Source organism: Dama dama, chromosome 7 (genome assembly GCF_033118175.1).
Source record: "Dama dama isolate Ldn47 chromosome 7, ASM3311817v1, whole genome shotgun sequence".
NCBI classification, from domain to species: domain Eukaryota; kingdom Metazoa; phylum Chordata; class Mammalia; order Artiodactyla; family Cervidae; genus Dama; species Dama dama.
Window position 1 is genome coordinate 22,290,365 of NC_083687.1, and position 144,179 is coordinate 22,434,543.

At 43.0% G+C, this 144,179-nt stretch overlaps 1 protein-coding gene across 6 annotated transcripts; it reads right to left on the reverse strand.

Annotated features, from left to right (window-relative positions):
• Positions 1 to 4,559: 4,559 nt before the first annotated feature.
• Positions 4,560 to 112,359, reverse strand: ADGRF5 (adhesion G protein-coupled receptor F5). 6 transcript variants are annotated; one of them, XM_061146879.1, is made up of 23 exons: positions 111,876 to 112,359; positions 79,226 to 79,262; positions 60,089 to 60,214; positions 52,829 to 52,883; positions 41,371 to 41,541; positions 38,948 to 39,124; positions 38,710 to 38,816; positions 36,143 to 36,201; positions 34,737 to 34,882; positions 31,443 to 31,664; positions 30,208 to 30,411; positions 25,934 to 26,104; positions 24,691 to 24,810; positions 24,330 to 24,539; positions 21,141 to 21,353; positions 18,935 to 19,087; positions 16,776 to 16,984; positions 15,790 to 15,969; positions 11,225 to 12,610; positions 9,775 to 9,816; positions 8,830 to 8,889; positions 7,914 to 7,998; positions 4,560 to 5,826 (listed from the first exon to the last, which is right to left on the reverse strand). In XM_061146879.1, the coding sequence occupies exons 3-23, from the start codon at positions 60,188 to 60,190 to the stop codon at positions 5,747 to 5,749; spliced, it is 4,152 nt and encodes a 1,383-aa protein (XP_061002862.1). In that variant the 5' UTR covers positions 60,191 to 60,214; positions 79,226 to 79,262; positions 111,876 to 112,359; the 3' UTR covers positions 4,560 to 5,746. The 6 variants fall into 6 exon arrangements, with proteins under 6 accessions (XP_061002862.1, XP_061002864.1, XP_061002860.1 ...); XM_061146881.1 differs by lacking the exons at positions 79,226 to 79,262; positions 111,876 to 112,359 and adding exons at positions 6,448 to 6,511; positions 76,451 to 76,716; XM_061146877.1 differs by lacking the exon at positions 79,226 to 79,262.
• Positions 112,360 to 144,179: the final 31,820 nt, after the last annotated feature.

The following is a 144,179-nucleotide window of genomic DNA, read 5'->3' on the forward strand; positions in this document are numbered from 1 at the left end:
CTTCCCTATGGTCCAGTGATTATGGCTCCAAGCATCCACTGAAGGGGCACAGGTTCCATCCCTTGTTGGGGAACTAAGATCCTACCTGCCATGTAGTGCAGCCAAAGAAAAAAAAAAAGAAGTAAAAATATTCACACACACACACACACACACACACACACACACACACACACAAAGTAAAAAAAGACATCAGGGCAAATAACCAGAAAATTCCAAAGTCCTGTGACCCATGTAGGCACGTGATGGCAGCTTACCCCATGAGAGATCGATGAATCTTTTTTCAGAACATTTATTTATTTACTTGACTGTTCCGGGCCTTAGTTGCAGCATGCAACTAACTAAACTCTCAGTTGCAGCACGTGGGGTCTAGTTCCCTGACCAGAGATCAAACCGGGGACCCCTGCATTGGGAACTCAGTCCCTCAATGAGCCCGTGGTATGAAAACGTTTGCAGTCCCAAACATGACCTGCAGGTGGCAGTACTTCACTGGTGGTGGGGGAATTAAAGGAGACGTGCCCAGCATAGGGGGAGCATTCTGATTTGGTTTTTAAGGAGTGACAGGTCAGATGAACAAAAGCTTAGAGGACAGGCCAGCACCTGTGTGTTCAGATCTCTGCCCTGTTGGCCTAAACGTCAATGGTATATTAGTGCCTGGGCTCACTCTACCTGCCACACCAGACATGCGCAGTGTGGGGAAGGTTGTCAGCTGCAGAGCTGTGAGCCTCTTTTCATCTGGACAAATCAAGCTTTCCCACATGACACCCTTTCCCTGAATTGTCCACACACCTGGAAGCCATGCCTTTGGGAAAGGTGACTTTGGTTGTATTTGCATATTCAGCAGACAGAATAGCATGGACATATTTGCAGCACGCAAGCCGTATCACTGATGCTGTCCAGAGAGACCCTCCTCAGCGTGGCTACTCCTAGGGATAAAGGAAGTCTGCAGGTCACCGTGTCTCCAGCTCAGACCTCATACAGATTCTACAGAGCAGTGTGTGGTCCTTAACTTCTTTTTTAAAAATAATCTGAAGATAGAACTTGTGTTATCTTCTCCCCTGGACAGTGAGCAGGACCTGTGTCTCTGATGAGATTACATTATAGGGCAAAGCTGAAGGGATCTTGCAGGTGTAAAGAAGGTCCCTAATCATCTGGCTTTCAGTTAATCTCAAGGAAGATTATCCTAGGTGGGCCTGACCTAATCAGGTGAGTCCTTTAAAACCATGTCTGGAGATCAGAGACTGGAGAAGTACCAGAGATTCAAAGGGGCCACAGAAGTTCCTCTGCTGACTTTGAAGAAGCCAACTACCCTGCTGGGAGAAGACCACAGGACAAGGGATGGTAAGACACCTCCAGGAGCTAAAGATGACCTCAGTCCTGTAACTAAAGAGTAGAATTCTGCCAAGCAACCGCTGAGCTCGAAGGAGGACCCTAGCTTTCAGATGAGACTGCAGCCCTAACCAACAACTTGAGTTCAGCCTGGTAAAAGTCTGAGCAGAAGGTGAAGTCAACCATGCCCAGAAACTGTGTGATAACTAACGGGTATGGTTTTCAGCCTCTAACTTTGTGGTAATATGTCACACAGCCATATAAAACTAATATGGGAAATACTGGACCTGTTGCAGAAATATCTGTTGCTAATAGAACCCACAGTGCTCTGTTTTCGGCTGTCCATGAAAATGCCAACCAAGCCACATCCAAATGTCAGAACAGACATTTTTTGAAATTTGATTCCCCGACAGTCAGGTACTCAAAACTTTACCTCCAGGTCTCCTGCTTAAAGCCTCTTAAGTTTCTGGGCTCCATATGCTGAGTGGGAGTGTGAATTGTGTGAGGAAAGATGTCAGCCCTCAGGTTGTGAGCTTCAGACACCCCCCACCCATGTCCCCATGCCTGGAGAAGAGAAGTGACCATTCGCTGGAGAAGGAGTTAAATTCTGGTGGACGTAGAGAAGTCTGAAACAGCGGGAATAGCCTGTTGCAAAAGTGGAGACAATTTATATTAACAAAAGCTTCACACCATCTTTTTAGATATTTTAGTATTATAAGCAGGGAAAAGACATCGAGCTATATGTTGTTGAGTCACTAAGTCATGTCCTACTCTTTGCGACCCCGTGGACTGCAGAATGCCAGGTTTCCCTGTCCTTCACTATCTCCCAAAGTTTGCTCAGATTCATATCCACTGAGTCAAGAACCTCATGAACAGAGCTGTATGCTGGAATGCTATTAAGACACGATTGAAAATCCCAAGTCATAATTTTAGAAACCTATAGCATCTCACTTCAAAACTAATACCTCTGAAATGATTAGACATTGTTTTCAAGGATGTTCAAAAAATACAAAGCCCCTCCTTTATTTTGGACACTTGGGGAATCAGACTTCTGCTGGCCTGGGTCACTGACTTTCTCTAGGGGATGTAGAACCCCATTTGACAGCACCTTCCCCTGCCACAAATGAAATGTGTTCTGCCTACAGGGCACTTCTATGACCTCACTTGCTTCCTTTGTCTTCTAAAATGGTTGTGACATGTGACTCAGAACAATGTCTTCTGCCACCTCTGTGCTTGCTGGTTGCTATAATCTTTCTCATCCCCACAAAACTTTTTTAAAGACTTCTAACCTCTCTGAAGTTCCCTACACAAACCACAAAGGACTATGTCTTCCCACGGTGTTTCTTAATTTCTGGCCTTAGCAACCTAGATCCTGAAATCCCCAAGGACTTGTATTTACCTCTTTCTCCAAGTAAACAGTATGACTTGGAGGCGAGCGTGGCAGATGTATGACTCAGCCAGGAGAGGATGTGTTGCGCTGGACTCAGAACGTTATTCTGGGCTGAGACTACCTCTGTAGTTTGTATCCACTGCTCACTGGTGGATGCTCTAACCTCACCCCCTCTGGAGCATCAGTACAGACTCCACTGCAGGAAACAGACTTATCAGAGGGTCCCTTAATGCAGGAAGGTTTGGCCCGGTGGAACCGGCTTTATACACTGAGAGATTTCAGGGACGTGGGAAAGTAGTGGACACTTTCCCGGTGAAGTAGGCGCCACATCCCACTTTGTGCCAACACCAGAGTTCCCGTTCTTCCTTCCCTCGGAAATCTGCTGCCCAAAGCCTTGAAATCATTGCTGACTGAAAACCGGTGACCCCAGGGCCAAGCATAGCTCCTGCTGTAATTAACAGATTCACAGACCACTCTTTTTTACAATGCTGAATTCTGTTGCTTATTTCAGGGTATTCTTGGCAAAGAGCAGTGACTGAACTATGTCTCTTGCAGTTGAGCAGAAAACCAGTATGTACTGTACTTCTCCGGTGTTTGTACGGCTTTTCTGGAAATGTGGATCCAGCACTGTGACTGGAAAGGGGGGAGGTACATGCACACCCTTTGTGTGTGTTTGTGCATGTGTGTGCACATGTGTGTGTGTGTGTGTGTGCGCGCGCACGCGCGCATGCCTTGGGGATGAGGGAACAGGCCTCCGTTAATGAATGTGGGCAGAGAACCAGATCCCCATCCTGGGGAGCCCCACTGGAGGTTTCTGTTATTACAGAGGTCCCCTTCACAAAGTTCTGGACAACAATTCCCAGAGGATCCCTAAGAAATGGGTGGAAGGTCAGTGTTTCTTATAGTTTTGTGATTTCGAACAGGAGAACCACAGCCTTCTGAATGCAATGCTTTCCCTGGCTAATCACATCAATACTGTCTAACCCTGTCTCAGTTCTCATGGATAGAACCCCAGAAACCAAATCACTAAAGTCATTCTTTTCCTGATGTCTAAATCGAATTCAGCTGATCATCCAGCCTAACCTCTGACTCTTGTCTTCTCAGTACCAGCTTCTGCCCAAAGTTGATCATTCCCTGGAGAATTCTGAGCTTTATAATCATTTCCTTCAGGGACTTTAAATAATGAACTCTTCAATTGGGATAATGATGTGGCAATTTGCTGGCAAATGTGGGCGTAGATATGTATGTCACTTGTGAGTATGTAGAAAGAGGGGGAAAAAAAGAGTTCATTTCCTTGAAATGTGATTGGGACTTCTGTCTGTCCTATCTCCCCCTTCTCATAAAGAAAAGAGAGACAGAGGTAGAATTTAAAATTAAAAATAAAAGGAAGTTATTATAAACAGTAAAATTATTAAAAGAAAACTCTTTCAAACCTCAGTGAATAAATGATACTTGAATCTCAGCCTGTTTGTTCCTTTCTTCCTGATGGTTGGACCTGTTAGATCTGTCCTTATGAAGACCACACTGCTCATATTTTCAGAGAAGTCCCACATTTTTTATTCTATTTCATAATGGCCCTAGGATCAGACTTTGATTTGGAATATTTGGTTGCTGTAGCTACAGCACATGGTAAACTTTGCTATGGATATGATTTTAATAAATATTTATATTATATTTTTATGAAATGCACACACACAGGTGAAACATACACGCACATAGTTCACAAACAATCTCCACCATCTGTTCATCAAGGTAAAGTGTCATTAGGAGCACAGACTAGCCAGCTGGAGAGCTTTTTCCAGAAGATTTCTAAGTAGTTAGAATAAATACCAATTAGACAGTAGAAACTCTGAATGTATATTGGTCTGGGAACTTAGGAACTGAAAGAATTAACACAGAGAGAGCTATACAGCACATCCAGGGCCTCTAAATCCACAGTAACTACAAAAATAATAATATACAATGCTGTAAGATCATTAAAATCTTTTCTAGCATGCACAGAAAAGTACCTGGTTAAAGCTGTTAAATATAATTCATGACAGTTGGGAGGGTCTGTTTTCAGTGCAATATATCACATTTGGAAATGAATGGATAGACAAATATATATATATTTGCTTACAAAAAGTGGAACAAACCAAAACCTAAGACTGTTCTGCTAAACTATTAATAATAAAAATGCAATCAGCAATTGGTCAGCTGGGATCTAATCATCTAATCATACTTCCTCTGTCCATTCATTCCTCTTAACTCCAACCGTAACACACAGTAACACATATGTATGTGTTTAGCATCAGAAGAGTCATGTCTTCTGTGAAATTCTTGGAAATATCATCATTCACTTAAAAGCATCTTGATGATACAATTCCTCCCTATTTTTTCATTGCCTTTTTTCTTTTTCTTTTTTGGTCTCTCTTAGCTAAGTAAACACCAGGGAAATATTGAACTTTATCCATGGCTAATTTTCGGTTTTCATTTTGGAGTCATTTTTTAATTTTCAGTGTTGCATTATCTGAGTGGTGAAAGTATTGGGTCATTAACATAGGAATCTTAACATGTGGTCCTTATGTTAGTCTTCTCTATATTTTTTCCTCGTCATTTCCTCCATCCCTCTCTTCTTTCTTTCTCTCTTCCATCCTTCCTCCCTAGAATTCATTGAAGAGTTTCCTAAGTCCTGGCCTTTTACTTATTATTTTAATCAAAGCTTATCTCTGGGCCCAGGGTGTGAAAAGGAAAAATGTCCCTGAAATTCTATTTTACAATATAGACAGAGAAGTTGGCTTGAGTTTCACTTAAATACTATACACATTTGGTATCACACAAGAGACAGGGGTGGGGCAGCAACATAAATGCAACCATTTCCTTTGGTCTGTCTTTACAAAAGAAAGCCTCTTCCCTCATGAAAAAGTCTCTTCAGCATCTGCTCCCAGAGGCCTGCGGAAAAAACATGTTACCCGTGGCTTGGAAAGGATCTCTTTTTCAGAGCACATCCACTGTTTCCCAAGAGGTCCCATGGGCTGGATTTTCCTGTCATTAGTTGAGCAATGAATAAGCACTGGATGTGTTTTCCAGGGATGAGCTGGTTGTTTCAGGGGTGGAAACATTGTATGTTCCTGAAAAACAGAACAGCAGCTTAGCTGAAGGTCACGTCTTCGTGATCACTGGGGTGTGAATCTCTGCTGATCGGCCAGGGGGCGCTCTACTCCAGGGGCCAGGCAAGCCACGCCTGGAAATGAACCCCCGCCTGCCCTCCTCCCCAGACCCAGAAGTCCTGGAGAGCAAACCAAGGTGTTCTCAAGCATGCGTGGCAGCTGATAAGACAAGCACTAACTACTTCACATCACACCAGCAGCCAGATTGCTACAGAAGACAGGGAGATCTTGACACCGGCAGCCCTCCGCATGCTGCCTCATGCAACAGCCTGGGGGCATCCATAGGAAGGAACATCCCTGGGCCCCTTGGGTTGCTGTGACCTGGGGAAGCTCTCAGGAGGGGTCTGAGCCGGGGAAAGGGAGGAAAGTAAAGAAAGAGGGAAATTGCGGGGGAAGAAGAGGCAGGACCAGGAAAGCAGCAGGAGTCAGGGGATGACAACAGAAGTGCGGAGGGTGAGGCCAGCAGGGAGAACGGCCCTGGGGCAACTGCATAGACTGACGCCAGCGTGGGGCGGGGACACAGCAGGGGAGCAGTGGGGGGCGGTGTGTTGGGCAGGGGAAGTGACACGGTGCCCACCCTACCATCAGATGGGCGGACTGCCACGGCTAACGTTTCCGTCATTGCCTGGGGGAGCCCTTGGGGCTGCTGACGACATAAACCAAAGTTACGGTGATTATGGAGCCCTCGAATAGGCCACCTTGGATCAGCATGAATGACCCTGAAAGGCTGAGTGGCCGCGGCCCGGATTCTCAGGCCCTAGGACCTTGGGATCTGGGCCCCAGCTCTTGATCTGACTGGTTCAGAAACAGGGAACACACGTCACTGGCCTTACATAGGGTGTAACTCAGATTCTGTGGAATCATTTCATAGAGTTTTCACTGTTCTCACTTTAATGCAAATGCTAAACACCATCCAGGGCTTCCCAGGTGGCACGAATGGAAAAGAACCTGCCTGCCAATGCAGGAGACATAAGAGATGCCAGTTTGATCCCTGGGTCAGGAAGATCCCTTGGGGAGGAAATGGCAACCCACTCCAGTACTCTTGCCTGGAGAATCCCATGGACAGAGAAGCCTGGTGGGCTACAGTCCATGGTGTCCCAAAGAGTCGGACACAATTAAGCAACTTAACACGATCCAGGGGTAGTGCTGACCAAGAGGAAAAGTTCTGATATACCCTGGATCTCGGATGATTTCACAACAGATCCAACCAAAAGGGAAGGTCCTGAAGTTTCATGAGTAATACATCAAGCTGAAGCCCCAAATGCCAAGTTCTCCTGAGCTTTAATAACTAATAGGCATTCCCAAAATTCACCAGAGAGCCATAGTCTGGGAGGCTTTCGACACATTTCATACATTTCTTCATTTGTGAGATCTGTTTAGTTTGGAGGAGCTAGAAGGAATTCTAGTGCCTGTTTTCCCTGGCAGGAGGTGAGGGGTTGGGGGGAGAAGGGACAGGGGTTTCAGCTTTTCAGAACAGCCGAGACCCACTGCCCAAAGTCATTCACATCCTTCATCTTAGATCTAAAAGGAGAAAATGTTCATCGCACATGCCCCTAATAGAATAGCTAACTTGGGTGATCTCTCATACGTATGCAAGGTTTTAAAAATGCCCGTGTGTAAAACAAGAACACTCCAAAAATAGAAAAAGGAAAAAAAAAAAAAGAAATGAAACTCACAGCATGGGATGCTATGGTAGGATTCTCTAAATATATCCTTCGCTGCACCATAACCCAGAACTATGACCTACCTATTCTTATATAACATGAATAGAAGTTTGTGTTTGACCAGGACAGCAATTAACATTCAATTCCCATTTTTATGGTGGATATGGTTTTGATGGAGAGTTCTCTGCAGGCTGAAGGCAGTTGCCCTCTGTACCAACATCCTGGTAGTTTGGGAAAATATAAGCAAGTATTTAACCTCTGCCCCAAATAAGGCCATTGTGGGTCAATGTTATGAAGTGGACAGTTGGACACTAGGGGTGAGATTTCCCCCCAGGGCAAATGCGTTTAGGTCAACCCAGGAAAGATCTAAAGGACACTACGTACCTGTTTTACCAAACAAATTGTTAAATCTTCTTGATATTGGAGAACTCATAGAAAATACAGGTGTAGATGAACCTATGGATGTTGACTAGAGAAGAAAAGAAGAATTAAAAGTAAACATGTTTGTCCAAGGTCCTGTTTGAATCTGTAGAATGATTTGTTTGCTGCCCTCTTGTGGTCATTGCCTGCATCTTTCATCTCACCTAAGGAGAGGGCCTGGATGAACCTGAACTTCTATTTCAGACAAATTAAGCAGGAAAGCCTACTGGTGGCTCAGACCATTAAGAATCTGCCTGCAATGCAGGAGACCTGGCTTCAGTCCCTGGGTCAAGAAGATCCCCTGGATAAAGGAATGGCAACCCCCTCCAGTCTTCTTGCCTGAAGAATTCCATGGACAGAGGGGCCCGGTGGGCTTAAGTCCTTGGGTGGCAAAGAGTTGGACATGACTGAGTGAATAACACTTTCACTTTAAGCAGGAAAGCCACCTTTTGAAACCCTGGAATCTCATCAAAGGTATTAGGCAATCGACTTCCAAATACATATTTTACTGTTTGATAAGGTTTATTATCTTCTGACATGTGAAAACAAATATTTTCCAAGAAGAACTACACAAAATTCATCATTATTCTTCAAATTGTGTTCTCAAGGCTCATAAATGGCCTTGAGTTTCCCCAGAAGATTGCTTCTCATTGAAATTTGGTCTTAACTTCCAGTTGATACTATCTGTGCTATTGGCCCCTATAATCCCTATTTTAAGATGTGGGGACAGCATCTTAATGCCAGTTCATTGCCGTGGTTTTGATTAAAAGGCAGAATCAGGTACAAAGCAAGCACGGTGGAATAATCTATAATTATTCCACTACACTACAATTGGTAGTAGAGAGAGACTTTTCAAAGTCTCTACAAAGAGACTCTTTACCTTTGAGTGTTGTGAAGACCATTTTGACCGTGAATACTTATTCAGCAAGGCTTCCTGCACCTGCAGAGTTTAAGAGAAGCCATTGTCAAATGCTGAAAAGGGTATGGAGAGAAGGGAAGCCTTCTATACTGTTGGTGGGAATGTAAAGTGGTAATAGCCACTATGGGGACCAGTGTGGAGGTCCCTTAAAAAACTAAACTAAGAACAGAGCTACTATGTGATCTTGCAATCCCACTCCTGGGCATATACCCAGAGAGCAATATGGTCCAAAAGGGTACATGCACCCCAGTGCTCATTGCAGCACTATTTACAATAGCCAAGACGTGGAAGCAACCTAAATGTCCATTGATCGATAGAGGAATGGATAAAGAAGATGTGGTACATATATACAATGGAGTATTACTCAGCTGTTAGAAGTAATGAAATAATGCCATTTCCAGCAACATGAATGGAACTAGAGATTGTCATACTGAGTGAAGTAAGTCAGAGAAGGAGAAATATTGTGTGACATTTCTTGTATGTGGAATCTAAAGAGAAATGATAAAGTGAAATTATTCACAAAATAGAAACAGACTCACAGATTTAAAAAATGAACTTATGGTTGTCAGGAGGGGAGAGTGGGGGAAAGGGATGGTTAGGAAGTTTGGGATCAACATGGATACACTGCTGTGTTTAAAATGGATAACTGAAAGGTCCTACTCTACAGCACAGGAAACTCTGCTCAATGTTACGTGGCAGCCTGGATGGGAGGGAGTTTGGGGGAGAATGGATACATGCATATGTATGGCTGAGTCCCTTCATTGTTCCCCTGAAACTATCACAACACTGTTAATCAGCTCTATTCCAATATAAAATGAAAAGGTTAAAAAAAAAAGAGGCCATTGTCAGCCTAACATGTCATGGCTCTTTACACTTTTCTAGGAGCATGACTATCATCGTTCTTACCTTCTGATCCCAGAGGCATCCAAAGAGTAAAATGAATAATCCCTGAAAAAAAATCAGAAAGAAGTGCATTTAAATCATATTATTTACTAATCATATTCTTGTCTAGCAAAATAGGAAGTATTGTTCACATAGCATAGGATTTGTAAGCTACTTCTTTCTACAGCTGCATTTATGGTCAAGTAGATGACAATGATGTAGCAGGTCCACACCAAGGGACCTTCAATGTTATAATGTTATAAGGATATTTTCAATTTCCCTATTTCCACCCAATTGCAAGCTGGAGGTCCTGTTGGTTATGTTATTAAACATGCCTCTTATGTCTACAGCAGCCCTCACAGTTGTAATGTGGACGTAGGGCATGAGGTAGAAAAATCAGTCCCTCCTAGTCAAGACATCATTAGACATGAACCTTAGAGTTTGGAGTAGCAGGATTTGCGTGGTCTTGGCATGAGCATCTAGGATGATGTCTCAGCGTCACCCCAAGATGCCCTGCCTTCTCACCAATGCATGGGAGCCTAGGGTTACCATTCATCTATTGGCTGAATCACAATCAAGCATCCCCTCCTTGTGCTCCAAAGGCTTGTTGTCTGCACCTCTGCTAAAGCCCTCCTAACAATGTGACTTGTATTATAATTAGTTTTGCACTGCTGGAGAGCAAAGGGAACATCTTTTTCGTTTTCGTATAATGAAAGTGAAGTCGTTCAGTCGTATCCAACTCTTTGCGACCCCAAGGGCTGTAGCCTACCAGGCTTCTCTGCCCATGGGATTGTTCTGGCAAGAATATTGGAGTGAGTTGCCATTTCCTTTTCGGGGGATCTTCCCGACCCAGGGATTGCACTGCAGGCAGACTCTTTACCATCTGAGCCACCAAGGAAGCCCATTCATATAATGAATGGAGCAGAATTCTTTCAGCCTTCAGCAAATGTTACCTGAGAACCTTCTATGTGGTACCGAGCATTTACTTCATTTGTCAAATGGTTACCCAGCTCCTAGCCTGTTCCAAGGTCTTTGCTGGAACTAGGGATATACTGATAAGAAAGACAGGTGCTTCCACCTCACCAAGGCAGAGCTCATTTAATGCTTGTGAAAATCAACTGGAGAGGCTGTTTGGTTTAATGGTGGTATTTGCATTTAAGATATAATAGACAGCATCAAGATAACATTGGATAAATAGCAGAATCCAGTGTAGGGGAGGAACTTTCCTCCTATTTGCATCATCAAGGCATTTAGCAGGGAGGCACATATGCAACTAAATTATAAAGCAGGTGATAAGAGGTATGAGGTTCCATGGGAGCAGAGGAATGTGCCTTTTCTCTTCCACTGAGTTCTTGTCATTACTGTTCTTTAGGGCCAGGGCCTCCCCTGAACTCAAACCCTTCCCCATTCCTACCTTTATTTGTGTTTCTATCATTACAGATCCTCGCTGAGAGCGCTGCCCTGCAGAACATACCTGGAAGGCATTGAGGAGGGTAAACACAATGTGGAACACAGCATTGCTCCCCTGGAACACGGTGGCCAGACCGAAACCCCAGGTGAGCCCCAAGAGCGGCGTGAGGACCCCAATGCTCTTGGTGATCTGGAACAGGCTGCTCTTCTCCTGCTTGCTCGGCTTGTCCCCAATGGAAGGCCTCAGGATCTTGGTGACGACCACGACCGTGATGGTCATGTTCACCACCACGATGACCAGGGCCGGGATGACAAAGGCCAGCAGGGCCTTGGTGTCCTCCCAGTTGAGCCAACACGCGTTCTTCCTAGTGTAGACCTCCCGGGGCTGGGTGGCCCCCACCGTGATAACTGAGATGAGCAGCGGGCAGCCGTACCCCAGGGAAAAGGCGATTGTCTTCTGAATGGACTTGCTCGTGTCGTGCAGGATGAAAACCAGGCGGTAGAAGAGCATGAGGCCCAGTGTCAGCATCCAGAAGAAGACACTGAGGTAGAAGAAGTGGACAAAGAAGGTGGCGGCCACACAGGCCGTCTCGTTGAGTGGGAAGCGATGGTCGTGGATGGCAGCGGCCACGATGAACCAGACGTCGGCGACCAGGAGGGAAGCGGTAATGTTGACGATGCAGATGTGGCGCATGGAGGAGGTCCGGTTCTTGGTCACCGACTTCCACACCACGGCCTCCACGACGAGGCAGGCTGCTAAGCTCAAGATGGAAAAGCACAGCCCAATGTAGGAAATGATATCCAGCAGGATTTTCAGGAGAGAATCGGGGTCTGGGGAGTCGGGGGACATGAGGATGGAGAAGGAGGTGAGGTGCTCACAGCTGCAGGACACGCTGTCCTCGGTGACTGCTTTCACGTAGCACCCGCTGCTGTCCCACCCCCCGGTGTGGTTGGCGAGGTCGAAGTTCCAGAATACACACTGCGGCATCCCGCCCGAAGGGTGGTTGTTTTTGAAAGTCATCAGAATCCTGAATGGCGTGGCTATGCTGCGGCTGACGGTGGTGGTCATCACCAAGCTGTTGGCAAAATTCTCTCCCGGAACATCCTGGTCGAGGATGGTTTTGAGAGTTGGGAAAGCCACGGTGACGACAAATGAATCTGGCTGCAGGTGTTCCAGCTGGCATCCATTGATGGTCACGTTGCCCCAGAGGTCAGAGTCTAAGAAAACAAAGCTCTGCCTGTAGGATTGGGGGTGGCCGGGTTTTATGACCATACTCTTCATCTGCACATTAGGTTGGGAGATGCTGCTGTCTTCTGCCCGTAAAACTCGGGAAAATCTTTCCACTGAATCCAATAGCTGTGAGCTATAATTGGTTTTTTGCTCCTGTGACATCTTCCAGGTATTCAAGGCAGACTTGCCAAGGATGATGTTGACCGTGGAGAGGACGTGCTGTAATTGACAAGGCATGGGATCAAACCAACTGAATGTTTTCAATCATAAAAGAGAGAGAGAAAAGAACATCTCCTTGGAAACTGGTTAAGTGGGTACATGCATGCGTGCATGCTCATTTGCTAAGTCATGTCAGACTCTTTTGCAACCTCATGGACTGCAGGCCACCAGGCTCCTCTGTCCATGGGATTTCCCAGACAAGAGTACTGGAGTGGATTGCCATTTCCTCCTCCAGAGGGTCTTTCCGACCCAGGGATGGAATCCAAGTCTTCGGTGTCTCCTGCATTGGCAGGTGGATTCCTTACCACTGAGCCACCTGGGAAGCTCTAAGTGGGTACAGAGAAGAAGAAAAGAGAAGGGGGATGTGCAGCATCACAGGTTGTAGGGGACAATGATCCACCTTCTTAGGGGGAGAAAGCAGAGGATGGACCCCCCCCCCCAACTTCAAGACTTTGTGAAATGTTTAGAAGTCATGACAGTGAGAACCACCCCTACAACTCACTAAGGTCAACTCAGCAGGCTGGCAGAGATAATTTATTAATTGTTTTATGTTTTATTTTATTTTAAATCTCAAGCCTGTAAAGGCTTTTGGGTGGGCGGTATTTCACCAGCAAGGGTGAGGGAGTCTCGGAAGACCCTCTTAAATAATGAGCACCAAATAAGAGTGTTGTTAAAGGCACCTTTCTTCTTTGCTCAACAGTTTGATTCCCTTTCCCATAAACTTGGAATTATCATTTGTGGCTTATCTCCATGGAGAGAAGTGGCTTCTCTCTGCCCTTCTTTGCCTTGTTCTGTTCTCTCAAATGATGAGCCCTGGAGTTAGTTGAACAGTAGCCTCCAAAAATGACTTGTCCTAATTCTCAGACTCTGTGAATGTGACCTGATTTGGAGAAAGAGTCTTTGTAGATGTTATTAAGGATCTTGAGAGAAAAATCACCCTGGATTACCTGGTCAGGCCCTAAATCCAGTGACAAGTATCCTTAAAAGAGACAGATGAGGAGGAGATAAATGGAGAAAATGAGTGACAAAGTCGGAGGTTGGAATGAGGCAGCACAAGTCAGAGAATGCCTGGATCTACTAGAAGGTGGAAAGTGAACGTGTTAGTCATTCAGTCTTGCCTGACTCTGTACAGCCCCATGGACTGTAGCCTGCCAGGCTCCTCTGTCCATGGGATTCTCCAGACAAGAATACCAGAGTGGGTAGTCATTCCCTTCTCCAGGGATCTTCCTGACCCAGGGATTGGACCTGGGTCTCCTGCATTGGCAGGCTGATTTTTTTCCATCTGAGCCACCAGGGAAACCTGCTAGAAGCTAGAAGAGGTCACCGATCAAAGATTCTTCACTAGAGCCTTCAGAGGAAATGGTGTCCCCAGACACCTTGATTTCAGACTTCTAGCCTCAAGGAGTGTGAGAGAGGAAGTTTCCTCATTGTAACACAAGCCACCCAGTTTATGGCAATTTGTTAGAACAGCCCTCGGAGATCTGTATAAGCTCCTTGGACTCTTGTAACCCAAGCTGCTTGCCGGTTGCCTCTGGTTGGGTTTGTCGAGTGAGAAACACCAGCAGGAGGTGAGATGATGAGAGAAGAAAGAAGCCGAGATCTATTTTTCCTGCATCCTCATTTCTACTCTCAGCCTATCTTTGGTATGGTTATGTCCTTCCAATGCTATAGCTCCTGCTCAGTGATCCCTCCTCCAAGGTTATGGGTGCACTGTTTCCTCTCCTTTTCCTGTTAATCCTCAAGGGAGTAAAGGTTTCTAAATGCTTCTGGTTTCTGGTGGCCTCACACTTTTAAAAAAAATTCCTAGTTTTACCTCTGTAAGTATCCCTTTGCTAAAGTATCTTCATTTGAACTCTGGTGAGTGAATTCTCTTTCCTCTTAGAACACTGATTGCTGGAGAAAAAGGAACCTTCTTACACTGTTGGTGGGAATGTAGATTGATATAGCCAGAATGGAAAATAGTATGGAGGTTCCTTCAAACACTAAAAATAGAACTATCATATGATCCAGCATTTCCACTCCTGGACATATACCCAGACAAAACCATCATTCAAAAAGACACATACACCCCAATGTTAATTGCAACACTATTTACAATAGCCAAGACATGGAAGCAACCTAAATGTCCATCAACAGAGGAACGGATAAAGAACATGTGGTGCATATATACAATGGAATATTACTCAGCCATGAAAAGGAATGGAGTTGTGTCATTTGAAGAGATGTGGATGGATCTAGAGACTGTCACACAGAGTGAAAAAAGTCAGAAAGAGAAACAAATATTGTACATTGATGCATATATGTGGAATCCAGAAAAATGGTGTAGATAATCTTATTTTCAAAGCAGAAATAGAGACACAGATGTAGGGAACAAACATATGGCTACCAAGGGGTCAGCAGGGAGTGGGATGGATTGGGAGATTGAGACTAACGTACATACACTATTGCATAGAAAATAGATGGCTCATTAGAACCTACGCACAGCCCAGGGAGCTCTACCAGCGCTCTGCGGTAACAGAAGGGGGAAAAGTGAAAGTGAAAGTCGCTCCGTCCTATCCGACTCTTTGTGACCCCACGGACTTCTCCAGGCTAGAATACTGGAGTGGGCAGCCTTTCCCTTCTCCAGGGGATCTTCCCAACCCAGGGATCGAACCAGGTCTCTCACAATGCAGGTGGATTCTTTCCCAGCTGAGCCATAAGGGAAGCCCCAACTGAAGTGGGAAGGAAATCCAAAAAAGAGGGGATATATATATATATATATATATATATATATACATATGGCTGATTCACTCTACTGCACAGCAGAAATGAACACAACGTTGTAAAGCAACTATACTCCAATAAAAAAAAATAAAGAACACTGATTGCTTCAACGGTTATGTTTAGTGAGAAATTGTTGAGAATCTCACCTCGTACATATTCTGTAAACTTTTCATTCCTAGTTTTCTTAGAAAGCAGATAAGAATTCATTCTCTTTTAATGAAGAAACTAATGAGATTCTTTAAAGAAATCATCCTAAGATACCAGGATATACACGTACATGCTAAAAGCCAGGGCTGGCAAGGCACTGCTTAGGAAAAGAGAGAAGAATTTGCAGTGGAGAGGTTATGTTTCTTGACCGCAAGGGCTGAGGGATGAAGAGATGAGACCCCAGACTCCTGTAAGATGAACAAACTCACCGTCATCATTTCTGAATTCACTTGGGTTGGAACTGTTGAGAACAGGTCCAGGATGTTAATAATAGCTCCCAGGGTCCCAGAAAATGAGCCGGCTTCAAGTTTCACCTGCTTTGTGCTAATGGAAAGATTCCCTAGGTAGGACGGGAGCTTCTCATCCTGGGTGGGGCTCTTAACCAAAGCCTAGGAACAAAAAAGCCAACACAATCAGACAAGACACACACACAAAAAATTGCAACTCATTTATTGTAACTCATGGAATTTTAGGACTCTCGAATTCTCAATGATGTAGCTATGAGAGGTGAAAGTATTTATTTTAATGAAATAAAACATATTTCCTTACCACATGGTACTCACTTCTACTCTAGCTAAGAGAGGTCAGCTAGCCACTTCTAGGACTATAGATGACTTGTAAGGATAAAGGAAATCTCAGACCTGTAAAAGCATAAAGCCCAATTTTTTTTTCCTATTGATGAACCTTACTTTAAAAAAAAAAATTAATTTATTTTTTTCGGCTGTGCTGGGTCTTCGTTGCAATGTGGGATCTTAGTTCCCCCGACCAGGGTTCAAATCTGTGTCCTCTGAATTAGAAGGAGGATTCTTAACCACTGAACCACCAGGGAAGTCCATGAATCTTATTTTTTATTTTGGTTTCTTTGTGAAAAGATTAGAACTTTTAGCTTGATATAAAAATTCTTTAAAGGAGAGCAGTTAGAGGGGATGGCTTCACCAACATGACTTTCATCATTGAGCTAACGGAAACCAAGGTGAAGGTCCACAGCTGGTCCTAGGGCAGAACACTGTGTTGCCTCTCTATTTCAAGCAAAACATCAAGCATTTCTAGGGTTGCATCTTCTTCGGAAATAAATAAGTGTAGCTTTGAGAGCAACACAAAGCAGCTCAAAGTCCACTTTCCTAGGTGCTGAGAAATAGGTTCAGCTGAACACAGCTCCCCACCAAGAGCTCAGAGTCAAGGGTTTAAGGATCACCTTGGCCAGCTGGAGCAGAGCGTTTATTGGGGCAGAGATGCAGTCATTTCTCTTGATCTGCCACCGGGAGCCCACGCATCTGTAAGTTATGATCCCTCCAACAGGACTCTCATGGCTTCTGGTAATGTTCGAGAACCGGCAAAGCTTCTGGATGACTTTCCCAGGCTCCCCAACGCCTAGGATAGGATCCTGGCAAGTGATGCTCTCCCCTGCATTGGAAACATGGACATAAAAGGTACAGTTGAGAAGAGGAGAAAAGATAGCTGAAACAGGAACAGGCTTAGGCGGCATTTTGATATTTGAACTCATCTTCTTCTTTACTTTCAGTGGCCTTTTCCAAGTTTCTACACAGATCTGATTCTAATTTGCACTGGCTTTTCCTCTAGACCTCATTCCCTCCTCTGATCTCTAGGAATTTTCTCTGCTGCCTGTAAAATCTAAGCCATGAAAATAACAAGAGCTTAATGTGTACTCATCCAGAGAAAAGATATGCAGGTGACCGTAGGTGTTAGGGATGCATGGGATCTTCATGAATGGGATTCTCAACTCTGATGCCTAAGAATCACCAGAGGAGCCTCGGAAATACCAATGTCTGGAAATACCAAGTAGATCAGAACCTCTCAGGCTAAAATTCAGGCTTTAACAATTTTTAAAGCATCCTTGTGATTCCTGGGTGCAGCCAAGGATAAGAGGCACCATCTTAATCTAAAGCTATAATTAGCAGTAGGAATTCTAGGCACCCATGACCTGAATATTCTAGACAATATTTATAAGCATTTATTCCTTCTGGTTTCCCTTAAGATGACTTCCCTTTTCCTCTACCTAAGACCAGACTTCATTGGAAAATGGCATTTTTTGCAGAATCTCCATCTCCAGAGAACTTGGACTCTCTGATGAGAACCACCTCCCCCACTATCTTTTAGCATTTATTGAGTTCTCAGCCACTGTAGAAAAATCTTAAAATACCTAAATAATTTTCTATTAGGAAAAGGCTGAGGAATCAGACTTTGCAAGAAGAACAAGGAGGAGAACAAAGGTAAGTGAATAAAACATGATGGCACTTGGGCTAAGATGGGAGGACAGAGGAGAAGTGACCTTGGCTGCCCTCTGGAAAAGGTGTGCTTGGAAGGGTCAAGGGACGGTGACTCAGAGATACAGGGAGCTCTTAATTGCTTCCTATTTTGGTGTCTGGGTCTCAGATACCAAGACCTGTAAGAAGGACCAAAAATCCCTCAATAAACTCAAACAGGCTTGGTAACAGAGCCATAGATCTTTCAGACATCATGGAGTCTTGTATAGAGATGATTTCTGGGGCAAGGGGATTGCTTATGATGTAGGCCCAGGAGTATCTTTTTACCTTGAAAAATAGTATATGAGGTGGTATTGGCTCAGCGATGACAAAGGATGGGAAAGACAGTTTCTGATTCTTTTTATATATATTTGAATTTTTCATTATTTTTAAGATACTTTGACATGGGACATTTTTAAAAGTCTTCAATTTGTTACAGCATTGATTCTGGCTTATATTTTGGATTTTTGACCCCAAGACATGTGGGATCCTAGCTTCCCAGCCAGGGATGGAACCCACACCCCCTGCATTGGAAGGTGAAGTCTTAACCATTGGACTGCCAGGGAAGTCCCTCCGATTCTTTTTATGTAGCTCTGGGAAACAGTGCTTGTGGGGGCATATAGTAGACTAGATATTTGAACTTTGCTGAAAGTCTATAATTTTGCTGAAAGTTCAAAGTGGCCTCAGCCCCACACAAACACTGTCCACTCTTAACTGGTGAGGACAGGGCTTCAACTCCCAGAATCAATGGGTATATGGCTTTATCTGCCAAGATGTCTTAACCAATTTCTTTCCACCCAATTGCTACCAGAGTTAATCAGGTAGCCTCTTCTAGCCACCCACAACCATCTCTAGTTCAGAACTTACCATATTATATGTGATGACATTTTAAAATCACATGTATCTCTCTCCTAGATGTGAGGCCAAGAAACATGGCTTATTTCTTTTTAATCCCCCATGCTTAGCTCAAGGCTTGCCACATGAAAGTGATTAACACACATTTATTGATGGATGAATGAGGAAGTGAATCAATAAATGAATCTCTGCTCATGACCTTAACATTATTTTAAAATGTTAAAAGTGCTCTCACCAGGAACCAGGTGAAGCTTCATAGACGGGCTCTGGACTGAATTATTAGCGGCGTTGGTAAAGTGACAAAACACATCCACATTTTCTGGACAGGAAACTGAGTCTGCCATGAAATGGTGTTTGTAGCACACTTGCTTTTCATTAACTTCTTTTACTAAAATAAAATCAAAGAATGAAGTCACAACATAAGTATTCAAAGCACGGATTTTGTAAAATCATCCAATGTGGATAAACTTGTTCAAATTCTTTCCAAGATTATGTGCCACATCCATCTTTTATGTGGTTCTCAAAATGCCACTAGCCTAGAAGTAACCAAACCCACACCGGCATGCATACTGGCCAAAACCTTACCTCCACCATTCATGGCTCCAAGTCTATGCCCACCCAGTTTCGGACAATCAGAATGCTTTCTCAGCATCCTTCTGTCTACTGAAATACCATCATGCTCTGTGCCTTTATCCTATCATTGGTTCAGAGGTCACCAAAGGAGAAGAGGGTGTCAGAGGACGAGATGGTTGGCTGGACAGCATCACCTATGCAATGAATATGAACTTGGGCATATTCTAGGAGATGGTGAGGGACAGGGAGGCCTGGCATGCTGCAGCATATGGGGTCACAAAGAATTGGACATGACTCGGTGGCTGAACAACAACAACAACTCCTACCAGACCCTGAGGTTTTAGCGAGTAGGTGCCTGGTTACATTTATCTTTGCATCTCCTAGTGTCTAGCTCAATATTTGGCACACAGAAAATACTGAAGGCATGCGTGTTTGCCACAGAATGTTGAAATGCTAAAATATTTCAGTACCCAGATTGATTTCATATCCCCCTGCCATGCAGCCTTCTCTGCATTGTCTAGTCTTTATGGGATTCCCCACTTTTCTGAACTTCCATTGTCCTTTCGATCTGTTAATGCTCATTTTTGGGTATTAATATTCTACGTATTGCCTTTTATGACATATGCTCTTCTAGATATTAATCTACATGCCCCACTTCTTTGATCTACTTTTCATTGCCTCCTATGGTGTTCTGTATTAAGCAGGAGGTCCCCAAGAACCATTTTTGAAAGTATGAATGACCTCTTAAATCCCTGATGGTGATGGTGTCAGTGAGTTAAGATTTGGGGTTGTGAAGTCATATTTGGTTGACCTTTATTTGAATGAATCCTGAGGAATTTGGGTGGAAGGTACATTCTACCAGACAGGACTTGAATTTTTTTTTTTTGGTCAGGTACCATTGAGTGCAACCAATGGACCCTCTTCAGTTAATTATTCCTCAGCTTGGAGTTCCCAAACCTGGGCAGGAGAGTCATAATTCTCAGGGGAAATTTTTGCCCTTTATCAGCAATGAGGACAAGCTCTTAACTCTGGCAGATGAATTTTGTTTTTTTCCTAGATTCTTCTTTTACGAAGCACGTCATCATCTGAGGGCCCTGACGTTGTGCTGGTGGGTGGGGTGCCTTAGTTACTGCCTTGGGATCAAGGCCTTCTCTCTCCTTTACTTCAGAGCTTTCAAATTCAAGATTCTGGGTTTCTGATCTTGGCAAACGCCTTCAGGGCATCCCAGCATTAGCAAAAACATTTCCTCTAATTCTTCTTGATTGTTTCTGTTACTCTTTTGGCTGCTCATTTGTGCATTTACAGGATTCTTGTGGTACTTTGATTAAATGCTAACTCCTGGCATAGAGGGAAGGATGATCAGAATATCTAGTCTACTATATGGAACATGTAGAAGGCTTATGACAGTAACTTAATATGGTCTTCAACAGCCATCACTAAAAACAATGGGTTCCACTCTCACCGACTCTCAAGATTTTGTCACAAACCACTTGCTCAGATGGTAAAGAATCTGCCTAAAATGCAGGAGACCCAGGTTCGATCCCTGCGTCAGGAAGATCTCCTGGAGAAGGGAATGGGTACCCACTCCTGTATTCTTGCCTGGAGAATTATATGGACAGAGGAGCCTGGTGGGCTACTGTCCACGGGGTCTCAAAGAGTCAGATACGACTGATCTATTACCACTTTCACTTTTCAATGAGCCACTGGCCACATGGAAAAATAGAAGGCAGTAAAGCCTCATGGAATTCCTCTGTTATATTCTGTCTGATGGAATCCTTATGTCTCTTTATTCTTATTTTAAGAGTAAATGTGTAGACTCCATGTATATGGAATCGTATGTCCTAACAATTCAGCAGTGGGCATCTTACCAGCAGGAAAGGACGAGGAACCCACTTGAAAAATGACCTTGTAGTCTGCATCTTCCTCAATGCAGCATCTGATGTGATGGGAGCTTCGGCATGGTACTGCAGCTTCCACAGGATCAACCATGATGTTGGACTCTAGAGGCAGCGGGTACACGGTGACATCTTTGGCCACGACCCTGTACAAATTCTTGTATCGAAATACGCAGTGATAGGTTCCTGAGTGGAAGGAAGCCAAGATGAGATGGAACAAATGTCATCACTCCAGAAAGGCATTAGCTGAACCTCAAAAACATCATGCTGAGTGACAAAAGCCAGGCACAAAAGGCCACATATCGTGTGATCCCAGTTCTATGAAATGTCTACAGTAGACAAATATACAGGAACAGAAAATAGAGTAGTGGTTGCCTAGGGCTGGGGATTTGGGGAAAATGAGGTGGCTTGTAAAGCATATGGAATTTCTCTTGGCGGGGGTGAGGGGGAGGGATGAAAATGTTCTCAAATCGACTACGGTAAAGTTTGCACAACTCCAGTATACTAAAAGCCACTGAAGTGTATCCTTTGAAAGAATCAATTCTGCGTGATCAATAGTGACCACGTGCGTGATCAATCCAGAATCAATAGTGCGTGAATTTTATCTAATAAAGTCGTTGCAAAATAAAAAAAAAAAAAACAAAAACAGGAAGGCATTGGCTGAGAAAGTTAAGAAGAGGATTGGGTTTCCTTGTCAAGCTGGGACAAGCGCACAGCGACCCCTCCCAGGCCCTAGAAGAGAAAACGCTCCTTCGAGTCCCCTCCTGGGCTCTCTATGCATTTGAACCCATCCTCATGGAAATATTCACTTACTTTTGAATACAATGTGGTGGCTTATCCAGAGTCAAATAGCCTGTTGGAGTGGGATCGAGTTTCAAATCAGGTTCCCAAGATATCCTCCAAGGGCTCTTTCTTTAACCAGGAGGGAAAAAATGAGAATTCTGGTCTGTGCTGGGATGGAGAGTTCTTGAAGAAAGTTGTCAGTGAGATGGAGCCGGAGCCCTGGGGTCTTGTGACACCCATCTCTAAGGGAGAAGATGCCTCCAGTTCTGGCACATCATGGCGCCACTAAGAAGTGCAGAGGGAAGGAGGAAGGAGGGAGAGGTGGATTGTGAACTCTTGGGAGAGCTTGACCTGTGAACTCTGGGATTAGATGTCTGACGCGTATTTAGGAAAGTCTGAAGATGAGAATGGGCCGACTCAACTTTGCATGAGTGAAAAGAGAAGGCTGCAGCAGGAGTGGCCTGCACACCCAGTGCTTGGTGAAGCAGAGTGGACTGTGGACAGGGCTTGGGTTGACCATCATGAAAGCCAGCTTCTCCACTGGACTTCACACCAGAGCCCATCAGGGGATGAGCCACCGCTGGGTCAGCTGCTGCGGGGACAGCTGGGAGTTCATAACAGCATCTACAGTTAAGTAGGACTTTTCAATGTTGCTGACATTCCTTCTCTTTGCCCTAACTTTGGGGGAGTCAGAGCAGCTGCTGGGCAGAGAAAAAACAAGTAGAAAAAGACCAGAGAGAAAATGCCTTCCAATTCCCATTGGGAGGGAGGGAAACTTTACATGGAATAGAAAAGTGTAGTCAATTTTGATGAGAACAGATGATTTTTAGAACCTGAGTGGGACTGTTTAATAGTTCAATATAACTAGGATAGCTCTGGCTCCTCCTAAGTTATTGTCTGATAGTCAGAAAGGGCTATTGGGCAGAGCAAGTATGAGCTCAGCTTAGGAGAAAAATATTCCCATTCCTGATGGTATCCACCAAGTCCAGCCAGACAAGAAGCAGTTATTTCTACAGTGCTGCCTAGGCTTTCCTCATAGGAAAAAATCAAGATGACCTGGAACTCGTAGGATCTGGACTGATCAAGCCTATAATTCATGAAAAGCTTTAGAACAAAGTAGTTAATAATTGGCCTCTGGGGGTGGTTCAGTATTTAATTCTCCACGTTTAGTTCAATCCCTGGTCAGGGAACTAAGATCCCACAAGCGCGGCCAAAAAAAATCCAAAACTGTTGGCCTCGAGCCAGACAGTCACCTTTTCACTTTGGCTCTGCCATTCACCAGCTGCAAAACCTCAGGCGTTTTCTTACCCTCTCTGGGCCCCAGTGTCCTCATCTGTGAAATGGAGATGATAATGACACTCCCCTCTAGGTTTATTGTTTTAAATTAATTCATGTACTTAAGTACTTAGCACAGTGTCTACCACACAGCAGAAGCTCAAGAAGTGTCAGTTATATTGAAGGGATCCTATCAAATTGCTTTTTCTTTCAAAAATTTGCATTTTCTCTCAACTTAAACAGTACCTGGAGATAAGTAGAAAACAAAAGTGTTTTTCTTTCTTCTTTTGGAACCAGGCATATAAAACCTTTAGGAAGAATTTTTATACCTCAGTTGGGTGAAACAAGAGTCTGGTAAAAATACTTTAAAAAACAATCCTCTTAGGAGTTTGGAATTACATGCATACCACTAATGCATAAAATAGATGAATAACAAGAATCTACTGTATAGCACAGGGAACTATACTCAATATCTTAATAATGGGAAAGAATCTAAAAAAGAACATATATACGTATATATATATAACTGAATCACTTCATATAAAAAACTGAATCACATACATATATAAAAACTGAATTGCTTTATATATAAAACTGAATCACATATATAGATGATTATATGTGATTACATGGGAATTATATTTATCACATATACATGATATCTTCACATATGTGTGTGTGTGTGTATATATATATATATATATATATATATATATAAACATATAAAACTGAATCAGTTTGCCATACACTTGAAACTAAACACAACATTGTAAATTAACTATCATTAAATTAAAACAAAAAATCTTCTTAATGGCAAAGCACGGGCTCTGGAATCAAAGAGACCAGTTTTAATTCTTGCTCTAAAACTTAAGTTGTAGAAACTTAGGCACGTTTATTATCCTCTCTGAACCTCACTTTCCGCATCTGTAAAATGGGAATAGTGACCTCTTCCCCCAAAGGGCTGTTGTATTGAGTGATGACATATGACATGTAGAGTGGCTGCCATAGGCATGGCTCGAGCCAGGCCCCCATGGATGGTAATGATTCCAGTGTATTTCTAGGGGTCCCAGAACCAGGGTCCAGGGTATCTGGGCTTTCACTCACCATTCCACTCCCTGGTTGAGGTCTTGACTGTCAGCACCGACTCTGCTCTGTCAGGGTACCTCCTCGTGATATAAAACCTTTTGTATATTTTAGTTCCAGCGGAAGTGTTCCAGTACATCTCATCATAGTTACTCATATCGCTGATGCACTTTATAAAAAAGCTTTGTCCCTCAGAAACAGAAATTAGGTCCGGGGTTATGTTTAGCTTGGCTAAAAGAATGCAAACAAAACAGACAAAAGAAAACCAACAACAAGTATAATGTTTAGTCTTTCTGGTGACGTCCACATAGAGTGAAATTTCACATGGAGACAGAAAGCATGAGCGGTCCTGACTCTACTGGGGTCAACGCGGCACTGGTACCTTGCTGCTCCGGGGCTTTACTTGTTTCTAGGCTGTTCTTGGTGGTGCTCTGAACTGTACTCATTTCCATCAGAAGCCTTTGGGATTCTTGCACGTCCCCTTTGTGGCTGGAATTATCTCCTAATGATCAGCAGGGCAGAAGGTTGCAAACTTAGAGTGTTGCCTTAACCCAAACTCCCCTCCAACCTCTTCCAGGCACCTCAAGGGAGACTCAATGGCTCAGTTCCTATGACCGTATCATTTTCTACTCTTTCAAAATAACTTTTAAAAATACCATCGTGTATTTTAATTTCTCTTTTTTGTATCTCTTATCCATAAAAATGTGAGCTCCTTAAGAGCAGGACCCTCTCACGGGTGTCTTTGATCACATCCCCAGCATCAGCAATGGGTCCAGTACCCAGTTGGTGCTTACCAAGCAGATGAGTGTCTTCTGGAATGACTTGTAAAGCAGAGGGACCACAGCATTTATACTGCCCAAATAATTATATCTGGGCTGAGAAGTAGAGGCACCCAAATTGTTCAGAAGTGGGGACTGATTTGTTTTTGTATGATGGGTGCAAAAACATGTTTGCCTGCCCAGTTTTTGCAGAGAATGCAGCAGAAAGTTTTAAGTGTCTGATATGGGTGAAGTTAGAATGCTTTAAGATATAAGCAGTAGAAACGATACTTTTAAGAGTCCTAGAATTAATTGAAACATTAAAAAAAAAACAAAAACACTTGTTACAACTGTAAGATAACCATGAAATACTAGACTCCTAAAGCTTTCTGCTGCATTCTCTCTGAAAAAGATGAAAGAGGAGAGAAAGGCGGGGATGAAGGATGATGGGGAGTGAGCCAAGCTATTGAAATTCAAGGGAGGGAGAATGGGATTATGGGAGAAAAAGTAGGAGATTAGGGGCATTATCCTTGTGAAGCGAAAGTCATTCAGTCGACTCTTAGTCCATGGGATTCCTTCCTTATTCAGTGACTAACCTGAGTGTGAAACCTACTTCAGCTTTTTGCCTTCTCAGTACAACGCAGGCGGTTCCTTCCCTGCAACCACCTCTTCCTACTCTTACCCTTCCTTGTAAGGAATTCATGTGAATTTAAACAGCGGAGATGAAAATCCCATTGTGTGATTTACCCCAACCACCCTCTCATTACCAGGGAAGGTCCAGCCTCACTGCTCGTGGATGTTCCCAGTTCATTGGCAGCCCCTGATTTGAGGGGGCAAGCCCCAAAATACCAGTGAAAGAGTCCTTACCCACAGAGATGAAGGTCACTTCTATGTCCCTTCTGCCTCTGGCTCCGTGGGCACTGATGAACTCACACGTGTAGACCACTGTCGTTCCAGACGACCTGCTTGGACACTGAGTCCCATTGGCCATGAGGGTGTATCTGCTGCAGCCACTGTCTGTGTCTATTTCAGCGTTTCCTGCAACAACATAAGAGGTTCCCTTACTGTCACAGTTATCTGACTCTCTGATTTGGTAGCAAAGAAGCCAAATCGGGGGCTTTCCTGGTGGCTCAGTGGTAAAGAGTCTGCCTGTCAATACAGGAGACATGGGTTTGATCCCTGACCTTGGAAGATCCCACATGAAGCTTTCGCACCGCAACTAGAGAGTAATCCCCACTTGCCGCAACTAGGGAAAAGCCCGAGCAGCAATGAAGACCGCACACAGCCAAAAATAAATAAATAAAGTTATTAAAAAAAAAAAAAAAAAAAAACAAGAAGCCAAATCAGCTAAAATGACTCCTTATTTACATCCAGTTTTCTCTTTGAATGGAGAGGCAGGATGGTATAATGGTTAGTCCTGCCACTTCAAGATCCAGGTGGCCTGGCTGCAGTTTCCAAACTGTATTATTATTTTTTTTTGTATTTTTTTTTAACATGGACCATTTTTTTCATTTTTTAAAAAGTCTTTATTGAACCAGTTACAACATTGCTCTGTTCTTTATGCTTTGGTTTTTTGGGTGCGAGGCACGTGGGATTTTGGCTCTCTAATCAGAGCTCGAACCCACACTCCCTGCGTTGGAAGACAAAGTCTAAGCCACTGGGCCACCAGGGAAGTCCCCAACACTCTACTACCTACCAGCAGGGTGTTGTTGGCAAAGTCACTAAGCCACACTCTACCTCAGTTTCTCCAGATGTAAAATGGGGATATGTAACATCTATGACCGAAGATTGTAGTCAGGTAAAAGGAGTTAATGTGTTAACACTTAGGACAGTGCCTGGCTGGGGCCAGCCCCTAACCAAGACCATGATGGTTGCCGGAGTGTGAAAAACTAAAAAAGAGAAGTCATGTCCTTGGATATGATTCCCGTTGGAAGGGGAAAAGCTGATAGATTATTTTGATTATTTTTATTATTAAAAGGAGGAAGAAACAGGACTCGGGCCTCTGATTCTCGTCTCAATTGAGACCTGTTTTCGTAACTGATTCCTTCCTATTAGTCATATGTTTTAGTGGAAGCTTTACCTTCATGTTTTCTTTGGTTACCAGCAGTTCACCCTTCAGAAAGCTGCTCCTGTCTTCCTTTCCGTTCCCAAGACGCTTTCCCTCCCACGCCATCTCACTTCCTGCCTGTGTCTTTATGATGCCCTCTTGGCCACCTTTTTCTACTTCTGTTCCTTCACGCTCTCCCTTCCATTCTTGCCTTCTGCCATGTACTCTGAAGACACTCCTCAAACACTGACAATCTTCCAAAAGTTAAAGAAAAGAAAAAGACCCTTCTGATGAACTCTAACATAAATGCATCTTCTTCAGCCTTAGCTGGAGGATCAATGATATTAAAATATTCTGATTAAAAAGGAACCAGCTTTTCTCCCCAGTCCCCAAAATGGTGATTCAGAACACCAAACTGATTTCCCACCTTGGGTATATTATTAATACCTCCTGGTTCATAGGTACAAATGTCCTTTCATCTCCAAGGCTCATACATCCACTTATTTTTGGAAAACCTACTTCCTCCACTTCCTCCAGGACCTCTCACTCCATCCGTCTCCCTTGACTGCAAAACAATGGAAGGTACTGAATGCAGACTGTAAGTTGGCGCTCTGTTTTCCAGAATAGAGGTGGTAGGCAGTTACAGGTTTGTTGCTCAAGATTAAATAATATCCAGTGGAGAATTCCCAGGACATTGAGGATAAGGGAAGACATGGTTTTCAAACCTATCAGCATTATCAGGAAGCAGTTATTGTGGCAGATTCAATATATTCAAGTCTGCTTTAAATGTTGACATTTATTATCTCTTTTCTCTTCTCTCAAAAGTCTCACAAAATGGGTACCATTGTCTCTATTTAAAAGACGAAAATCTGGGAGCTCCTTAGCAATCTATTGGTTAGGATTTAGCACTTTCACTGTCCCTGCTGAGTTCAATCTCTAAGAATCCACAAGCACTGAAATACCCAAATACCCCAGAAAGCCCAACCTGTTTGAAAAAGACCACCCTCATCTTCTTAAAGTTAGAAATTCTGACACTATGGATTACTTCCTTTCCATCTTATCCCTTGCCAGAAGTGCTTTGAAAATCCAGTGCAACCATTTCTGAGATGAGGTGATGCGTTCAGTTCCAACACATTGGGGTGAATTATTTAGCTAGATTGCTTTCTCCTGTTCTAGAAAAATGGCTGCTAAGAGAACTTGTGGAATTTGGAGAAAGATGGCTCCAACGAAGGGAGGGCAAGGGAGAAGGAAAGAGGACAGGTGTTGAGAGAGCAGAGGTTAAATTCATCGGAGAACCCACTGTGCGGGTCCCCAGGCGGCCAGCCGGTGGCAGGAAATCCATTGTTCTGTTGTTGGTTGAGCCTGCCCGGGCATTAGGAATGTCTGTAGCAGGGATGGCCTCAGAGAGGTCCCTGAGCATCTGTACTGTAGACTTCCTGGTTCCTTTGCTAGAGGGCCAGGCTTTTCACCCCTCACAGTTGAAAGCGTCTAAGTCAGAGCCACGGGAACTGTGCAAGGTCTTTCTCCCATCTGGCAGTTCCTTCAGGATGTCTACACCTCCCCTTCCTTAAGAATCAGGGAAGTGGCTAAATGGACCATATGTCAACTTGTTCAACAGTTACCAGATGCCTTTCCCATTCTGCAGAGTACTTTAAGGTGGAAACAAATGTGCTTTGCAAACTAGATGTGCTCAGAAAACGTTACATCTCAATTGATCCTTATTTTATTTATGATTTAATATTGTCCGACAGGAAACGGTTTATAAAAGTTCCACCACACTGATGAATTTCATGGCTAAAGCTACAGTTGCTTTAATGATTTTTTTTTTTTTTTTTACTTGAAAGATGAGCACATAATACTGTCATTTCTTAAGAAAAGAGTTGCCTACGTGAGGTTTCTAGGCAGAGAACAGTCTTCTGTTTCACAGTACAATTTCTGCCGGATCAGCTCATGCCAAGTCTGACTCACCAGGCATGTGTGAAATAGTTTGGCCAAGACAAAGACTATGAAGCAAGGTGAATGATTTTCTTTTTCTATTGTGACATCCTCGGATAAGTCATTGAATTTGAACCTCAATTTCCTTATTTGAAAATGGAAGGCAAAAAAAAAAATGCCTGCTTTAAACTTGTGGTCAAATTTAAGTGTGATTAAAGTGATAACAATATATGCATACCTATAACTGGTTCATATTGTACAGAAGAAATCAACACAACATTGTAAAGCAACTGTCCTCCAATTAAAATAAATAAAACATTTTTTCAAGTGATAACATGTTTTTAAAAAATTGGTTAATCATAAATTATTACACAAAAAGAGCACTATTGCTATTTTAATTTCTTCTACTTATTATTATTCATCAGTATAACTTAAAAGGTGGGGAATTTCAAGCGTGATCTCAGATAACCAACAGGATCAGAAATTGACATTGGTTGAGAGACAAACAGGTTGATAGAGAAAGATATAGAACCAAAGACAGAGAGTCAGATAATGAGTGGGAAGGACAGACACCAGGAGGAGAGACTCAGGAATTCGACTTCAAAGCAAAACCCATGACCTCATCTTTGTCTCTTTGCTGAAGAGGGAAAGGAAAGGGAAGTGGGGACAAGATTTTCTGCAGGGAAGACGCCATAAACCTATGTCATCCCATCACTCCTTCTTGAATCTTCTCTGCCAGAATCTTGTTTACAACCCAAGCGTGACACTTATGGACTTCCCCAATGGCTCAGCAGGTAAAGAATCCACTCTCTATCCAAGGAGCCACAGGTGACTCGGGTTCAATCCCTGGACTGGGAAGATCATTAGAGGAGAAGATGGCAACCTACTCCAGTATTCCTGCTGGGCCACAGTGCATGGGGTCACAAGGAGTTGGCCATGACTGAGCACAGAACACACATGACACTTATGTGTACGTATTTGGGGAATTTTGTTCTAGCATGGCTTAGCTGGAGCTGGCATCAAACCTAGTACTTTTTTTCCAGTCTGAGGTCTAGAAAAAACCAGCTACCCACACTTGCTCTTTTACCCACCGCATCTTCATTTTTACTTGGCCTAAAGGCAAAAAACCTATTTGTCAAAGGGTTTTTAACAGGCTCACCTGGAATGCTTATACTCCCTTCCTGCTTCCATTCAATTTGACTCCAATTCACGTTCACCTCACTGCAGCAACTCAAAGACACAGGGCTGTTGTCACATATCACCTCCGTGGCTTCGCTTGCCAGTATCTGGATGGGATTAACTTCCACTTTTCTTCTGGATGCATATTCAAAAATATCTAATGTCAGTTTGCAAGTGTATTCACCTGTAGCGAACACACAAAAAGATATGGATGATTACTATTACATATGTCTAGTCCCCTAGAAGAATGATGGCCTCATTTCATGTGTCATGGTGGTACTTCATGAAAAACCATTTTCAAAAGCATGTGAGACTTGGTGTAAGCAACCCCAAAGGAATATTCAGGAGGTATAGAAGGTTTAGGGAGATATTCCTGATGCCAAAAGGTGAGGAGCAGAGAGAAGTTCTAAGGAAAAAGCAGAAATCTGAGTCCTTGCTGGTAAGAAAAAAAAGTGTGGGGATGCTTCAGAGGTACAAAGGGAAAATGGGACAACCTTGGAGAATTAGAAAATCATGGATCATTTTGGCATCCTATTTAACTCTGTGGCAAAGTCAGAGTCAACAAATACTTGATAGAATCCATGTGTCTGCAGTCCAGTTTCTCATTCAGAGAAAATGGGATGCCTCTGTTGACATCTGGATTGCAGTGATGCTATTAAATTTTGGAATGTCAGGCCTAAGAGTTATGCTTCTGTGGTTGCTGGGGAGGAACAGGTGGGAGGGATTACAACAGAGAAGAAGAAAACTTGGGGAGAGCAGTGATGAATATGTTCACTATCTTGATTATGGTGATAGTTGCACAGGTGTACACACATGCCAAAACTTATTAAACTATATGTGCACAATTATACATGTAAGTCATAATTTAAATGATAAATGTAAGCATATTAAGTTTACATATGTACAGTTTATTTTACGTCAATTCTACCTCAACAAAGCTCTTCTCACATTTTTAAAAAATGTTAAAAAAAAAAAAAAAAAGAAACCTGCTTTTTGTCTTAGGTTCCAGCTCATAAGCTTTGGTAAATGTGGAAAATTATATTTGTCTCCCCAGGCTAAATTTGCTTGGCTCATTCACCATGGGATTAATTTTCAGCTGTGAAAATTTGAGCTTCTTTTTGAAGAGGAAAAGGCTGTCTACACACACTACCACGGTTTGATTCTTTCTTAGCCCTTCATTCCTTTCCTCGCCCCAGCTGCTGGATGGCAACCCACCCGTGTAATCCTGAGTGATGTTGTGGATAATGAGGCGGGACACAGAGGTCATGTTGTTGAGCACGGAGGTGTAGATGGAGACTTTAGTGCTGTTCTGCATGTCGAGGTCCCCTTCCCCCTGCGTCCAGGACACGTTGGTGGAAAAAACTTCATTCTCACACATCAGGGTTACTGTATCTCCTTCAAAGATGATTTCTGGTGTGATGGAGAATTTCGTTTCATCTGGAAACCCAAACGAAAGCCATTAGGATCCCAAAGCAAATGAATGGAATCAATGCTACTCCCCAGTGCTACCACCACTGGTCTTCTCAAGACGTCTCTGTGGTGATGAATGATGCAATGTGTTCCCTGCACTCCTTCCCTGGACAGCTGGGACCTGAGGGCCCCGGAGTGACTGAGCCAGCTATTAGGGACACGGTTTCTAGCTTGGGATCTTTGCACACTTGAGAGCTGTCAATGATGCTAATGGGGATCCCGAATCTATTTTCAGTGTTTCAAATAGTCTGTCACAGATATAAAGAACAGACAACTTGGCAACTTGTGGTTGCCAAGCGGAAGGAGAATAGGGGAGGGATGGATTGGGAGGTTGGGATTAGCAGATACAAACTATTATGTATAGGTTGAATAAACAGCAAAGTTTTATCGTATAGCACAGGGAACTATGTTCAAAATCCTTTGATAAACCACAGAAAGAAGAATATGAAAAAGGACATACAAATATAAATATAGATAACTGAACCACTTTGTTGTATGGCAGAAATTAACACAACATTGTAAATCAACTATACTTCAATAAAATTTATAAAATAAAAATGCAAAAAAAATTTCTAATAGTCTGGTAGAAAATTGCACATTTGCTTATGAAAAAGTCACACCAACTAACCTAAACATCAAGTTTCTTTGCCCCTGATTTGAGAAATATCAACTGTTTGTTACTGATAATTGATACCTCACGCTGACTGAAAGCTCTGTCTTGTGCCTTTGATAAATTAAAAGTGGGAAAACCAATTAATTTTTTACAATAACACGTGCTTGGGAAATAAGACATTTTTTAAAGACCTAACACCTATGGGCCTATAAAAGTGGCACCTTATAGACACACAGATCTGAATTTAAATTCAGATTCTGAGCCAGGCATAGCTGTGTGGTGCTGGAGAGCTTGCTGAGTATCTCTGAACCTTGGCTTCCTTGTCTGGAAGATAGGATGAGTGAGAGCTAACTTGGGAGGTGACTTGGAGGGATAGTAGTATTCTTCCTGTGTTTCACAGTATTCTTACTGGTTTCACAGTAAACTTCTCAAGAGACATGGCATTAAGTCATCTCACAGACAGAAATAAAAACACAGTACTCGCTATTTTTTGGCTTTTATGGCTCTCCTTTGCTTATATAACATACAGGTTTTCTCTCTAAGCTGAGCTATGTTATTCATGAATTCCATGTATTGAGAAAATCTAAGGAGCTGAGAAAGAAGGGTCTGGGAGGCATCTTTTGGATGGTTCTTTATGCTCAGGCCACACCCTGTTCTTACTGTAAAGTCAAACTGAAAGTCAGTCAGTCGTGTCCGGCTCTTTGTGACCCCATGGACTATACAGTCCATGGAATTCTCCAGGCCAGAATACTTGAATGGGTAGCCTTTCCCTTCTCCAGGGGATCTTCCCGACCCAGAGATTGAACCCAGGTCTCCTGCATTGCAGGCAGATTCTTAACCAGCTGAGCCACAAGGGAAGGCAGTTCGTATTGTAAACATGGGCCTAAAATACCATAGAATTAACTTGGGGTGCTATGATGTTCAAAATATCCAGATATCTAAATATCTCTTGCTTTGTTTTTCAGGCTCCTGAATAAAATAAGATTTCAGAAAATCACATTTAACTATTCAGAAGCAAAGCCACCTGTGAATATTTCATGTAGTGACCTGAGGCACGCAAAATGATGTTACTTACCATGTGGCCTTGAGCAAGTCATTTACCCTAAGGGTGATTTGCTCTCAATTTCTCCCTATGGGTGATTTGCTCTCACAATTTGCCCCACCCTCTCCTTTCCAAATGATAGGATGTCTAAAAGTATTAGCAAAGAGATAGAGTATGGACCCGTTTAAGGATGGTCTAACTCCTGAGAAGAGGTGCTTTTCCTTCCAGCTGTGCCTGCAACAGCCCCTTCAGAGCCCTCCCCATGTGGACTGTGTTGTTCCAAAGAGGAGTCCCCTAAAGTCGTGAACCTTGGGTCTGATTTACACAGAACAGCTGCCAGTCATCACTTGCTCATCACATCTCTGCTGAGTTGGCTCCCCTTGCTTTCCCCCAGGCCACAATAGATGCACTCACCTAATTACACAACAGAGCCCAACTCTATACCCCATTTGGAAAATGAGGGAGAGCATCTAAAATGCCAGGACTCTTACCACTGCTATATGTGATCCAAAGCAGAGGTTCTCAAATCTCCCCTGCATCAGAATCACCTGGAGGGCTTGCCAAAATACAGATTGGCCCAGCTTGGTCTGGGGTGACCCCCAGAATTTGCTTTTCTAACAAGTTTCCAGATGGTGCGGATGCTGCTGGAGGGACCACAGTTTGAGAACTACGGCTCTAAAGTAACAATGCACCCCTGGTCAATATCAGGGCATCTCAGGAATACCCCCTCTCCACCATTACAATGTTAGTTCTGCTTCTGGGGAGGTTTGGGGTCTGTCAACCCCAAATTTTCATTGGAAGGACTGATGCTAAAGCTGAAGCTCCAATACTTTGGCCACCTGATGCGAAAAGTCAACTCATTGGAAAAGATCTTGATGCTGGGAAAGATTGAGGGCAGAAGGAGAAGCGGGAGACAGAAGATGTGATGGTTGGATGGTATCACTGACTCAATAGACATGAGTTTGAGCAAGCTCCGGGAGACAGTGAAGGATGGGAAAGCCTGGTGTGCTATAGTCCATGGGGTCACAAAGAGTCAGACACGACTGAGTGATAGCAGCAACTATCATCACAATGTTAGTTCTCCTTTTTGAATGTTTTGAGTCTGTCAATTAAAAAAAAATCAGTAAACCCAGATGGCTTTGTGGCCCCTTCCTTGTAAAATCTCTCCCTCCTGGGACCCTCCATATCCACCGTCACCCAAAGGAGGTGCCAAAGTGGCCGATGGTGGGGAGAAGGCACAAAACCTGTATGCCAGGAACTGGAGAGTTTCTCTCCACAGAGGAAGTTGTCATGCTACTTCTCAGGTTTATGCATCATGATAAATACTGTTACCATATCTAAGTAGAGGGTACATATAAGAAGAACACAGCAATAGTCTACTTACTGCTGTAAGTAACCTGAAAGGAATTGCTCTCCATCTTGTAGGTCTGATTGAGGTTCTGTGTGACTTTCTCGTTCGCTTTATACATTAACGCAGGTGATGCTGTTGTTGTTGTTGCGATTTCATACGTCACAACCACACTTCCGGGCCTGGATGGAGACCATTCAGTTCAGTGAAAGCAGTAAGCGACCTGGAAGAGTCTAGATCCTTATGGTTTGTTTGCATAAGAAAGCAAAATGGCAGGAAGAGCCTGGGGACCTTTTACTTGGAGGGTTCACTTGAAATCCACTTATTTCTAAGCTCTAGTTGAAAGCCTGAGGCAGGGTTCAAACACTCAAATGTCTGCAGACAGGTAACATAAATGTCCAGGATAGCCAGATGGGGTGGAGTGAATTGAATCCCACAAGTGGTCAAAGGGTATTAACTACAAGGTAGAGACTGTTGTTACACAGCCAGGCTGACCCAGGGTTACCAGCTATGCTGAATATCCAGTGAAGTCAAAATCCTCAATGTTTCTGGAAACATTCTTAATTTTGTAATTGGCAAGTGGCTTTTTGAAACACTGGGCAAACATACTCAGGGCTATCAGGGCACCTAACTCCACGGGGAGGCATTACACGGTGTTGTACAACATTATAGCCATAGCTAACTGGCTAATTTTCTAAAGTAAAGGCATATTTGGGACTTTCCTGGTGTCCAGTGGCTAAGACTCCTTGCTCCCAACGCAGGGGGCCTGGGTTTGATCCCTGGTAAGGGAACTAGATCCCACATGCTACAAGTAAAGATTTCATGTGCCACAACGAAGACCTGGCATAGCCAAATAAATAAATGTTTAAAAAAATGATAAAATAAGGGTGCCATTGCATGACATTATTTCACTTTTGTATTTCTGACCCTCTAGATGCCACATCTTTGTTTGCAAAATTCATGCATGCATAGAATGAACACAGATCTTTTTCTCACCTTCCCTCTAGATAGGTACATCTCTAAGGAGTCAACTACTCTTCTCAGGATTTCCTTCCCCTTCAGGCCCTGGCAGTCTGGCATTGTCTTCACCTCTATCAAACTGTTCCCGTTGGGGATCCCAGATGGTGCTCCTCCAACAGGCTTTTGCTTTTTCACTAACTTTTTGGTATCAGCCATTGGATGCGTGCATGTGTGCTAAGCCGCTTCAGTCGTGTCCGACTCTCTGCGACCCTGTGGATGGTAACCTGCCAGGCTCCTTTGTCCATGGGATGCTCCAGGTGAGAATACTGGAGTGGGTTGCCAAGCTCTCCTCCAGAGGATTTTCGCACTGAGGGATCAAACCCATGTCCCCTGCGGCTCCTGCCTTGCAGGCGGATTCTTTACCACTGAGCCACCAGGGAAGCCCGCCATTGGATAAAATTACCCAATTATAGCATTCTTACCTGAACCCTGTCACCGTCACCAATTTGAAGCCTGGTAAAATACTGTAACCCTTCCAGAACTGGAAAATAAAGCAAGACAAGTACCATTAATCAAGGTCCACTGACAGATATGTCAAATGATTTGAAACAGAGTAAAAAGTGTGTATTTCTTATCATGTGTGCACACTCAGTCACATCTGATGTGTCCAGGCAAGCATACTGGAGTGGGTTGCCATGCCCTCCTTCAGGAGATCTTCCTAACCCAGGGAATGAACATGTGTCTCCTGTGTCTAATGCATTGAAGGTGGATTTTTTACCCACTGAGCCATCAGGGAAGCCCGTATTTCTTATCACCTTGGGTAAAATGCTCTCTGTATATTTTGTTAAGCAGCCGAATAAGTGCTAGCTTTTCAGATCTTTGGAGAAGTGATTCCTATTTACCTGGGTCATTCTGGGTTCTCCAGGAAGCAAACAGAGTAAATGTGCAAAAAATTGACTTAGGGAGGCTTCCCTGGTGGCTCAGTAGTAATACACCTACACTGCAGGAGACATGGATTCAAGCCCTGGTCTGGGAAGATCCCACATGCCTCAGGGAAACCAAGCCCGAGCCCCACAACTACCGAGCTCACATGCTGCAACTACTGAAGCCATTAGACCTAGAGTCTGTGCTCTGCAACAAGAGAAGCCACTGCAACTAGAAGCCCACGCATCACAGGGAAGAGCAGCCCCAGTCACTGAATCTAGAGAAAGTTCATGCAGCAATGAAGATGTGGCACAGCCATAAACAAATTAAATTAAAATAAATGACTTAGGGAAATGCCTAGAGGAAAACAATGAGGAGGCATCAGGGAAGGTGGACAGAGCCATCAGACCCAAGTGAAACTGAACAGGAGGGGAGGTTAGATGAAATCATCTAGACTGAGCCTAGAAGTACAGTACAGCCTCCAAAGGAGTCCAGCGTGTGTCAGACAGACCTGCCCTGCTCATTCACTAGTAGTGGGCAGCAGTTGGGATCCACAGTCAATTCACACTTCCTGCAGTTGGAAATCTACGAAGTATCTTCTTGTGACCAATACACTGCCTGATTCCTCACTAAACATATCACAGCTTTGGTTGAGCCAATGTCGTTTTTACTGATGTTTTTAACTCCACTTTGTTTCCCTGAATTCTAACTCCACAGGAGATTCAATTTGAGTCAAGTTACATTTACAGGGTAGATTGCACCTGCAAAGTGCTGTGTTAGGGAGTTGGATGGGCAGGATCAAACAATTAATATGTTAGTGTCTTTTTTCCTCAAAAGTATACAATGTCATGTGATATGTGTAGTGTGACTTGTGTGCATGAGGAGGATTCTCACGCTGTGCAGAACTATTACATGCCTGATATGCAAATCAGAAATCCAAGAACTCTCCTGTATCAGCGTTGCATGATGGCACTGATAAAAAATATTAACCCCTACTTGACTGGGGTAAGCGGGAGGTTGCTCCTGGTTTGAGGCAGGCAGTTGGCTGCCTGGAGAGTTAAGCGGAGTCATTACATCAGTCTACCTATAGCAATTTGTACCACACCAGTTGAGAAGCTCTATTCCAAATGAATTGATCCAACCAACGTCTTTAGGTTTAGATGAATTAATCCAGTGTAAAGCACTTGGAATAGTGTCTGGCACACATGTTACATTGAGGGAATACCCTTTATCTTTACATGAGCAGATTTTCATATACATACATAGTTTTTCATATTCTTTTCTATTATGGTTGATCACAGGATACTGAATATGGTTCCCTATGCTACCCAGTGGGACCTTGTTTGTTATCCATTCTATGTATAATAGTTTACATCTGCTGACCCCAAACTCCCAATCCTTTCCTCCACTTCCCCTTGATAGCCAGTCTGTGCTCTGGATCTGTGAGTCTGTTTCTGGTATGTGGAATCTGAAGTGTGACACAGATGAATCTATCTACATGAGTAAATTTAAATCTGCCTTAAATGTGAATGCTTAAGGACCTCTAGTATCGAGTGGTATAGAATCCTCTATGTCAGACTTAACTGGTCTGCAAAAAAGATGTTAGGGGTTTCATCAGTGTGGTGTGTAAAGATGAATAGAAATGCACCATCTGATACTTCTAGACCAAGGTTTTGGAACTTTGAACAGGTTTTAGTGAGTTAATGCCACCAAATTTTATCTGAATCAATTCTATTCTGGGAAGAATTTCCACCTATATGTCAAGATGATGTCAAAGATGGTAGATCAAGATGATGCCAAGGTCAAGATGGTGTAAAAATGGTCAAGATGATGCCAAAAGTCAAGATGAAGCCAAAGAGGTCAAGATGATGTCAAAGGTCAAGATAATGTCATGGGTCAAGATAATGTCATGGGTCAAGATGATATCAGGTCAAGATGTCAAAACATCCTCTGAACACAGTATGATTTGAGCAGTTCTTAAATCATCATCCCAGAGGTATAGAAATAATTTCAGTATAAGCTTCATGAATTCTGACAGATTCAAGCAAACAACCCACTGTAAATGCAATAGATTTAGTTCAGCTCAGAGTTTGTTGGTGAAGAGTCTCCTGGGACCACAACCCACCGCTGTTTCCAGGTCAGTCTTGTAGGACTTATAGAGGGCAGAGGAAGAGTTCCTGAGGTCTTCTTGAAAGCCCACATTGAGTCTGACTGACATTCTCAGGATAATATCTGTGGAGAACACAGGGTCATATTTTTAAAATCCCATGTTAGCATGAGTACACACAGGACAGAGAAACATTTTCTTGAGTTGATATCAAATTGGCACTCAACAAACAAGCTTTCAATGAGCAGTTACTTACCTCCCCGGAGCTGGCAAAAAGGTCCCTTGGGAGGCAGTCCCTTAAGGCAACTGCAGTGATGCCCTGCAGAGGAACCATCATGTCCCTGACAAGCGAGATTGTGGAGGCAACTTTCCTGAGGCCACTCATAGCCTGTCTCACAGGAGCACCAGATTTCATTTCCAGTAGGTCTGCAGACTGTCATCAACCAGAACAGTGAGGAGAGAAAAGATGCAATTTATAGATTATAAGTACTTAGGCTTGTAGGAAATCCTAATTCCACTCCATATTGCCCTTCTGGGAAGTTCAGTGACTCTGCATGAGGTTCTCGTAATTGCCATACATATCACCTTTTGTGAGGCATAGCCATCTAAAAGAGGGCGATGTCAACTATCCCAGCCACTGCCTACAATAATAAGATGGTAAACAGATTCTCAGACTTTGAGTATATGGCAGCCAACCTCTAAGATGGCCCTAGCCATCCCTGCTTCTGGGTACCCACACCCTTTTATAGATTCCTGCTGGCTCAATGGTAAAGAATCCACCTGCCAATGCAGGAGACACAGCTTCAACCCCTGAGTTGGGAAGATCCCCGGAGAAGGAAATGGTTACCCACTCTAGTATTCTTGACTGAGAAATCCTATGGACAGAGGAGCCTGGGGAGCTGTAGTCTATGGGGTTGCAAAAGAGTTGGACATGACTTAGTGGCCAAATGGCAACAATAACTCATATTATACTAGGATCGTTCTGGGTAACCAATAGAATACAGCAGAAGTGGTGCTATATCACTTCTGAGGTTGGGTTGTAAAAGACAGTGTGGCGTCCCTCTTGGTTACATGTGCTGTCTCTCTAACTCCCTCTGATCACCTGGTCTGGGGGAAGTCAGCTGCATTGATGAGGACATGTCACAGAGAGACCCACATGATTAGGAATTGAGGTCTCCAGCCAATAGCTACGGAGGAGCTGAGGATCCGCCAGCAACCACACATGTGAGCATGGAAGCAGGTTTTCCAGCCCCAGCTGGGCCTTCAGATGACTGCAACTTGGGCTAATGGCTTGACTACAGCCTCACAAGAGACCCCGAGCCAGAGCCATCCAGCTAAGCTCTTCCTGGATTTCCGGCATTCAGAAACTGTGTAGCATGATAAATGTTTGTTGCTTTTATTTGTTTGTTTGCTTTGGCTTCGCCATGTGGCTTATGGGATCTTAGGTTCCCAATCAGGGATCAAATCCAGGCTCTTGGCAGTGAAACTGCAGAGTCCTAACCACTGGACTGCCAGGGAATCCTGAGTTTGTTGTTTTAAGATGCTAAGTTCCAGGGAAGCAATAGATAACAAATATAGAGTATACTTCTAAACTTGTGAACAGCCCAAGCAGACTCTAATCCCATTGAAAACTGACATTGAAAAATCCTCTGAAGACTTTGAAGTTACATCTAAAACTGGACTAATGCCATATTCCTGGGAATTCTGCAGGCGGGCATCTAGGCAAAGGTCCACAAGATGACTTCCCAAAGCAAAGCCGTCAAAGAACTGTTGCTGAAATAGGAGGGACAGCCAAGTCCCCTGGAATCCTTGGACACCGCTGCCGTCCTGTGCGCCAGCAGTAGGACAGAGTGAAGTGGAAACAGGGAAGTCGAGGCTGCTAGTGAGTATGGCGGATACTGGTAATTCAAAGGAAACCAACAAGACCCTCTTGGTCAAAAATCTCTCTCTTACTGACCTGAAATCTCACTGCTAAAGCCTTCTTGGTTGTTTTATTTTGTTGGTGCTGTTTTCATTTGCTTGTTTTTGAGATAGATGTGGGGGTGGGATTTGAATAACTTTGGACTCCCACGTGAAAAATGAATATGCCTTAAGAGGATGGCAAAAGTGACCATCCCCAGACCACCTACCACATTCCGGGTATTGTTTAGTGTTTGACACACATTGTCTGGCCTTAAAAATACTCAGTTTTGGGTACTAGGATTTAAAATGCCTTTAAGATAACTGATAAGAACCTACTGAATAGCACAAGGAACTCTATTCAATACTCTGTCATGATCTATATAGGAGAAGAATCTAAAAATGAATAGATATATGTGAATATATCACTGATTCACTTTGCTGTACAGTGGAAACTAACACAATATTGCAAATCAACCATACTTCGATAAAAAATTAATTAAAAAATACCTTTCTTGAAAGGATCATAACATAAGCTGTTGGAAGAGTGAAAGGGAAGACATAGAAGAGGGGGTTGGAGGAAATTTGGGGTGCTAGGATATGAATATCATGGTCAGTAAGTCTCCTCACCCACCCATCCCATCGCCTCCTGTCTGAGGTTCACTCTTCCCAGGCTGCTCCCCTCCACACCCCGCATTCCCCTCTAACAGTAAGCAGCCCGGAGTAGTTTCTTCTGATTAGCTCAGTCCTCCTCTTTCAAGCAATAGGCCTTTTACTCACCTGTTGACACCTCGATGCTCAAAATGTTAGTAGCTAGGTCAGTGTCATTCCCTTGAATTGGAAAACTGAGGTTGTTCAAGTAAGCTTTAATAGGCTCCAGGAAGGAGGCATTTTCAAAACTGATCTCAACATCGACGGTGAACTCTTGAGCTGCAGGGCTGTTTATGGACACTGGAATGAAGGCACACAAAGGCTGTGAGCACTTACCATGTGGGGAGGAGAGAGAACGTGATGGACATTTTAGAACTTAAAGCCAGTGACACTTAGGAGTTTAAGATGAGCACATACACCTTACTATATATAAAGTAGATAACCAACAAGGACCCTACCATATAGCACGGGGAACTTTACTCAGTACTCTGTAATAACATAGGGGAAAAGAATCTGAGAAAGAATGGATATATGTGTATGTATAACTGAATCACTCTGTTGTACACCTGAAATTAACACAACACTGAAGATCAACTATACTCCAGTGTAAAATAAAACATTTTTAAAAAGCCAATGATGGAGACATATGGATGTCTGACACATTACCCTTTCAGAATTTCTAATAAACATTTTTATTTTATGTTTGTTTACTGAGAAAGAGAAGTTTGTTTACTGATCACCACCAAGTCCTCCCTTCATGGGCTTCCTCTCTATGACTTTGCTATTTAGAGGAGAAAGGAAATACTATCTGGTATCAGCACCGTGGTCTCCAGACATCTGAAAGCTTCACAGACAAGAGGAGGACTTGTCCTCCTCTCCATTCTCATTCTCCCCTTTAATGTCCAAGGCTGTGTGAGAACAGATTCTAATGAGACAAGAATAGAAGCAGGGAGACCCAGCAGGGGGACTTGGCAACTGTCTAGACAATCAAAGCCAGGATCCTGACTCACCAGAATGAGTCAGTACATTCCTGACTCCGTTCAATGGTCATGCACATGTTTTGAGAGCTCAAGGGTACACGGTTTGAAGACCTCTGGAAAAAGCCATCTAGTTAATCCCCTTTGTTCTTAGCATGTGCACACAGTGTGGACTCTTGGTTCTCACTCTGTATCTCCCGTGTCCATAACATGATAGACACTCAAAAAGCAAAATTGGCAAATTGGAAAGTAAAATAAAAGAGACCTATAGCAATTCATTGTGTTTCCAAATTGTCTCCAAATTGGTTGCCTGGACGGCATTCTGCATGCGTCTGCTTCCCACACCAGGCAAGCCAGACAATAGATCTACTGGAAGGTTCCTGCATAGTTTCCGCTGTTACATCACATCTGGACCCAAGGTTGTTAGCTTCTTAAGGGCAGAAACTGCTTCTTTCACTTCTCATGGCCTTATCCACTCCAGCTGGCATGGAGCCGAGCATGAAATAAATTCGTGTCCAGTAGATTCTTGTTAAACCTGTGATTTCTGAGTTGAGTCTCAGATTCACCTTTATGTCACAGACAGAATCTTTGGTTCACTCTTGGCTGAAATACATAATTGAAGCCATGGGCTTGGTTAGCAGCTAATGCAGAACCTTTAGAGAATAGGAGAATCTTTTTATACAGATGCCTTGAGAAGACAAGTTCTGGCTTATTTTATTTTGCTGGTTAAGTAAGGAAAAGATTAATGAATATTTGTAAAATTTTTCCTTTTAAAATAAAAGTAAAATCTGCAAAAATGTAAAATCTGGATATATCACATATATGACAATATATATATATATTTAAAATGATAATATATGATATATAAAATGATATGATATATAAAAATATGATATATAAAATACATAAATATATATGATGTTATATATAAATCTAAAAGTTTAACATTAAAATTCTATATCTGTTTTCTAAAAGGGTAAAGAATTTATCTCATAATATTTCAAGATTTGTTTTAAATATTCCAAGGATTATTTATATGCAAACCTAAAATGAAATACATTTACTATGGGAAACTCCAACTGATAAACACTTATTGCAGAAAATGGTAGTATTTGCCCACTTAGAGGTGTAAACTCTGTTTTTTTCTAGGAGTTTGGTTTTACTTATCAGCCTTATTGAGAATTATTTCATTTTGGCATTCATCAACTTGCTGTAATTAACTCAAATCTTTAAAAATGTTTTTAAAATTTTTAAATGTTTTAAAAATGTAATTAACTCAAACCTTTAAATGTCTGTGCACATTTTCTTAAAACTACGAATGCCTCTTAAGCTATGTTCCCTCCATATAAACATGTATTTACAAGTAGAACACAGTGACTTTTACAACCTAGAATGGAATCTCAGTCTGTCATGATTCTATGGCATATCTTGAAATTTCCTGTTTTCTTTCTGATTTGCAAATGATTCTGTGATGAAAAGCAAGCTTCCTGGAGGGACTACTAGTCTTCTGAGCTATCCTAACCTGTATGTTGTCTGCTAGGAACATTTGCAATGGTGGCTGCTTGATATTTACAAGGTCTGTTTGAGAGCATATTCTTTTTCCTGAAAGGTAATTCAGCAATGTTTATACCTTCCAGAGGATTCAGAAGCTCCAGGATCCTCTTTGGTGTGGTCAGTCTACTTCCCTCCCATGAATGAATGTAAACAGGATTTCCTGGACACTAGCTGCTTTTGTGATAAGTGAGGTCAGTAACAATCCCACATCACCCACTTCATCATCTGCATCTTTGCCTCCCAGGGTCTGATCCCAGCATGATTTCAGTGCCTGCCTGAAGGCGATTAGTATCATCCATCCCTGAGCCCACCTTTCTCTACATGCTTGGAGAAAAAGCATGTGCCTGAAGAGCACGTGGTAATTCCTGAATGTCATCATTCCCCACGGAAACCAAGGTAGTTCTTCTGCTGAGACCCTACAAGCAGCTGAGCCAAAAGCCTAAAATACTACTAAGAGGGGACTTTCCTGATGGTCAAGTGGTTAAGAATCCACCTTGCAATGCAGGGGATGTGGGTTCGATTTCTGATCTGGGAACTAAGATCCCACATGCCACAGAGTAACCAAGCCTGTGCCCCAGCTAGAGAGTCTGTGTGCCACCAGGAAAGATCCTACACGACTCAAGAAGACCCCATGTGCCACAACGAAGCTTCAACACAGCCAAATAAATAAATATTTAAATACATAAATATAAAAATAAATGAATAATAAAATAGTTCTCTGAAAGTATATTCCAATGAGGACTAGTCCTGTGACTTTAGTGAGTTCTAGTCTATGGCATTTGTGCCAGTTTTCTTTTTTGCCTTGCTGAGCAGCGTGTAGGATCTTAGTCCCCTGAGCGGGGATTGAACCCCTGCCCCCTGCAGTGGGAGCACGATGTTTTAACCACTGGACTGTCAGGGAAGGCCCTGTGCAAGTAATCACTAAAGCACCAGCCTCTGAGACCCTCTTCTCCTCATCTGTATTTTATGTTCTTGACAACTTCTAAGGGAGTACATCAAGGCTGTATATTGTCACCCTGCTTATTTAAATTATATGCAGAGTACATCATGAGAAACGCTGGGCTGGAAGAAGCACAAGCTGGAATCAAGATTGCTGGGAGAAGTATCAATAACCTCAGATATGCAGATGACACCACCCTTATGGCAGAGAGTGAAGAGGAACTAAAAAGCTTCTTGATGAAAGTGAAAGAGGAGAGTGAAAAAGTTGGCTTAAAGCTCAACATTCAGAAAACTAAGATCATGGCATCTGGTCCCATCACTTCATGGGAAATAGATGGGGAAACAGGGGAAACAGCGGAAACAGTGCCTGACTTTATTTTTGGGGGCTCCAAAATCACTGCAAATGGTGATTGCAGCCATGAAATTCTCCCCCTTAGGCCCCCTTATTCCTTGGAAGGAAAGTTATGACCAACCTAGATAGCATATTAAAAAGCAGAGACATAACTTTGCCAACAAAGGTTCATCTAGTCAAGGCTATGGTTTTTTCAGTGGTCATGTATGGATGTGAGAGTTGGACTGTGAAGAAAGCTGAGCACTGAAAAATTGATGCTTTTGAACTGTGGTGTTGGAGAAGACTCTTGAGAGTCCCTTAGACTGCAAGGAGATCCAGCCAGTCCATCCTAAAGGAGATCAGTCCTGGGTGCTCATTGGAAGGACTGATGCTGAAGCTGAAACTCCAATACTTTGGCCACCTCATGCAAAGAGTTGACTCATTGGAAAAGACCCTGATGCTGGGAGGGATTGGGGGCAGGAGGAAAAGGGGATGACAGAGGATGAGATGGCTGGATGGCATCACTGAATCGATGGACATAAGTTTGAGTAAACTCTGGGAGTTGGTGATGGACAGGGAGGCCTGGTGTGCTGCTATTCGTGGGGTTGCAAAGAGTCAGACATGACTGAGTGACTGAACTGAACTGAACTGAAGGGAGTTTCAGAATAACCCTCAGCCTGAGCAGCGATTCTCCAGAGACTGATAAGGATGGGGAACATTTAATAAAGAAATATCTTCTTGAAAATGGTCAGTCCTTCAGAACAGGCTTAGGAACTTAGGTATAGTAACTCAGAAAGCTGTGTGCAGGCAGGTTCTTGAGAATCATCTATTCCAGTGGTCCCCACCCCCGGCTGATGATCACCAGAGGTAGGGAATTCTACCCACAAATACTTTGGGGCCTCAATCCAGGTGAGTGAAGGTAGAATCTTTATCAGTTAGGTCCATACATCTGTAGCGTGGGCTGAAGAAGATGCCCTTGCTGATTTGGGTCTTTTCTCCCCATCTAGAGTATCATGGTGCTATGGGCAAAGAGAACACGGAAATACCACCGGGCCTCTAGTCCCTGTAATGCCCTGGGGAGAGTACCTGAATTTAAGGGACGAAGCCCAGATGCTCAGGATCAATCAGCCTGACCTGCAGAGGGTGGGGTCAGGGGCATGCTTTGGGGTCGAAAGACCACTCCCTGTCCTCTTTGCCTCCTCTAAACCTAAGGACTTCCGAGCTTGGGACAGCGAGGCTGGTGGTCCTGCTGAGGCTACAAGGGACCCAGGAGGAACACGACCATGCCTCCACGCTGTAAGTATATACTTTAGATGCCCTCTGTGCTCCTCGCCTGCCTCTGGGCCACCTGTTCCAGACAGTTCAGTGTGTTTTGTCTCGAGCTCCTTCACCCTGGTATTGTTTGTCTGAATTCTCACGGACTCACTGATGCCCCAGTGGAAGGCAGATCCTCAGTGTCACAGATGCAGGCCTCTCATCAGCCCTGGGAGGCACAAACCAGCCTTTCCCCCTCTCCTTTCCCATAAATCACTGCCCGCCACACAGCACTTATCTTAAAGAGTCATTTCTGGAAAGTTGGCCACAAACTGTGACACACAGTTCTGGGTCTTAATCACAGCTGTTTAAACCAACGGTGGGATTTTTGCCTGACCACTTCGGTGGGAATTATGGCTCCTTCAGAAGGCAGAGACTAAGTCAATGCACAAATCAGTCTCCCACCTGCAAGAGAACGAGCCTGCTGACTTCGTCCAAGAAAAACGAAGTCACTCTGGTTTTCTCTTGACCAACAGGGACCATGCCTCTTTATTACAGAAGATTTGGCTCTCTGGTTTCTCCCCCTTAGGCCTGTAGCAGGTAAATATTAAAAGCTACCTGTTCTGCTTGTTTCCTGACATGTTCTAGTAGGTAGCAGTCTGGCAGCATCGTCTGGCTCTACTATACCATTGTCAGTGGAGAATCAAAGATTCTGGTTCTCCCTTTAGCTTTTAGAAAGGTTTGTTCACCCAGCAGAAAACTGCCAGAACCCCAGGGGCAGATGCGGATGGGATGGGGTGGGGAGGGTGGGCAGCCCTTAAAACACTGGACTGTGAGGTCTAAAGAAAAGAGTCAATTCTAGTGGCTTGTTATACACCCAAATAATCAAAGTTAGCACCATATAAAGTGGTGATAGTGCCCGTTACTCAATAAAGGTGCTCTGAGAATCACAACTACATAACCTTCCTCTAAATATGCTAGCGAGATCTCAGTTTCCTCCTGCAATATATGCACAAGAAAAAGCCCCAGACCACGTCAGTCTCCTGGAGTTCCCTCTGCCTGGAGCTCCCGCCTCCCTCCCTTCTTCTGTCCCGTGTCTGCTCCTTCTTCCAAGCCTCAACCTGGTCACTCTTTGAGCCCACAGGTGCTCACTGACCCGAGGACTCACAGAATCAAGGCATTGTGAAGTTGTTTGAGTATTTTAAAGATCATCCTGGGTAACCACTCTTCAGGTGCCGTGATGCCCTCTATAAACACTCCAGTCAAGTACTTATTAGATTGGCTTGAATACTTCACATGACACGAAACTCGCCTCCATGTAAGTGGTCCAGCCCATCGTTAGTCAGTTCTGTTAGTAACTTACATTTAGCTCAGACCTATTTCCCTGTAGCTGCTACTACTTCCTTGGCGGTAGCTCTGCCTTTTGCAGACTCCCGTTGTGTGATGACTCTGCTTTCCACGTTATAAACTTTGAATTTAACTTTGGTCAGTGTATACCCTATCCTCACAACCAGATTAAAAGTTGACAGCAGGCAGTCAGCGAGTTTTACGTTCTTGATGCCCAATAGGTACTCAATAAATACATACTAAATACACGTTGGAGACAATTTTTTGCTAAAAAACGAAACAAATCATGACATGGAATCTCACAGACAAGAGTCAGAGACACACGTTGAAAACTATGACTTGTAACTATGAACTTGGACTTGGAGCCACATGGAGCTGAGGTAAATGTCCTGTTACCTGGGAGGCTACTGAACTCTGTGAGCCAAGTTTTGGCTGTTTGTAAATTAGAAGCACTATTATCTCTGCACCACTGTTGCTAAGGAGCTGAGGTATGAAGACCCCTAACAAACTGCCTGCATATAGTAGCCACTTTGAAACAACGTGTAGAAATAATAATACTGATCATAATAATGATTATCATTTATGCAGATGTATGCTGGCAGGTCAACAAAATCTCTCATTCTATTTTCATCAGGTCTCACTTTTGAGATAGGGAAGCAAACAATCAGGCAGAGAATACCAGCCTTCTCTCCTTACTCTGCCACCATCACTGCCGGCTCATAGCCTGAAATGCCACAAGTTATCATAAGGAAGATGAATGCCAAGGAAAACCTCCAAATCTCTTCCCCCGCCTGGAGAAGGCACAGCATCTCCTGAACCCAGATCAAAAAGAGCCAGCACACCCGGACTGCAGGTCTGCAGAAAGTTCAGGATTCCCGAGCTGGCAGCTGGCCACCCAACCTGGGGGGAACCTCGCTCTCCCTGAACAGGCACGAAGACAGCAGCGCCTCCAGCTTGGGGTCAGGACATCCTGGGGCTCCCCTTCTCCCAAAGTCTTCTCCCACCAGCTGTTTCTTCTGAAGCCAAAGAAGAACCAGTGTGGTCTCTTCAGCCCAGGACCCGAGACACGTTCCCAGTTAACCTCAAAAATCTGGCTTGGGGAACTTGGACAGCTGATGTTGAGGACACATTTGTGTTATTTCCAATCAACAAGAAACTTTTTTTTTTTTTAGAAAATACTCTTAAATCAGTCCATCCAGGCACTTTAGTTATTTGTTTTTGACTGCATGTGCGATCTTAGTTCCCCAACCAGGGATGGAACCCACGCTCCCTGCAGTGGAAGCATGAAGCCCTAACCACTAGTTCCCCAGGGAAGTTCCAAGAAACTTCTGATTTCAATCCCCTGTAAAGATTGCCATAAAGACTAAGTTTCCAGCTGACTGGCATATTTCCAAAATATGGAAATATTTATTCCAGCTCTGGCTTCTACTTATGGCCTCCACCTCCCCAGTTACCCAGGTCTGTGTATTCCCTGTTACCCCTCTGTCAAGCCTGTCCCCAGGTCCTTTGATTCATTTCTCAAAATGTCTTTCACAAGTGTTCCCTTTGTCCCTTTCCTAGGTCATTCCAGAGACCTGGCCCATGATGGTCAGCACCGCTGAGCATCCTCTCTGGTCTCCCCGAGCTGACTTCATCTAATTCCTTCAGACATAACCATCTGGCAAATTTTCACTTCCGATGGCTTCCACCAGTTCTCTCTCTGCGAGCCTCTCAGCTGGTATGGAATCCACGTCCTGCTGGAATTGAGGCAGAATTCTGAATACTCTGACCAGTGCTTTTCTTCCCCCGCTCCTCAATAACCACTCTGCTCTAACAGGAAGTATTACACTATTCTTGTCTCTGACCTCTGGGTTTTTGTGCAGGCTTATCTTCCTTAACAGAGTTTTGAAAGAATTTTCCTAAAATGCTAATATCATGGCATCCATCCTTCTGCCTTCAGGAGTTATATGAAATCTTCTCTGCACCAAATATAGTTTGGGCTCTTTCAGACACAACATTTTTATTAAAAATCAATTAAATTTGTTTTAATTAAAGAAACATTAAAACAAACAAGTACGCCCTAGATAACACTGTTAATATTGAACAATACGTACTAAATGTTATTTAATTCTCTCAACAGCCTGTATAGTAATAATATATTTGGAGATTTCTATGTGGGCTTCTAAGGTGGTACAGTGGTAAAGAATCCGCCTGACAATGCAAGAGACACAAGAGATGTAGTTTTGTTCCCTGGGTCGGGAAGATCCCCTGGAATAGGAAAAGTAACCTGCTCCAGTATTCCTGCCTGAGAAATTCCATGGACAGAGGAGCCTGGTGGGCTACAGTCCATGGGATTGCAAAGAGTTGGACACGACTGAGCAACAAAGCATGCACATATTGTATGTATGTGTCTATATGTGGATTTGGGTATGTGTGATAGATTTTTGATAGGTGATAGCGGAAGAAGTCCATAGCTCAGAAGAAATGTGAGTCTTGATTCTACCTTGAAAGGTGATTTCTATCTCAAATCTTAAAGCTCTAAATATTTGGTCCAGTGCCTCAAAATAAAATTCTTTTTGAGAATTCTTTCTCTTGGAACCTGTGTTTGCCTCTTTTTGGTATTAAGGCTCCAGAACACAGATATTCCTGTGTGGTCTCTGTTGGATTTAACACTCCTGTCGCTTTCCTAGTTTTCCTGGGGTGTGATGCTCTTAACTGCAGCTTACATCCTGGGTATCTGTGACCTAGTGCCTGGGACTTTCCATGATCAGTTCTTGCTTCAGTGATTTGTAAAAGTACCAAAGCCAAACCATCTGTTGCAGATGATGAGCTGAGTCATTAACACTTCCAAAATGACTCCAGAGATCCAAGAGCACACAGGACCATGTATTTGAAAAAACAGAAAACATGTTTTCATGGTGATTTATCATTGCCATGATGGTTTTTAATGAAAGCGTGTCTGGAAAAACTGTGGAATGTCAAATTCCTAGACGTGGAAATGGTTTCCTCTCTGACAGCTGACCTCTCAGGCTGTCACCAAGGGTCACAAATAGTCAGGAAGTGCAGGAAGATGTTACTTTTCCAGCTGTGGGGTCACCAACCATCCCCAAGGAAGCTGGCAGGGAGTGGAGCTGGGACTTAACACAAGTGGTTTGATTTTAGGAAGAGAAGTCTTTCAAAATATTTGACTGGGGACCTCGTTGGCCCTGTTGCTGTCATGGGGACGGGGGAGTTCAAGGGGTTGTCGGGGATGGAGTAGAGGTGATGATACTTGTTTTAAGCACAGGAAGCACAGTCTGCGCTGTAGACCAGTGGTCCCTACCCTTTTTGGCATGAGGGATTGGTTTCTTGAAAGACAATTTTTCCATGGACTGGGGTGGTGGGGGATTGGTTTTGGAATGACTCAAGCACATTACATTTATTGTGCACTTGATTTCCCTGATGGCTCAGATGGTAAAGAATCTGTCTGCAAAGGGAGACCTGGGTTTGCTCCCTGGGTTGGGAAGATCCTCTGGAGAAGGGAATGGCACCCCACTCCAATCTTCTTGCCTGGAGAATCCCATGGACAGAGGAACCTGGGTGTTTACAGTCCATGGGGTTGCAAAGAGTTGGACACAACTGAACAACTAACACTTTCACTTTTTTCTTTATTTCTATTATTGTTACATCAGCTCCACCTCAGATCATGAGGCATTAGATCCTGGAGGTTGGGGACCCCTGCTGTGGATCACTTCAGGGAATGCAAGGAGGAGGGTGAGTGAGAATGCCATAGGGAAGTAAAACCAGACTAAAACAGAAAAGAAAGGGAAGGAAGGGAAGGGAAGGAAAGAAGAACAGTGGTATAAACTTTGGTGAGCATTTTGATAGTTTATTAACAATGTGGTCGAATTCTCATTTCAGGCACTGGGTAGCAGTCGGATCTGGTTATGGCCCAGTGAAGGGTCTACCAGATACCTCTATCCTGCGCTCTGGGCAAGCTTGCTCTCTCTGGCAGTCTAATGTCTCTTTCATAGCACAAGACTGAACAGACCAAGTCACAACATGCCTGGAAAACCATTTCGTCCCAGTGCTACAGGTTAAGAAGTTTCTAGATGGTTGGTCTAGCCACAAAGCCAGCAGACTCCTGGCGAAAAGGGACACATTCTCTGAATTCACACAAGTGGCTATGACAGAGTCACACAAGTGGCTATGACAGAGACACACCTTCTCTTTATTTGTTCACTGGTCTGTTGAGACACTGGGCTGCTGGCCAGGCTACAGAGAGGAAGAGGGTTCAAGGGAGCTCATGCCTCCCGGGAGTGGCAAACAGGAAGTGAAAGAATTGCAATGCGTTGGGATAAATGTTGGGCCATGAGGATGTGTCATGGATAATGGGGACCCAGGAAAACAGCCCCTCCCTGTCTGGGGAAATTGATGGAAGACCTTCCAAGACACGAATCCATTTGAATTGATCTCCCAGACAAGCAAAGGGAGCGTGGTGGGTGGGATGCTGACTCTGTGACTCTCTGTGACTCTGGCAGATACAGAGATATGTGAGAGGATGATCAGATTTATGCAGGGAAATGACAACATCCGGTTGATGCTATCACAAGATTGTTGTGATGGAGGGAGGATCTAGTCCTTGGAAAATGCAGCCTTCAGACATACCCACCTGCCCCAGGTCTCACATCGGGGAGGGGACTCTGAGGCTCATCATGCAGGTGTTCACAGCTCTCACCTGCCCCCAGCCCTCCAAAAGGCAGATCCCTGTGTTTCCCAGACCCCTTCTTTGGAATTTAGTGGGAAAATTGGAATAGGAAGCAGAGGAGGACTTGGGTCTAGTGGTTAAATTGATCCATGAGACTAAGTGAGGAGTGAAAGGAGACAAGATTAAAAGAAAAAGGGAAAAGAAAGAGGCAAGGCTGCTGGGTTGAGAGGAGAGAAGCAGGCTTTTTGGTGTTGGTGCAGGGCTGCTGGGGGAAGGGCCATGGGGTAATCTTCGGGATCGAGGAGTGGTGATGAAGGAGGACACTTGGATGGAGGGTGTTGATAAGATCCCTTTAATGTCATTTGACAGAGACTGGAGTGCCTTCGCAGTTACTTCTAGAAATTGAACCCTGAGGCGCTTGGAGACTGAATCATGTAGATCCCAGTTTTTCAAAAAGTTACAACACATGCTGTTTGATGGGACTTACTAGAAAAGATGGTCAAGGAAATGTTTACATACCAGCTCGTTTTTGTCTTACTGGATCCTCCTCCATTAGTTCATGTTCATGGAGAAGCTGAAAGAACATTTTAGAAAATACTGAGTGTTAGCGATGTCTTTTCATGATGGTTTTCTGCTCACAGGCCCGGGAATGTTCAAGCTGAGCATAGGGCTGCCGACTCTGGGTCAACACCTTGTGCCCCGTGGATGGCGGGCTATCAGCTATGGGAGGGTAGGGAAGATGCAACGGATTGGCCTCTGAGATATGACCTTGGCATTGACTTTTTATAGACCAGTCACTAGATCCAGAAGCGGAAGAAATCAGCCTATCTGATTCTCTCAGAGTTCCTGCAGCTTCAGGCCTGTCAAGAAACATAAATTATGCTGTTCTCCATTGCACTGGGGCTTAAATCCTGAGTCATTCGGGCGGCACTTTAGACGAGTCTCACGACCTCTCCTTTGCACTCACTCAGCCTGTCCCCACCCCAGTATTTCTGCAGCCTTGGGACTGTTTAGGTTATGCATGTTTAGAAATTATTTTCTCCTTCTCTGGCCCTTTTCCTCCTAGATGGTTTTATGGTTGCTTTTTGGGGCAAGGGCTTTGAGACCGAGCTCTAGAGCCAGACTGCTAGGGTACAGAGCTGTGCTCTTTACTCACCTGCGACCTTGAGGAAGTTACTTAGTCTCTTTGAACCTCAGCTTTCTTTTCTGTAAAATGGAATAATAGTGCCGACCTCATAGAATTCTTATGAGAATTAAGCCAACTGCAAGGTGGAATATACTAAGCTCTTAATAAATATTAGTTATATCATATAGTATGATGGTTAAGAGTTAAGTACTCGGCAGACATTGATTCAAATCCTAGCTCTGCCATAAAATGGCTGTGTGACCTTGGGCAAGTTACTTAACCTTTCTGTGCCTCAGTACTCACCTGTAGCATACAGATACAAATAGCTGACCTCATGAGGTTGTTGTGAGGAGCAAATGATTAATCAATGTAGAACACCAGAATAGCTTTAGTGACGTAGTAAGTGCTATTCTGGGACACGGCATCACACTGTTCTGGGGGCACCGCTCACACAGAACACCCCCTGCCCCCGACTGCATAAACCACTTGCTTCATCTCCACAAAGCTCATCTACTGTCACCGTGTGGCTTCTTTAAGAACTGACATTGATTGCCTTTGCTGCTGGGCTCACTGCCAGCTCTGTAGCTTACAACCTCACCTTGACCTGATATGGCGTTCCTAGCTCATCCCTGCCTCCCAAGTGAGTTTTCCTATGATGAGTTTCCCAACCCAAACTTCCTTTAAGTCTCAGTAGAAGAACCAGATAAGGCCCGCCCTCCAGGGTGTTACCTTGAACCCCACCCCCGCCCCCACACCAGGGAGCACCACCTGAGACAGAGCTTGTTTTGCCCTCCGTGGTCTCTACCATTTTTTCCTAGGTATCTCCCATCGTAACGATATCCAGAGGAATAATTCCTAAGACATCTCCAACACCCGGTGCCAGGCACTGTTAAGTGCTTGGTCTGTGCTTATTTATTTAATCCTCATGACAATCTAAGGTGTAGATACTGTTATCATCTGCATTTCACAGATGAGAAAACACAGGCGCAGAGGGGTCAAATAACTCGCCTAAGGTCACACAGCCTTGAAATGGCAGAATCGGGACTCAAACCCAGCTGTCCTTCCTCCTAAGTCTGCACTTATCCACACAGGCACAGCATCATCTTACCAGGCGATATCCTGGGACAGCGTGGGGAAACTGGGTTCCTCTCGGTGACCTGGTCTCTCCTAACCAGTACTTTGTCTCTTTCTCTATTGCCTCTTCCACCCCTGCCTTCTTTTCAGCGACTAGTATTAATGTCCATCAGAAATGTGAAGGGATCTGAGAGTTCACAATTGTTCTTGAAGAAGTGAACAGAGAAATGATGACTGATGATTGGAATGTGCAAGCCCAGGGGCTGCTTCCTTTGCTGTGAGGTTATCTCAGCTCCACTGAGATGTGCAGGGACCAAGAAATAACAAAGTCAATGTATAGGGCTGGTTCCTGCCCGACTTCCCCGGGAGCCTGCTCTGGCGCTGAGCCTGGGCAGAAGGAAAGGCTTTTCGGCTGTCTTCCTGCCTCCATCCTCCCTGAGATTCGGGGGAGTTAGGGGGAGCCACCAGGAAGCTTTCTCTGTTCACTCTTTGTGGGCTTGCCGCTGGGGGACTCAGCCCAGGAGAAGGTGACTACGGAGGTCACCTTTGGGAAGCAGGCCAAGATTTCATTTCCTCCATTTTCCAGGGGTCGCTAGAGAATTAATGACTTGCCACTGGCAACTGTGGGTTAAAATCAAGGTACATTTCAGTCCTCTCTTTTACAGCATTTCTAATCTTCATGAGCATGAGACTCCTCTCCCTTCCCTCCCCCAATCAGATTTCAGTCAGTTCAGTTCAGTTCAGTCGTTCAGTCGTGTCCGACTCTTTGCGACCCCATGAATTGCAGCACGCCAGGCCTCCCTGTCCATCACCAACTCCCGGAGATTACTCAAACTCATGCCTATCGAGTCGGTGATGCCATCCAGCCATCTCATCCTCTGTCGTTCCCTCCTCCTCCTGCCCCCATTCCCTCCCAGCATCAGGGTCTTTAACAATGAGTCAACTCGTCGCGTGAGGTGGCCAAAGTATTGGAGTTTCAGCTTCAGCATCAGTCCTTCCAATGAACACCCAGGACTGATCTCCTTTAGGATGGACTGGTTGGATCTCCTTGCAGTCCAAGGGACTCTCAAGAGTCTTCTCCAATACCACAGTTCAAAAGCATCAGTTTTTCGGTGCTCAGCTTTCTTCACAGTCCAACTCTCACATCCATACATGACCAGATTTAGCATGTCTCAAATAAGGTAAAGAAAACTGCTTTTTTAATCAGCACATCCATGGACAGGAGGCCAGTTTTTGAGAACCTCTGCTCTCTAACTACTTCTTGAATCTTCATGGTGATTATCTGAAACTTTCACGGAACACCTATATTAAGCGCTGCTTCCACATAATTGTCGTCTACTGGCTCCACTGTTTAGTGAAGATTCACAGCTTTGCATGAGAATAACTGACTTTTTATTTTAAACCCTGTAATCATTGGGTTGCTAGCTTTTTGGAAGGAAAGCTATGACAAACCTAGACAGTGTATTAAAAAGCAAAGATATCACTTTGCTGACAAAAGTCCGTATAGTCAAATCTATGGTCTTTCCAGTAGTCATGTATAGATGTGAGAGTTGAACCATAAAGGAGGCTGAGTGCTAAAGAACTGATGCTTTCGAATTGTGGTACTGGAGAAGACTCTTGACAGTCCCTTGGACAGCAATGAGCTCAAACCAGTCAATCCTAAAGAAAATCAATCCTGAATACTCATTGGAAGGACTGATGCTGAAGCTAAAGCTCTAATACTTTGGCCACTTGCTGGCCAAAGAGCTGACTCACTGGAAAAGACCCTGATGCTGGGAAATATTGAAGGCAAAAGAAGAGGGCAGCAGTGGATGAGATGGTTGGACAGCATCATCGATTCAAAGGACAAACTCCAGGAGACAGTGGGGGACAGGGAGGCCTGACAGGCTGCAGTCCATGGGATTGTAAAAAGTCAGACATGACTTAGTGACTGAGCAATAATCATTGGGAAAAGACGGAGGGAAAGCACTGAAGCCTTTGAGCTGTTCACTGCTGATGCTGGTAGGGGCAAAGACCCTTGGCCACCCAGATTTGACTAAGCATCAAGAGTTAGACTGCCAGGTCATGGGGCCTGGATTTCAAGAAGGCAGGTGTTGGAGTCACACCAAGAACTGATCCCTCTGCCTTTTCTTCTCTCTAACTGGAAAAGTCATTCATTCATTCCAAGCCTTGGTTTCTCACATTTTGAAAAACCAGGAACATGATAAACGCGATGCATCTCTGGCAGTGCTGACAGCCCACCTGCCCATCTGGCCTGGGCTCACCGGGGGACAGGCTTGCCTTCCTGAGTCTCATGTCACCCTAGTTTGGGGGATGATGAGGCTGCACGCAGATCCTGCCAGGGTCTCCCAATGCTGAGTACGATTTCAGAAAAAAAAAAAGAGCCTCTGCCTGTCCATGGAAAGGTACCCAGATGGGTATTGGAGGACAATGATCAGCTCTGTCCAGAAGGGATTTCCTGTTTGCCAAGCTTCAGTCAGAAGATACAAGGTCACCGATTCCAGGAAATGCCCCACTTGTTGAACTTTACAAGTAATGGGAGGGTCGGGAGAGGCTTGAAGGGGGAGCAGACAGACAGTCAGGAATGAGAGATGGCATTTTTAGAAGTGGAAAAAAAAAAAAAAACAGGGAGCCAGATGACAAAAAATAAGTAGTTACAGATCTCACTCAGTTTTGCATCTTTGCCTCAATTGTCTCAGCAAGGATCCCGTTAAAATATCTTCTTCCTGGTTTATTTGTACCAGAATAGTAAAAATAACCACCAAATCTTATGTATTTGCTGTGTGCCAGTCATGATGCTAGGCCATGTATATCTGAGAACATGTAATCCTGAAGAAGCTGAAGAATGAGACACTATTTATTTCTCATATTATGTGAGAAAACAGGTTCAGGGAGACGAAAAAATGAGATGAAATTTCCGAAGTTAGTGAGCGTTAGAGCCGAGCTTTGGACTCAGGGTTGATCCCAGCGTTGAGAATCTGCAGCCTTGCTGCTTCCAGTGTGATCACTGGGACCGGAACAAGAGTAACTAGTCAGAAGGCAACACCCAGAGCCCCACCCTCAGACTTCCTGAGCTGAAATCTGCACTTTAAGTTTCCCAGCTGGATCCATGCACACATTGAAGTGTGAGAAGCTACATCATCAATCACACTTCAGGAGGCTGTCATGCGGTATTTGCACCCCCATGTTCAGAGCAGCATTGTTCACAGCAGCTAGGAGGTGAGAGGAACCCAAATGTGCGTTAATGGATAAACAGATTAACAACACGTAGGATATACATACAATGGATCCTTGTTCAGACTTAAGAAAGGAAGGAAATTCTGATGCATACTATTAATACAACAGATACATTTTTAGGACTTTAGGCTAAATGAATAAGCCAGTCACAGACAAATACTGCATGATTCCACTGGTATGAGGTACTCAAGAGTCATCAAAATCGTGGAGTTGGAAAGTAGAACAGTGAGTTCTAGGAGCTGGGGTCCTGTGGGGGGCTGAGGGGGTTTTGTTTAATGGATACAGACTTTCAGTTTTGCAAGATGGTTTTGCAGATTAATTGTGCGACAATGTGAATATATTTAATGCTACTGAAATGCACACTTAAAAATGGTGACAATGGCCAATTTTTTGTAACAGATCATCACTGTATGTTACTATTACATTAGTAGAAGTGGGAGCTGAGTGGCAGCCTAGGGCCATATAAGCTGTTAAGGCAATTTCATGGGCATCTCTCCAATGGAGAGTTGCCAGTTCAGCCTCTGAACTGGATGAAAATATTATATCTTGAAGGTCGATCTAAAGGGGGAAAGTGGGGCCCTTTAGGATGGTGGTGGGAATATCCAGGAAGATATCCTGGTCCACCAGGCTGATGGAGGAGCTTTGTTATGGATGATCACGAGGGTAGAGCTGACACAGTGGAAGGGCATTGCTGCAGCCGGGAATGCTGGGAATCTCTGGAACAGAGGTAAGACTGACCCCATTGCTAAGATCAGGTCAGTCTCTGACTTTCTCCCCATATGCTTGGGGTAAGTAGACTTCTGTGCTGACCATGCACATCCCTGGGAAAAGTAATGTTTCCATCCTCTGTTTACAAGAGAAAGCTGCTGCATAGAATTGCAAGGGTTGTATCCTGCATATTGCAATTTGGAAGGAGACACACAAAGTATACTTCCCAAATCATGAGAGAAATAAATAAAAAGACAAGACCTAAGTCAAACAAAGAAAGATACAAAAACTAAAAAGAGGAAGGGCATGCATAAACCCATAAAAAAATCCTGAAATTAAGAGCAAGAATTTTAAATGACATCAAATGTGAATAAATTAAACTCTCCAATCACAGTCAGATTAAAAGAAAGAAAAAAATGAAGTCGCTCAGTCATGTCCAACTCTTTGTGACCTCATGGACTGTAGCCTACCAGGTTCCTCCGTCCATGGGATTTTCCAAGCAAGAGTACTAGAGTGGGTTGCCATTTCCTTCTCCTCAGATTAAAAGAAAAGAATCTCAAACATTCATTGTTTATAAAAGAACCGGTAAAGCAAAGGAATATACTAAAAGCTACACAAAAAATAAAGACTAAAGATCAAGCAAACACAAACACAAAAACAGAACCGACAACTGGAATAGAGGACAGAGAATTAAACTTGAAAATCTCCAAACAGGAAAAGAGGAGACATTTTCTGATGCTAAAATCTATCGATGAAAAACTCTAACAGTCGTGACAGAATGAACGAAGTGGCACTGAAATATCTTTCTAAGAAGTCAGTAGAAAAAAATACAAGAAGAGAAATGATAATAGCAAACAGATAAGGCCTTTTTACATGTTGTCAGGCACTAGTCTAAAGCATTTTGTTAATATTAACTAATTTAATTCTCACAGCAGTCAGTAAATCAATACTATTATTTTCATTATTTATAGATGAAAAAGCTGAGACACAGAGAGACTCACATCTGTCCCATGAGATTTCATAACCAGTAATAAGCCCCGCTCTGGTGCATGGAGTAGCCTAAGGAAAGAAGATCCCAATGATTCCCACAAGGAACAAGGGTGTGAGCTAAGCTCCCATTAACTTCCCAAGGACCAAACAACCTGGCTAATTCGTTTTACAAAAGCTTGGGTGATAACCCACGGCCTTTTCAACTCTATCAACCTGTGATTATAACATGACACAAATTAACACCTTTTGAAATATGTTTTAGTCTGATGCTCCTGGTTAAAAAAAAAAAAACAAAAACATATTCCTTTGAGGACACATGTCCTGCTCAGTCCTCAAAATCTGTTTTATCAATGGTGTTGTCAGTTTCATAGGGTGAAGCTCCAACCCTAGAAGTGGAAAATTCATTAAGGAGGGAAGCCAGGGGAATGTTCCCTTGACACCACCACTGGTTCCAGAGTATGACGTGTGGTACCCGGGGTGTATTGTCGAATGAATACCATTTATGGTCCACCACTCCCTCCCACCATCTGTGACATGTTCTCAAAGGCCCTGAACATTTGTGTAAAGCAGTTTCCGTCAATGATTTTCCCAGGAAATCAGAAAAAAATGTGACAGGGAAATATAGCAGACATGGATTTACTCACCGAATGATAAACAATAGACTCTAAACTCAAACTCAGTGTAGCTTGGGAAGAATAAATTGCAATAATCACGAAGCACAAAGTGGTTCTCCTTGGGGACTTCATGTCTTCAAGTTTGAGTTGCCTTGCCTGAAATGGAAATAAGATGGTTTAGAGACAGAGTGGTGTGTTTATCAAACTTAGAAAAGGACTAGGAAATGCTGTCTCAAAAGTCACCCTGCAAATGGGCATTTTCAGTGGAGGGGAGAAAGGAAAGAGCTTAAAGGCATCAACTGTAGAAAAGAGTGTCCACTCCAGACCCTGGGGTGATGAAAGGATAATGTCAGGAAAGATGGTGGCTGGGGAAGACCGGGAATGGTACCTGCAAACGGGACAAAAGTAGCAGATCTTTAGGTAACTTTCCTAGAGACAGAGAGAAGGAGAGAGAAGAGGAAAGAGAAAGGAGAAAGAGGAAAGACTACTCAGTATGAAATACTTTTAACTTTATGGTTCAGTACACATGAACAAAAGGATTCAGAGAACAGTACTTTCCTTAGCTACATGCAACATACTATGATGTTTTCAATTCTGTTTCTATTCTCTTACCCTATGTCTTCTTTTAAGCCTGGCAACAATCTATTAAACTGACTTTTGTGTGTGTGTTTCATCGCTAAGTCCTGTCTGACTCTTCTGCAACTCCATGGTCTAAAGCCCGCCACGCTTCTCTGTCCATGGGATTTCCCAGGCAAGAATACTGGAATGGGTTGCCATTCCCTTCTCCAGGGGATATTCTTGACCCTGGGATCGAACTCACATCTCCTGTATTGCAGGTGGATTCTTTACTACTGAGTCACCAGGAAGGCCCCTAAATTGACTTAAAGACCCATGTTAATGGGCTACGGCCTATTAGTATGAAAAATTCTGGAACTGGTCACAAAAATACAAGGTATATTTTAGAGATTTTTAGGGTATATAACATAGAATATTAATAGATAATATATCATACATTGACTCTTGATTGTTATCTCTTTACAACGCTGGTAATAAAAACAAAGGTTTTTCAGATGACCAGATTAATCACGGTTACATTTGAAAAGTAGAGAATCACATGAAATAATCCCAGATCCTATGGGTCTAGGGACCAGGACAAACTACTTTTCTTTCCTTAGTGACTTTTTAAAATCCATAGTTTTGTGAAACTCCCCTTGACAAAGGGGCAGGAGATAGGAACCAAACTAATTGCATCTGGGGCTTCCCTGGTGGCTCAGGGGTAAAGAATCCACCTGCCGAGTGCAGGAGACACGGGTTTGATCCCTGGTTCAGGAAGATCGCACATGGCACAGAGCAACTAAGCCTGTGGGCCACAACTATTGAGCTGGTGCTCTAGAGCCTGGAAGTCACAACTACTGAGCCCACGAGCTGCAACTACCGAAGCCCATGCTCTGCAACAAGAGAAGCCGCACAATGAGAAGTCAGTACGCTGCAACTAAAGAGTAGCCCCACTCACCACAACTAGAGAAAAGCCCATACAGCAGTGAAGCCCAGCAGAGCCATAAATAAATAAACAAAATTATAGAAAAAAAAAACCTAATCTAGTTGTATCCTTGAATAAGTCACTTGTCTTCTCTGAATCCAGTTTATCCGTCTATGAAATGGGGATACTTAGACCTCCTCTAATTCCCTCACGGACTTTTCTGAGGCTCAAATGTTATTAAAAGCCATGCAGAGCTTCAGGGATGCCAGCTGCAGTGGAACCACCCTGACAGCGGAATCCAGAGGGCAGGCATTGGTCCATCAGGAAGGGCAGGCACTGGTCCAGGCATTGCCAGGAGCATCAGAGGACTTGGCCAGGATGGCATGCAGAGAGACAGCCAAGACTCCCACGCCAGCAAGGCTCGTGTTTCAAGCACCAGTTGTTGGCTGCCTCCTTTTCCTCTTCCCCAGTGGGAAAGAAGGAAGCGTAAGGCCCTGGAAAACTGACCCAATTTGCAGATCTGGCAATGAAATACATTTTTTAAATTCTGCAACTCAATGGCTTTTGGAAAATGCTTCGCAATTTAGGTTACAGGAATAGATATTTAAGGCCAGATGCATCTACCATAGGGAAAACAGAGCAACTCATTCTTTGTTGAAAAGCAGTAGGCTTTGGTGGGTATGGGGTAGGCTGATTTAGCCTGGGAGTAACAACTGTCTGGGGGATGAATCAGGTATTTCAGAGGCAATGTAATCTTTTTAGGCATCCACTTTCTGCCTGTACTAACTGGCTCCATTTTGAAGCAGTTAATCAGAAGAGAAAAGTTAGTAGCTGAATAGTTAATGAGTCTCCCTTAATACTTGAGAGCCAGGAAGGGACTCAGGTATTAAAGGGATTTGAGTTGACTGCACATCTTTTCATCACTTTGTAATACTGGCCTTTGTCAGCTAGCAAGGATTACCTTGGTCATGATAATGACCAAGTGGTCACACTCCCCCACCAATGGTCATGTCTGGTCCTTTTGTATAATAACCACTGGCCAATGCTTTCTGTTGTCCCCAACTTCCCCCACCCTCCTTGGACATAGTTCTTGATTAAATTGACATCTTTTTCTCTGTTGACCTATTTTGTAGCCACAGAATCACAATTCAACAGAAATACAGTTATAGAAAGAACCACACTGTGGGGAAGGGGGTATTCTCTGGATGCAGAAAAAAAGATAACAGCCACATAGAGTCATCAGTTACATAATAAGGGTAAAGGTAAGGTCCTCCACTTGAAGGAAGAAGGCCATTGTTTTGAGAGAGAGGTAATATTAAAAATATTGGACAACCAGTAAGGCATGAGCCTGACTCATATGAACAAGCATACCAGCTGAAACTCAGTCCCGCTTTCAGGGTTCCTGCTATGTTTGGGAGGAGTTCTGAGGATGAACTTTTCTCACCTACATCAATAATGTCTCAGTAACCCTGCAGCTGTTTTTATCAGTGAGGAAGCTAGTGGAGGCTGTTTAACTTGGCTAATGGGGGAAAAAATTCCCAATCCATACAACAAAAAGCCCAGAGTAGAATTCCACTATCAAGGTGACATATCTTGAGTAGGATTCCCTCTTTTTTTGTAAATCCCCAAGACGTTCCTATTTATTCCAAATTCCTAGAATAAATGTGCTCAGTCACTTAAGTCACATCCGACTCTTCAAGACACCATGGACTAAAGCCCACCAGGCTCCGCTGTCCATGGGATTTTCCAGGCAAGAATACTGGAGTGGGTTAGTATTTCCTTCTCCAGCGTAAATGGCAGACAACAACTAAAAAACTCAGGGACAAGCAGAGACAGAAAAAGAGAATTATCTTATGTCATTCCCAATTTCTTTATCCTTTGAAATTATAAGTGCTGGACACTGTCTACTAAAACTCACCAACCTATATGAGCCTGCTGTGTCTTAGAAAAAGCTGAGAGATATGACCTCATGCTCAGCAGTAACCTTGTGATGGATGAGCAACTTCCTGGTTCCTCAGACTCTATTTTCCTGTCTGTGAAGTTAGAAGATAGGGGGAGGGAAAACAAGCACCCTGACATCATATGCCGGGAAGAAGTGGCGGTGATTCTCAGCATTACTGCTCTTGGAGGACAAAGGTCTAGATTACTTGAAGCAGTCTTAAACCACATTCTCTCTCAGAGGGATTATGCACCAGGAACATTCATTGTGAAACTGACCTGAAATACATCAGGGAACTGTTCTCCCAAATCTTCTAAACAACCAGGGCTTCAAATGAACTGGTCTCAATCCCTTCATCAGCCCTGAGCAGCCCAATTTTGATTGAAGGGGAGAAGTCAAGGGGGTTGTACACCTTGCAAGTTAAGAAGATTGTTCATGAAATGGCCACATCTGTGAGGTCTGATGACCCAATGTCATCATTAAGTTGTGATTCCAAGCTTGGTATATAGAGGGTAATAGTGAGGCTTGCTCTGGAAATGATTTCCTAAGCTCTGCCCTCCTGTGCTCTCAGGTATCCTCAGCTCCTCTTCCCTGGGGACCCCAGCCTTAATCCTCTCCTTGGCTCCTCCTGGGGAGAAAGAAGGCAGGAGGTAAAAGAAAGCCCACATTTGATGACCCTCTGCCCAGGTGCCTCCCCCTTCCTCCAGTTCAGGTCTCTGCTCCTGGCTCGGGTCCAAGCACAACTCCTCCCCTTAACATCACCCTGGGTAGCACCACCCTGGAAGGAAGCTCCCCGGAGTATTTGAGCATCATCTGCTTAAATGGCTCTTATCCCTGGCTGCGCATCAGAATAAGCACCTGGGGAATGTCTTTGTTTCCTCTCTTCATTTGTTTGTTGTTTTAACATCATGCTGGATCAACTGAATTAGCATTTCTGGTGGGGGCAGGAGTGAGGGGTGACTGTACCCACCCCAGCTGTTTCTGATGCAGAGGGAGGTTTGAGGTCTGCAGGTCCGTGCTCTCAGCATCCCATTGCCCTAGCCACACTCCTGGCACTTCCTACCACAAGCCTATAGTCCTCTCTCCACTAAAGAAGCTACATCGAAATAGAATCTTAGAGGGGATGCATTTAGGAGGCAATCAATCGATGATGGATGAATGAATGGGTTCATATGGACTCAGAAGTGATCTACCCAGCAGTTTTTGATGCAATTCAGCAGCCAAGGCTGTTATCTGAGGTTGTGCCATATATCTCCCATAGTATCAAATGTGGTGCACAGTTACAACACAACAGAGAACATTCCATAGGCCTAAAATCGTGCTAAGCATACACGAAGTGAAATAAGTCGTGGTTCTTGTCTCAAAAAACTCTCAATTTTATCAGGAAGGCATGAAACAGAGACTGAAAGAAAAATGTGAGCTTAAAAGATGCTATTTACTAAATGTCTGCTAGGTACCAAACACTGCCCTAAGTGTAATTATTAATACGTTCATTCGCTTAATTTGCCTCACAATAAGTCTAGGAGGTAGGTGTTTCTTCCTAACTCATGAATGAGAAAATGAAGGCTTTCAGAGAGGTTACCATACTTATTCAGGTTGCCCAGCTAGTAAATAACAGTAAGAATCGCCCCCATTTTGGCCTGTCTCCAGGGCTTCACTGGTGGCTCAGTCAGTAAAGAAACTGCCTGCAATGCAGGAGACCTGGCTTCAATCCCTGGATCAGGAAGATCCCCTGGGAATGGGAATGGCAACCCACTCTAGTATTCTTGCTTGGAGAATTCCATGGACAGATGAGCCTGGTGGGGAAAGTGAGCTGCAGTGTGAAGTAATAAGATGACTAGAAAAAGTTGGCCTGGGGGAGTTGGGTGGATTTTGGAGTGACCAGGGTCACTGACCAGACCCTGAAGGATTGGCAATGCTTAAACATGTGATGGGGGAAAGAAAAGAGAATGTCAGGCAAAGGAGAAGACCGTAGTGGAGAGCCTTGTCCCTGTTTAAAGGGAACAAAGCATCCCAAAGGGTGATGTTTAGCTGTCCCCTGAGCCCTTCGTGGACGTTGCCAAGGGTAGCTTGCCCAACCACTGTGATGGAGGCTCTGCCATCGTCCCCGAGAGCACACTGTTCTCCTGAACAGTCACCATCAACAAGGGAACGCAGAGCTATTTTCTGCTCTGCCTTGGAAAAAAAATGAATGTAATGGCTTTAGGGCCCCAGTGATTCCCTCTTTCCTGTAATAGACTATAGTGGAAAGAACACCAGCTTTGATGCAAAACAGGCCTTGTTCTGATTCCAGCTTCACCACTTATTAATTGTGGGTGAGACACTTAACCCCGTAGAGGTTCCGTTTCCTGGTGTGAGTAATGGGGATCACAGTACTGGCCTTGCAGCATTGTTGTGGAGATTAGAGAATTTTGCCCATGAAGGTCGAAAAAGCCTGGTTATGGTTGAATTTGTTAAGGTCTGAGTTGTGCCCTCCAAAATTAATATGTTGAATTCCAGCCCCCAGCAGCTCAGAATGTGACCTTATTTGGAGACCAGGTCTTTGATGAAGTCATTAAGTTAAAACGAGGTCATATGGGTGGGGCCTTTATCCAATATGACCAGTGACCTTATAAGAACAGATACTATACTTGATTTTAGTATAAGATCAAAGATCTTAGTATAAGACCAAGATCAAAGGTGGAGAAGTGATGAACAGTGATCTTATAAGAGGAGGAGATTAAGACACAGACCCACACAGAGGGAGAACCACGTGAAGACACCAGAGGAAGGCAGCATCTCCAAGCCGAGGAGAGAGGCCTCTGAAAAAACCAACTCTGCTGACACCTTGATTTCTGACCTCCGAGCTCCAGAATTGTGAGAAAATAAATTTCTGTTGTCTGCAGGTCTTTATTATGGCACCCTGAGAAAACTAATACAGAATTCAATAAAAATGATACCTCTTTTTATTTTTTATCACCCAAAAAGTGTGAGTCTGGCCCTCCCTCTGGTCTGCTACCCAATATTTATTATTTATTCTGTGAATGTTTTTATGAAAATTAAAAAAAAATGGATTATTGGTGTTTCTGGATACAGCATAAAACATACACAGTTAAAACTGAAAGACAAATTAGAATTAATCTTTATGCAGAGGTAGAGAAGAGACTTGTGGACACAGTGGGGGAAGGAAGGGGTGGGATGAATTGAGAGAGCAGCATTGACATATATACACTACCATGTGTGAAATAGATAGCTAGTGGGACGTGTGTATAACACAGGGAGCTCAGGCTGGTGCTCTGTGATGACCTAGAGGAGTGGGGTGGGGTGTTGGTAGAGGGGGGCTCAAGAAGGAGGGGATATATGTATACATACAGCTGATTCACATTGTTGTATGGCAGAAACCAACACAACATTGTAAAGTAATTATCCTCCAGTTAAAAATAAATTTAAAGAAAATGATTTGCTAAGAAAAAAAGAAAAAGAATTTGCCTTTAGTTAAAACACTAGCGCCTGCCCTCTACACACACACACACACACATACACACACACACACACGTCTAATTTTTTTAGATGACAAAACGAAGACCTGGCAAGGGCTGTGTGTCTCATAGGCAGCTGGGAGCTGAGTTAGGACGGAAGAAATTAATTAAGGATTTTTAAAATTCTAGATAATAATATTGTCCTATAGTGGACAATATAGGACAACTATATTGTCCTATAGTCAGACAAGTCACTTGTCGTATAATGGTGGAGAATAATTATCAGCAAAGATGATGATGGTAATGGTGATGATGGTGGTTACAGATCACTGATATTAGATCTGTTTCAGGCATAGAGCTATTTCAGTATTCATAGTGCTATTACATCTGTTTCAGGCCTAATGCTATAAGTGGCACAGAAGCTGTCTTCAAGAATTATGTCATTTAACCCTCTCAATTAATCCTATAATATCACTAAACTATCCTTAATTATTCCATATTCAAATATGGAAATGGAAGGTTAGAAGGTGAGTAACTCACCAAGGTCAAACAGCTGATACGTAGTAGTGATAAAATTATAAACTTGGCCATCTATTCCTTTGGGGAAAAGGTACCGTTTGGGTTAGAGATCTTCTTGGGGGGTTATCAACAAGAATAAATGAAAAGCTTTCTCTGTGTGAACCCTAGTCCAGGCAACTGAGTTCCAGCCTCACCTTGCTAGTGATTTGTTCATGATCTGGGGCAAATCACCTCACTTCTCCGCATCTCAATTTTCTTTTTGGCAAAGCCAGGGAGTTGATGGCCCTTGGTGATTTCAAAATTGAGGTGAAAGATGTGGACTCTGATGGTCCCATTGCTGTTCAAAGAGTCTAATATTTCTCACAGTTATTTCAAATCCATTGTAGCCTCACTTAGGTTTCTAAGCCTAATCATAGCTATCTCTTGCATTTGTCTACTCCACCTCTGGTTGACTATGCTAGCTAAGCCTTCACTGCCCCACACAGGCATCACTGTGATGGCTTCCCTTCTTTTCCTCTCTACCCTACCATCTTCATAGATACAAGATTGACCTTCTGCAAGCACTCTTCACACCTGTTACCTCTGTTCAGCTCTCCACTGCTTCCAGAACAAAGGCAATGGTGTTTGCTGATGCTGGAGGCCCTCCACGACCTGGTTCTTATTTTTCAGATCTGGCATATTTAATAGGCATCTATCACATTTTCACGACTGAAGCTGGTAACTTTTTCATCATTTAAAATAGTGCAAGACAAATCTTGAGCTAGGAGTAGTTTTGCTTTTTAAAATTAAGACTATGGTCTGGGACTTCCCTGGCAGTCCAGTGGTTAAGACTCTGAGCTCCCAAAGCAGGGGACAGGGGTTTGATAATTGGCTGGGAAACTAAGATTTCACATGCCACATAGCATGTCCTAAAGATAAATAAATAAATAAAAATAAAACAACAGCAACAAAAAGACTATGAAAAAATAGAGGGGGGCAGAAAATGCAAGCAGATACTTAAATAAACATTAAAAGAAAAACACTATGGTCAAACCTTCACAGTTGATGTTTTATTCACTGACTCACCAGCCCCACAGGCAAGAGTGAATAGAGAAGCAGGGACTTTGCCTTCAGATATGAACCTGAATTGAAAGTTTCTTTTTTAGCCTTTCTGAAACTTGGCTTACTCGTTTGCAAAATGGATTGTTGATAATTAAATAATAAGTAAAATAAATAAATAAAATAATGCAAGAGATTTTTCATTGTTCATGCAGAGGTAAAAATATGAAAATTAATCTTTGAGACATAAGAGTAATTATTTGGTCAAACCACTTTTTACTGTTTGGCAAAACCAAAAGTAATCCTGTGATTTACTTGGTTTCTTAATCTCCATTTTTTTCCTGCCCCTTTGCCTCAACGTGATCACTGCATATTCAGTTCTAACCACCCTTCAGTGCTCAGGAAAATGACTACATCCTGGTTGGAGATTCTCTGCTTTGTTCAGCTATAAATGGGAGGTCAGGTACATAAAACACAAGAAATCTCATTAAAAAGTAGAAGAGAAAGAGCGGTAATTCTTCCCATAGCTCTACTTCCTGGTTTCAGATCATGAACAGAAGGTGATGCTATATACATGGCTTTCTTTTTAATAAAAGAAGAATTGAATTGTATGCTAAGACACTAACAAGGCAAGCTGTGCATCTTGACCTGCGTCTGACTAACTGAGCAGGTTATTGTATTTATTGAAAGAAGCCAAAAATATATCTTCCTATGTTTTGTTCCCTATATATATATACACACACATATATATATGCCTGAGTCATGTACTTCTGATCAAAATAGAGACTAGATGAGAGACTAAAAATAAATATGCATATATATTATTCTACTATTAGAGAATAATTCAAAGCAGAATTCCTCTTAATGCAGATGATGGATGGTAGGAGCAAATTTCAGGACTTTCATTGAACATTTGACTGAGATTATTATTTTTTATGGACTTCCCAGGTGGTGCTAGTGAAAAAAAAAAAACCTGCCTGACAATGCAGGATACACAAGACACTTGGGTTTAATCCCTGGGTTGGAAAGATACCCTGGAGGAGGGCATGGCAATCCATTTCAGTATTCTTGCCTATAGAATCCCAGGGACATAGGAGCCTGGTAGGCTACAGTCAATGGGGTCGCAGAGTCAGACATGACTGAAGCACGCACACATTAGAGAATTAGCACGCACACATGGGCTTCCCAGGTGGCTCAGTTGGTAAAGAATCCACTTGTAGATGTAGGAGATGCAGGAGACACGAGTTTGATCCCTGGGTCAGGAAGATCCCCTGGAGAAGAAAATGGCAACCCACTCCAATGTTCTTGCCTGGAAAATCCCACAGACAGAGGAGTGTGGTGGGTTATAGTCCATGGGGTCGCAAAGAGTCGGACACGATTAGTGACTGAGCAAAGAGCATATTGTTCTTTGCTCAGGACGGCAATAAAGACAGGACGGCATCAAAACCTCCCTCCTGGAGTGCAGAAGTGCAGATTAAAAACCCTCAAGGACTCTCTAACAGCCCGCCTTCACAAATCTGTGTTTTCAACAGCAAGAGGTGATGACTTGCCTTTGCTGACCTTATCTAATGAGATGAATCTCCCTTGCATACGCAGAACTATAAACCAAATATTTATTTAACACAAACACGAAACACAATACCAATAAAAGAACTGCCTTGAAAAAATTTTTTTTCCTGTTTCGTTTTCCTTTGCCTTAAAATAAGGTTCAGGAGAAGCATTGTGTCAGGGTAACTCAGTCCTATCAGATTACAGAGGAACATTTGTTTGTACACAATGGGGTCAAGTTTTCCAAAACACACTGCACATGTGTGCGGCATTGATAACCTTTCATCCTTCTTGTTGTAAATCACTGGAGGATTTTACAACAGGAGATTGCCATCTCCAAGAAACCTTTGAGCAGGAGATTGCCATCTCCATGAAACCAGTAAGCTCCTAACTCTGTTCTTGTCTCAACCATCTTGGTACCTCCATTTACCACGTGGAGGGGTTTTCCTAAGCCCTGGCAAGACAATGCCTGAGGTGTTTTTCAGCTGCCATGGAAGGTGGCCCTGGGGTTGGCTGTGAGACTCCGAGGGCTTGGGCGTGGGTCCAAGCCTTACAGTTCTGTAGTCTTACTCTTTATGAGGTAAGATCTGAAGTAATACTGAGTCTTCCAGTAGCAACAATAGTGGGCCAATCAGAGCAGTCTCTGGTCACTGCAAGAACAGAGGCCCTGGGCCCAAGGGCCCAAGGGCCCAAGACAAGCGACCGAGTGATGGAGGCAGACTGGAGGCGACACTCCAGACCCTCCAGCGGCCCCAGGGGAGCACTTATTTCTTTACCGTGTGGTTTAAACTATTCTAACATTTTAGTAATTGGCCGGACCCCCTTAGATCTTTGTATTCTCTCCCTTCCCACCTCCCAGTTCCTCCATCTCCCTGACATCAGGCATGGGGTCCTTGGCCAATGACCTCACTTCTCTTAAACTTCTATTTTCCTCCCTAGGCATTTTGTTAGAATTTAAGAATAGTGGATGACAGGGAACTATATTCAATAACTTGTAATAACATAATGAAAAAGAATATGAAAAAGAATATATATATGTATAACTGAATCATTTTGCTCTACAACAAAAACTAACAGCATTGTAAGTCAACTATACTTCAATAAAAATAATCATTTGCCTCTTTTGAAGAAAAGATGTGTGTGTGCTACTTAAAATGAAAAAAATTACAGATTAAAATTTACAGATTAATTAAATATTACAGATTAATTAAATATTACAGATTAAAATCCCCTCCCCCCAATATAGCACACTGGGAAGTCATGGCCATTCCAAGATTTTCTTAATCTGGATAGTCTGACTTTTGTCCTCATCTCATCATGAAAAGCATTTTCCAAAGTGTGATATTCTTCACTAATCCTCATCCTTCCTGGTTTCTTGTTGGTTTCTGACAACACTTAGCTGCTCTTCCTTCGTGCCTTTTTCTCCTTCACTTCACTTTGGGGGTTTCTCTTCACTTCAGCCTTTTCTCATTTCCCTCCTCCTATGTTTCCGTCCTCCTCATCCTACACCATCTGAGTGTGGGCTTTCAAACCTCCCCTGGGTCCTTGGTTGATCTCTCTTGACACTCTTAGGGAGCTTGTCCATGTCTATAGCTTTAATTATCCATTTATATGAGAATTCCCCAAACTTTATTTCCATCTTAGTCACTTTTCTAAGTATTAGGAACATCTTCTCAAATGCACTATTTCCACCTGGGTCTAAATTCAGCTCATCCAGAACTAATGCGTCTCTTCTCTCCTAACCCATCTCTTTCCAGATTTACAAACTGCTGGCTTCTTTCTCCAGGTTCCCAAGCTCACAACTCCACAGGTGTTCTGGGTCACAAGCCTTGAGGGCAGGAATGGAAGGAGCTATTCAGCCATTCGCTCAGTCTTGTGAATATCTCCAACGCCTGTGTTTTCTTTCCCTCGGCCGCCATATTGGTGTGGATGTTATCATCTCCTCAGAATCATTAGCACCAGAATGACTGCAGCAATCTCCTGAACCTTCTTCTTTCCCTCCCTGTCCAATATCCAATACCATTTGCCGATTCATTTGCCTAGGACACTATTTGTCATATATTGCTACTATACCATAGTCAGATACTCTAAACATTCTCAAATGCTCAGGAAATCTGGGCTAATTCACCTGGCAAGCATGGTTACCACAGCTGAATGTACACCCAGCTCTGATACAGTTTTCTTCTGTAACACTTGGAGACAGAACTGGCTGGCTGACCTACTCACAAGCATTTATTGTACCTTCTTTCACAAAATGTGTCATAAATATTAACAGTAAGTATTGGTTGAAGAGGTTGCTACCTCTTAACTTCTCACACTGTTCTTGGCAACCTGAAATGCCGCATTTCTCCCTTCTGAGATTTACTCATTATTTCAGGTCCTTCATACTCCCTTAGTAGCAACAGTAATTGCTATCATTTATCAAACTTTAGCTATATGTTGGGCTTCCCTCATAGCTCAGTCGGTAAAGAATCTGCCTGCAATGCAGGAGACCTGGGTTCAATTCCTGGGTCGGGCAGATCCCCTGGAGTAGGAAATGGCAATCCACTCCAGTATTCTTGCCTGGAAAATCCCATGGACAGAGGAGCCTGGTGGGCTACAGCCCATGGGGTCGTAAGAGTCAGACACGACTTAGTGACTAAACCCCCACCACCAGCTGTATGCCGGGCATTAGACTAAGCGGTGTACCTGCATGTGCCAGGCTCATTTTAATCCCAAAGCCCTGCATTGTTACAACTATCAGTATCTCCATTTTACTGATGAAGAAACTGAAACTTGGGTAAATTAAATCACAAACCCCAAGTCACACAGTAATAGCCAACTCTGTTGCTAAATCTGAACTCTTACCCTTTCTTGGGAATACACTGCACTTCCCTTCCTGGCTACTTCTCTGGCCCTGGCATGTGTATTTTTCTGTAGCTCTATTGTGGTTTTTGTAGGACAGCGTAGTTATTAGACATATGGACTGGTCAGACTGCCTACTTGCCAGCTTTCTGTGCCTCGGGCAACTTAGTTAAAATTGTGTGTCCTTTTGTCTATAAATTAGGTATTATAATAGAACCTGAGGCATGGGATTATTGAAATAACTACATGACTTAACCACCTCTGTAAAGTACTGAACACAGTGCCTAGCACAAAATAAGTACTCAGTAAACATTACCTGTTATTATTAAAATCCCCAGGGCCAGTGCTTTGCCTCCTGTTATGAGTACAAACCGATTAAAGGAAAAGATTCTCTGTCTTGGTAATTCCACAGCTCTTTGCACATCTCTCAGTATAGATGCTTCTACTAAGCTGTGACTTTAAAGGTTTCACTTTTGTGATTATCTTCTAGGAAACAGGCAAGATTCCAGTTATTTTAACCATCATCCCCAGAATCAGGCAATGTGAGTTGAAATGCTGAGTCGTGTGAATTCTTAGCGTCCCCATAGTGAACACAGATACTTAACTCAACAAGCCTTCCTAAAGCACCTACTCTGGGTTGAAGCCCCCTGACGTGGGGGAAACTGAGCCTGAGAGGGCCCCACCTAGAGACAGAGATTTCAACGATGAGCGATACTAATTTGGACTCTATGAGGAAGGTTGGCAGGGAAGTTTTCTAGGGGCACATATTCTGATTTTTAAAAAAGCTCTGAAAAACAACAACAAAAACCCAACTCTGACTTATTTTCTATCCATCTGTATAGATCAATCCAGAAAGTGGCAGATCAGGCAAAAGATAACTAGTATTTCTTTTTCTGGGAATTGAGACACATGTTAAAGTGACATTGAATAAAAGGATGACCCCCTCCCACCCATAGTCATTTGGCAGCAGAAGAACACATCCTGTTTACCTAGAACATTTCATCAGATTCTGTAAACTCTGCAAGTAACAGGGAGCCAGTGACTCTGCATGGAAGCCAGTGGGGTTGTTTCAGTTGAAACTCAAAAGGTAGGGCCATGTCTGGGGAGCTGAAGTTGTCTCCTCATTCTCACCTGCAGATGTGGGCGGTGGTGGGGGGCGGCGTTCCACTCATAAACAGCCTCAGCCAGGATCCTAAAACAGGATGCTCACCCCTGCTGGCACTTCTGGCCCCAACTTCTCGGCAACCTGAAGCAGTATTACTTCTGCTTCACTATTTAGACTTTGTCTCTTATGGTTTGGACTCAGTGGTTCTCAACCCTCGCTGCATAAAAGAATCACTTTGGAGATTTACAAACAAAACCAACCAAGCAAAACAGCATGAGATTTCCCTAGAGATTCTCACTCAGTTGTTCCAGGGAAGTGTCTGGGAACCGTTTTCTTTTGCTAAGTTGCTGAAGGTGATGCCAATAAACGGCAGGTGTTAGAATGTGCTCAAATCTGGACCAGGCAATAGCTGAATCTACCTACAGACTTCCAGCACAACTGGGAACCCGTGTTGCTCCAAAACTGATAGAATCTAGCCAATCACATTCATTCTCTACTCTACACGATTTTCACCCTCATGTCGTCAACCTCTTGGTTGGAAAGGCAGAGATCGGGGCTTCTCATTCTAATGCCCCTCAAAGATTCACTGAGGGATGCTGAGCAAACAACAAAACCTCTGAGCCTCTCAGTTTTGTATTTCATAAAATGGGAACAAGCTACCTGCTTTACCTGTGATGAGTGAGTTGAAGGAGAAGGAGGTCTCTGTCAGGGGCTAGCACTATGCAGTAGGGTGAAATGATTCATCAAAATACCCAGAGAAAGAATCTACGTGAGCAAATTTAACGAGATGGTCAAGAAAGCACCAGAGAATGTCCAAAATCAGGGCCAACTGGCCCTCTAGTTTGGAGTAGAGAAACCTTGGGAAGGGCAAGAAAATGCCTAATAGCAGTTGAAAAGTATTTTGTGATTATTCTTAGACCTGACATTGCTCATGTAACTTCATTGCGAATTCTCTTTCCATGACCCATACTCATTTGCTCATAGTATTTTATTTCTTATTCACTTGTCTCGTAATAATGAACAGAAGGAAAAAATTAAAGGCCACCTTTTTGCAGAAAGCTAAAAGAAATAGAAAGTGAACCCACATGTTAAATACATCTATTATTCATTAAGAAAGGGAATCTCTCCCACTGTCCCCCCCATTTCCCTAGAGCCAACTACTTAATCTAGCTGGCTAGCTATCATTTATGTATCTATAAATCCATCCATCTATTCAGTTAATCTTCTTTTATTTTCCAGAACAGAATACCTTTGATGGACTTCAAGACAGAAGTCCAAACTACTAGTTGAAAAATCTAGAATTTAATCCCTGGGAGGTTGGTACAAGTACTATGCATTGTCCAAGCCAAAACCAACACATAAATAACAATGGTAAAAATGAAAAAAACTATTTCAAGCTTTTCTAAATATTAAAATAACTGCTCACATTCCCCATGTATTATTTTTTCTTTACAGTGAGGGGAAGGTATTGTTAAAGACCAATACATGGATCTAAAAAAAAAAAAAAAAAAAGACCAATACATGGATCTGACAATGACAATTTCTTGTACTCCTAAGTGCCCTGACTTGCCTTAAGAGGTGGGAAGACAAAAAAATCAGTCACTTAACTGGTAAGATACGTGGCAAACAATTGATTGGATAACATGGGGGAGGGAAGGAAACTAATGCATATGGGGCATGCGGGGTTTGAAAACCTGTGAGACTTATTCTGTTACAGTAAGAATATAACCGTGCATTATGTTCATCATTCAAAAATGAAAGTCCAGAAACATTAGCTCTTTACGAAGGGAAAAGCTGAGCTGCGGTGAAGTGGTATGACCTGGCTTTCTACAAAGTACGAGAAAACACAGTTGAAGCAAACCACACAGCATAGGGCAACTCCTCCTTTCTAGAACACTTGAGGCAAGCCTGCCTGCTCTTGATGCCAGTGCTTTATCTGCCCTCCTTCCCAGAGGTGACTTGCAAACCCCGTTTCATTCAGTAGTTGGGGGAGGAAGGCGGTAGCCTACATTTTACGTTTCCAGACTGCCTAAGACCAGAGGGTATCTGCACACCTCCTGCTACACGCAGGGTAGCCTCCCCGGCTGCCTGGCATGGAAATTCACAGCAAGCAATTCACGAACGCTTTGGTCTCTGTGATATTTTCTGGCTCAGGGATGGGAAAACTCATTAAAAAGAAAGAAAACGGAAAGCTCTTCTTATTACAGAGGAAATCCTAAAAGTACCCCAGCTCACTGCCTGACACTCCATCTTCCTAAACACAATCTCATCAACTTGACCAACAGCCACACGCCCAATGCCCCTGGCCAGCCATGCTTTGTGCTCGCAACATACAAGTTACAGCCACAGAAAAGAGAATTGTAACTGAAAAGTGCCTTAAAAGGAGCCTCAGAGTGACCTAGGTGCTCCTGAGGTCTTGCTACCAAGAGAGACAAACCCCAGTAGGAGAGATGCCTGTTACCTGCCCAGAACTGTCGTCCCCAGGCTGGCTCCGGCTCTGATCAGACGTCTAACAAACTTCCAGCTCTCTGCTACGAGGCCACTCGCCCTGCAGCCTCATGCTCGATGAAGGGAGAGCCAAGCTGGGCTCATGAGAAGGGCTCAGACAGGACTGGGAGCTCTGAGCCAAGCTCAGCCTCCTCTCTGACCGGTGCCTCCCTGCTGTGAGCCTCCCAGCCTCACACAGCCATCCCCGACGGCTCACCGCTGTTTGAAAACAAGAAGTGATTTCCTGGTCCTCTTCCCCAGATGGTGTGTGCTATTTCCCTCACGCCCAAGGGAAGTCCTTCAGATCCTTCTTATCTGGAAACCTATTCACTGAGTAGCTAGACTTGTTTGGCCAAAGCCCCTAATCCTTGCTTTCCTTTCTTCAGAGAAAAAACTTCAAAAAACGAAACCAGAGAGTCCGCAGATGGGGTTGAGCTTATGGCCAGTGTAGGATGCCTGGTTTAAACCTTTGAAAGATGCCCACTAAATGAGATTGTGTTTTCAGAGTGGAAAGAAAATTAAAATGATCAGTGAGCATCATTTCTAGCAGTACCAAGAAATCAGAGATTTTAAAAGTCCTGAAAGTGGGAAGACCTAGTGAAATCATTTGGTCCTAGCCCTGGGTTTTAGGGAGGGCTGCCCTTCAAATACACCACATTCAGAGGTATGTAGTTCTTCCAGATTTTCCAGGGAAACTCTGTGAATATTTGTGCATCAAATTACAAATTCTGTAACATTTAACCTATTGTCTCAGTTAACACTAATGTCTAAAGATAAGGAGATACATGGAAAAAGGCAGGCTGCAGTTGATTTGTTGGGTTTAAAGATGAATTAGATGAAGCAATTATACTGTAGTAAAAAATAAAGATGAATTAGAGTTAGAGTTCTTGAGATGAAAGTGACCTATCTATCCTCATTTTGCAAGCAAGGAAACTGAGATCCAGGGAGAAACAGTGACTTGCCCAAGGTCAGAACACAGATGGGAAGTGACAAACGGTCACCTCATTGTTCTTAAATGTCTCTGTGTGTGGAATACTCTTCAACTTCCTACTCTGAAGCCCTGCCCACAGAAAGCCTGGTGAATGGGCCCTGGCCTAGGGCCCAGGAATCTGCATTGTAAGTGCCCCCGTAAAAATGGCATCCCCAGACTGCATTGAGAGATACCCTCCTAATGTCAGGACAGTGTATCAGTACAAGGACCCCAGAGTCAGACTGCAAGGAGTCAAACCATAGGGTCACTGATTCCCATTTCTGTGGTCTTGGAGATGTTATGAGACCTCACAGACTCAGTTTTATTATGGGTGAAAGTGGAATAATAATACTGCTGAGGCTGCGAAGGTTCTGATAAAAGCCTGGCAAGGAGGAGGAACTCCAGAACTGGAGACCTGGACTCTAGTCCTCCAAGCTCACAGATCTTCCCTGTCCCACATCGTCTCCTTTCCTCCTGGCCGGCCTTCCCTTCCAGTCAGAGCTCTCATCCTGTAGGCACGTCAGCAACTAATTGTCATATCCAGTCTGGGGACAAGGGTGAAGTGTTTGGCAAAATGAGGATGAACCTTCAAAATATTGGATTGGCAAACATTTTGTTGGAGTTTTTCTGCAACCTCTTATGGAAGAACCCAGATGAATTTTTTTGCCAAGTCCACATTATTATTCTACTTCTTGGTACTGATTCTCAATTGTATTCTCCTGCCCATTCCACACCAGCATGGGAGATGGTGGTGGTTGCCCCCAATCGCTGACCCTTCACCTCCTCTCTGCTGCCAGCCTGGGCCTGGCTATGTGCTCAGGGGTGCACTGTGATAGGTTTAAAGTGCAGTGACGTCATTCTCCTTGCTGGACCCTGGGATATGCTTAGACATGTGGCCAGATGTGGATGTATATCACTCTGGATTTACTATCACTGGCACAATGTCTGTGCATGCTCATGTCCAACTCTTTTGTGACCCCATGGACTGTGGCCCACCTCTACCTACGGAATTTCACAGGCAAGAATATTAGAGTAGGTTTCTATTTTCTCCTCCAGGGGATCTTCCCAACCCAGGGATCATTGACAGGAGGATTCTTTACCCCTGAGTCACCTGGCACAATAAAGGGACTTATTATTTAATCCAGTACTAATTGCCTTACCTATAGTAAAGTGGTGAATCACTATGAAAACTAAATCTTTTCTTTCTATAGAAAACACTCATGACACAGTAAGTCAAATATACTTCAACTAAAAAATAATTCTATAAAAAAATTAATAAAATACTACCCTTGGCCAATAAATAAATAAAATAGTAAGACACATACACACAGAGTCAAAGAGCTTAAATCATATTTTAGAATACAGTTGATCCTTGAACAATGTGCGTGGGTCTACTCTCATGCTGATTTTTTTCACTAAATGCATACAACTGTATGACATGATCCACAGTTGCTTGGTTGACTCCTTGTATGCGGAACCAGGATACAGAGTGATGATTGTAAAGTTATGTGCAGATTTTCAGCTGTCCAAAGATGGGTACCCTTAAACCCTATGTTGTTCAAGGGTCTACTGTATTCCAAATTTCTTGTGCTAAACATTTGCGGTATTGACTTTTTCTATATAAAATGGACAAAGATATTCCAGATTCATTTTTACAGTAAAAACCTATAATATTAAATATAAGTAGTAGAAAACACTTGGGTCTTGAAAACCCAGAGTAACCTGGGGTTAATCACATGGACACCAGATCTGCCCACTCATAGCTCCTCAGAAACTTACTTGGTTATTTCATCTTTCCGTGCCTTGGTTTTCTCATCTGCAAAATCAGAGTAATAATAAGAATGACTTCAGGGTTGTAGGGAAGATTGAATGAGTTCCACACCTGTAAAAATGCTTATGAAAGTGCCTGGCACTTAATAAGCATGTGTTAAGTGTTGGCTATTGTTATTGTTATTATAGCATCACCAATTCCATGGACATGAATTTGAGGAAACTCTGGAAGATAGTGGAGGACAGAGGAGCCTACACTCCATGGGGTCACAAATAGTCAAACATGACTTAGTGACTGAACAACAACAACAATATTATTTCTGCAGGAAAGAGATTTTTGTTGTAATAACATGGAGGGAATTAGCACTGCCTCTGTCTTTGCTTTCTGCTGGCTTTGCCTCTGGTTCCACACAGACTGGCACTTTGAAGATACCTCCAAATTATATCTTCTTGTCTCTGTCATGAGATGTGGTTCCTTTGGGGGTAACGTGAGTGGATTAGTCTAAGTGTAGATGAATGACACCTGCTGTGTTGGAAGAAATGAAGAAAACATAGGAGGAAAACCAGTTGTATAGCATAGGGAGCTCAGCTCAGTGCTCTGTAATGACCTAGATGGATGGAATTGGGGTGGTGGTGAAAGAAAGGTTCGAGAAAAAGGGGATGTATGTATACATATAGCTGATCCACTTAGTTGTTCAGCAGAAACTAACACAACATTGTAAAGCAATTATACTCCAAAAACAAAGGTGGGGGGTGTCACTAAAAGAATGTTGCAGGCTGAGAGCTTTGGAAAGTAATTGCAAAGGAGGATTGAATGTCTGGTAGCAGAGTTTACCCAGTCCGGGAGAGGAAAGCTCGAAGACCATGAGAAAAGAGGGTCATTCATAGAGATGTGGAGGGACCTAGAGTCTGTCATACAGCGTGAAGTTAATCAGAAAGAGAGAAGTACTTTATATTAACACATGTATGTGGAATCTAAAAAAAAAAATGATAGAGACAAGCTTATTTGCAGGGCAGGAATAGAGACACAGAGTAACGGACATGTGGACGCAAGGTGGGAAGGAGAGAGTGTGATGAACTGGGAGATTAGGAGTGACATATATACACCGCTGCATAGTCGCTTCAGTCGTGTCGGACTCGGTGCAACCGTATGAACTTCAGCACGCCAGGCTGCTCTGTCCATGGGGATTCTCCAGGCAACAATATTGGAGTGGGTTGCCACGCCCTCCTCCAGGGATCAAACCCAGGTCTCCTGCACTGCAGGCAGATTCTTTACCGTCTGAACCACCAGGGAAGCCCAAGGATACTGGAGTGGGTAGCCTGTCCATTCTCTAGGGGATCTTCCCGAGCCAGGAATCGAACTGGGGTTTCCTGCATTGCAGGAGGATTCTTTACCAGCTGAGCTACCAGGGAAGCCCCATGTATACACTAGCAAGTGTAAAATAGATGGCTAGTGGGAAGCTGCTAGACAACACAGGGAGCTCAGCTCAGTGCTCTGGGATGACCTAGAGGGGTGATGGGGAGGTGGGGGAAGGTGGGAGGGAGGTCCAAGATGGAGGGGATATATGGATATAAATAACTGATTCTTTTTGTTGTGCAGCAGATACTAACACAACATGTAAAGCAATGGTCCTTCAATAAAGTAAGAGGAACAATGTGACAGACCTTGACTTGGATACCTCTTGCCTTAAAAAACACCCTGCTGTCAGAGTCAGATCCTGGGTTCACACTTGAAAAATGCTGTCTCCTTCCTGTTTGCCTCGGGTTGTGGGGCGCCGTCGACTCTGACGTCGGCCTGGGCGTTGTCAAGGTGGCTGTCCGCGTGCCTCCCTGAGGAGCAATTCCTCTCTCACCCACTGTGCTGTGTGTTGCTAGGAACACGCTGTGCTCGTGGCACTCTCTTCACGATGAAAACAAAGACCAATAAAAAAATGGAACCACCAGATGGTCTCGGCTGCAACCCAGAGGCCAGAGCTGATGGGAAGACTTTGCCCTGTCGCAGCGACAGCTGCTGTTCGCTGGGAAAGAGCCCTTGTCTGAGTTCTAAGATGCTGGAGTTGGTGACAAGTCGAAACCAGACTTCCGCCTGACTGCAATGGTGCAGCCTGGGTAACTAATTCAACTAGTCGTGTTCTCGACATTTGTATTAGTATGAGGCATCACTTAGGACTGCAGGGGTTAGCCCCGCTGGAGACAGAGCTATTTGCTCAGGCAGAAATGTAAGTACCAGGTAAACGTGTCTTTCCCGGAACATTCCAGGCTGTGTCACGCTTTTGCCCTTCCCCCTTCTTCATCTGGCTAACTTTTAATCTTCAATTAAGTAGCAGATGTTATTTCTTCCAAAGACCTTCCCACTCCTCCCAGGCTGAGTCAGGTATTTTTTTCTCTCTGACCCCCAACTAGCAGGTATGTGTCTTTCTGCAGGTCCACACTACACTCAAATGATCATTTTAAGGCATTGACTGTAAAAGCCTTGAGGGCTGGGCCTTGTTTTATGTATTGTATGCCCAGATCCTCGCTCAGTGTTGGCATGTCCTAGGTGATCCAGAAAAGCAATCAAAAGGACTACCCTATGACCCAGCAATCCCACTTCAGGATATATATCCAAAGAAAACCATAATTTGAAAAGATACATGCTCCCCACTGCTCATAGCAGCACTATTTACAATAACCAAGACAGGGAAGCAGCCTAAATGTCCATCAACAGATGAATGGATACAGAAGATATAGTACATATATACAACAGAATACTACTCAGCCATAAAAAACAATGAAATAATGCCATCTGCAGCGACATGGATGGACCTATAGATTATCATAGTAAGTGAAGTAAGCCAGAGAAAAACAAATACATGATATCACTCATGTGTGGAATCTAATTTTAAGAACGGTATAAATTAACTTATTTACAAAACAGAAACAAACTCTCATATTTCAAAACCAAAAATTTGGTTGCCAAAGGGGAAATGTTGGGGGGAGGGATAAATTAGGAGTCATTAATATACATACAATACTATATATAAAATAGATAACCTGCAAGCTCTTACTGTATAGCACAGGGACTTCTACTCAATATTCTATAATAACCTATTTGAGAAAAGAGTCTGAAAAAGAATGACTGTGTATGCATGTGCATGCTCAGTTGCTCAGTTGTGTCTGACTCTATGTGACCATTTGGACTGTAGCCCACCAGGCTCCGCAGTCCATGGGATTCTCCAGGCAAGAGTACTGGAGTGGGGTGCCATTGCTTTCTCCGAATACATGTATATCTATAACCAAATCACTTTGCCATACACCTGAAACTAACGCAACCTTGTAAATCAACTATACTCCAATAAAATTTCTTCAAAAGGCAAACAAAAGGAAAGTTCTTCACCTCGTTCCATTGCTGGCTTTTCGTCTTAATGCTGGCATGTCCCATGATTCAGTCTTTGGAACTCCTCTCTGTGGACCCTTATTCCCCAGGTTTAAATTTTTGTGCTGATGACTTCCAAATATCTACCTTGATCACAGACCTCGCTCCTGCACTCCAGACCCATATATCCAGCTGCCTACTTGCTATCTTCACTTGGATCTTCAATAAGATCTCCAAACAAAACTCTTGATTTTCCCTACCAGACCACCTTTCCCAACAGCCTCTCTCATTTCAGTAAAAGGCATCTCCATCCTTCCAGGTTACCCAGACCAAAACTGAGACTCATCCTTGAGTCCTCCCTTGCACACTTTGTATTTAATTTGCCATCAAATCCTGTGAATTCTACCTTCAAAACACATGCAGGTTTGGGCATTTCTTACCTCTTCCACCGCTATCACTCTCATCAAGCCATCATTATCCCTTTTTTAAATTAGTTTTTATTGGCGCATAGTTGCTTTATAATGTTGTGTTAGTTTCTACACAGCAAAAAGAAGCAGCCATACATATAACCCTGCCCTTTTGGACTTCCTGCCCATTCAGTTCACCACAATGCATTAAGTAGCGTTCCCTGGGCTGTGTGGCATGTTCTCATTAGTTGTCTATTTTATATATAGTATCAATAGTGTATATGTGTCAATCCCAACTCCCAGATCACCACTCCCTTCCCCTCTGGGCATCCCTATGTTTGTTTTCTACATCTGTGTCTCTATTTCTGCTTCAGTTCAGTTCAGTTCAGTCGCTCAGTCGTGTCCCACTCTTTGCGACCCCATGAATCGCAGCACACCAGGCCTCCCTGTCCATCACCAACTCCCAGAGTTTACTCAAACTCATGTCCATTGAGTCAGTAATGCCTTCCAGCCATCTCCTCCTCTGTCGTCCCCTTCTCCTCCTGCCCCCAATCCCTCCCAGCATCAGGGTCTTTTCCAATGAGTCAACTCTTCGCATGAGGTGGCCAAAGTATCAGAGTTTCAGCTTCAGCATCAGTCCTTCCAATGAACACCCAGGACTGATCTCCTTTAGGATGGACTGGCTGGATTTCCTTGCAGTCCAAGGGACTCTCAAGAATCTTCTCCAACACCACAGTTCAAAAGCATCAATTCTTTGGCACTCAGCTTTCTTCACAGTCCAACTCTCACATCCATACATGACTACTGGAAAAACCATAGCTTTGACTAGATGGATCTTTGTTGGCAAAGTAATGTCTCTGATTTTTAATATGCTATCTAGGTTGGTCATAACTTTCCTTCCAAGGAGTAAGCGTTTTTTAATTTCATGGCTGCAATCACCATCTGCAGTGATTTTGGAGCCCCAAAAAATAAAGTCAGCCACTGTTTCCACTGTTTCCCCATCCATTTCCCATGAAGTGATGGGACCAGATGCCATGTTCTGCTTAGCCATCATCATTATTTCTTGACTGGATGCTTATCATTGCCTCTGATTGGCCTCTGTAAGGCTGCAGTTAGAACAGTCTTCGTAGAACATAAACTATGTAATGTCCGCCTGTGTTCAGCTGTCTGCTGCTCTCATCTCACACTGTCAAAGGCAAAGTCATTTCAGTAGCCTGTAAGGTCTATACCACTGGCACCCCCTGCTCCGCCCAACTATAGTCTCACTTAATTCCTCTTCTTCTTTCCATGTTGCTCCAGCTCTGCTGGCCTCCCTGTGAGTCACCATGTTCCATCCCAGAGTCTTGGCACTGGCTGTTCCCTCTGCCTGGATGCTCTTAGCTCAGCTATCCTCCTGTCTCTCTCACCTCATTCCTACCTTGCTCCAAACACTGTTTCCTTAGTGAGGGCTTCCCTGACCACATGTCACATTTCAGCCCTCCCAACCCCCTCCCCTGATGAATTTTTTCCATATCATATATCACTTCTAATACACTGTGCATGTGTGCCAAGTCACATCAGTCATGTCCCACTCTTCTCGACACCATGGACTATATCCCACCAGGCTCCTCTGTCCACGGGGATCCTCCAGGTAAGAATACTAGAGTGGGTTTCTGTGCCCTCCTCCAAGGAATCTTCCCAACCCAGGGATTGAATCCATGTCTCTCATGTTTTCTGCATTGGCAGGTGGGTTCTTTACCACTAGCGCCACCTGGGAAGCCCTCTAATACACTATAATGTACTTATTTATTAATATTTTACTGGTTGTCTCCACCTTCCAATCCTCCACTACTGTGCGAGCTTCCTGAGGGCAGAGATGCATATTTGGTTCATTGAAGAAGTGTATTTGAAAGTTTAACATGCAAACAAAGTTAAGAAAGCCACAATATTAGTATATACCCAGCAGAAGGGTATACAAAAGTCCACGAAGCCTCCACTTGCAAAATATATTTCCACATTTTGACAGAGTAGCCTTTTTTTCCCCTTTTAATTCATAACCAGATGTTGGCAACCCTTTTGACCCAATGTGGCCCAGGGTCCGCTCTCTTTTGGTATTTGCTATAGTGAGGCCAGGAAAATTCCCTTCTGGCACTGACTTGTCCTTATACAAGGAAGGAACCAACAAATAATTGGGCAGTTTTATAGTATACAAATGGGCTAATTCTTATCTTTTGTGTGTATATCTTGGCAGAGTCTCTGCTAATTGGACTTGGTCATATTTGTGCTCAGCTGTGGCCTTTTAGGTTTTATTTGCACTTGCTTTTACTGGACCCATTCCACCAATGGACAGATTTATTACGCATTCTTGGTGTGCATATCTTTCAGAGACTTATTTTGCTGTAGTAGCTTTCCTGTAGAAGCTTTGCTGTAAAGTTTTGCTGTAAAGTTTTCCATCTTTTGGCCCAATTGGATACAGTTGACAGCCATATTCTACCCACCTTACGTCTCCAGTGATGGCACCAGCTTTGGCCAGAAATCCAAAGCACCCTCGAAGCGAAGCCCTATTTTGGATCACTGCGAAGACTACCTTTCCTGCCTTTTCTTTAAAGAGGGAGAGACAGGATAGAGGGGGAATGGAGGCAGATTCAGGACACAGCTCCATAGAGGTGCCCTCAACAGCCTTCTCTTGAACTTTGTTGACCTGTCTCAACCTTTTCTTATGGAGGGTTTACCAGCGATGGCCTGAAACCATGTGTAGCCCTCAGATTCCACCTTTAGCTCTTAGAGGTGACATACCACGTGGCAAAAAGTGCTCACTGATGCCCATGATATGACATATGTCACCCACATGCTGCAGTCGTGATGCGTATGATGTCAGAGTTACGGACTGACCACACCTGTCACTGACTCCTCCTCCCCCTGCCATGTGAGGGTCGTGGAGACAAGCTGAGTGTCTGGGGACATGGGTATGCCCTTTGGTCTTGGTCTGGGAAGGAAGCTGTTTTGAAGGAAGTTGCGTTTGGTCTCAAGTGTGCAAGTTCCTTTGCTCACAAACACTGGGTGGTCACTCCTCTTGTAACTTCTGCTCTTCTGTCGTGGGTCCTGGATGCAGAAACCTGTATCAGCAGGTTTCACATACCTCAGGCAGCAGTGAGGGAACCTGCTAACATCTAGCAGACCATAGTTTGGGGCCGCAAGTCTCCGTTCCCCTAAGGTGCCTCCCATGCAGACCAGGGCTCTTTACTATTTTCAGGGCCTTGGCGCTTCCTCTGACACCAAAACAGAGGTTACCCCAGTTTTGCCTTTGATTGGAGAAATAACTACCTCCAAATGTATCAAGTCAATGAGTGAAGAGCCATGATGCCAAGGCCACCAGACAAATATGAACTGAAGAGTCATCCATGATAGGAGAGAAATCAGAATCAAAGGATTTTAGAGCCAAGGTGGCCTAGATCATTCTTCCCAGGGACCATGCTAGAGAGAATTGAGAGGCTTCACCAAGTTCATAGAACCCATTAGTATCAGAGACAGATTTAGAATCAAGGTCTTCCATCTTCCCAGGCAGGACTCTTAACATTGTGCCCTGGAGCCTGCCCCGATGCTCTCCAGATACTCAGATACCTTTTCTTCTCACCTAAATTGGGACAATTCTCCAGGTACAGGTAAGGGGTTGATCCCTATGCCTAATGCTTAAAATAGAGTGATGATTTCTAAGTAAACAGAGACAGTGTTAAGCTTGTGTTAATCTTTTAGTCTTTTCTTTATGATGCTTGGTCCACAATTTAACTAGTACCAGAAATAAAGCTCTAAATAAATTATCCCAATTTTTCCAGTGCCTATATTCTTTCAAGAAAGAATGTTAAATGGTTCTTTCTATCATATTGGATATAGCTGAATCAGAAGTGTAGTGAAGGGCACCATGGTGGTCTAAAAAAATATGGTGCCAGGTGACATTAGCAGTATAGACTATTACCTCTGTGGGAGGATTTGAGAGGCAACAGAAAAAACCTATGTCCTCCTGCCCCTAATTCTTAAACTTATATTTTCAGAGACAAATTGCTTTAAGCAAAGGAACAACCTCTGCTCTCACTCAAATGCCTTTGAATGGTGGACATGTTGTCCATTTCCAGTGAGCTGCACATAAGCTTGAATTAGTTTAAGTCATCAATGAGGCTTTAATGTGGAAATGACCTGGTGGCTCAGATGGTAAAGAATTTACCTGCAATGCGGGAGACCTGGGTTTGATCCCTGGGTTGGGAAGATCCCCTGGAGAAGGGAAAGGCTACCCACTCCAGTTTTCTGGCCTGGAGAATTCCATGGACTGTATGTATAGTCCATGGGGTCACCAAGAGTTGGACTCAACTAAGCAACTTTCACTCACAGAGATAGCAAGAGGGCAATGGGATCAGGGAGGAGGGATAAACTAAAAGACGGGGATTGACATGTGTATACTACTATACATTAAATAGATAACCAATAGGAACCTACTGCACAGTACAGGGAACTTTACTCAATACTCTGTAATAACCTACATGGAAAAAGAGTCTTGAAAAGAGTGGACATACATACAACTGATTCCCTTTGCTGTATATCTGAAACAAATCCAACACTGTAAATCAACTATACCTTAATGAATTTTTTTTTTAAAGAGAGTAGTGGAGTTAGAGAGAAGTGGAGGACCATGGAAAGAGGGGAATATTTCAGAGAGCAGTTCTTAACTGTGCCTGAGGATTGACCAACAGCTTATTCATTAAAATCACCCCTTTGTCTGGTGTAAGAGGATGACTCAGACCTGCTCTTCCCAAAGACCCGCCTCTTTCTTCTCTTGGCTCTGAGGCCCATTTCCTCTTTCATCCTCAGCACCGATCAGTCCCAGAAGCACAGAAACATGCTCTAGAATCTCTCTTAAAAAGTCTTGCGTTGACATCTCTTTCCTCACTGACTGCAATATTTTTCTGCTCCTTTCACAGCAACTCTTGACCAAAGAGTTGAATACATCAACGTTTCTCTCCACTTCCCCACGTCTCTTCTCTGACCTCTACGTCAGTCAAAGCCATCTTCCTCCCCTAGTGCTGAGCTGGTGGCTCTCATGACAGTCACCATCATTTCCACGTCGCCACAGTCAGTGGTGCCTTTGCTGTTTTTATCATCCTTGACCCAGCATGTGACAGAGTTGGCTGTTCCCTCCTCCCATTTTTTTCAGGCTTCTGTGGCATCCAGACTTCGGGTCTTCCTCCTCCCTCTTCTCCTTCCTCTCCATCCCCTTGGAGGCCTTTCTTCCTCTATTTACCCTCTAAATTTAGCCTGATCCCTGGTCCCAGCATTCTTTTCCACCTATGTTCCCTTACAGGGTAGCCTCACCTGGCTCTACACTTGAAAAAAACATTCATGGGTGAGGGCAAAATAAAAATATTTCTAGATGGTCCAGTGATTAGGACTTGCCCTTCCAATGCAGGGGGTGCGGGTTCGATCCCTGCTCAGGGAGCTTAGGCCCCACATGTCTCATGGCAAAAAAAAAAAAAAAAACAAAATATAAAACAGAAGCAGTATTGTAAGAAGTTCACTAAATACTTTTTAAATGGTCCATGTCAAAAAAAAAAAAAAAATCTTTAGAAAAAGATATCTCTAGACATAGACTAAAAGAGCTTGGATCTCCCTGGCCCTGGCTGAAAGGACTATTACAATAAGATTCAAAATCAGAATTTGTGCCACAGACCCTTTTGGCTATCTGGTGAAGTCTATGATTCCTTCTCAGAATAATGCTTTTAAATGCATAAAACAAACACATAGTATTACAAGGAAAAATAATAGTACTGAAATATAGTTATCAAAATATTAAAATAATGTGATTCAGTAATATATTTGCTTCTTTCTTAATCTATTCAATTAAAAGTTTTAATGAGACAGGTTTAGTAACTATCACACACTTTATGAAGAGATGGGAATAAACTAGATTTTTGAGGGTCTGCAAATAGTAATGATATCTCTTGATGACAAAGTCATATGTACTATTAATAGGGCTGTGGCTTGTCACTTAGGTTCCTAATTAAAGGAAATCCTAAATAGTAATTAGACGTTAATAAAAAATAAAGATTTTTTTTCTCTTTCAAGTTTGTGGACACCACCCCTGAATTTTATTCAAGTGGTGTCCATGAAACTTAATGTATTTAAGAAAGAAAATTGAATTCTTGAGAGCTGATCCTTTAAAATCTACTTTTTAACTATTAGTTTTAAAAAAAAGTTATTAGTTAAAAATGACGAATCTGAAGGTGGGCTTAAAAAAGAAAATTTGTACCAAAATAATAAGTAACTGTGACAAGGAAGATAGTATGTATTCAATGAATACTTTTCTGATCACTAAATGAATCAAGGGGAGATTTTATTTTATGGGTTCATCCCTTTCCAAGTACTAGGATTATACACTGTCAGGAGAATCCGGTATTTTCAAGGGCATAGACAGGGAGGGGTTTTGACTGCTAACACACTGTACCCACCAAGATCCCACACTCATTTATAAAGCTACAGGAGTCCCCCTATGTGGACCAGCTGGGAGGCGGGGTTGGGCAGGAGATACTCCACCATCTTAACCAAAGAGAGAAAATAACTTTTATGGTAGAGTTAGAAATCCTCAGCACATAGGAGACACTCAATAAATTTCCCAAGACCCACAATACAAAGATAACATTACTAGGTCAGCATCACCTTCTGGTCAACCAGTGAAGGCCATCCCTGTGGTAAGATGGCCGCCCCCCAGGGACACCTCTTGCTTCCCTCTGTGTCCCTGCTCCAAGGCTGCTTCACATCTAACAGTCGGGTCTCTCCGCCTCCCCTCCCCTCAGTTCTTCGGAGCCATGATGTATTCTTTTTAAAATGCTCTTTCAAGAATACATATTATGTCAGGCACAATGACAGCATTTGTTTCTGAAAGAAATCGGAAAAGGTTGGGCTGATGCCTGTGTCTGTGAACAACAATGGCTCTCAAATCCAGCCCCGAGAAGGGGCCTAAAATAAGCTCCAGGAGGAGAAGCATAAAATGGGGGGAAGAGTGATGAAGATGGAAAATGAAGCACAAATGGTAATCCATCAACATTTCTGAAGTTCAGCTCCTTGGGGAGCAGGAAGAATGTGCTTTTAAAAGCCGAGAGATGTGGAGTGCAGATGGCTTATAACTGAGCCTTGGGGAAACAAGCTAGTCCATCATTAGCGTGATTAGTCCATCATCAGACAGCGAACACCACTGATTATTTTACCGGAAGTGAATCGCTTTTGAAGAAAATGGAAGGGCACATACCAGATATTACGCATATTACTCAATAAACTAGCTCCTGTTCAAAGCAACTTACTTGTTTTAATATTGGGAAAAGTATTAGGTTTTTGAGCGCCCTACCCAGAGGTTGAGGGAATTCTCTGTCTCCTGAAATCGAAGTCATGCATAAGCCATCTCTTTGGAAATTCCTCTGTTCCATTTCATGCCATGATGGCAAACTCTGAGAGTCTGTCCGACCTAGAAGTGTGCTTGATGATGAGGTTGGCAGACCCAAAGTTTAGTCCTGGATTCTAGCCTGTAATTCTTGAGAGTTTCTGGGACAGATGGAGTTAAGAGATGAAGGGAAAGGTGTTCATGGTGGCTGCTATGGCCCTTGGGAATTATCCAGCATGAGAAAGAGGTTGCTGCGCTGCATGGAGGTTGCCCAGCCCCCTCCAACTCCATGACCTAGGCCAGAACAAGGAGTCCAAGTTTCCAAGTTCAAGACCTTTCCTAACTACATCACCCTCTATAATTCAAAACCAGCCTCTTGGGACCACTGAACTATTTTTAGAGTTGATGCATAGTACACAAAACACAGCTACCTTTTAACAATTATATGATTATTCCAGGACCCATCCCTTCCGTTTGCCTTGTCTGACCTGGAACATTACCGGGGGGAAAACCACATATATTTTTAGTGTTTTCTTGAATTCCTCAAATGTTTTTCCCTTTTCCATCTTATTTATGGTCAGAAGGATCTGGTCTTTGTGCTTTATCCTTTGGGATGTTCACATACATACCTTCTCCTGGGGCTCTTTATTTGAACCTGCTAGACCCTCACTAAGCTCTTCCCTGGTAGCTCAGCTGGTAAAGAATCTGCCTGCAATGCAGGAGATCCCAGTTTGATTCCTGAGTCAGGAAGATCCCCTGGAGATGGGATAGGCTATCCACTCCAGTATTCTTGCCTGGAGAACCCCCATGGAGAGAAGCCTGGCAGGCTACCCATGGATGGGATTGCAAAGAGTTGGACAGGACTGAGTGACTAAACTCACAGACCCTCACTAAGTAAGGGCACTCTTATCAGTGACCTCTGGCCCTTGGGTTGGTGACCTCATCAGTAATTCTCCCATACTGTCCCTTCCTAAGTGCCAGAATCTCCTTATACATCAAATGCCTGTCCAGGGATATTTATGTATACAAAGAGCAATATTTAAGTATCCTTTTATGATTGACATCATAGAATTTCCCAAGAATTGTGTAATGACAAAGAGAGAGAATACATGTGTATATTCCCTAAACACCCCTAAACCAATGAATACACACATACACACAGGTACAGACATGCACATATACACGTTTATCACACACGCTCCTCTGCACTGTAAATTCAGATTGAAGAAGGCAGCAATGAGCACTCACAATTCTAGACCGTGGAAGCCTCTGGTATATTTGACATCTGGACCAGATCTTTTATTAACTTTCCCCTCTTTTATATGGGAACATTATTTTCAGTAATAATCCTTATTTTCTTGATTAATTCTGTAGATTTAGGATAACTAAAAAAGAAAAAAAATTTTCACGGAAACATTAATTTTCAGTAAAACATTTTGGTGTGAGCTAACATCTGTATTTGTCAAACAAAATGAGTACACTGTGCTAGTAGTACTCTCCTTTGCTGTTTTAAATTTTAAACACAAATAAAAATTTGTGAAGTCCCATAGAATGACAGAATTGAAGCAATTGTTGTACAGTTTATTTGTGTATACAATTATCATGCTAATTTGGCTTATTTTTAGTCTGCTTTTCAAATGTAGGGGCAGATCAGTATGCAAGGCAGCATACTGTTCAAATGCAGGGGGATAGAGACACTTGGGGGGGGGCTTCCCTGGTGGTTCAGATGATAAAGAATCTGCCTGCAATGCAGGAGATGCAAAGATTCTCTGGAGAAGGAAATTGCAACCCACTCCAGTATTCTTGCTGGGAAATCCCATGGACAGGGGAGCCTAGTGGTCTACCATCCACGGGGTCGCAAGGAGTTGGACGTGACTGAGTGAATAATACACACACAGACACAGTTGGAGTGACCTCAGACAGTTCCAAACCATCAGGAACTTATTCTTGCAACCAGCATGTGTAGTGAAGTCCCTGTGTGCCAGGAGCCAGTATATGACAGAGTTTTCTGAATTAACTTCTACGCAGAACACAATTTTCATCAAAAGATAAGTAATACAAATGTGGTAACTAGGAGCTTAGATTCTATTACTGAAACTTGCCTGTGATCACAGTAATTATATAAAACTTAGACCAACAAAAGAATTTTTTAGGAAGAGCATTTTCTCACTGGCATTGTTTGGAATTGCCACTTCACAGTGATCATTTTAGTTTGTTTCATTATTGATCTTAAATTCTCCCCAGACATGTACCACCTTATTGCCTGCACCTGGGGGAACCTCTACCCACCACCCACCTTTGTGCCCTGGATTCCAGAGTGTCTTGTAAACTTGTCTCACAACTACAGGAGACTTTGGGGTTAGATGGTCACCTATCCTGCCTCTTCTGTTTTAGCTTGGAGTGGTGCTATTAGAAATACAGACCCAAAGGGCTGGAGAAAGGACTTGGCACCAGCAAACAGAAGTGGAGGAGACTCTCCAGCAAAGGAAGACCACTTGAGTCCCCAGACTCTGAGGCAATGCCCATCTTCTCCAAGGGAAGCTCATCTTCCAGGAGTCCCCTACATGCTTCTCATCTCAGCTCCATCTGGAGCCTGACCCTGAGGAAAGAAGAATGGCACAGTCTCTTTCTCAGTACTCTTCTAAGCATCCCCAGGCCACCTGGAGAAAAAAAAGTATACATGTGGCACTGACCCGGAAGTCAGAAGGGAAACCAGCTTCACTCCACTTAACCCTGAAGGAAGGAAGCAGGAAGCTCTGCGTGGGGATGGGCGGAGCCTCCTCTGGGACGGGCTGTCCTGTTCTCCCTGACCCTCTCCGTGATCAAGGATCCAGCACAGAAAACAGAGCCCCTGCCGCAGGTCCCATGCCTCTCTCAAGAGCAGAGACAGGAAACAATCCTTACAGCTACTGCTAAGTGTTTACACCATGCCAGACGGTGGGTCCGCACCCAGCCAAGCCTCATGTTTCTGGGAGGGATGAATAATTTTCATCCCCATTTTACTCCCAGTCTGGAACGCCTGGTCTCAGAGCCTCTGACTCCATGAGAATGGAAGAACTGGAGCAGCCCATGTCCAAAAGCCTTTCTGTCCTGTCTGGGGGTAGTTAGCTGGGGGTGAGCCCCTCCTGTGCCCCTCGCATCTGTAGACCCTGGAGCGTGAACCTTGAGACCCCTGCGGTTGTGCTGCTGGATGTATAGCATTGGGACCCATGGGGGTACTGTGAATCACGTCTGTCTGCTCACAGAGCAAGATTTAGAAGTGGGCAAAGTGGACTTCTGGATAACTTACTAGTATCAGATGTGTATAATCAGATGCCAGGCCTCTTCTTCCAAGCCATGCATCATTCATTTCTTCACCAGATGTTGTTAAAAACCTGCACACCAGACACTATTGCAGACCCTACAGATAAGTGGTTACAAACACAACTGTCCCCAAGGAGCTTCATTCCAGCTGAAAGAGCATGCCTGGCTTTGTGCCCCGAGAGATCCACCCCACACCCTGTAGCACCTTGTCATCTGGACGAGCAGGAGATCCCAGCAGGAGATGGTAGAATGGGAGGAAAGTGGAGCTGGGGATCTACTGCCCTCCCTCCTCGCTGGGCTACAGTTTGACAGTGTCTGTATTGCTTCATCCTCAGCCACAGATTCTGGGGAACCCCCTCTTCCACATCCACAGGTCTTGCCAGGCTTCTCTGACACCCCACCCCAACCTCTGACCCTTTCCTGCCCTTCAGGAGGTGATCAAGGGCTTCCTGGTGCTGCAAGTCCCCTGTTGACTAAAAGCCTACACCTTTCCAATGAACCTTTGAGAGTGTGGTTTCTTTCCTGGTGTGGCCTTGACTGATACAGTAATATTGACAATAAATAAATAAATAAGTTATCCATCAGATGGACAAACATGCTATGTAGAAATATAAAAGTAATAAAGAATGTGTGTGTATATGTGTCCATGTGTGTTGATGAGGTGGCATCACACTACTCTTTCTAACATGTTTCCCCAAATCCCCTTTCTGACCCTCGTGCCATCCCTCCCCAGCCTCATTGGCTCAAATCTCATATTACTGGATTTTCCACTGGATCCTCAATTTTTCTTATCTGTATTAACCAAAGCAGGTCAGCTTATCACACCTCTGCCTTTCAAATGTGTATCCCAACTTCTCAAGCCAAATGCCTACCTCTAGTTACCATCCTAGTTCCAAGGTGATCCTCCATTATCAACAACCAGACATGTCATGAAGTTTATGAGTCAACATGATTTATAATTTAATTTTGTGTGTTTGGGAAGCCCAGGCACTTTGTTCCCTGCAGAACTAATTCCAATGCTTGTTCTTGAAACTTCTTGCCTGAAAAACAATACTCAGGGCGTCTTCAAAGCATCTTCCTCTCTTGCCCTGCTTTCTGCAGGCCTTAGACCCTACTACCTGTTGACTGGTGCTTGTATATATCTGTAATTTCTGTTCTATCAGGCATCTAGGTGGCCAGTGATAATGAGCCACTTTGGAGGCTGCCATCAAAAAGAGAAGTGGTAGGACGGGGCCATGGGAGGTGCGTTGCTCTCTGATGGAGTTCAGGACACTCTCTCCCCAAATATGGCATCTTGGGGTTTAGAGTTTGAGAGTTTGAGGAAATGGCAGAAGCAGGAAAGTCTCTCTGATCTTCCCCTGCCCTTCCACTCTGAAGAAGATCATAAGACCTTCATGGGAGAGGTGCCCTCTCTCTACCCCAGGGATGCTGAGAAGAATCTGAGCAAAGAGGACTTGCTAAGCTTTCGCTACACTTCCTCACTCTCTGTCCCTCCTTAGCCTTCCCCCACTCACTGCTCTTCACCAGCCCTACCACAGAAGAAGCACTCAGGTTTAGGTCTTCATTTCTTCATAAAGGAGTCATTGTCATGGGAAATGTATTAAATAAATGTGTATACTTTCCTCCTGTTCACCTGCCTTTGTCAGTCCAAGTTTCAGACAGAGCCAGTGACTCTAAGAGGTCGAGGAAAGCTTTCTCCTCTCCTTCACCTCAAAGCCAGGGGTGAGACCTTGGGGCCCACTTCTCTTCACACCATATGAGGGAACATCCTGGTGGGTACCGATCAGCACCTGGACTGGATGATCCTCATGGGGAGAATGCTTAATAAGCCCACAAGTTTCAATAATGGGGACTCTCAGGCCTTCCCACCAGAATCTCAGGGTAGAGTCCAGAATCATGAACAAACTCTCTAGGTGACTCTTGTGCAAATTACACTCTGAGAAGTACTGTCCTAGAGAGCACCTGCCATATTCTACCACAAAGGACTTCACAGGGGCCCTTATCTATCCCCCTGCAATTCACCTTATTTTTCCTTTACCCCATTTTTTCCTTTCCTATGGGTAGGAATCACATGTAAACAGGGTCAGCCGAATGGCCAAGCTCGAGGCATCTGGATTGAACAGAAGCAGGGCTGAATTAAATGAGAAGATACTTACTCTTGTAAGAAAAGTTATGACCAATCTAGACATATCATAAAGCAGAGACATTACTTTGCCAACAAAGGTCTGTCTAGCCAAAGCTCTGTTTTTTTCCAGTAGTCATGTATGGACGTGAGAGTTGGACTATAAAGAAAGCTGAGCACAGAAGAATTGATGCTTTTGAACTGTGGTGTTGGAGAAAACTCTTGAGAGTCCCTTAGACAGCAAGGAGATCCAACCAGTCCATCCTAAAGGAAATCAGTACTGAATATACATTGGAAGGACTGATGCTGAAGCCGAAACTCCAATACTTTGGCCACCTGATACAAAGAATTAACTCACTGGAAAAGATCCTGATGTTGGGAAAGATTGAAGGCAGGAGAAGAAGGAGATGACAGAGGATGAGATGGTTGAATGGCATCACCAAATCAGTGGACATGAGTTTGAGTAAACTCCGGGAGTTGGTGATGGACAGGGAGGCCTGGCGTGCTGCAGTCCATGGGGTTGCAAAGAGTCGGACATGACTGAGTCACTGAACTGAACTGAACTGATTGAACCGAGGGCTGAGCTGGGGCTTGAACCCAGGTGGGTTCAAAAGTGTTGTGGGGGGAACTTCAGGAAATGTGAAGGCACCCCACTGCCTGTGAGCTCGCAGAGGCACAAAGTAACTAGGCAACCAAACTGGTGTACCTGGGGGTTTCCACTAAAATCCCTGTGTGCAAATTAAACAAATGAGGGGAAAGAGCGAGTCAATAAAAGTTCATTGTTTCTCGGACTCAATGAAAGTAGTTTTCTGTTTATTTCCTTTTCATACAATCATAGTTCACTTCAGTTATTTTTAGTAACTTCCCTTGAACTCATTGTTTTAAAACTCATAAGTAACTTGCATCAGAGGGTGAATATATTGTGAGGATAAGAAATGGGTGCTGTGCTTAGTAGCTCCACTGTGTCCGACTCTTTGTGACCCCATGGACTGTAGCCCGCCATGCTCCTCTATCCATGGGGATTCTCCATGCAGGAATACTGGAGTGGGTTGCCACGCCCTCCTCCAGAGGATCTTCCTAACCTCGGGCTCAAACCCAGGTCTCACGCATTGCAGGTGGATTTTTTACCATCTGAGCCACCAGGGAAGCCCAAAAATACTAGAGTGGGTAGCCTATCCCTTCTCCAGGGGATCTTCTGGACCCAGGAATCAAACCAGGGTCTCCTGCATTGCAGGCAGATTCTTTACCAGCTGAGCTATAAGAGAACCCCACAAGGAATGGAGGAACTCCATTAATTCATTTTCCTGGTAAACAAAGGTCAAAAATTGGAAAATTGCAGTATTGGAAAATCTTAAAGCATACAGTTAGTCCATTTGTTCTTTATGAAATAGGGATAGTTAATGGAACTGAATCCTCTTTGGACGAATGAAGATTTCCAGATGCTTCCAGATATTCAGAAGGGTGTTTGCATTTCAAGACTCCAGAGAGAGGAATTTAACACACCAGATTGGTAATAAAACCCTCACTGTAACTTGCTTTTTTATGATTTGTAATTATTTCTGCTCCTGTGAGCCTCATTTTGATTCATTACTCACTGTACTAAAGATTTTTAATTTGGCCACTTACTATTTTGCACGTGAATATTTTTCTTCAAATCTTTGGTGCGAGAAATTTAGTTTGTGACCATGACATTTAAAAAAGATAGTTTGGGTAGGGTTTGTTTTGTAAAAGTAAAGTGTTAGTCGCTCAGTCATGTCTGGCTCTTTGTGACTCCATAGACCATAGCCTGCCAGGCTCCTCTGTCCATGGAATTCTCCAGACAAGAATACTGGAGTAGATTGCCATTCCCTTCTCCAGGGGATCTTCCTGACCCAGGGATCAAACCCGAGTCTCCTGCATTAGCCGGCAGAGTCTTTACCCTCTGAGTCACCAGGGAAGCCCTCACCTTTATTGTTCTCTTTGCCTTTGGGTTTCCCAGGCTCTTCCTGCCTTAGCTGGTTGGCCACACACAAAGACACCAATCTCACATTTCCACGTTCACAGCCCTTTCCATGGAGACTCAGATTCAAGTTGCTCTAAAAATGGAGAGAAACTTGCTCAAAAGTTGCACATCTAAAGCCTCCAAGGGGGCATGCCCTCCACCTGAGTGTTTGCTCTGTCCAGCAAGTGACTTCCTACTTTGCAAACAAACTTCCTGCTTTGCAAACAAATGTTTCAAATTTTGGATTTTTAAAATTCCAAAGAACTCTCCAAGTCACCATATTTTTACCACTTACAGAGTATAAAGGAGTGCTTCTTAGGTGGCTCAGTAGTAAAGAATCTGCCTGCAATGCAGGAGACACAGGTTTGATCCCTGGTTTGGGAAGATCCCCTGAGGAAGGAAATGGCAATCTGCTCCAGTATTCTTGCCTGGAGAATTCAACGGCCAGAGGAGCCTGGTGGCCTACGGTCCATGGAATTTCAAAGAGTCAGGCACAACTGGGCAGGGCACAGCAGCATAGGGCAAAATCACCCAGAACATCAGGAATACTTGGCTTTGATTTTCTTACACTATGGAAATATTTAAAAGTTAAAGAAGCAGTATAGCAAAGAAGACAAGAGATTTCAATCATTCCTCCTCCCAGGAATTTTCAAATCAGCAGCTTAAGACCCACCTAAGTACTGTTGCCTAAGTTCCTGGCTTCACACCCCGAGATTCTCCTCTGTAAAGTGCTGAAGATTGGCAGCTTTAACACTTCCTAGGTACTTGCTTGAAATGCAAACTCTTTTTTGTGCAGAGTCTTAGCCACTGGACTGCCAGGGAATTCCTTAAAAAATGCAATATTTTGAGCCCACTCCAGACCTGCAGAATCGAAAACTCTGGGGGTAGACCCAGACATCAGTGTTTAAACAAATGTTCAGGGGGTGATTCTGAGGCACAAGAAAGCTTAACAATCACTGAGATATAAAATCATTATTTTACCACAGTGCTTCTCAGTTTGTGAAAGTCCTGGTGTCTGGTCTCCAGGTCCAGGCCAATAGAATCAGAAGCTGTGCCTAAATTTAGAGAAACACTGGCAGATAGATATCTGCTGGTTTAGTTGACGGAAAGTCTCTCCTCTCTCTAAAGTGACATACAATTTGCTGTTGCTGTTTAGTTGTTTCATTGTGTTCGACTCTTTTGTGACCCCACAGACAGTAGCCCATCAAGCCCCTCTGTCCATGAGATCTCCCAGGCAAGAATACTGGAGTGCGTTGTCATTTCCTTCTCCAGGGATCTTCCCGACCCAGAGTTGATGTGCATCTCCTGCATTGGCAGGCAGATTCTTTATCACTGAACCACCTGGGAAGCCTGACATACAATTGTCTTCAGCTAAAACCCTGAATCATTAGGGCTTCTGCCCACCCTCCCACTTCACTTCTCTCCATCACTTTCTTCTTTTCTTACTCTCCCCTCTCTGACCCTCCTCGGTGCCCTGCCAGCACTGTGTTCTCCAGCCTCTGCCTAGAACTGCCTTCTTCCCCTATTTTCACTGGTCTAATGCCCATTGTCTTTCAAGGCCCAAGTCAAGGTCATTCCAGGCAAGAAATTGCTTTAACTCCTTCTAGTTGTATGTACACCTCTGACTCTCACTTGCCTCCATCAAGGCATTTCCTGAACTGCATTAAAAAGATTTGTGAGCTCTTCTTCTATCCTTTGATTCTCCTAGTCCCCACCCTCATGAAAAGGAAGGGCCTTGTTTGTCTACTGCTGTGTGCTGCGCACATAATTCACTGTAGGCTGATGCTCAATTCCTGTTTGTTAATAATGACTCCCCAGGTGGCACATAATTAGAATCGCTATAAAATGTTGAGAACATGGGCTGTGGTACCTGACGACCTTGGTTTACATCCTTGTTCTACCTCTTACTGGCTAAGTAAGTTTGGACAAATTACTTAATCTCTTTTCCTCAGTGGTTGGTGTTGATGAAACTTTTGTTGTTATTTTTTTACTGAAATATAGTTGATTTATAACGTTATGTTAATTTCTGTTGTATAGCAAAGAGGTTCAGTAATACATATATTTACACATATATATACATTCTTTTTTAAAATATGCTTTTCCATTATAGCTTATCATAGGATATTGAATATAGTCTTCTGTGCTATGCAGTGGGAGCTTGTTTATTTGTTGTTATTTTTAATTGCTCTCTCTTGCTGAGAATCCACTCTGTCACAGGGTCTAGGCTGAGTGCCTTTTAAAAAACTGTGTGCATGACGTTTAATTTTCACAATAAGCTAGGAGCTGGTTAGCTACTCCCACTTGAGAAAGGGAGGCTTGGAAAGGTTAATCAACTTGCCAAGTCTCATTTGAAAACGACATAGATTGGCGGTCAAAGACATTGAAGAATCTGGGGCAGATCCAAATCCTAAACCCAGCTCTTGCTTCTATAATATATCATGCTGAGAAAAGCTGCCAAGACATAAACACACAAATTGTTAAAAATGACAGTATGAAGGATGCTACAAAATGGTACAGGATTCTCTTCCAAACCTGGAGCCCACGAAAGGGCTACAAATTCAGCAGGAAGGATATTGCATCAAAGATGAGCCCAGATGGCAAAATCATTAAACTCCCCATTGGGGCGCACAGAATGTAGGGGTGCCCAGTGTAGCATGCATGCATGTGTGCTCTCAGATGTGTCCGACTCTTTGCGACCCCGTGGACTGTAGCCCACCAGACTTCTCTGTCCGTGGGATTCTCCAGGCAAGAATAGTGGAGTGGGTTGCCATGCCCTCCTCCAGGGGATCTTCCTGACTCAAGGATGGAAAGCATCTCTTGCATCTCCTGAATTGGCAGGCAGATTCTTAACCACTGCACCACTTGCCCAGTGTAGACACTTTTCTAAACACAGGTTGCCAGGTGTTTCCTATATATTGTTATTGATGCATAATAAAATGTCCATCAGACTTCCGAGGAACCATCTAAAGTGCTGGTTAAAAAATGTGGATTCCCAGTTCAGCTCTACTTCCTGCCTCCAGCCCCAGATTCCTACTTGACGTCATAGATCTAGGTAGAGCCTGGCAATCTGCATATTGACCAACACTCCAGCCATCTCTCAACCATACTTGGACAAACCATGCTATCTATGGCTCATATTTTACATGCCATTTCCTGCTCTTTTGTACTAATATTTTACATGCATTATTACAAAAACCTAATGTAGAGATTTAAAGGAATGACATTTTTCAACATAAATAGCATTTCCTATGTTTTCTCTTCATAGCTCAGAGAGGAGATAGAATGTTGTCACCACCCAGAATTGGGTGAGCCTCTGGCCCCACCTTCTGAGACCCACCCCTGCTGTTTGAACTCCTGGGAGACAGGACCTTGAGTGGATTTGGTACTGACTCAGTGATAAGGCTGATTCTTCTGGGCTGCCCCTGGTTCTCCTTCAAACAACTCAGCAAATCCATCTCTGTGACTTCAAAAGACCTGCCGGTGCAGCTGGGGAAATTTTACGTAATGCCAGCTGCATAGTGAAGTGGCAAAACCTTGGCAAAATATTAGCCCTGCTCCACCATGGCAACCCCACTTCAGGTGCATGAAAATTCAGCGTCATTCATGACACATTCAGACATTCTCCCTGCGGGGAAACTTAAATTCGACATGAAATCCAAGTTGTCTTTCCTTTCTGCTTTTAAACAGAGACTGAACACTCAAATAGGAAGTGCTCAGGATTCTAATTTCCATCTTGAAGAAAAGTGAAATATTGTTAGCAGTCTAAATGTGAGTGGTTTCACTTTAAAAATTATATTCAAATATAATTTTTGCATTTTTAAAATTTAAATACATTTCTAAATAAACATCTACTAATACCATTTATCCCCAAACAGTAAAGTCATTTACTGTTTACTGTTACTTAAGCTCAGGGAAAAGTTCACTAAAGTGTCTGTTAAATGACTCTTTGACATTCCCAACTCTTTGTAATTTAGTGAAAAACCCAATGTGCCAGGAACTGTGCTGGGGGTGAGGAATACAAAGATGAATGAGGAAGCATCTCTATGTTCTAGGAAAGAAGTATATGGGAACAATTACTGAGAATACAAATACGAAAGGCACCATAAGGGAGGGTTGCAAGGATGCCTGGAAGACAAGTCAGCTCGTGGATGGAGAGACATGTAAAAAGGAAGTAATCTGGTGGCATTTCAGACAGACTTTGGATGATCAGTGGGGGCTTCCCAGGTGGCGCTAGTGGTACAGAATCTGCCTGCCAAGGCAGGAAACACAAGAGACGCAGGTTCGATTCCTGGGTTGGGAAGATCACCTCGAGTAGGAAATGGAAACCCACTCCAGTATTCTTGCCTAGAGTATTCCGTGGACTGAGAAGCCTGGCGGGCTACAGTCCATGGGGTCACAAAGAGTCGAACATGATTGAGTGAGCACTTGGATGATCAATAGTTTACTTAACAGAGAAGGGAGAAAAGAGAACTCTAGACAGAGAGATGAATTTCAGCAGGGAGGTGATGGAGATGGAGAAGGGAAGGTGGTCCAGATCGTGGCCATTGGGAAGTAGCAGGAACAGTAAGTGAAAGGAACCTGCAAAGAAAACTGAGTGGTTAGAAAGCTAGGAGACTATGGAGCCCCAGAAAGCAGGATGAGAGCACAGAGGGTGGTGGTCCACAAGGTCACGTGCTGTAGACAGGGGAGTGAGATGGGCTTGGGGTCATGGAGGTCACAGAGAGTCTTGGCAAGACATTTGCTAGGGGGTCCTGGGGGTCGGGGAGATGAGGAGACAGAACAGAGTCATTTCCTGGGTGAGTAGTTGATGATGACACAGGACGTGAACATCAACAATCCTTTCTTGCATTTCACGGTGAGGAGGAAAGGAAGAGGAAGGGTAGCTGCCTGGTCAGCAAAGGTTGTTTTGCCATGAGATGGTCCTACGCAGACTTAAATGACAGTGGGGAGAGCCAATCAGAGGAGAGTGTAGTGAAGTAGTGATGCCATTGGGAGGATGAGTGTGTGTGTGCGTTCAGTCCTGTCTGACTCTTTGTGACCCCATGGACTGTAGCTCACCAGGCTCCTCTGTCTATGGGATTCTTCAGGCAAGAGTACCGGAGTGGGTTGCCATTTCCTTCTCCAGGGGATCTTCCAGATCCAGGGATCAAACCCTCATCTCCTGCGTTTCCTGCCTTAGCAGGCAGGTTCTTTACCACTGTGCCATCTGAGAAGCCTATTGAGAAATAAGACGGGGTTAAAGCTGAGCTCTGGATGCAACGAAGGGCTGTCTCTTCCTTGGAGTGGAGCTGGGGTTGAGAGGCAATTTCCTCTGAGACGGCAGAGTTGTCTCCTGAGAGTGAGTTGTATGTCCCTATTTGTGTGTGTGTGTGTGTGTGTGTGTGTGTGTGTGTGTACTTGGCCGTGTTGGTGCTTGGAGAGCTGAGGACACTGGAGTCACCAGAAAAATGTGTCTGGGTATCATAATAGCGTCTCTGGCAGCACAAGGGCTCAGGTTCCTCTTCTGATCTTTCTGGATTTGGATCACCCAGTTCCCTGATGGCTTTGTACTCTCACTAAAAGGCATGAGTGTATGTGTCGGCATACAGGTATAAATACACCAGAGGGGCTTGAACTTCCTCACAGGCAGAACTTCTGCTTTCCCTTGGTTCCTAGTAGAGTTCACACAGGTGGCCTATGCTCCATATATGCTCCATAAAGAACTTGGTTCACGTAAAATCTTTCCACTCATTTCACCGACTCCAAAGGGGAATAACAACTATCACCCTAGGAGGACCCTGCCCTGGGAACAGGGAATGGGGACAGGGAACTAAAATTGGGTGAGCATTTTTATTATGAAAGTATGTTTTGGTAAATAAAGTAGAAATTTTGCCTGGTCTGAACAATGACTGGGTGTATGTAGTGATACTGAAAGAGAACTTTAAAAAAGAAGCAAGTTTTATAATGGTTGGAGGGGGGAGATTGGGGGAAGAGGTAACTAGGAAGTTTGGGATGGACAAGTACACAGTGCTATATTTAAAATGGATAACCAAAAAAAAAATAAAATGGGTAACCAACAAGGACCCACTGTACAGCATAGGGAACACTGCTCCATGTTATGTGGCAGCCTTGAGGGAGAGTGGATACATGTATATGATGGCTGAGTCCCTTTGCTCTCCACCTGAAACCATCACAACACTGTTAATCGGCTATACTCCAATATAAAAGAAAAAGTTTTTAAAAAAGAAGTAAGTTTTATGCTTTATTACCTATCTCCTCTCCACTAACACACACACACATATATACACATACATACGCATACACATACACGCACACACATATACACACATATATACAAACACATACACAAACATATATATGCATATACAAGTACATACACATGTACATATATACACACACACACATACACATATACACACTCATATATACAAGCCTATCTGCATATGCAGCTGTGTGTGCCCCCACACAACCCAAGTCTGCAATCCTTCTGCTTCTTCAAAGGCTGACAGAGGGACTATTCTGCGATGGGGCAGGCGGACAGAAGAAAGGGTTAAGTAAGGCTCTCGAGCAATGCTTCCACTTGTCCTTTGAGGAGTAACAAAGAGAGGAAGCACAGCCTCGGTGGAAGGAAATTCCCAGGCCCTACTTCGGACATTCGCGACCTGCCCTGTGAACCCCTGAGCAGTGTCTGATAATAAACACTTGCAAACAAAACAATCCATAAAGACGTTTTTTACTAACATTTGCACATTTTTCACCAAAGGACTAGAACACCTTTTCCTGCATCTGTGGGCCCAGAGGTGGCCTGGTCATCCACCTGCTGACAAAGCCCAGCCCTCTCATCCAGGCTCAGGGCTGGTGTTTCTCTGTGCAGGTCCCCTGGGGTGTCCGATCATGATGGACCCCATCCTGACAGGCAGCTGCTGGGATGCAGACAGTGGACCCCAGAGGGCAGGTATGAACCCCTGCTTGTAAATCTGAGACCCACTCTTCCTCTTCCGTGGTAATCCCAGATGCAGCCCTGAGCGTGGCAGCCTTGACCTTCCCCGGGGTGAGGAGAGATTGACAAAGGCCTGAAAACTCTCCTAGCATAGTGTGTCCATTTAGTAACAAATGTGGATTCTTCCTCAGTAAGGGCAAAAAAGCCAAACCAAAACAAAAGAAAAGCAAAAACACAAACCCTCCAAACAACAAAAACCCCTGGAGACTTGATGGCAAATATTCTTACAAGAGGGCTACCCAGATGGCATGATGGTAAAGAATCTGCTTGCTAATGCCTGAGACGTGGATTCCGTCCCTGGGTAGGGAAGATCCCCTGGAGGAGGAAATGGGAACGGGCCTCAGTATTCTTTGCCTGGAGAATTCCATGCACAGAGGAGCCTGGTGGGCTACAGTTCATGGGGTGGCAAAAGGGTTTGACATGACTTAGCAACTAAACAACAACAAATTGTATGTCACGTTAGAGAGAGGAAAGACTTTCCACCGACTAACCCAGCACTAACTGACGTTCTTACAATTGTTTCTTAGAGAGAGCTTAAAGCATATTAGGACCAAAATGCAAAACTTTAAGTGGAAGTCTAGTTTGGGTCGGTTTATTTGCAATACTGCATGTTAGTTCTCCTCAAACTAATAAGGTGTAAGGTTTGTTGCATCCATTTCGCAGATAAATCAAGAATCAGAAACTAATCTAGAATAATAGGAAAGATCTAGGTGGCTCAGGTGTCAGATTCCTTTTCGTGTGTGTGTGTGTGTGTGTGTGTGTGTGGTTGTGTGTATAGGCACCTATGCTTTAAAAAAAAAAAAAATATATATATATATATAAATATATATAATATGCTTTAAAACCACTTTAATTGCAATCTAACCACTTTAATAAAACCACTTTAATTGCAATCTAACCCAGAGTTAGCCCCATTTCTGGACTAGACCAGAGTCCACTTCAAGACAAGGATGAGGATTTGAGGAGATCCACAGCCACAAATAGAAAGCTGAACCTTTGTTTCTGAAATGCCATCAGTGGTCTCTGAGATATTTTTAGATGAAATAATCATACACATCTCATTTGAATGTGCCCAGAGCTGCCGGGGCACCCTGTACAGTGACCCCGGCCTGGAGGACCACGTAGACTTAAGGAATGAGAGGTTCCAGATTTCACGGTGGGCGGGTCACCCGGAGCCCTGCACTCAGGCCCTTCGCTGCCCTTTGTACCGTAACAATGCGCGGAAGCGCAGGCTTGTTAGAGGAAATTCCCAGGGCCTTAGTTTGGACATTAGACAGTTGCTTTGCTACGCTGGGCTGTTGATGTGCATCTAAAAATAAACATGCTGCTCTGCATGGATTTCTCTGATTTTTGTCCTGCATAGTTGATTATATTTCAAAAGGATCTTTTTTTAAAATTGTTTTCAAGAAACCTAGGTAAACCTGGAGAAAAAAATGTACTGTAGTTTTGTTTTGATTTGACAAAACACATCATCCGTTGATGTTCGCTTCTGTTGAAAGAACGACAGTTTCTTTTCCCTGAGATTTCAAAACAAAGACTGCGAGAACAAAACGCATGCGAAGATGCTGCCCAAGTGACTGCAGAAAGACGTGAGGGATAAAAATGACAAGACCAGAAAGTTCTTCTGAGTCCTGGAAGGGTGAAGTTTGAGCAAAACATCCCAAGAGCAGTGGATGCTGTGTACAGGTCCCTCTCCGCCTAAGCTAAATTCTCCTTTTTATAAAAGCCCCCTGGTCCTGAGCTGGCAGAGAGGCTGTTCTCATGTGGCTTACTTAGCAGAAAAGGAAAGGTGGGTGGAAAACAATGGTTGGTGAACTCCGAGCAGGCAGCCAGCCGCAGCCAGCTCTCCTCTAACCCCCAAAGGGAAATACTTCACTCACAATCCCTGCAATTTAGAAGATGGCACTACTTTATTTTGCATTTCTTAAAATTAGATTTCTGGCATAGAGAGTGGACTTGTGGACACACAGTAGGGGGAAAGAGAGGGTGGGATGAATTGAGAGAGTAGCAGCGTTACCATGTGTAAAATAGATAGCTCGTGGGAAGTTGCTGTGTAGCGCGTGGAGCTCAGCCGGGGCTGTGTGATGACTTGGGGGGGGAGGGAGGCTCAAATGGAACGGGATACATTAATATTAATACTTTCAGCTGATTCGCCTTGTTGTATGGCAGAAACCAACAGAAGGTTGTAAAGCAACTATCCTCCAATTAAAAATGAAAAAAAATTTTTAAAATTAGATTTCTGGATGATAAAGAATACATAGTCATATTGTGCTTTTGTTTTATAGATAGAGCAGAAATCAAGGACAAAGATTTGAGTCTTGCTATTACTTGCCTGACCCCAGTGCAGCTGAAAATATCCCAAAATGTGGCGATCTATAACACAAGGAGTAACCCACAAACTAGTTGAAGAGTAACCCAGGAGGAGTGGTTTGGAGTGAACTTTTCCCATCTCATTGTTCTCGTTTCTTTTTTTCTTTTTTCCTGGAAGTCCAACCTCTTGATTGTTCCTGCAAAGACCCTATTTAAAAAGTATCACAGGTGGGTAGGGCTAGCTAGTCAAAAGGCAGCCTCAGGCACTCTGTAGCCTGATACTTTTTTTTTTTATATACCTTTATTTGGTGGCTTGGACTTGAACCCTGACATCACAAGGCTCTCAGTAGATTTGAACGGGAAAGACCTTGAGGTCATCACCCACACTCCACCCAGTGCAGGCATCCCTTTGGGAACATCCCGGCCATGCTTCCAGGGTCCTGGAATACTGCCCAGAACAGGGTGTTCACCCTGCCACGAGGCAGCTCACCCAGCTTAGACAATTCTGATGGTGGGTAAATCATTCTGTACATTGAGCTAAGATTTTTTGCCTTATAATTTCCACTCATGTTGACCTCTTTTCCCACACACAAACATCTTTAAATATTTGAAGTTAGCCTTCATGGGCTACGGGGCTTCCCCGGTGACTCAGATAGTAAAGAATCTGCCTGCAGTGCAAGAGACCTGGGTTCGATCCCTGGTCTAGAAGATCCCTTGGAGAAGGGAATGGCAACCCACTCCAGTGTTCTTCCCTGGAGAATTCCATGGACAGAGGAGCCTGGAGGGCTACAGTCAGTGGGGTCACAAAGAGATGGACACAACTAAGTAGCTAACACTTTAACTTTTGTGAACTACAAGAGTTACCTCTTACTTTAGCTATCCCCTGGTTCCTTCAGCTATTCTGCACATGACATTTTTATCATTTTCACCATCTTGGTTAGCTTCTTCTTTTCAGATCTGACGTATTTTTTGAGGCAACATATTCGGTACTTTATAAATAACTAATCTTTACAACCTTGCTTGGTAAATATTATCTGCATTTTCAGAAACAAATCTAAGACTAGACATATAACTACTTATTAAAGGAAGTGACAGATGGAGGATTCAGAAGTGGGTCTGCCTCTTTCTAAGCCCACTCTAGGCTTCTGATGAAAAAAAAAAATGTTGATCAGGTACAGGCAAGCTTGATCTCAGACATCCTGAGACCCATGACAGATCATTAGAAACCTTTCACGCAGGCGAACCTCTTTTTTCTGTTGCTCCAAGGTGTGCTTACTGATAGAAATTAATGCTAACCTAAGAGGCTATAGGAAATGACTGGCAGAAAACACTTTGCCTGCTAGGAGGCAATTATTGGCAAGGTGGTTGTGCAGGAAATGTTGAGGCAAAGAGATGCTCAAGGAATAGGAATCGAGAAGGAACTCAGGATGTCTGGAAGGCATTTCATTTGGAAGCTTCACACAATGATGGAGAAGGAAGAGAAGGCTCAGACAGGGGAAGGGTAGTCCCTTGCAAAAGCCTAAGGAGTCTGCTGCAGCCTAAGCCTAGGTTGTGTCTGGAGAACAAATAGCAAGTATTTGTTTCCTCCCAGCTGTGTATGCGCTCCATGCAGGTACAAAGCTTGGGGACCAAGGATACCGTGGCCGGCTCCCAACTTCTGATTCAAGGTGAAATGAACACAAATTAGAAAAAAAAACCCAATGTAATCAGGAAGGGAGTCCTTGCAGCCGTGCCACACACAGTCGGGGTCAGGGATGTCTTCTTTGTTCTGTGTCTTGTAGGTTCCTGGATTTTTCACGCACTACTTGGTGAAGCTACTTCCTTCCCTTCTCCTGGCTGCTTTCCAAAAGCAGAGATTGCCTGAGGATGACACTGCCTCCCTCCTCAGCTGCTCTACTTCAAACCAGCTCTCCACCCAACAGCAAATGCCAAGCGGACTCCTCAAAGCTCCAGGGCGCTGCTCCCTGGAAGCCACTGCCGCACTGTGTCCCATGGAAGGTGCCAAGGACAGTGTAATGGCTAAGCCCCTGGGCATATGAAATGACTCCCTTAAGATCTCCTCTTTGCCAGTCTGACCCAGAGAACAACTGAGCCCTGCCTTTCAAGTCCTCTATGACATGACAGACCTGAGTGCATTGGGTCCCTGGACAGTATCTTCTCTGTTCACTCATGAAGACAGGGGCCTCTTTTCCTTATCGCTCTCTGTCTTGTTCACCAGTTGAGAAAATCCAGGTCCACAAGATGGATGTGGCCCCACCCAAGGTCACTTGGCAAGGGAGTTGCAGGTATTGGACTAAATCAGATGCTGAAACACAACCCAACTTTCTACTAAATCACTCTGCCTTCGAACTCCTGCTGTCTTTACTTGGATGTGCCAGCTTTGGTTAGAGACGAGGTTTTCAGTTTTCCTTCGGGCTTTTTAAGAAGCAGCAAGATCAAGGAGAATAAAAAACCACATCCTCTCTATGGGCAACTGCATGGAGGCAGGACTCACATCTCTGTCTTCGGCCATCATATTCCTTGAGTATTACACTGGAACTGGTGTGGGAAAGGTGTTCGAAACATATTTGCTGAAAAATGAGTGAGTCTGTCTCGGAGTGGTGGAGAATGGGGGGCATTGATGGAGAAACACCTCCCGGGAGAATCTATTCATAGTGAAATAAAAAAAAAGGATTAAAAAAGATGTGGCACATGAGAGGTACTCAAAATATGTGGTGAAGAAAAGAATCCAGCAAGTTTCATAAAGGAGAGTGTGGGAAAATGTTATAGAGATTGGCAATCTCCTTGGAAAACTTACAAACTCAAGATCTCAGTCTGAAGATATGGGGTTCTTGGGACAATGTATCCATTCATGGGTCCATCCATTCATTCATTCATGAATTCAAAAACACTGAGTACAAGCTATGTACCTGGCATTGGTTCAAGGATTATGCATTCAGAAATCAATGGCCAGTAACTCCTCAAGGATGAAACTAAACCTAGCAACCATCATGTAATGTACTAAGGGCTATGGCAGAAGCATTTTGCTAAGTGCCATAAATCGCAGACTTGAGGTGCACTTAGTATAAGGTGGACTGGATGAGGCGGGTGGAGAAACAATCAGCCTTCAGTGGGTAGTTGGGTGGAAAAGATGAATGAAGTTCTTGGGGACAGAGAGAACAGCACACCTAGACACTGGCAGTCAGCAGAGCTCTCACGTATTTGGAAGGTACTGGATACAGCTGGAAAGTCAGGAGTGAGAGGTGAGGCTGGCAGCATGATAGCAATCAGACTTTAAGTGGGGGCTTCACAAACTTTAGTGCATGTGAACTACACAGCGAACTGGTTAAAATGCAGATTCAGTCAATCCAGGAGGGGATGGAAAACTGGACTCTCTAACAAGCTGCAAGGGCAGCCGGTCCCTGGACAACCTTATAGGAAGCAAGGCTATAAGCAGTGGGGCGCAATGGAACTATTTCACTGAAAAGTGACATTCTCAGAATTGCATTTTCCCAAGAACCCTATAGCAGAGTATGGAGAACAGAATGGAGGGAGGCTGTGGCTGGGTTGAAACACAGAAGTGGCAAGAAAATTTCAGCATCTGAAAGAAATAAAGTTCAGGAAAGAAAAAAGCAGTAAAGGAAAGAACTGTCAACGTTCAAACAGGTGTAAACTGACTGATATTTTATGGACTCACTATAAAACATTTCTCCTAGAGAAAGAGTTGCTTATGAGGACAAAAATGAAACAATAAAAACATAAGAGGCAAAAAAATAAATCATAGAAACATGCTGTGTGTAGTGTTATTTGAATAAGCCTTGACTGACTGGCCCTTGCCAACCCAGACCCCCGCTTTGGGTCTCAGTGGACGCATCATCTCAAGTTCCAGTAAGGACTGAAAAAGCAACCAGCTAAAGGGAGCAAGGCTTTCCAGGTGGCTCAGTGGTAAAGAATCAGCCTGCCGATGCAGGAGACAAGAGTTCGATCCCGGGGTTGGGAAGATCCTCTAGAGAGGGAAATGGCAACCCACTCCAGTATTCTTGCCTGGGAAATCCCATGGACAGAGGAGCCCGGCAGGCTACCCTCCATGGGGTGGCAAAGAGTTGGAGACGACTTAGTGACTAAACAACAACAAGAGAAACAGGATCCTGTAGACGGTAATCACAAGAGAGCAAATAAAATTAGCCTTCTCAGCCATCACTTGAGAGGCACTTGCATCTAGCTTCAGGAAGCTTCAGGAAGAACAATTGATTCACAGCAAGTTCTGGAAAATAACACGGCAGTCCACCAGATCCTGAACACAGTGCTTGTTCATTTCTCATAACTCAAAGGCACTCCAAATTAGAAACACCTATTTATATTTCTGTCAGAAAATCCCCTAGGACATCTTTAACTGAAAGGAACAAAACTCAGAAAGGACTTTAAAAAAAAAAAAAAGAAAAATCTAAGGAGGGGCCTGTCTTACTGAAAAGGAAAGTCAGGTGGTAAACATTTTCACTTTATACTGAAGCCTCCAAATGCAACTTCTCATGAGATTTCCCTCCAAAGGGAAGAAGACTCAGCTTCGTGTTCTAGGTATTCTGCTGGGTGGCATTCTTTATCCAAAGATGCACAAATTCAAAATCCCCAAAGGTCTTCTCCCCTCTCAGTCTTTTCCCCCTACATTCCTGTAAATGAATAAGCCTCAACCAGATACACAGGTTGAAAACACACAGCCTACAAGAAAAGCCATGTGAACACACAATTCAGAACAGCCTGGTTCACAGTCAACAAGACAAAAGAAAAATCCTTACAGGAACCCACCTTTCTCTTCTGTGCTTTGCAGGCTTCTGAAATTTAATCCTGTATTGGGAGGCCCCAAAGAACCACTTTGGGAAGGTGGAACTGAAGGGCCTCTGGTTCAGTAGCAGCCGTGGGAGGGTGGGGTTTTCCCAGGACCAGACTCCAGCTCCTCCGACTCACGGGGACCTCAGGGAGCAGAGGTGAACTGCCGTCTAGTGTCTGCTGCAGGAAGAAGCCGACGGACTCAGTGTGGCTGGAGGTGGGGGCGGAGGCTGGGGGAAGGGAAGTTATACAGGAGCCCGTGTTAAATCTCTTCACGATTTCCTGTACTGGGTGCTGGTTGCTTCTCTCCAGGCTCCCTGGAGGAAATAAGGCATTTAAACGTGTCCTTTGGCCACTGGCAAGAAGAGAATAAACATGCTAAGAATCGTGGCAATGAGAATTTGCAGGACTGGTGGGCCAGCTAGCTTAACCTTGCACCAAGTGCTTTCTTCCTGAAGTTTCTCCAAGTGTTTAACTCTGCAAAAGTCAAGAACGTCCTCATCCTCTTGTAGGGAGCTGAAGAATTTTCTGGCTGTACTCCAGATGCCGTGGTGTGGGGCCATTGGTCAGAGGCGGGCGGAACAGGCCTGGGAAGGGTCGGCTTGCCAGTGAGGGACAGACCCTCTTAGCTCTGACCCTGGAAACGCTGATGACAGTCTGTGTCTAATTCTGGAACACTTCCTCAAACTCTCTGGTCATGTTCCCCTAGGGTTTAAAGAATTCTCTGAGGGCTAATATCTACAGATTGCTAGAAACAGGACTCCTTTCTACATAGCTGGTGGAGTTCAGAGCAAAATGAAAATGTGAGGCCACTCCTTCAAAAATTAAGGATTTTGAAATGGGGAAACTTCCCTGGTGGTCCAGTGGTTAAGACTCTGCTTTCACTGCAGGGAGTACAGGTTCAATCTGGTTGGGGAACTAAAATGTTATGTGGCAGGTCCAAAATAATAAAAAATTGAGGAAATTAAAAAAAAGAAATTTGAGAAGGTAACAGCGGACTTTAAACCAAGTGTGAGACCCGAGTAGGGAGTTGTTTGCGGCTTGTGTAGGTAGTATCTCCATGAAGCCCATCTACCTTAGAGTCACTGATCGCAAGTTCATGTACTCGATACACAATGAGGCCAAACAAACTGAAACACTGACTTCAGAGCAGAGAAAGGTTTATTGCAGAGCCATGTGAGGAAAGTGAGGGGTGTACACCCCCAAATCCCACATTCCCCTAAGGGTTTCAGCAAAGCATTTCTAAAGGCTGGGTGAGGATTGAAGGAAGTGTGATGACTGGAGAATAGTCCTCTGGCTGGTGATGAGGTAGCAGGACAGGGTCACAGGAGTTAACTTTATCTTTAGGTGCTGGAAGGTCCCAGGGCTAGTGCTCATGATCAACAAGTAGTTAATTTCCTCTATTTGGTGGTGGTTTTTAATATCTGAAAAACTCAGGATATATGCATGAAATACAATTATCTGGGTAGTCTGGAGAGGAACTAAAGCAGAGGATGTAGGGGAGGGGTTCTCCTCGGAAAGATCCCATAGTGTCTAGCTGGAAGGTTGGAACCGTGGGTGTGTTGGGTCTAATAAGCTCTGTCATCAGGAGTTTGGACTCTGGCTATTTCATTCTGAGGAGTGACAGCCAGACTTTGAAGGGCAGGGCACTCAGAAGCTGGTGCAAAGCGGCAGAGGCTGGGTTGTGGGTATAAGCAGGCACAGACCACTGGGCTGTAATCTTGATAAAATCATGAAGGTGTCTGTTTCAGCATCTACCCTAGGCCTAGCACCCAGAAAGGCATGATTTGTGTAAGATGAGATTTAGCAGGAGCATTATTCATTACAGATCTCCACTTTTTGAAAAGGGGAAAACATATGACTCAGAGGAAAACATAAGATTGTTGTTATGGTTTTACTGTTTAAATTCAGGCAGACAGCGTGGAACGGTTTCACAGGTAATAGGGCAGGGCTGTTGCCGAACAGTTATTGAAACGCCACCGTTTGTCACGTGCTGTCCATCCCCATTCCCACAGGGACTGTGTTAGGAGTAGAAAATGACCTCTATTCAGAAAACGAAGCTTTGGACATGCCAAGAGGAGGGGGAACTGAAGTTAGTAAGAAAGAGTGAAGGAAAACAGGAAGAGGTTGGAGGTGAGAAGGCGCGAGGTGATGCCAAATGGGAGAGAGGAAAGGAAAGAGGGAAAAAGCAGGAGGATGGTGGAAGGAAGGGAGGGAAGACAGGTGGAGGTGGAGAGGCAGGAAGAAACAGGAGAGTCCAATGAAGGCTGGAAAACAATGGGGGTGGAGGGATGGGGGAGGGGTGACTCTCCAGGTCATCGTCTGGTCGAGAAGTGTTTAGAAACTCCTTGTTCCCTACATGACTCCCCAGTGCCTTTCCTATGCTCGCAAACAAGTCAAACCCATGTTTGCTAAAACCCAAAGGGCAGAAGAGAGTCTGGGATGTGCCACAGAGTAGCTGTTAGGACACAGAAATTGGCTTCTGTCTTTTGCTTGGGTCTGAGAACTTTTTGAAAGTCGCAGAATTATTTTTCTTTTCACGATTGTGAATACTTCGTGACAATGTTCCTGCTAGAATTTCTGAGCCTGTATTCATGTATTCTGGTTACTTCTCACGGTTTCTCTCAAAAGGTCACATCGTGTATAAGGGCCGTGTTTAACTGAGAAGCCTCAGCTGAGGCTGTTGGATTGGAGAACAAAGCTGCCGTAGCAGAGATGTATAACATAATACTTAGAGATAAGGTAAAGGTGTGTTATTCTGAATATCTAGATTTGTGCAGTTAGTTGTAATTTAGGATATGTAGAGACCTATAAGGGGCTTCCCAGGTGGCTCAGCGGGTGAGAACCCACCTGCCAATGCAGGAGACACATGAATCGCGGGTTTGATCCCTGGGTTGGGAAGATCCCCTGGAGGAGGAAACAGCAACCCATTCCAGTATTCTTGCCTGAAAAATCCCATGGACAGAGGAGTCTGGCATGCTGCAGTCCATGGGGTCACAAAATATTCAGACGTGACTTAGTGACTAAACAACAACAACAGAGATCTATAATAAAGCAAAGATATTCCTTAAACCAACAGTTTGAATTTTCTTCATGGGTTCTCAATTTTGTTCCTACTTAATGGGTGTTACTGTCACTGAAAGTGGAATAGTTGAGAAACATTGTGAAAGATGTGAAAGGGTAAAAGATGACTGAGTGTCCTGTCAACAGAACACTAAGTATTGTTGCAGACCTTATGTGAGGTGTTGAATCTATATAGGGGGTCTATATCTTTGATTATTTTAGCTGTTTTATAATTCTGAAAGATGCAGAAACTGAGAAACACAGATGATTCTTGTCCATAGAGATAAAAATGTTCTATAGGATATGAGTCAGTGTTGCTTCTATGAGCCAATTCAGTTTAGTGTTCCTGATTCAGCTGCACTAATAGGCCTACTCTTGAGATTTGTCTTTGAAAGAGCTTTAAGGTCTTACCATCCCTTCATTGTTAGATGAGCTAAATAAAACCTTTGTCATGTGCTTTATATTTGTATGAGACTGATGATTTCACCTTTTGAAATTGATCTTTTAACAGATGTCAGGTGATAATCAGTGAAGTAAGTCATGTTAGGCATTTACAGGGGCAGAACTCTGTTTTCTTCGATATTTTGCTTCATTTTATATGTTCCCTGAGTACATAAAATAAAAGCAGAGAAAGAATGAAGCATGTTGATTTTGATAGTAAATGATAGAACTGCCTTAGCTGAACCATTAGGAGGGTACAGATTTCCAGGAAGGGCAGAGTTTTGGGAAGCTCAAAGTGAGACACTACAAAACGTAATTGGACGTGGGTTTTCTGGGCAAGGGAAAAGCACTGATGCCTGGATCTAATGAAACTAGTTACTTGGAGGCAAGATGACCTTGATAAGCAAAGGGCATATATTTCAGGTATTTGACAATTTTTAACACACTATTTTCAGAGAGTGTAATCACATATACAACCATCCAGAAACATCTTGCTATCAGTCTACTTGTGTGGTTTGTTTTTTCTTTAATTTTGATACCTGTTGTGTTTTTAGTTTAGGTGACTTGCAATATATTTTTTTAATGTTAAAGAAGTAACATGATTTATCTTTAAGGAATGTTCTAGGCAATCAATCTAGTCTGCTCCCTAAAGCTCTTGGTGCCAGATAAACAGGTCTACATAAAGGCTTTTATGTTTCATTTTGTTTTTCACTTTTGAATTAATTTGTCATTGATTCCATTTTTTTGAAGGAAAAGAATAATACACCTGAGGGCTCAATGTGGAAGTTTGGATGTTTTCCTGGGAAGAACGGTTCCTGATTTGGGAACAAACAATCATGGCAAGTAACAGGTGTGATCTGCTGGATACTCAGAAATCACTTCCTGGAAACACAGGGCTCCTTCTGCATGAGCTCAAAAAGTCTCCTGAATAGAAAGTCAGTCCTACCAGCTTTGGCTCCACCTACACTAGAGGTGGGATTAGTCGTGTTCCATTAGCCTTTTTTAAGTCATTGTCAACTATGAATATCACATTTGTCATTGAAGATGGAACGCTGAGAGGGGGCTATGAGGAGTTCTATGACTTTCATTGTGTCTCTGAGGGGTAAAGAGGAAGTGTGTGTTCCATAATACCAACACGGTCAAGGAGAGAACACATACAAGAAGGATCAGTAGGGTTGTTCTTGGAAAGTGAATGTTTGCCTTAAGTAAGACGGTCACATGCGCCCATGGAAAATAAAGGTGTTAGGAAAAATTAAGACAGAAAGAGAAAGAGATAGGGAGTGACAGAAGAAGGAAGGATGGAAGGAGGAGAAAGAGAGGGGAGAGAAAGAAAGAGGTGGGGAGGGAGGGAGGAAGGGAAGAAGGAAGACATAAATCCAGGAGTTTTGGAAAACTAGGAATTCTCATACACTTCTGAGCATTTTGAGGGGAATTCGAAACTCATAGCAGTAAGTGTTAAATCCCTTGTGAGAGCAATCTGGTATATCTAGGAGAGTTCAAAATTCCACTGACTACTGTGTATCTGAGAGAAATGCTTGCCTGTATGTATAAGGAGAAAATACAGGTGTTCCATTTCATTACTATTATTAATAGTTAAAATCTGAAGAAATATATAAGTCCACCAATAGAGAAATGAATAAAAATATTTTAATCTTATTACAGGAATAGTAAACTAGATCTCTAAGTGTCAACATGGATGGATAATTTTTTTAACTGAAAAAAAAAGGCCAGGTGGAAAAAGCCAGTTTCAAAAATTATACATAATGATATATAATGAAAAAATGCACAACACAATCCAGAAAAAGGAAAATATGGAACAGGACTAAGCAGACAATATAAAATTTTACATTTTATTCTATGTCTTTGGTGTAAAAAAGAAAAATGGCAAAATACTATTACTTTAAGTTTGTCTGGCATGTAATAGAGATCCTGGCTTTTCTCTAGTTTATCTTTTTAAAAAGAAAAGATCAAAGCCACTAAAATATTATTTAAAAAAATAGAGATATGTTGAGTCATAGATTAGACACATTCTTTTCATATCCTTCACCTGCAACTGTGGTAGAAAAAAAAAATACCAGGAAAAGAACTCTGGGAAAATGATCATTGTCTTCAGCCCTTGATGGAATGGCATTACTCTCTTTGGCTGGATCCCAGATTCACTCACTTCTTCCATGTGAAATGAAGCCTTGCATCCTCAGGGGCCCTTCAGATACACAGCGACCTGCGTGTTTACTGATAGCTCAGCATCATCTACTCCACCTATTCTTTGATACAGTTCACCAGAGAACCAGCAAAACCTCCAGGAAAACATCTAAGAACTTCCCAAAGACTAAAAATATATGTACCTTAGGAAGTTTAAGAAGAAATAATTTTATATGAATGATGTAAGGAGAAACTTGTTTTTAAAAACTAAACTTAGGTTTTCTGCCTCTGAGCATAAATCCTGTTTTGCTTGGTTGGTTTGATTGACGGAGTTTTAGCAACAAACTAGTGTGGGCTGAAGAATTTTTCTTGTTATAGTGATAGAGGAAGAAACTGTGACTTTGTAAGGTGTGTCCTAAATAACTCTGACTTTCCTAGTGGATAATGGATGAGAGGTAAGTGAGTCTCAGACTCACATCCAGCCTTGCGAGTCAACATCTCAGATGTAAAAGTAAATAAATGAAGACCCTATCTCTTTAAAGATGTGAGCGGGAAGCCACTCATTGTCCAGGAGAAGGTACTGTGATGATGTTACAGCCCCTGGTGATGCAGGGCTTTCTGGGTCTCTGCGTCCTAGATTGTTACCCTGAGGCGTCTCTGTACTCCACCAACGCACACAGTGTGGCTCTGGGTTTAAAGCCTTCCCCCCCTTCTTAGGAGAAGATGGGCGTCCCTTCTGGTCCCCACACCTGCCCCACCCCGTACCTTCAGGCACAAGTCCTTCCCTTCCCTCTCCCCCTCCGTCTTCCTCGTACTTAGCCATCACCCCTTGCTCTTCCACTGTTCCTTCATCACTGGCATCTGGCTCATGCCTTGACTCTTTCCTCTGCAACCTTCTCTAGGATTTCTGCATCCCTACACTCAAGACCCTGATCTCTCACCTCCTGGAGCTTTTCCCTGCCAATGGAGCTTCAGGTGGGTCATCCTTCAGTCTCACAAAAGTCCACATACACGCAGCAAGAAATCTAGCTCTTCCATAAGCCTTTCTCTGATAAATGATGCCAGGGGTAAGCTTTCCCATGACTAAAATTCTAGAATACATATTGTTTTTACTCTTATGGTTTGTAACTCTTTTTGTTCTTGTATATTATCTATTTATGATTTCATAACCCAGATATTCAAATAACAATAAAAATAATGACATCCAAAACCCACTGAGCGTTTACTATATGCCAAGTCCTTGACACATTAGCCTATTTGCTTCTTCCAATCCACAATCTTCTGGGATGATTTCAGCCTTTCCTATATGATAACCAAAGGAATGGCAGGAGTTTCCGTCCAATGTATTGTGGGAAATCCTCCACAAGGCTTCCCACCCTCTGTTCCTCTGGGATCCTCAAAGAAGGAGGTGGGGGAAGGAGTTGAATTCCTGTGAGCTGTCTTCACTGGAGGCTACACTGGAACCAGCCCCAAATGGCTTGTTGCCAGGATATAGCGCTGGGTTCCTGCCTTTGAACCCTAAAGGCTTCATTTCCCCAAAGCCTCATTAGCTTTGAGGCTACTGGGGAATAGATTTCTTTGCTGACAGTCTGCAAAAAGGAAGAGGGTAATTACTTCAAAATCCAGAGAACAGCTTGCACTGATCATTGGAATTACTGTCCTAAACTCCCTCTGTACCACCCCACAGGGAATTTTCCTGGATGGTGTTCTCCTAAAGTCTTTACCTCATATACCTGGACTCTTCTTCCTTTCCATAGCCTCTGACATCTGCCTCCTCGCATGCTCTCACGGCTGTGTCAATTTCTAATTCTTCTCACCCGCATGATGCAAATCTCTCTTCTTGTTTTGCACTCCCACATCCAAATGCCTAGCAAATTTCAGCTTTCACCTCCAAAATGAGCCAAATGAAGTACCTTCTGAAATAAGCTTCCCTGTCAATGCTACTCCCGTAGAAGGCTACTGTACTTTTCTCTATTTAAACAATCACATTTTCTTTTTCTTTCTCACCAGTGTATATGGTAGCTTCCTGGCATATGCCTGGCTTATCATTTATTCTATATTGTAAGCATCTTGGCTGCATCTTTTAAACAGCTTTGTATCCTCCTGTATGTCACATACTTGTTTGAATAAATAAATGAATAAGAGAGAAAAAGCATGAGGACAGATGGCTTTTAGGATGGATAATGAGAAGGGACAGTGGTTTCTATCAGTGACTAAGAAAACTTAGAAAGCCTCGTTTTCACAGTTGCTAATAATCCAATGCTGTGAGATAGAAAATACCCCCAAAAATTCACTAGGTCTTGAGAGTTCTGTACAATTTCCACAATACACTGCCTCTTACGAGGGCCAAGATTGCAAGGAAAAAGTGTATTCTTTAAAGACAGAATACTGAGCATCTCAGTACCCTCATATCCTTTGTGTTCTGGAGTGAGAAATGGAGGAAAACCTAAGTTGCCATCAAGGATTCCCTGAACTGAACCCTCACACCAGGGCGTGGGCAGCCCTGAATTGAAACCTCTCCCTCTGGTTTATCATTGTTGAAATGGCCCCAAAGGTAATGATTCAGTGCATTCCCAGGGGGTAACTTTCATCTCTCTGCCTCAATAAGCTGTCATTTCTTCTCACAGAAATAACAGTGTTCTCAGCTCTTAATTCTTTGCATCAACTGGAGTTTATAGAAACATGTTCCTGATTCCTCACTAAGAATCACAAAGAGTCTTCTTCATTTAACATGCTTTGTTCCTCATCATCCCCAGATACCTTAGGGACAAAAATCTGCCAACACCACCCAAGATGTGACAATTCCAGCTGAGGGTCCCTCCAAGTCAGGTTTTGTTCCCAAGACTAGAGAACCAAGAAGCTCACGGTCTGCGCAATTAAGTAATTTCACAACTATTTAAGTTTAGAAACACTTTAACCTCAGAATGTTAACCTCACTGAGTTTGAATACAACATTAACATCATTTGGAAAAAAAATTATTTACTATTATTTCAAATGTTCCCCTCATATTTCCATATCTGATTAAAACAGGGTAGAAATGAAGATAAGGTAGTTTAGAAGTCACCAAAAATGTTCTACTTCAAAACATAGTCAATTATTTGGGAAGGCAGAATGTAAATTTAACAAAGACAAAATTTCTAAAATTAACAACAATAAAAATTGTTACCATTTACTGAATACTTGGGCTTCCCAGGTGGTTCTAGCAATAAAGAATCCACCTGCCAATGCAGGAGACTTTAGAGATGTTGGTTCAAACCCTGGATTGGGAAGATCTCCTGGAAGAGGACAAGGCAACCCACTCCAGTATTCTTGCCTGGAGAATCCCATGGACAGAGGGGCGGGTGAGCTACAGTCCATATGGTCACAAAGAGTCAGATATAGCTTTTTAAGTGACTTAGCATACATGGACTGAGTACTGATAATGTGCTAGATACTATACTAGTTGGAAAGATATTTCATTCAATTCTAATAATAATTCTGAAAGGTGGATATGAGGCCTTTCATCTTTGCTAGAAAATTAAAGCTCAGAGAGATTGTGTAACTTACTCATGGACACTTAGCTGTACTTTATAAATACAGAGTTACTTTTTGACTCTCATAGTAAATACTGCATAAATAAATTAAGAAAAGAAATAAATGAACCAGTGGCTTCCTGAAACCAACTGTGCAAACTATGTAATTGTCCATATGCCAAGAAAAATAAGCACCAAAAATAAGTACAATCTTGGTAAGAAGATTATGCAGACACTTAAACATTTTGGATAAAAAAGATTTAAATATTGAACTCTGAAGTTTAAAAGAAACTGGTTTAAGTAGAGAAGGGAAATGAACATTTGGGGGAGATAATTCTAGTCATCATGATAATATTAAAAATATATACTAAGCAGTGGTTTTTAAATGAGTGATAAACCATCAAAGTATCAAAGATGGTTCAAAGTTATTATCCACTTCTGGGTATTCTCTTGACGAGTCAGTAAAGTTTGGATGCTTCATAAGATAAAGGTATATGCAGCTTTCCAATTATGTATTTATTTCATAAAAATCTATTTTTCTTGTCTTAACTGCAACAAAATCACAAGTTTTGTTGTTATCGAGATTTTATGTTAATAATAATTCAACTCAGACAATCTTTCTTGAGTCATTATCATTTCTAGATAGTTTTTATTTTTCTAATTTATTTATTTATTTTAATTGGAAGATAATGACTTTACAATATTGTTATGGATTTTGCCATACATCAACATGAATCAGTCACAGGCATACGTGTGTCCCCCTATCCCGAATCCCCCTCCCACCTCCCTTCCCATCTCATCCCTCTGGGTTGTCCCAGAGGCTTTGGGTGCCCTGCTTCATGCGTCAAACTTGCACTTGTCATCTATTTCACATATGGTAATATACATGTTTCAATGTTGTTCTCTCAAATCATCCCATCCTTGCCTTCTCCCACAGAGTCCAAAAGTCTGTTCTTTACATCTGTGTCTCTTTTGCTGTGTTGCATATAGGGTCGTCGTTACCACCTCTCTAATTTCCATATATTTATGTATATGTGTTAATATACAGTATTTGTCTCTCTTTCTGACTTACTTCCCTCTGTATAATAGGCTGCAGTTTCATCCACCTCATTAGGACTGACTCAAATGCATTCTTTTTTATAGCTGAGTAATATTTCATTGTGTATATGCACCACAACTTCCTTATCCATTTATCTGCCGATGGACATCTAGGTTGCTTCCAAGTCCCAGCTATTGTAAACAGTGCTGCAATGAACATTGGGGTACATGTGTCTCTTTCAATTCTGGTTTCCTCAGGGTGTATGCCCAGGAGTGGGATTGCTGAGTCATATGGCAGTTCTATGCCCAGTTTTTTAAGGAATTTCCACACTGTTCTCCATAGTGGCTATACCAGTTTGCATTCCCATCTAGGTAGCTTTATATGTTGATTTAAATTTGGAAATTTTATGGGGAGGGGACAACTAGAATTCCCAATAAATGTCTTAAATATTTAGATTGAGAAATAACCAAGAATTTATATGTTTTGTTCAAATAATAGAATCACATATGATAAATTAACATTATCATAGAAAATTCTGTGAGATGTTTTATCATATAAATTGCTGTCACATGTTGTGATTTTAACCATTTCTTAAAGCAAAGTTTAGATATGTATGATGTTTTAAAATTTTCTATTTTTTTTCAAGTTTTTAAAGCAGCATTAGTAACAAGAAAATTGAAAATAGCACTATGTTGTTGCATTTGCCCAAATCTCTAATAGAGAATGCACTGATCCATAAAAAAACAAAAATCATCCTTATGAATTATGTTTGGGAAATATTTGTACATGAATCTTCTTTACATTCATGTACACATTTTCATTTACTTGTTTTAATACTTTATTGGAATGTCACTTTACTGTGTAGGTTATATGCAGTTTCTTTTGATTCATAAAATCATATTTTCCTTAAAAAAATCCTTAACCCTTTTAAAATGAAATGGTTAAACTCTAATCTTTTCTTTTTACAAGGTTTTGCTTAAGTGTTCATACCAAATAAGGTTCATTCCAACTATCAAAATAGCATGGGAAACTCACGTTCAAAATGAATTTTAATTTTCTGCCGAAGACCATAGTTGGTGTATATTTGAACCTCTTTTGTTGTTTGACTTAAATCTGCTATACATTGACATCTTGTCTACATTAAATTTTACTGCTTTACTAGTGTTCAGTTAGCATTGCCATGACACATTTAATGATGGTTGCAAGCTTGAATTTTACAGTGGTTTCGTCAATGTTTCAGACAGAGACAATAACATATATAATCTTTACATTTGTCCATAGAATGCCATTACTATCCTCAAGTTGAAATCTTGCCTCTTGGTAACAAATTTAAACTATGTTGAGTTCACTTCTGGTTACTGTGTTTTTTCTTCATCTGAGCAAAATTCTTAGCAAACTTTAAATCAATGCCTAAAATTTAAAGTTTTGTTTTTACAGGCTTTTCATATAAACCAAAACGCTTAGCTTTACAAAGAATGTAAAAGCCTACAAAACATTTGTAAATGTTCACTTCTTTATTTATTCATCTAGTAGTTTTTAATAATTTGTATAACAAATGTAGGCATACAAGTAGACTTTTATTACTAATATAATTCAGTTGACTTGAGATACGCATACTTAAAGCTTTTATGTATTAAGTATTCTTATCTTAGGACTCTTGATTTAAAATCCTTTTAAAAATTTTCCGTTCTAGATATCGATCATTTGTTTCATTATTTTTTAATCTGTGATTTTATCTGTGTTTGGCCACTTTAGCATCAAATTTTGAAATCATTCCTGCTTAGCCTAGAAATTTTCCATTGTTTTCTGTAAATACTATTCTGTTATTGCCACAAAAACATCATTATGCTTGGATAAACATTGAACATAATATTATTCCTTTAATAATATCACCCAATGCCCAATGGTCTATTTTAGTGACTAAATACTGTGAATTGTTTTCCATTTATTTAGCCTTTTTTTTCCAGTTCTAATAAAAGCTATTTTTCTGTGTATATCATTTTGGTTCCTTTATTGAGAGTCTAGGAGTTTACAGTCACAAATAATTTCATTGGCCAAAGCTTATCTTGAAGGTGGATTATGAAACTTGCACCAATAGGGTCAAAATACCCTGAACTTAAAATAAAAATCAGTTGTATAGTTAGAAGGCATAGGTTCTGTTTTTATTAAAATGCCCAGAACCTTCATACAAAGATGTCCATGAATTTAAAAAGAAAAACAATTTAAAGAACATCTCTAATCAGGTGCTTTTAGGACCCAGTCTACTATTTATACCTGTAAATAAATGTTTGGAAGACAAGGCCATTTTATTATACCATTCAAATTATTAAGAAGGACTAAGGCAAAAGTTATAAGCTTTTCAGTGGTAGTTTTATTCATTCACAAAGACAAAATGCTCTCCTTTAAAACTATTCTGCTTGCCATATTGGAGTTTCAGCTTATTTCAAATGTGTTAATGAAGCCACTTTCTCCACATTTAGCTTTCTAATAATAGCTTAGTCGTTCCTTCAGTCCCTTGGGCTGACACTCATTCCTCTCCTTTACCCCATGATTAATGTCATCTGTCATTCCCAGCGGTCTTATCTCAGCAATGTCTCTTCTATCGGTCCTCCATTTTTGGGCTCTACAAACACTTCCTTCTCCGAGAGTTGGTGATGGACAGGGAGGCCTGGCGTGCTGCGATTCATGGGGTGGCAAAGAGTCGGACACAACTGAGCGACTGAACTGAACTGAACTGAACTGAACACTTCCTTAGTTTGGACCATCATTAGCATGTCCAGACTTTTAAACAGGCTTCTAAGTCGTATGCCCTTCTCCCAGGCTCTCTCATGCTCAAGTCAAGCCTCTCACTGTACACATTCATTCTCCCGGATTTTCCTTTGCAGATATCTTATGCATCCTTCAAAATCAATATCAGTATTTTTCCTCTTTCATGAAGCTTTAGCTGGTCCTCCCAACCAAAGGATACCTCCCTCTCAGAATATCCTGGTCTCCTCTGGGAAGAACGTTCTTCTTGTTTTGCTGTTGGTTGATTCCTTGTCTCATTCCCCTTATAAACTATGAGCTTCTTGTAGTCAAAGTCTTGATCTCTCTGTTCTTATCTCCTCCATATTCCTAATATGATCCCCTATATACAGGCAACATCACTAAAAATTTGCTGAATACACTTAAACAGGGATTGATGGAAGCCTTCTCTTCTAAATGAGCCAATTTTAACATCTCTTCAGGTTGAATTTTTCATTAAATATTTTTTCTTTGTCTTGAACATTGAGAAATGTATGGCTCTAATAGAACTTCCTCTGAGGAGTTAAGGATAATTTTTCTTAACAGCTTCCCATTGTCTGAGTAATGATTCAGATTTCAGATGTGTAGACAAACTCATTTTAGTCTATTGTATTAGGGTCACTGAAAGGGTTAGAAAGCATCAGAAAGCAGAAATAAATGACGTGGAGTTGCCTTTCCTTTGGCATTAATAAAAAGGGGAGAAAGAAATAACATATTACTGATTACTCTAACAGGATTCCTTGGTTCTTCAGATCTGTATAGATATTGGGAGAGCATGTATCTTTTCAAATTAGAGTTTTCTCTGGATATATGCCCAGGAGTGTAATTGCGGGATCATATGGCAACTCTATTTTTTCTTTTTAAAGGAGCTTTCACACTATTTCCATAGTGGCAGACCAATTTACATTCCCACCAACAGTGTACAAGGGTTCCATTTTCTCCACACCTTCTCCAGCATTTGTTATTTGTAGACATTTTTTAATTTTTCTGGTAGACTTTTTTAAAATTAATTTTTTTGGAGTTAATGTTGTGTTAGTTTCCGCTATATAACAAAGTGAATCAGTTATACATATATCCACTCTTTTAGATTCTATTCTATTCTAAATTCTATGAGATTCTATTCTCACATTGGTCATTATAGAATATTAAGTTGAGTTCAATACAGTAGGTTCTTGTTTGTTATCTATTTTATGTATAGTACTAAGTTTATGTCAATTTCAATCTCCCTATTCATCCTGCCCCTCCCCTTCCCCTCTGATAACCAGAAACTTGGTTTGTAGACTTTTAAATAATGGCCACTTTGACCCATGTGAGTTGGTTCCTCACTGTAGTTTTGATACAAGGGTAACCAATCTAATTGCTGATTCAGAAAAAGATCTCAGTTTTTATGGGAATAAAAACACCCATACGGAAAGGAATAAATAACTGCTTCTCAGAAGTGGGAGACTGTGGAACACATTTGTTTTCAAAACTTCTGATTTGAAAAATCTCAGCTGGAACCATAACATCAAACAAGAGAAACTCTCTCCAAGCATGTTTGTTCCTGTTTGTTTCAACCAGAATCTGCTAAGATATTTTGGCTACCTGGGCTGCTTGCTTCCATCCTGAGGGACATTCTGTCCTCTGGAAGGAGAAAGGAAAGAACAAAACTTGAGCCTGGGAAAAGTGGAAGTAATCTCTTTCCCTGAAGCTAATTGTTTTGCGAGGCCATAAATATGACATGTTATTAATGGAGGGTAATTAATTCGTTCCTCATAAATATCATTTTTGTTTCATCAATGTGGCTATTTTCTCCAGTGCTCTTATTTGACCCAAAAGTACAGACAGCTCCTGATAAGATGTGGATCGCCTGACGAAACTGACAAGTCCCTCCCTCAAGAAAGCAAACATTTTGAGATTTACTAGGGCAATTCACATTGAAGACAAATGATACCTTTATTTCAACACTTTGCTCCTATCTTTCTGAAACTTTAAGGCAAATATTTACCCAAGCCATCAGGAAATATGGCTGCAATCAACACAAAATTAATTTTTCACGTACACGTCAGTCTCAGAAAGGTAAATTATAAAAGAATAGATTCACAGATCTACTGGGGACTTTGTAAAAATTTGGAAAGAAAAGTTATTTTTTCTTTACATAAACATTCCTAGTTTGAGGGGAGAGGGATTTCAAACTGCATGGTATATAATTTTAAATATAAAGTGAAAGATCTTAAATGCCTACAGTCAATTATTAGCTTGTGTGATTTATACATGACTTCATCACACAGTCCTGATATAATACAAAATATTTGCAGAAACAACAGTATAACACGCCTGAAAAGGGCAACAAAGCAAAGTGAGAACATTACAACCTTGAACGCTTCTTCAGTCCTTGACCACTTCAGGGACTTTCAGTGATCCCCAGACTTGGCCTTAAAAGCCTGGGGCTTAAACTATGCCAGGCTTTGTTCTTTTGTTTCCAGGGTTCTTCTCTGAATTAGTGGGTGCAGTGAGGAGAAAGATGAGGCAGAAATATTTAAGAGGCAGAAAGGATTTTCTAGGAGACTGGTTGATAGAGGGCACAGTGAGAAGTTGAAGGAGCCAAGACAATGCCCAGGGTGGCGAAAGACCGAGGAGATCAGTGATGGGGACATTTTCTGAGACAGGGAATATAAGAGGAGGATCGTGTTTGGTGTTGAAGATCAGAAAAAGTCATGACTTGCTTGGATTCACTACCGAAGTCTTCCTCCCTAGGTTAAGGCATTAGCATAGTTTCTGGAAATAACAAGAATCTGGAAATCTCTCAGTTAGATTATAGAAGACTCCCTATGCCTCACATTCCACCTGCATCTCTTCTTGTGCTCTTAGCCTAGCCAGATGGGTGTTCATAGAACATTTAACAAATAAACTGATTCAGCTATGTGCCATTGGCATAGTTGGTGTGAATAGGTACATTTTAATTGAGGCTTGAAGAAGTTAAGTACTTGGCCAAAGTCAGCCACAGAGTAAGTGATGGAGCCAGTATTTGAATCAAGCTGTCACTCCTCTGCAAATGGGAACCACAGGACTATGTCACCTTCTTACACAATGCCCTTGCAGTCTGCACACAGCTGTCATATAGCTATCACTTCTCAAACCCTTTGAAATGTAGCAAAAAAGCAAGTGAGAGCTGAGCATGAAAATTGGAGAGGAGACAGCCTTCTGATGAGACTTGGTTAAGCAACTCAAATGCTTAAGAAGAGAATGAATTTCTCCCTGGATACTCACGAGCACAAAGTAGGCACACTTTAAACCTGACCTTGGTTCCAAATGTAATTCCTACTGTCTCTTTTTGGAACTCGGGGTTGCAACTTCCAAGAAGAATACAGTCTGTTGATGGCATTTTTATTCTCTTCCCATTAAGTAAGGAAATATAAGTCAGTCCAATGGAAAATTCAGTTGAATAAGCTTTTTCTCCTTCATAACGTTAGTGGGGAAAAAAAAAGGTCTAGAAATCCAAATGAAAGAATGTGATGAAACACATTTTCTCCTGGCCTCCTTGCCTCCATTCATTGGCCTCCTCTCATTGACCCACCTGGAAGGCTTTTCCCCTCCTTCCCCATCTTGTGCTACATTCAAAGCTCCACATCCTTCAAGCTTGATGTCCAGGTCTTTCAACACATTACTTCTACTTCTACAAACCTAATATGAGGAAATGATCAAAGATCCACATCCATTGGCATTTTATATATTACTATTTTTATTATATATTACAAAAAACCTAAACATCTTACTTTATTTTCTTAATTCGAAGAGCCATACCTTAACACAATTATCCTTTCTAATGCATATTACAAATGATGCATACTTCAGGTAATCTTGTTTGGTCTACAAAATGTTAAACTCATGTTTCATTTAAAAATCTCTGACAACTTAGTACAAAGGGAAATAGTAAAGTTCCAGTGAAGTTAGGGAGTTGTAGCTGTTGTTCAGTCACCAAGACATGTTTGACTCTTTGCAACTCCAAGAACTGTAGCACATCAGGCTTCCCTGTCCTCCACTGTCTGCTGGAAGGAGTACAATTAGGAAGTATAGTCCACAAAACCACCCTCACATCTGATGCCAACTGCAGAGTTGAGGTTAGTTGTCAAGGCCACCCTCTGACTTGATTATCCAGCAGAAGGGTTCACGGAACTCACTGTAAGCAGTTATACTCATAATTATGGTTTATTACAATGAATGACTACAAGCTAAAATCAGACAAGGACAGATGTGATAGGGTAGAGTCCCAAGAAAATTCTAGAGGCAGAGCTTCCATTTGGCCTCTCCCAGTAGAGACATGGACAGTGTGAAGTCCCCTCGAAATAGTGTGTGACATTATACCTAGAGTATCGCCACCCAAAGAAGGCCACCTGGTTCTTGGCTGTCCCAGGTGTTTACTGGGTTCAGTCTTGTAGCCTTGAATGACTCCCTGGGTCACCGTGTTGTGTATCCTGCTTAGTCTCCAGGTCCTCTACAGATGGAACAGGTGCTGTGTGGCCAAAAGACCCCATCATAAATTACACTGTTAGACTGTCTGGTTTGGCACAAGACCCCAAGGTAAACAAAGACTCTCTTATCAGGCAGGACATTCCAATGGCCAAAAGACTAATTCCCCACAGCCAAGGTCAGAGACCAGACCTCTCTTTGGGTGAGATTAATTCTTTACTACAGAGCCCCCCAAGTGGGGGGCTGGTTAAATTAAATCTAGTCCAACATGATGGAGGAGTGTGCAGATCACTAAAAATGTTTTGAAACTTACTTAGGACATGTGGAAATTTGTAGAGTAATGTCCTTGTATAGAAGAAAGGATAGTGCTAGTGGTAAAGAACAGGCCTGCCAATGCAGGAGACATAAGAAAGGCAGGTTCAAACCTCGGGTTTGAAAAATCCCTGGAGGAGGGCATGGCAACCCACTTCAGTATTCTTGCCCATGGACAGAATCCCATGGACAGAGGAGCCTGGTGGACTACATCCATACGGTCGCAAAGAGTCAGATATAACTGAAGTGACTTAGTGCACACACGTACACACACAGTACTTGTACATCCCTTAAACTCTGTGGGTATGTGTGTGTGTGTTTGTGAGAGAGAGAGAGAGAGAAAGATCTTTCAGCTAACCAGTGATATATTTACATTCTTATGCTTTAATGATTTTTTCCAATTGTCCACAAATTTAGTTTCTATGAAATGTATTTTTTATTCCCCAATTTAAGTTCTGTGTTTTCTTATAGAATAATAGAAGTTTCCTTATTTTTCTGATCACCTTTAGCCCCAGACCAGGTCTTGTGGCCATATTTACAAAGTCGAAGAATGGAAAGTCACTTCACAAAGTCAGTTGTAGAGAGAAGAGAATTTCTCAATAAGAAGTTTCTCAGCCTGTTAAATCTATTCTTCATTCCTTCTTTCATTGAACAAAGCTCATAGAATATGGGCAAGGCTGGGGCTATAGAGATGCATGAGCCATGTGTTCTTACACTCAAAGCACCAGGAATCTGGTGACAGAAGGAGATATATAAACACTAAACTACCATGTATGACAAAGGTGTCCTCTGATCTCTTGAAAACTCAAAGTGCCCCTGCATGTTCCAGTCCAGAAACTTACAAAATAAATGGGAGTTTACTCTAATTGGAGCCATAGAAATAGGGCAACCACAAGGAATTCATCTCTTTCCATAGACCCTGTACCTTTCAGGCCACAAAAAGATCCCAGAATGCAGTATTAAGATGGAGACACAGGCATCTGCCACCTTATGGACCCAGAATCACAATTATCTTTCTTTTCTTCTGTTTACTTTGTAGCTTGACCACTTGCTTCCCATCCAACTCTCGTACTCAAAAGGCACATTGCATTGCTATTCAAGTCGTTAGAACAGCAGGATCGATACATAAGGAGGCACCTCCAGTGACATCAAGGTTCCCACACTTAATTTTCATTGATTTTGTCAGGTAGTTAGAATAGGAAAAAGGAGTCCAGAATGGCAGTGGCTAAAAGATAAGGAAGGGAAGAGTCCATGAAAATAGAACAAAGGAAGGCCCGAGGACCAGAGTGAGGACCTCAGGTAAAACAAACAGCGCTCCTGGCTAGCCCAATTTACAGAGGGCAGGCCCAGGGGAGGAGAAAAAACATATAAAAAGAGGAGCCAAAATTGGGCCTCTGGCCTCTCTTCTCTCCACATCCTTCAGGTCAGCATGCCCTCACGCCTCGAGGATGTATTTTCTTTTACCTTCTGAATAAAATTGAGCTATAACAAGGAGCTGTAACACTGCTCCATCTGTCGCTCCAAATTTTTCTTGCAATGAGACAAAACCGAGGAAATTACACACTCCCCCGACAATTTCATGGTCATTCACCTGGCACTATTTCTGGTTTTGCCATTTGTTGCAGAGGAAAACAGAAAAAATGAAACAAAATAAAATATAAAACACAAATTTATTTTCCATCAAAATAAATGATTGATTGAAAAGCTAAGTTACAGCTTTTTAAAATAAATATGGGTATACATACATGTACACCAAGTGAAAAATATCATAGCCTCTGAAAAAAAGACTGTAAAAATACAGAAATAGACCTGGGATATCCTACTTGGGGAGATAAGATATCACTTCACACTTTCCCTCATACACAAAATCTGCCTCAATGATTTTTGGTCTGAGGACCTAAAAGAATTGTCTTTGGCCTTGTCTTTAATGACAGTCACAGCTGCTATGTGTCACATCTAAGTCAGTTGTTTTTGATGTTGCCTTAGGTATTGTCTCAATTATTTTCATAACATCATTGTTATTGCTAAGTTAAAAAACAATCTCCACCTTTCTGCTCTATTCAAAGCCCAAGGGTGTGGGGGAAATATGTCTACCTACCAGCCGGGCAGTGCACACACAAGCGCGCGCACACACACACACACAGGTCTACAGACCAAACAATCACCAAGAAGGAAATACATTTCGTTTTGCCTAGTCCAGAAGGGCTTGGCAAACAATGGAGAGAACTGAGATGGGAAAATACCAAAATGCAGCTTGAAGTGCTGATTTGTGTGCTTAAAGAAAAAAATAGGGAAATGTGAGTGGCTCTGGATCCTGGTGGGTTGTGGTGAATAGACAGTCACATCCAATGAATGAGCTTTACTTTCCTGATCTCCTCCAGTCATATTTTCTTTCCCACATTCAGACCTGCTTTTTTCTTACTCCAGATTTACGCATGAATAACACAGGAGACAAGATTGTTTTGGCCAGTGACTTCTTTGGTGGTCCTGTGATTGAGACTCCACCTGCTAAGGCAGGGGACACAGGATCAATCCCCGGTCCACGAAGATTCCACGTGCTGCGGGGCAACTAAGCCCGTGAGCCACAGCTACTGAAGCCCGCGTACCTATAGCCTGGGCTCCGCAGCAAGAGAAGCCACCGCAACAAGCAGTTTGCTCGCCCGAACTAAAGAAAGCCCGTGCGCAGAAACGAAGACCCAGAACAAACATAAAGAAATACATAAAATTTGAAAAACAAGCAAACAAACAACTGTTTGGGCCAGAGCGAGGCCCATTATTCAAATTGCATGAAGAATGAGATGTCTGTGTACAATGACTTAAGGCTAGTTTATGAATTAGTTGGTTAGTACCAAGAAAATGCTCAGATGGTAAAGAATCTGCGTGCAACACAGGAGACTCGGGTTCTATCCCTGGGTCGGAACATCCCTGAGCAGGCTATCCCCATTCCCTGCAGAAGGAAATGGCAAATCACACCAGTATTCTTGCCTGGAGAATTCCATGGACAGAGGAGTCTGGCGGTCTACCGTCCATGAGGTCCCAAAGAGTCAGGCACAACTGAGCAATCAATACACACACACACTGAGAAAATGCAGGTCAGTCTTCTGGTGGTTTCTTCTCTGTGTTTTTGATATCTGCGTAATCAATTAAATCTTTTTTTAGCTTTTATCTGATCACCTGGTTTTCCTGTAGGAAATTTTAACATAGCGTAAAAGTTCTCTTAGAATGGCCACCTTCAAAAGAAGTTTGGAAGTTTCTTGGAAAGGTAGATACACTCTTATCCTCTGCACCCGGCAGCCATTCTCTGAGGTTTTACTCTAGAGAAATGAAAACTTAGATTCACACATAAGTACAATAAAACTTGTATGTGAATGTTTATAACAACTTTATTCCTAATATCCAAAAATGGAAAGCATGTAAATGTCTTGCAACTGGTTACTAAATAGACTATGGTACATTCATACAGTGGAATACTTACTCAGTAATAAAAAAGAATCAACTATTGATACCTGCAATAACATGTATTATACTAAGTGAGAGAAGCCAGGCACAAAAGGTTATATACTGTATGATTCTACTCTGGAAAAGGTAGATCTGTAAGGACAGAAACCATTGAGATATGAGGCATTGAGCACCGGCTGGGTTTGATTACTTATCAGCATGAGGGTATGTTTTGGAGTGATGTAATTATTCTAGATCTTGATTTGGTGGTGGTACTTCGATTATATGCACTTAACAAAACTAAGAATCGTACATTAAAAAGGGTAAATTATGTAAATTATACCTTAGTAAAATAAAAATCTTAATTGGTTCAATGTGAAAAAAAAAAAAAGTTCTCTTAAAAAAAAAAGGCAAAGCTGCCCTTTCCTCTTATCAGCTAAATGTAATACACACCACGCACACTCATGAATGCACACTCACACACATACATGCACACAACCAATTTCAGGAATTACAGCATGGGTTTATTTTTAATTTTACAACTGTTTAATCTTTTCTTAACATTTCTTGGCTCATTTAGGAAAATGTAAACCCTTAAGGGTATATATTTTGTGTTCAACTTCCTTTCCATCCTCCTCAGCACAACATTGCTAGGGCATAATAGGAATTCAGAATATGTTAAATAAATTTATAAATGTATGGGTAACTCAGAACATAACTCAATTATTAAATATTTTAAAACAATGTATTTTATTTAGCAGAGTTGATTTACAACATTGTGAAAAGCTTTTAAATTAGCAAATAAAAAGATAAATTCGCTGGCAGTAAGATGGGAAAGAAAAGGTGTGTGTGCAGAATTATCATTCTAGCCCCCTTCAGGGTCACCAGCACAATCTTCTGAATATTTGCTGTGATGACAATATCAGCAGCTTTGAGAAGGGTATGAATTTTTTGAGAAAATAACATTCATCCAGACCCTTTTTTTGTGGATATAAGCAGCCATGTAGAACAAGGCAATATTTTATTTTGAAAATTAGGCAAAACTCCAAGGCTGTAAAGTTTTGCAATCTATGCACTCTGTATTTCATGCCCGGTTCAGTCTCATAGAAATTTTCCAAATTTCTTCTGTGAATTCTTGAAATAAACATAAGCTGACAAGGCAGAATACATACATATATCAAGTGAATCCCTTTGGGGTGGAAGACTAAAGCTTGAAAGACATGTTCCAAAAACAATGGTAATGTCTTACAGGTGAGGTGCCAGAGGGGTGCAAGGGCCCAGGGTACTGGGGAGTCAAAAATAAAATATGGAAAGGAATTTTTATATTCTATCTTATGAAAGTTTATATTCATATTAAATAAAAGCTAAAGGCAATTGCCATTGTTGATGTTTAGTTGCTAACTAAAAGAGTTGTGTTTGACTCTTTTGTGACCCCATTGACTGTAGCCCTCCAGTTTCCTCTGTCTATGCGATTTCCCAGGCAAAAACACTGTAGTGGGCTGCCATTTCCTTCTCCAGGAGATTTTCCTGACCTAAGGATCAAACCTGCATCTCCTGCTTGGCAGGCAGATTCTTTCGCTGAGCTACGTGGGTGGTTCAGTGGTAGAATTCTCACCTGCCATGCGGGAGGCTGGAGTTCAATTCCAGACCCAAGCGGCCACAGCCTCCCCTTTGGGCTTTCTGGGTCGTTCAGCCAGTAAAGAATCCACCTGCAATTCAGGAGACCCTGGTTCGATTCCTGGATGGGGAAGATCCCTGGGAAAGGGATAGGCTACCCATTCCAGTGTTCTTGGGCTCCCCTGGTGTCTCAATCTGGGTTCATTCCCTGGATTGGGAAGATCCCTTGGAGGGGGGTATGGGAACCCACTCCAGTATCCATGGAGAATCCCCATGGACAGAGGAGCCTGGCAGGTTACAGTCCGTGAGGTCACAAAGAGTCGGATGTGACTGAGAAAGTGAGCATAACTGGGAAGCCCTAAAAGTAATCATAGCTAACATTTATGGAGTACATACTATGTTCCAGGAATTTTGCTTCATGTGTTATTTCATTTAATTCCCATAACAACCCTGTAGGCAGATACTATCACTGCTTCAATTTTACCATAGAGCACGCCGAGGCCTTGAAGTAATGAAATTCACTTGTCAGAGGACACAGGACTAAGTGCAAGGGCTATAGTGCTGGGACTTCCCTGGTGGTCCAGTGGTTAAGATTCTGTGCTTCCAATGCAGGGGGCCCGGCTTCAGTCCCTGGTCAGAGAACTAGATTCCACATGCCTCGACTAAGACCTCATGCAACCAAATAAATTTTGTTTTGTTTTTTAAAAAAAGAAGCCTAGTGTAAACTCAGAGACCAGATTCCATACTTCTAGTCATCATACTCAACTTCCTCAAATAAATAAAAGATAAGATGTAAGTTTTGGAATCAAAGACTCAATCTTACTATCTCATAGTCATACCTCCTATATTTTTTATGCTTTGTACTGGGAACGTACACTTTGGTTCAGTTAGACACTTAACCAAATGTCTATGACTGTGTTACATAACTGCTCCCAGCACCTGCAAAAACAGGATGAGGAAAATGTATACACATTGAAGGGGAGTGGAAGCAGAAAGGAAGAGAGGCCAGGAAAAGACATCTGAGCCCGGTGGCCAGTCTTCTTAAAGTGAAAAACAAAAGGGCAAGGAAGATGCACTGGCAAGGGATTGTAATTTAGGAACCTGAGCATCCTGTTCATTTGGAGATGCCCTAAGCAGAAGCTGTGGTAATGCTTTTTATATGCTTAAAGTCTATTTTTTTTTATTATTAACAAGGGAAACATAATTCGATATTTCTTTTGGTTAGTGAGTCTTCGGTAGTCTTCCTGGTAAAGCCTTCTTTGGCCTGGGCTATTTTTCTTCCGACCTGTCAGGATCCTTAAACTTTTCTACAGGATAGTGAACAAGAAAGAGAAATATACATCCAGGGTCCCTTTCTCCTTCCTCACTGGCCATAGCCTTTCATCTCAGCTTTAAACAGGTATTTTCAAAGCTCCCTCGATTGAATACTCCAATATGAATGCTCTACTTGATTAAATCTGGCACATTGACCTTCATACCCTTGAAAATTGGGTTTATTTTTCCAATGAAAAGGAAGAAGACAAAAGAAAATGTATTGACCTCCTTCCTATAGCATTCAGGAATTAAATAAGCTGCTTTAATTTACTTACAATAGGTGATTGTCATCTTTCCCATTTTAAACAATAATTAGAGAAAAGATAGTGATACTGACTGCCTATCCAGTGTGGTGAGTACCAGGACTGAGATCTGAACCCTTGTCTCTGGTCCCTAAAGATTGTAGCTATCCTCTACGTGCACTGCTTTGGGGAAGTGACAATATCATATAGAATTCATGCTGCTTTATCAGCGTCAGCATTGTAAATGTTAGTAATAACCAATATTTGTTGAGCATTCACCAAACACCAGACAGTATGCTGAGAGTTTTCATGCTTCTCTCGTGAACGCCTAACAACTTTGCAAAGAGTTGTCATCCTTTGCTTGCAGATGAAGTAAGTGGTGTTTGGTAATGGAACCAAGTTAACACAGTCAGTGTTGGGGCCAGGCCTCAATCCCCTTTTCCTTTCTTAACAGTTATGGATTGTTGTGCGGAATATGGCCATCCAGCATTAATACCTTTTCACACCAGTACCAGTACTGTCTTGATTCCTGAGGCTCATGGACGTGTCGACAAGAAAATGAAACGAACAAACAAAAAACTCCCATGGTAACCTCCTGAACAGGGCAAGGTTTATTCAGATCCTAATCTCCTGCCCTCAGCCTGGAACATTCCCTCTCGGAGTTCTCTAAGTGAGTGGTTCCCAAATTTGAGTGTGCATCAGAGTCCCCGAATTTCTTGTTCAGTCACTAAATTGTGTCCAACTCTTTGTGACCTCATGGACAGTAGCACACCAGACTTCCTTGTCCTTCTTCCAGAGTTTGCTCAAACTCATGTCCATTGGGTCAGTGATGCCCTCCAACCATCTCATCCTCTGTCACCTCCTTCTCCTCCTGCCCTCAATCTTTCCCAGAATCAGGTTCTTTTCCCCAGGAGGCCTTTTTAAAACAGAGATCTCTGGGGTCCATTCTTAGAGTTTCTGATTTAGGAGGTCTGGGGTGGGGCCTACAAATTGTCATTTCTGACAACCTCCAGACATGCTGATGTTGCTGGTTGGAACTATAGTTTGGGCATCATTCCTCTCGTCTAAATGAAACTGGGCAGGTGCTCAGCATGTTTGCAGAATTTAATACATAAACTGTTGTTAACATAAATTCTGGAAGTGGTTTCATGAATGCCGCTTCTTATTTTTAAATAAAGCTTGATGAGGAAGGGCTGTATAACATTCCCATCATCAGGTGATGTAGAGGACAGGCAGGGCTGGCTGCCCCCACCCAGTCTACTTCAGGAAAACAAAGTCACGTTATCACCAGCAGCAGGCAAAGCTTTCATGCCACAGAGAGTTGTCCTTGGCAGTGCCCAGCCGTGTGTTGTCACGGAATCCACAGCCACCTTGCCATGTGCTGTTGGGGGACATGGCTGAGATCTAAGAACCAGGAAACCTTATCCACAAAAGCAATGTGTCCCTTGGCAACACATCACACTGGGGCGCTCCTCTGCTCTGGTTTCAAGTATCAGGTCAGAATTCCAGAGGGGTGTTGCCTCCCATCTGGTTGGCATAAATGTAGCTGTTGGCAATGCTTTATCTATAATTCCTAGCCAGCAAGATAAAGTCATGCCAAACCCACATGGTATTCTTTGGTGATAAATTTCTTTTCTCCCAAGGTGTTACCTATGCAGAGGCACAGAATCAGAGAATGTCAGGACTGGATGGGATCTCTAAGCTTATCTCATGAATGCAGAACTATGGCTTTACCCATGGGAAACTGACCTGCAGGGAAATGATGGAGGCAAACTACTGTGCATGCCTGCATGCTCAGTTGTGTCTGACTCTTCGCAGCCCCATGGACTGTAGCCCGCCAGGCTCCTCTGTCTGTGGGATTCTCCAGGCAAGAACACTAGAGTGGGTTGCTATTTCCTACTCCAGGAGCTCTTCCCCACTCAGGGACTGAACTCGAGTCTCCTGTATCTCCTGCATTGGCAGGCAAGTTCTTTACCACTGCACCACCTGAGGCTGAGCCAAAGGACTCCATCCGAAAGAGAATTACATTAGCCCAATGGAGCCCATTAAGGATATGTACCTGGGCACATTTTTTTAGGATCAAGCCAGGTGAAATGGAGACCAATTACAAAAGAATTTGTGGTCATCAGTGAGGCTTTTCCCCATCATTTGTCCTTTTCTCAAGTTCTAATCCTTTGCTGACCTTGCCTGGGTTATCAGGAGAATCTGGAGTCAAGTCTGGAAAAATTACTTCATGGTACAGCCTCAGAGTCCGGTATTTATCCCAAAGCAATAAATCTTTATTCTCAGAATATTAGGAATGGTTGCTGCTTGCATGGAGTGAAGCTGGAAGGCTTTCTGAATATGGAAATGGAAACCCCCTCCAGTATTCCTACCTGGAGTAACCCATGGACAGAGGAGCCTGGTGGGCCCCATGGAGTTGCAAAGAGTGGAGTGCTCTGGACTCCTCCTTAGGCATGCAACTTACCTAACTCTCTGAGTCCCAGCTTCCTTATCTGTAGAAGGGGGAAAATAATATGCAACTTACTGTGTTGTTTTTAAGATCACAGGGTGTGATCTGTGCTGAGTCTAGCATAGAAACTGGAATCCCGAAGGCCTTGGTCCCTTCTATTCCTTCTCTTATCCTTTCTTTCAAAACCCATTGTGTGCTAGTGTAATCAGGAAGAATAAATGTGACTCCATATTGAATCTGCTTCTTTTACTTTAAATTTTGTATTCTATGGCTTTTTTCTTCTTTCCCCAGAGGAGGTGCAACATTCCTGGAGGTACTGCCATATCAGGTTGATACATGGAGTGGACAGAGAAAGCTATTGCTTTTGTGACAGGCTAATCACTAATGTGGACAGCAAGGAGATCCAACCAGTCCATCCTAAAGGAGATCAGTCCTGGGTGTTCATTGGAAGGACGGATGCTGCTGAAACTCCAATACTTTGGCCACCTGATGGGAAGAGTTGACTCGTTGGAAAAGACCCTGATGCTGGGAGGGATTGGGGGGCAGGAGGAGAAGGGGATGACAGAGGATGAGATGGTTGGATGACATCACCGACTCAATGGGCATGAGTCTGGGTAAACTCTGGGAGTTTGTGATGGACAGGGAGGCCTGGCATGCTACGATTCATGGGTTTTCAAAGAGTCGGACATGACTGAACTGAACTGAACTGAATCACTAATGGGCTTTTGCCTAAGACTTAAAGTATACATAACGACCCGTCTCAGGGAACCCTGCCTACCCTGCCTGAGCATTAAGCTAAAATGCCTTTGTTTAGCTAACAAGACCAGTGAAAGAAAGTGTTAATTGCTCAGTCCTGTTCAACTCTTTCAGATCCCACGGACTGTAGCCTGCCAGCTCCTCTGTCATGGGATTTCCTAGGCAAGAATACTGAAGCAGGTTGCCATTTCCTTCTCCAGGGGATCTTCCAACCCAGTGATTGAGCGCAGGTCTCCTGCACTGCAGGCAGATTCTTTACCATCTGAGCCACCAGGGAAGCCCTTAACCCACTTACAAATAGTTGCAGAAAAAAAGAAATGAACACATCTCCTGAAGTCTGATTGGAACCAGGAAATATTTACAACTTACCACCTTTTTTAGGGTTTCCCCAGTAGCTCAGACAGTAAGGCATCAGACTGCAATGGTTTCCTGGTTCCAGCTCAGACTGCAATGCAGGAGACCTGGGTTCAATCCCTGGGTTGGAAGATCCCTTGGAGAAGGAAATGGCAACCCACTCCAGTATTCTTGCCTGGAGAGTCCCACGGACAGAGGAACCTGGTGGGCTACAGTCCATGGGGTCACAAAGAGTCAGACATGACTGAGCAACTAACACACACACACACACACACACACACACATACCTTTTTCACTTGACATCTTCATGTTCTTGTTTTGGCTCCTTAAAAGAAACTAGCATCCAAATCTGGGCAAGATGGTGTTTCGGAACACTAGTCCACCATATTCATCTTCCGACTTTCCAAATAAAGTCTCTGCTGCTCACCCCAACATGTCATCTCTCGATTTATTGGCCTGTCATGAGGCGAGCAGCAGGAGCTTGGACTGGGTGACCCAAAGCCAAGCCCTGGCAGCCCGTGCAGGGCTGAAGAGCGAATTGTAAGCAACCTTGATCTTTCCTGATAAATCTTGGAGGACTTAGTGAATCTTTGCTCTGAATGAAGTCACTATTTTATGTTTGTTTTGTTTTGTTTCCTCCGCTCCTATGACCTTGGGTGCAAAATGGAATCTGTGAGGAGTTGGGGTAATTTGTCCATGGAAGTTCACGTGTGACAAGACTGCAGAAAATTTGCCAAACCGTTTTCTCCCAAAGTACACAATGAATGTGAAAGTCTAGGAATATTCGCAATCAATTTGGCACCACGTATCTGAATTAAGTCTGCATTTTCCTAAGTTAGGGCTTCGCCAGTGGCTCAGTGGTAAAGAATCCGCCTGCTAATACAGGAGACACAGGAGATGTGGGTTTGATCCCTGGGTCGGGATGATCCCCTGGAGTAGGAAATGGCAACCCCCTCCCATATTCTGCCTGGAAAATCCCATGGACAGAGGAGACTGGTGGCTATAGTTCATGGTGTTGGGAAGAGTCGACTGACTGAGCACAAAGACCTCTCCTTTTCCTAAGTTACCCTATGTATATCCTTTGAGACAACTCACATTTAAATAAAACACTGGTTTTCTAGCAAGTGAAAATCACCTGCCAACCATGGCTAATTTCTCCTTTGCTTAAAAGCACCCTCTAACTCTTTGCCAGCACCCTTGGGCATAAATCCAGAAAACAGAGGTTTTGTTTCCCAGTCCCAAACAGAGCTATTATGCTCTTAGTTCCCTAATCTCTTTTACTAGACAAAGCACAGCGGCAACACTGTAAATTGTCCCTAATTAGAGTAGTTGGATTAAAATGCCTTTCATCTCCCCAGATTCGAGGCTGGCTCTCAGGTGTATTTAAGCACCGAGCAATTTGTCCAGAGCTTATTTCTTGGTCAGAGCCCGCCCCCTGAAGTTTAATAAAGGTAAGTACAGCACAGCTCTGCTGCCTTCTTAACAAAAGGCAAATTGTCTTTCCCCATAAGAATCATTTAGAAAGAAATAGATTTGGGGCTATTGAGGCTTTTACTAAAATCTACATCTGGCTGGGATCTAGAAAGATGTGACCAAATAACCGTCCCTCAGCCCCTTCATTTGTTTGGAAGCATCAGAAAAACGGGGGGAAAAATTCATCTTTCTACAATAACTAGTTGCAGATCTGGAAAGAGCTAATCCACCATGAGGCATGACAACATCTAAACACAATTCCATTCTCTGTATTCAATGTGAACCTTTCCACTAGTGAAATTTCTTACTCTAAGTGCTCATTATATTCATGTATTAATAATCTTCATATTCAAACTGGAATAGGCAAGTCAGGCTCTTTATCTTTCTCAACTCTGAGCAGTTGTTAACCCAGTTGCTTCCTCGAAATCCTTGAAATGCTTTTCTTTGCTTCTGGATCTCATTTTCTTGGTTTCCCTCCTACTTCACAGTCTACCCTTCTCCTTCCTCTTTACTGAATCCTCTCTGTCTCCCTACTTCTAAATGACAGGGTACCTTCAAAGCTCAATGCCTAGACCTCGTCACTTCTTTCCCCATACCAGCTAGTTGACCTCCTCTTGTCCCATGGCTTCAACCTTCATCTTTAGGCTGAGGACTCTAAGAGTGCATCTCTAGCCCAGACCCTCCCTTGAACCATAGGCTGGTATACCAAGTGACCTACTGGACAAATTGAAGCTCTCATAGGCATCTCCAAGACCTGAAGCAGCTGACCAAGGCTACATAAGCTTGTGGCCAAGCAAGTCAATCAAGGTGACTTCTAACTTCAGAAGTCCCCATGCTATCTCTAATCACACACACACACACACACACACACACACACACGCATTTAACCAAAGTCACATGATATGGTTTCAAGAGTCAAATAACTCTATAATTTCCTGATTCTCAGAGATCAACTCTTTTTTAAATTAATTATTTCTTTTTGGCTGTGCTGGGTCTTTGTTGCTGTGCTGGGGCTTTCTCCAGCTGTGGCAAGTGGGGAATGCTCTCTCATTGTGGTACCCAAGCTTCTATTGTGGTGGCTTCTCTTGTCTCAGAGCACAGGCTCAAGAGTGTGTGGGCTTCAGCAGTTCAGTGGTTGGGGCACATGGGTCTAGTTGCCCCACAGCAAGTGGAATCTTCCCGGACCCAGGATTGAACCCATGCCCCCTGAATTGGCAGGCAGATTCTTAACCACTGGATCACCAGGGACGTCCCTGAGATCAACTCTTCTAACTCATTTACTTGATTCTTTTGGTATTTATGTCTGTGTTTCTAAGTAACATGTTGCATTGTTACTCCTTGGTTTCTCAGTTTGATTGATTTCCAGAAACAAAGAATTAAAATTTAGATCTCTTTCCCCATCCTCCCAAATATACCTCCTATTCTCCACCTTCCCAGGATACTGTTTTCATTTTGGTTATAGCAAAATCGTTTCACTTTATGGGCGCTCCATGTGCTCAATTTATAGCTGAGGCAGGTAGCAAGTTTAATTGCTTTTCTCTTTTATGCGCAGTATTTTATCTCTTAGATGTAACTTTTTTTGGTTGCTTGGATTTCTGTGTTCTTATGAAAAGTCCATCCCCAACCCATCTCACGATATGTAAGTCTCTTCTAAATAACCACTCAAGTGCATCAGGTATCCTACCATTGTCACCTTATTGAGCAATTTCCCTTGAAGGTCCAGCCTGGACCCGCCCCTGCCCCAGCTGTTGTCTGGCTAGCAACTCTCTTTATCCCAATGCTGGAGGTTCCTTCTCTCTCTCTTCTACTGAATCTTGTATTCTAAGTCTTCCTCTTTCTGGGTTTATTGCCTCTTTCTGAATTTATCTGGTCTATTTTCATTTATCATGCTGGGCATTCATTCAGCCACTCCCACAGAGAAACTCATGTCCCTAAGTGACAAAAACCTGTTTTCTATTAGCTTCTCTAATGATACCCTTCCTTTTGTTCCTCTACGATTTCTTTCTGGAAATCCAGTTATTCAAATGGTGAAACTCTAGGTCTAGTCCTCTAATTTTTTTCTTTCATTTTGCATCTTTTTCTTTTATTTCTATTTTCCAAGTCATTGCCTCAACTTTATCTTCCCTCACCTCAGTTGAAACATGTCAGTAGTTATATTATTCCATCTTTAGTTCCCAAGATTCTTTTTGTGGCCCCAATATTCCTTCTTATGGCATCCTACTCATAAAGGCAGTGTTCTGTTGGAGGGTAGTATTGATCCCTGCCCTTCCTCTCTTCCTAGTTATGTTTTTTCTCCCAAGTTGCCTTTCTTAGTTTTCTCCTTCATCTTCTAGTGAAGTCCATAAACTGGATTCTAAGTGATACTATATTGACTCTTCCTGTAGTCTGTTTTGTTTGTTTCTTTCTGCATTTAATATTGGGGGCTTTCCTAGACAGCGTAGTGGGCTGACATCTAATGGGCACACATCTCTTAGCCAGGATAGATTCTAACACAAAAGCATATGGGTAGAGCATCCCTTGACATTACTTCCCCTTTGACCTCCAAGGAGCCTATATGCGCACATGTGGTCGGGGAGGTCTCCTGACTTTGGGAATGAGAAATATGTGGTCTGTCCAGGGCCCAGCCTCCTCCCTTAATTGTCCTACTATTTTTGCCTTGGAGTTTCAGTCCATAGAAAATGAATCTCCAATTGTTTTACTGGGGGGAGGAGGCATCTACTTCTTATCTCAATATCTCCATATAGTCTATTGCTAGAATGGAGGAAGACTATCTGGGGTGACGGAGGCATCTGGGAGTCTGTTTCCTAGGTTGACTTTGAAGTACATGTATGGTTTAGGCCCAGACTCACTTCACTTCAGGAAATTGATGCTGCCAAGTCTTGAGTCTCTTGAGA

Excerpts from the sequence above, each read along its gene's own strand:
- ADGRF5 (XM_061146877.1), bottom strand. The coding sequence starts at position 60,190 with ATGAAGTCCCCAAGGAGAACCACTTTGTGCTTCGTGATTATTGCAATT. Across the intron at positions 38,817-38,947 it reads TTTTTGCCAGCTCCGGGGAG|ATATTATCCTGAGAATGTCA; the intron begins GTAAGTAACTGC and ends TGTTCTCCACAG. Across the intron at positions 19,088-21,140 it reads TTCCTCGTCCTTTCCTGCTG|TAAAAGAAGTTAATGAAAAG; the intron begins GTAAGATGCCCA and ends ATTTTATTTTAG.